This window comes from Neltuma alba, unplaced genomic scaffold, assembly GCF_004799145.2.
Source record: "Neltuma alba isolate B1F8T4 unplaced genomic scaffold, ASM479914v2 tig00005425_pilon, whole genome shotgun sequence".
NCBI classification, from domain to species: Eukaryota; Viridiplantae; Streptophyta; class Magnoliopsida; order Fabales; family Fabaceae; genus Neltuma; species Neltuma alba.
The window spans coordinates 101,599-245,777 of record NW_021634107.1 but is presented as its reverse complement, the minus strand read 5'-3'; the positions used below and the strand labels follow the sequence as shown (position 1 = coordinate 245,777).

The 144,179-nt window shown below is 33.5% G+C and overlaps 5 protein-coding genes, 2 long non-coding RNA genes and 3 pseudogenes across 11 annotated transcripts; 6 read left to right on the top strand and 4 right to left on the bottom strand.

Annotated features, from left to right (window-relative positions):
• Positions 1-3,852: 3,852 nt before the first annotated feature.
• On the bottom strand, positions 3,853-11,879 carry LOC114747725 (uncharacterized). 4 transcript variants are annotated; one of them, XM_028936071.1, is made up of 15 exons: positions 11,423-11,879; positions 9,928-10,321; positions 9,667-9,844; positions 9,393-9,532; positions 8,113-9,316; positions 7,915-8,015; positions 7,655-7,799; positions 7,176-7,244; positions 7,028-7,073; positions 6,635-6,921; positions 6,354-6,433; positions 6,102-6,237; positions 5,018-5,198; positions 4,818-4,900; positions 3,853-4,444 (listed from the first exon to the last, which is right to left on the bottom strand). In XM_028936071.1, exons 1-15 carry the CDS (start codon positions 11,526-11,528, stop codon positions 4,310-4,312), a joined length of 3,285 nt encoding a protein of 1,094 aa, XP_028791904.1. In that variant the 5' UTR covers positions 11,529-11,879; the 3' UTR covers positions 3,853-4,309. The 4 variants fall into 4 exon arrangements, with proteins under 4 accessions (XP_028791904.1, XP_028791906.1, XP_028791905.1 ...); XM_028936073.1 differs by having other exon boundaries at positions 4,249-4,386; XM_028936072.1 differs by having other exon boundaries at positions 4,299-4,475.
• A 4,170-nt stretch (positions 11,880-16,049) lies between these two features.
• On the top strand, positions 16,050-21,322 carry LOC114747727 (proline-rich receptor-like protein kinase PERK1). Its single transcript, XM_028936077.1, has 8 exons — positions 16,050-16,516; positions 17,135-17,653; positions 18,647-18,733; positions 18,849-18,919; positions 19,063-19,139; positions 19,304-19,451; positions 20,055-20,216; positions 20,506-21,322. Exons 1-8 carry the CDS (start codon positions 16,168-16,170, stop codon positions 20,755-20,757), a joined length of 1,665 nt encoding a protein of 554 aa, XP_028791910.1. The 5' UTR covers positions 16,050-16,167; the 3' UTR covers positions 20,758-21,322.
• A 14,492-nt stretch (positions 21,323-35,814) lies between these two features.
• LOC114747746 (uncharacterized) lies at positions 35,815-37,297 on the bottom strand. Its single transcript, XR_003740405.1, has 3 exons — positions 36,900-37,297; positions 36,400-36,457; positions 35,815-36,201 (listed from the first exon to the last, which is right to left on the bottom strand). It is a non-coding gene; the product is annotated as an uncharacterized LOC114747746 (long non-coding RNA).
• Positions 37,298-51,230: 13,933 nt separating this feature from the next.
• LOC114747742 (proline-rich receptor-like protein kinase PERK1) lies at positions 51,231-55,472 on the top strand (annotated as a pseudogene).
• Positions 55,473-55,691: 219 nt separating this feature from the next.
• LOC114747741 (proline-rich receptor-like protein kinase PERK1) lies at positions 55,692-63,544 on the top strand (annotated as a pseudogene).
• A 211-nt stretch (positions 63,545-63,755) lies between these two features.
• Positions 63,756-70,466, bottom strand: LOC114747739 (proline-rich receptor-like protein kinase PERK1; annotated as a pseudogene).
• A 23,010-nt stretch (positions 70,467-93,476) lies between these two features.
• LOC114747743 (proline-rich receptor-like protein kinase PERK1) lies at positions 93,477-102,527 on the top strand. Of its 2 annotated transcripts, none has more exons than XM_028936088.1 (11): positions 93,477-93,545; positions 93,671-94,024; positions 96,067-96,138; positions 97,070-97,417; positions 99,800-100,168; positions 100,974-101,060; positions 101,162-101,232; positions 101,432-101,511; positions 101,675-101,822; positions 101,936-102,097; positions 102,242-102,527. In XM_028936088.1, exons 2-11 carry the CDS (start codon positions 93,928-93,930, stop codon positions 102,413-102,415), a joined length of 1,608 nt encoding a protein of 535 aa, XP_028791921.1. In that variant the 5' UTR covers positions 93,477-93,545; positions 93,671-93,927; the 3' UTR covers positions 102,416-102,527. The 2 variants fall into 2 exon arrangements, with proteins under 2 accessions (XP_028791921.1, XP_028791920.1); XM_028936087.1 differs by having other exon boundaries at positions 96,052-96,138.
• A 10,726-nt stretch (positions 102,528-113,253) lies between these two features.
• Positions 113,254-117,550, top strand: LOC114747738 (PTI1-like tyrosine-protein kinase 2). Its single transcript, XM_028936086.1, has 4 exons — positions 113,254-113,361; positions 117,113-117,198; positions 117,317-117,431; positions 117,547-117,550. Exons 1-4 carry the CDS (start codon positions 113,273-113,275, stop codon positions 117,548-117,550), a joined length of 294 nt encoding a protein of 97 aa, XP_028791919.1. The 5' UTR covers positions 113,254-113,272.
• A 491-nt stretch (positions 117,551-118,041) lies between these two features.
• LOC114747745 (uncharacterized) lies at positions 118,042-120,672 on the bottom strand. Its single transcript, XR_003740404.1, has 3 exons — positions 120,572-120,672; positions 118,550-118,629; positions 118,042-118,119 (listed from the first exon to the last, which is right to left on the bottom strand). It is a non-coding gene; the product is annotated as an uncharacterized LOC114747745 (long non-coding RNA).
• A 1,937-nt stretch (positions 120,673-122,609) lies between these two features.
• LOC114747737 (proline-rich receptor-like protein kinase PERK3) lies at positions 122,610-124,424 on the top strand. Its single transcript, XM_028936085.1, has 5 exons — positions 122,610-122,689; positions 122,776-122,911; positions 123,184-123,291; positions 123,946-124,148; positions 124,391-124,424. Exons 1-5 carry the CDS (start codon positions 122,610-122,612, stop codon positions 124,422-124,424), a joined length of 561 nt encoding a protein of 186 aa, XP_028791918.1.
• The last annotated feature ends 19,755 nt before the right edge of the window (positions 124,425-144,179 follow it).

Here is a 144,179-nt window from a genome sequence, read left to right as displayed (position 1 = left end):
AATTTGGAGGTGATAAATAAATAATTATTTAATCCGTAAAAATATAATATAAAAATTATAATATCCTGATATTTAAAAAAAATTAAAAAAAATATAATAGAGTCAACTTTCCACCAACTTTCGGTGGGAAGTTGAAATTTGAAGTGGAAAATTTGGGGGAGAGTGGAAAAATGGGGCAAACGTATGAAAAGGAAAATTATTCTACGCATGACCTAGAATTAGCGGCGGCGGTTTTTACATTGAAAATTTGGAGGCACTACTTATATAGATCACATTTTGAAGTCTTCAATGATCACAAGAGCCTGAAGTATTTAATAGATGAGAAGGAATTGAATAATAGATAACGTCGGTGGATGGAATTCATCAAAGACTACGACTTTGAGCTTAAGTTAACAATCAATATTGCTCGTAATATGTGTTTATTTCTTTAAAACATGATAGCGATTTTAAAATTTTAAGGTTTTTTCTTTTTTATCATGGTTAATCATTCAAATAAATTGTTGGATTTAATCTCCCATACGGCTCCCCTGAGCCTATCTCCTCTACATATAGCCTCTACGGGCTAAATCCTTTTGACTTTGACTCTTGCCTTTGCTTGAACTCCCAGAGTTCCCATAATTATAACTATTCTTTTTATTAAATCATTTTAGATTAAATCCAACAATTTAGTTGAATGATTAACCATGATAGAAAAAAAGAAATCTTAAAATTTTAAAATCGATATCATGGTTAAAAGAAATAAACTCATATTACGAGCAACATTGATTGTTAACTTAAGCTCAAAGTCGTAGTCTTTGATGAATTCCATCCACCGACGTTGTCTATTATTCAATTCCTTCTCATTTATTAAATACTTCAGGCTCTTGTGATCACTGAAGACTCCAAACTATGATCCATATAAGTAGTGCCTCCAAATTGTTAATGCAAAAACCGCCGCCGCTAATTCTAGGTTATGTGTAGGATAATTCTCCTTTCTATATGTTTGCCCCATTTTTCCATTTTCTCCCAAATTTTCCATTTCAAATTTCAACTTTTCACCGAAAGTTGGTGGAAAGTTGACTCTATTATTTTTTTTTTATTTTTTTTAAATATTAGGATATTACACTAACCCCCCTAATCACCCATCCCCTGTTTTGGCAATCAGGTACCAGAAAAAAAATGAACACAAACAGCAGCATAAAAGTGCAGGACTACTCTCACACAACTCCAAATTTATGCTTCAGTCAAAGCTTTCATGCGATTCTTGAATTTCTCTTCCTAAGGCAGGATTTTTATTTGTTTCTTCCACTCCCATAAAGCTCCAATCAAAGAAAACAAGGATAGATGAAAGCCTGAAAGACTCATCTTAATCAGAAAAGCACGCTTACATGCAAAGAAAACACCTCTGATTCTTCCTCATGGTCGCTTGTCTTCCTCTCGCCCTTTCAAGCTTTCTCTGTTCCTTCTCCTTTTATTCAAGTTGGTAGCAGAGGAGAATGAGAAGGGAGGAGGCGTTTTTGGCATATTAAAAGGGGCAAGGGATGTGAAATGACCATCATACCCTTTTGTCTTTATTTTTTTTCAATTTGATCCTTCTCTATTTTATAGGAAAATCAAATAATTCCAGAAGTCAAACTTGGACATTTTATATGAATTTTCTTCTTCCATTAGCTTCTTTAGTCCATGAAATAATTATCCTAAAATCTCAACTCAAAAATTGTCCTCTAACTATTTTTCTTGAATTTTCCAAGAAAATAGGTCTTAAATTCTTGAAATTAACTTTATAATTATTCAGACCATATTTTAAGGGTCTTAATCTTAACAATTTCTCTAAAAATTTCTCATTTATCATGCTTTAGTCAAATCCATAAAATTTAGGATATTACAGATTTTCGTAACCTACAAATGACTATGTAGGTATTAGTTGTCTACCTGAATAACACGATCCTTTTAGGTTAGTGTTGCAAGTCCGACTTTAACATTCAATGTATAGGTTGTCCTCACTTGAGATTCTTAGATATTAATCGACAACGCCTCGGTGTAACACGCGTTTGAAGCCTGTGATTAGTCCTGGCTTTGTGTTTCATTAGCACGGGATCCCTATGCACCCGCAATGTGAATTTTTCAGAAGTGCATGGTTGGTTTAATTGTTGATCCTTTCGGTTGATCAAGAAAATTAGTTATTTGTAAAATGTGTATGTTGGTTTTTTTTCCCTCTTCAGAATATCTTTCTTAATACTTAGTAGTTTGCATTGTAAATCATTCCCAATGATTGTATTCTTCTAATCGAGTTATTTTTAATATGTTTTACGTAGATAAAAAAATTTAAATTTTATTTACTTTTATTTAAAATTTAATAAGTTTTTAACTTTATCACTATTAAATATATATTATATCTTATATAAATAAAGGTAACATAATAATAAATGAAAAGTAAAATTATATATTTATAAAAAAAATTGTGTCTTATAAATATGATTAAATTTTTTTTTTTTTTGCCTTATAAATATGACTAGAGAACTATATTTTAATGTCCGTAGTTTAAGGTGAAATTGATGAAGATAAAGGAAATTGATAGCAATGGCAAAGCCATATAGTACTACACGAGTAGCCTGAGTAATTCAATCTACTATGATTCAAAATTAGGGGGTGGTTTGGGCACCACAAAAAATGTTTTTCAAAAACACTTTTTTACAAATCGAGATAAATTTTTTTACATATTTATTTTATATATTATAAAAGCACTTTTAAAACTATAGTTTTGATTCCATTCAAACACTCTAGGTCTTATGTAATAAGATTCAGTTATTTTAGTCAGGAAGATGAATTTTAACTTCTGGGGTTAGGTTCTGCAATGCATTGATCATATCCATGGAAAGCATCTCTCGATCACCCTAAAGGAATTTTGTGTGCTCCCAGCAATTTATTTTCATTACAGGACGTTGTTTGCGCTTACTCATTCTCTCTAACTGTTTCTTGAGCCTGTTCAAGCCTGTCCCTTGAATCTTTTATCTATATGGGAAGTATCTATAAAGGCATGATTTGACAAAGGCGCTGAATATTTTTTGCCTTTGATAGAATCACAAGTCAGACACAAGATGTATGTTGGAGAGGGAGGCGAAATTTAACATAGAAAATATTATACTCCTCATTATTGTTTTTTGTGCTTGCTTAGCCAGTGGCATCTCCTTAAAATATATATATGTGTGTGTGTGTGTGTGTGTATTTTTACCCCACAATCAAACTTTGTTGAAGAGATGTAAAACATGCGCCGCAAAATCATCAAAATGTAACAGCCAATAAATGGCGTGCAAAGGTTGAGACTTGCCACAAAAATGAAGTAAATAAATTGGCTCAAACTGCCACTTCGGCAGAAGAACGCATTTTCCAATGTCAAGGGACGAAAAACCATTACATGCTATTGGAGAATTATACTCTTATGATCTTATTTATAGGATAGAAAAAGAAGATATTTTTTTAACCTATTTATAAAATATTGAGAAATTTTTTTTATATGAATATACAATTTTATCTCTCATTTATTATTGTTGTGTTGACTTTATTTACATAATGATAAAATGTATATTAAATAGAGATAAAGTTGAAAAGCTATTAAATTTTAAATGAGAATTAATAAAGTTTAAGGTTTTTCTTAAATTGTGTGAAACATACTGAAAGTGCCTTATAAATAAAACCGGATGCGTATTATTTACACCCTCTTTAAAAAATATATATATGAAAAAAGAACATAAAATGACGCACGGAAGAAAGATAAAATAATAATTTAAAAGATAAAACTTGAAAAAATAACTAAATCATTATAAAGAGGAAAACTTATAACATGGAGCTGCATATGAAAGCCTAGAATGCATATGAAAAAATAACTAAATCATTATAAATAGGAAAACTTATAACATGGAGCTGCATATGAAAGCCTAGAATGCAGTAGAATCAATATTTACATCTCATTCCTTGCAAAGCCAAAACTAGACACCTCTAAAAGACTCTTATTTGCTTATTTAGTTTTTCACAAATAATCTGGTATCCGAAGTTAAAGTAGACTCAGAGTAATTCAGATTTAAATTGGGTTAGGCTCAAAATGGAGTAATTCCTAAGAAAACTTTCTTCTTTTCTTTCCTTGTTTGGTATTCTGTACATACTTGGACTTCAGACTTTTGTTAACGCCTGAGGGCTGATCTAGCCAGACTTTAGTACTGAATCCACAAATTGCATGATGCGGTAAGAATGCAGGGAGACAAATACTTGGTTGGTTGCAGAGAAACATGGGGCAGCCAGTACCATCAAAAAATTTATGTAACCTATGGATAATCTAATTCGGATTGAATTCGCCAAACTTGTGCTTTTCTTCGTGCAGCTGCTTGCATACATGATCTAGTTCTGGAAATGCTGTCACCATTAGTAATTCAAGAAGGTCAAAAGCCAGCTGCTTCAAACAAACAGATGACTGCAGGAACAGAGTTAAAAGCCATTACAACTTGCAATCTTATGTTCAATCAGTGAAAATGGGAATTCTAAACCCCAAGCAATAATATCGGTTGAATTCTACTTCAGTAAGATAGAATTTAGATGACAATGGCACCAACAAAACCGCTGGAAACCACATAGAATCATTCAGTTAACCTGAAATATTGCGTCTATAAGCTTCTTCACCCCTTCCGGTGCTAATAACTAGAATTAAAAACGGAGGACAACAATGCCGCTTTAAATTTAATTACAAGGGCAAAAACCATGGTGTTGAGGTGATGCGCGCGCGCGCACACACTCAACTTATGTTTTATAGAAGAAACTAATGGCAAAATCTTAAAGAGGAAAAATACCTGAAGGAAAAAATAGAGGTTCCTAGCACACTGTTCATACTCCTTGCGACCAACAAGACCTACAATTGCTGTTGGTGCATGATCTACAAGCACAGAAATGTCAATAATTTGTTTGGCAGAAGCCATTTGCTTAAATATAGTATATTCAATACTGTCAATTCTGGAAATAACTGGAGAGCTAATAGTGCAACATGTATTACCAATCATTAGCTCGTACACAAACTGTGCACGACGTTCTTCCTCTTGTTTCTGCTTATCCTCCATGCTCTGAGAACATAAATCTTTAGGTTTCTGGCCGTGAGGTGAATTCTGAGCTGGGCTGGAACGTGGCGGGCATCGAGTTGGATGCTTGGTTATGAATATTCCATCAGGCCATAGTATCTATATAGATTGTCCAACAACTCATATCAACATCATATATTTTTGTCTAGCATGCTATTCAAAGCTGAGTTTTTTGCTCAGGAATATCACTGGGTTGTAGCAAAATAAAAATTATCAATATTTAAAGGTAAAGTACACCCCTTTCCAATAGAAGATACCCAAATTACATGAATCTCCCGTCTTAAGAAAATGCAATCCCCTCCCTTAAGTTTGATTTTAAGAAGATGAGCTATACTTGCTTCCCCTGCACTAAATTAAGTCAAATGGACATCTAACGGCGCCACATGTATTATTCCCATCTAGGTTGTATCAAAAATACTAACAGACCATGTCTCAATTATTCAGAGGGTAAATTACTCTCTTCTTTTTTTAGAAAAAAGGTCCAAATTATATGGTATTCTCTATTTTGAAAAAGACATTCCGCTTGAACTCGGAAGTTAAAAGAAACTCTAACTTTCTTGGCAATTAAAAAAATAAATTACAACTACTTTGATCATAAGACACTTAAACATATTACCTAAATAACATAGTAAGTATTATATGTACTAAAACAAACAAGATATTCAACTTCCTTTTGGTTTGGAGGTGCTCGCTCTTTTCATGTAAAAGAAAAAAGACCAATGATTGTCAAAACAAAATAAATAATTAACACTGAAATCTAAAAGGGATGTTCACTAGCAAATTCTATTTTTAATAAAAGAAACTAATAATATTCTTAAAGCTATTTTAGCCATTTCTTGATTTTAATGGGGGTTTTTATACTTATGTCCATAATAGAAGGCACAATTATATAATTTGAATATCTATCTGGGAAGGAGAGTGTTATTCATCCATATTTAAATTAAATGTTTGAAGAGACTCAACAACAGAAATTCTCAAAAAGTGAAAGGCTCTTTAGATTACTTGTTCAACTCGCCTGATCCCAGAAGCAATCACTGTCCCCTTCCGGAGCAGCTGGATTTTGTCCAGCAACCAATCGTCAAAAGCATCACCCATTCCTAGTTGTAGGATCTGTTTAACCACCCAAAAAATTTTCCGCCTGCAACGTGCACAAAAATATATAATGTAAGCATATCTGAACTTGACATCGGATCTAAAACCAAACATCTAAGCTTTTAGCTACGGATATAAAAGAAATGTGACTTTTCAGACTACCTAATCCATCCACCATCTTGAAGCTGGAAGATAACATCAAGCAGATCCAATATGGGAAGACTCAAATTTGGAGGCACCCACTGCATAGAAGAATTATAATCAGTCAGAATCAGTATTGCAGCCATGCATATGATAGTGTGCCTAAGAAGCAACTGACGATCAGGCATTATTGTTTCACTGTGCATGACCAAATGAAATGATAAATATTATACCTATTCATCTAGTCTAAAATGTAAATAAGCGTATGTAGAACCAAAAATTTGGGTTTATCTTAGAATCACCTCTGTAGGAAGAGCGTCAGAAGTATCATGGAGTAAATCAGACACCTCAATGGAACCATCAGGCTCTTTCCCTTGCGTTCTTCGCAACTTCTCAGGAGAAGTTTCACTCTTCCCTGCTCTAGCACTTGCATCAATGCCAGAATTTTCCAATAAATCCCGAGATTCCTTATCAAGAACAGCCTCATTACTTTTAGCAACAGTGTTTTCTCTTCTGGAGGCAAAGAGGTCACGTATAGAAAAATTGGAGGTGCTTTTACTTTTCTCAGATGGTTTATCATCCACGTCAACTAGGGTGGTTTCCAATAACCAACCAAAAAAAAAAAAAATACAAGTCAAAAGATAGGAAAAATTCAAAATATGCATGTCCAACGATATCTATCAAACATGAATCACCTGACAATGTTTTGACAATTGAAAGCAAATTTGAGAATCGGTACGTCTGCAATACAACGCAATAGTAAGCAATAAGCCAGAATATTAAAAAAAATAAAATAAAAAAGTGTTGGTGACAAAGGAAAACTTGTTGGACATAAAAACAGACCTGAGAGTCAATACTGAGAAAGTCCCATGCTTCAATTGATCCTGAAACTATTGGAAGCTGCATAAGCTCCTGAGTAGCAATAAGCCATGAGTCAATAGAAGTAATCAAGGTATAAAAGAACATGATCAGAAAATCCAGGAAAAGAATGCTATACTATGCATGCGTAGGTAATATCTCAAAATATGGATGCATTCATGTTCAACATCTATCCTGTCAGTATCGAAGTACTGATACTTCAATTTTATCACAAAACTGAAACCGGATGATTCGCTCTTTAATTAATGTTCATCAAGAATAAGAACCTACCAATCAGTCATAGGAACAGTGGGGACCTGGAAATGAGGGATCACATTATAACAAGAATCCATGTGGAAAAAAAATGAGAAGTCAGACGAAGCTTTGTTCTGAACGCTATTATATATCTTAAGAATGAGAACATGATTTAAATTAACAAGGACTGAACAAATTAAGCTTCTGACCTTTAAATAAATGTCCAACAACTTACAACGCTCTTGAACAACAGTTACATCTAAACCTGTTGACAGAAAATGTTTTGGAGGCAAATGAAGGTTATAATCAGGAGACTCTTTCAGGCGCCGATGTAGTTCCTCAAAATGACGAAACCTTAAAAATGAAAAAGAAACATCACAGAAGTAAGCCTAAAAAGAACATATAAGAAGACAACTTTAACTGACTAATATTAGGAACAAATCCATGAAGGATTAAGAAAACTTAGCACCTCCTTTTAATTGTCCAACTCCTATTATTTACATCTGTTACAGATATGGAATAGACAGCAAATGTTCCTGACCCACTCTTCACAATATTTGCGCCGAGGACCTGTGTCAGTTAATTAGATTACAAATAAATGTATTAGAAAAAAAAAAGTCAAGCATCATCAGCTAAAGGAGCTGCAACCTACAAATAAAATAAGTACCTCACATCTCAATTTGGGAAAAGAATGTACCGGAAGTGAACTTTTCAGGGGATTAACAGCAAAACTGCAAGATTCTGATCTAGAAATAAAGGATGCTGAAGTAGAAGCTGCTGCTCCACTATGTATTCTACCCAAATCGTCGCCAAACTGAATAAAATCCTCATAGTTTGCATTTGATGTTGATGACTCAAGTATATCATGTCCATCTCCAGATAAAAAGCTAGTTCTCTTAACTTCCTGCATGTTATGACCACTTGACCTTTTCCAGCCATATCGGGTTCTGGATAATCTTTGATAGCGCGGTTGTATCTTATTCACCTTTGTATTATGACTATCAAAATGTTCAAGTGGGTGGTGAGTGAGAGAGAAACCCCGATCTCTATTTCTTCTTCCATCCCAAACTTTAGTTCCCGTGGAGTTGAGACTGCTGATCATGCTAGTTTCATCATCTTCAGATGTATAAGACGTACTGCTCCCTGAATCAATCATCAGCAAACGCATGCGGCTTTGGTCATCATCTTGAGATGATGGAACTGATGGGCCAGTTGATCTACTCTGGTCTGCACAAAGAGTGTCTTCTACCATATAACGATTACTGCATCCCAAATTAGCACCGGCACCTTTGGAGGGATTAAGTTTAGAATTAGTTTCCTTTTCTTTAGGTCCTGATATTGCCTTCTTATGATCAATGTTTGGCAATTTTCCTCCCACAACATGTTGTGGGACAAGCTCACTTGACTGATTCTCCCCATCCCTGTTCTTGTAATTTCTCCCTTTTGTCCACATGTTCTCAAAATGTTCTGGAGCAAGAGCTTCGCTCTTCCTCTGGGACAGGAGATTTAAGATCTCACCCCACTGCCCTCCCGAGTGATACTGTTTAACACCTTGATTATCACTAATTCGGGAGTTTGACGGCAATGACTTCCATAAAAGTGATAATAGAGCATCAATCGAACGCAATGGATCTTTAGAAAAAGTATCAAAAGCATTATGCTCCACCCATGACTTTGCAGTTCTAGAATGACTATTTCCTAGCTGTACTAGCTCTAAACCAGTAACAGAAGAATCGAAATGCTTAGTAAAATGACCAGAAGATATCTTCAATCTATCATCCATAGAGTGAGACGCCTCTTGAACTGCGTTAGCTCCTTTGTTAAGTTTGGTCTTATTAATTACCACAGATTCAATTCTTTCATTAAGAAATCTGCCAGAGAAAAGGAAAAGGGGAAATGAGAATAGCAACAAATGCCAAAAATAAAGCAAAATAGCTCAAATGATACCTTGGACAAGCTAAGTTGAGAACAGGTCTCATCACTGCATGTGCAAGTAGTTCTCGACCAGCATATCGGATGAAAGAGCATTGCAGATCCTCATGCTTGAAAGTGACTGACATAAGACCTTCCATCAAATGCTGCAAAACCTGTTAATTAAGAACACATGTAATATTCCTCAAACTTAAGTAGTAGGAGGAATAGGAATAGAATTTTTTCCTCCTGGATAAGACTTAATTACTCATTATTCAGCATACGCAGATTACACTATAAAGTGGAGAACCTTGTGCTCAGCTTCAGCAGAAAATAAAGCAGGATGCAATTTGTCCTCTGCAGCCAATGCAAGTTTCAATTCTGTATCCCGAGATTCAGTTGTTAAAGGAGATGAGCTTTGCTTTTCAATTTCTGCCAAAGTAGCACGAAACACCTCCAAGTGTGTGCAAACAAGATCAATAAGATCACTAAACCACAAAGTAAAAGCTAATAATCAGTCAATCAGTTAATAGTGTCTAAAATATCATCGACAAGAAATGAAATAAAGAACCTTATCAAAAGTTCAATCAGGTTTACATTCCTCATCCGTCCTGAAATCTCTCCAAGAACACCAATTATTATTTGCACTAACTCCTCAGGACCCTCTCTATCTGGTGTCAACCGAGAGTACCACATGTTAGTCACCCACTCAGAAACGAGATGTCTAGTGAAGTGCTCCATTGCTTCCTCAACATCAGGGGAATTCACCTTTTCTCTCCAATCAGACTTTGCGATAACTCTGGCAGACTCAAGAGGTTTCCTTGAAGACTGAGCTGCGGTTGTGCAGGGTCTACTGTTGTATGCTACAGCTTTTCTCTTCATTTCAAAATCTAGTGATAAATAGCGGAGAACAATAACAAGAGAGGTAGCAACTGGCAAGTTTACCCAAACTGATGAGCTAGTCACTGAAATGAAAAGTAAAAGGGTTAATACCAAGACCTGGAAACAAATGAACCCCCAAAATCAACAAGTACAGAGTATAAAATCTTGTGCCCCAGATAATGGAGAGCTTAAAAATTTTAAAGTATATATCTACTCGTAAAACTAAATACTATTTATCAGAAGCACAAGATGGCAACCTAATAAACAAGGATAAGAGTGTGCAAGCCATGTGCCATAGAAAGAGGAAAACAAAGGGTGCGGTCCAGCAGTGAGGGAATAAGGCTCTAGCAGGAAAGTTGGGTCAGTCACAATGTCAATGAAATCTTTTGACATCAAACGAACACTAGAAGCAATATGTTCATGCAGCCAGCGAACCTGATCAAGCTTAGGAGCTAAACCAAACTGTAGCGGCATAAATGACATAAAGCACGACTTGTATTCTAAAAAGTAAGCAGACACAACTGGATCAGCAGCCATTCCTATCTTGATGAGTAGTTTAGAGTTTGCTTACTATAAGTCAAGCATAGATTTTTACCAAGAAAAAAAGACAAAGAAAGAAATTTCCGTTGCGATGCTTGCAAAGGAAACTTGTCGACCCATGATACAGACCAAATCATATTTTTAATCCATCTGGACCAAATCATTCATTAATAACCATAAGAAGAAAAGAAAAGCCAAAGCAATACTGTTGGATACATGATTTTGTATACTGACTCCAACCACCATTACAAAATAAATTAGCCTCTGAAACTTAGTGCCGTAATATGAAAGTACTCCAATCCCCCGATTACATCGTAGTACATGCTAAATGCCACCATTTTGATCCAACCATTTTTTCGCTTGTGCTTGGACAGTGAAGACCATGATATTTAAATGCTCCATGAAAAGAGTGTTGCTAGGAAAACCAAACTAGATAAGTTACAGAGTTAAGAGCCCCAAATGACCCCAAAAAAAAAAAAAATCTTGGAAATGATTAAAACAGAAACACACGATTTGGACGGAACAAGAGATTGCAGTGACGCACATAAATAAAATATCACAAATGTCTAGATTACCCATTCTGGACCCAAATGAACTATAGAATGAAAAATCAAAACTTCAAGCACGTACACTGAGAAACTTACACGACATGAGATATGACAGTCCCACAGCGCACATGACTAGAAAAACAATCCGTTTCTTCCCATCCTCGACGAAGTCTTTTGCCGTCACCCGGTTCGGCGTGCTCATATCAAATAGTCAATTGCGCCGCAATCACATTACAGTTACAAATAACAAATTTTTAAGCAAACGCCCCTCGTCTTTCCTTCTCCGACCCATGATGCAGAGGATCGTGCAATTAAGTTGCCATTAAATGAACAGAATTCAATTGACAATACCGAGAAAACTGATCGATGAAGATAAGGACAAAATGAAGTGGAAGAGAAAGGAAAAGATACTGTGCTGAAGAAATTCAACGGTATGACCGTTAGGTTTTATGTTTGGCATTATCCTGTTTGTCTGTATGTGGCGGTGGGTGGGCGTATAATTTCTCCAATCCTTTCCAGTTTTCCATTGCACTTTCTGGAAGCCTGATTGAAACTTCAACTACTCTCTGGTTGCTTCGCCCGGGCAATTCAGATGGCGTCACTGTCAGTTACATTTCTTGCAATTTATGAATTTTATCAGCAAATCCAAAACAATACTCAACAATCCCTCCTTTCAAAACACAAGGCATGCTTTGTAAAATTAGTCTTCCGATCTTAAATGTTAAACATAGTACATATGACTAATTTTGAAAAATTAAAAATTAGTTAAATTAATTATTGGGAAAATCCCAATTAAATCTATCTAAAATAATGAAATTCCAATTAAGGCTTATACTTTTAACGAATTTCTAATTAGACTAAGAGGCCTTATTAGGGATTTTCAAATGTTGCTAAAAGACCGGAATGCGTTTTTGTAATCAAAAAGGAAAATTGAATGTAAGTGTAAATCTAATTTTAGTTTTAATTGTTCTAGTAGATTTACTAATGAGGACATGGTCTTTCTTAGATTTTATGTCAAAGGTGTGTTTTGTAATTGTGAATCTTATGTCAACTCTAGAATTTATAGCCTTTTATTTTTTTTATATAATAAAAATTTGATATTGAATAAATGTTGAAGACCGGAAAATTAAAGATGAATTAATGAGTCTCACTGTAAGTTGTGAAATAGTAAAATTAATTTTGATAGATATTCAAGAATTCCATGAATCTTTGATTTGGTCTTTTTCTCACACAAAAAAAAAAAAAAATTGATCTTGTTAATCTTTTACATTTGAAATCGTAAAATTTTTATTAGTTCCCATATTTTTGCAATTCTATAGATATCTAGAAATTATGTATTTTTTTATCTTGAATTTTGAATTATTTTTTATGGGCTATAATTGTTATTTTTCTTTTTTTGTTTTTTATATGATAATGTTTTTGGCCAAATTTTCATGTGATAATGTTTAAAGAAAAAAAAACATGTTAGTTAAATTCAATTAAAAGAATTAAAACTAAAATTAGGCTTTTTAATTATGAAGGGCATTTTGGTCTTTTAGAAACATTTAGAAATCCCCAGTTAGGCCTCTTGGCCTAATTAAGAATTTGTTAAAAGTGTAGGCTTAAATTAGAATGTTGCTATTTCAAATGGATTTAATTAGAATTTTCCCTTAATTATTTGACTTTTTAAGCTTTTATATTAGCAATTACTACCTCCGATCCTTAATATAAAATCATGTTTAACTTTTATTTTGGTCTTAAATATAAAACTTCATTCCATTTTGTCTCTCATATTTATACATTTTTTTTTCTAAAGTAGCCCTTCTAACAATGATAGTTCTAGTCAATACACTTGATTAGTAATGATATTTTAGAAAAAATAATACCTATTTAGAACAAATAACTAACTCAACTTGCCTCCTTAATCTCTTTAAATTAGTCAACTAGCTCTTATAATTAAGACCGGAGATAATACTTCTTAATAAAAACTCTTTAATAAAATAATTAACAGAGAAAAAGGTTATGATAATTAAAATCAAAAGGCCTATGACAAGCAAAATTATGCAAAAATCGTTAAAAAAAAAAAGACTTTGAGAATAAAAAATTGCGAATAAAAACCTATTACAATATTGGTAATGGTTTTGATAATAATTAATAAGTAAATGACAATGATTTTTGTGAACTGGTCATAATACGTAGTAGTATTTCAATTTTTAAGGTCTTCTATGATTTTTTCTAAATTTTTTGGAATTCATATGTGTGTGTGTGTGTGTGTGTGTGTGTGTGTGTGTGTGTGTGTGTGTGGGCGCGAGCATCTTACAATTTTTTTCTATACGCAATCATGTTCAAATGTTAAGTATAAACACTTTTTTTTTTTCTTGGGTCTTTCAGATCTCATCTAACTAGAGATGTTGATGTGAAATGAATTTTCCATTTCATGCATATGGATGAAGTGACGGGTGAACCAATAAAGAACAAAAGGAAAAATATCATTCCGAAACTTTTACTCTCTTAGTCCATTCACACCTAATTATGTCTCAATAATATGCAGATTAGACGTAGACAATGCCATTACTCTTTAGAAATGGAATGTATTGTGACTATTTGAAATGATTAATTTATTTTTCAATAAATCATTGTCCTCAGGAAAATTACATTATATCCGGAGAAGCATTGTATATTTGAATATGCATAACTATTTTACTTGTTATGCAACAGAAATTAAATTAACGTTGGTCTGAGTCCTCATAATAAGATTTAAGATTTAGTTATGAGCATTTTTCAAAACACCCGTTAATTTGAAAAATGTTTACAAAAAAATCATTATTTTTCAAAAGATAATACTGATGAGCATCAAAAAATAGAAATTTCCGTAATAGATCAAATTAATACATATCGTTAATTTTGCTTAAAATCATCATTTATATTCTTTTGCATTACTACTATAACTGGACGAATATTATGTATTTAATTTTTTGGGTAAGATGAAGAGAATTCGAACGTTGAATGTTTCTCATATCCTACTCCATCGCTTATTACCAAAGCAAACATTAATTAGTATTATACTACCTCTGCTATTTAATATCAAAATTAGTTAACTAATTTGAATATATTTAAAAAATTAATTATGTTATTTATTTGTACTAAATAGATGTTATTTTTTTTAAAAAAATATCTTTATTAATCAAATGTATTGACTATAATTATCATTATTACAAGGATTACCTTGAACAGAAAGGAATAAATATGAAAGATAAAATGGACTGAAGTCTTATATTTAGAATCAAAATAAAAGTCAAACAAGTTCTTATATTAAGGATCAGAGGTAGTATATTTTCTTTTTGGCAAAGTTATGCAAAATCCTCCAAATTTTATGTCATATATAAATAATCTCTTTAACCTTTGAAATTCTAAAAATTAAGGATGTTATTTATACATAATTTTAGATTTAGCAAAGTTTTAGCCCATGTTTTTAAAACCCTTTATAAATAGATAGATTGTTTTTTATTTGGGGCTCCATTCTCGTAATTATCATTTTTATTAGGCTATGATTATCCCTGCAATTTAGCCCATTTTTTCCAAAAAAAAACCTTTATTAAAAAAAATAAAAAATAAAAAAGGGCCACCTAGTGCCATGGGGACCGCCGTGGGTTGGGGAATTATGACAGCAGGATGACCTATAATTTGAGGGGGACGGGAGGTGACTAAAACCTTCAACGCCTATTGGTTCACCGTATGAAATAGGAATCATCCATCGCTTTACTTGTAAAACTCTATTCAAAGTTTCAAACATTTCTCAACGCCATCCTTTTGCTTTTTCTGTTTCCTCGGGCTTTACGCCCTTTTAGAACCTAGTTTTCCCCTTATCATTTTCACTTCAAATTGATTCACGCGCTTAAATTCGCCCAAACAAAATAAGAGTATCTCGTGAACATGTGCCTATGATAGAACATATACTGGGCTGAGTCTAGTAAAAAAAATATATATAATATGATAAATTAAAATTCAAATTTTTTTGTTTTGTAAGAAGATGTTCACATGTATTAAGAATTTTTTATTAAGAAAGTATTATTCAATACAAATAATTATTTTATGAAGACCAATATGTATTTTACAAATAATTAATCGGGTTAATAATATATTTAGTTCTTGAAATTTGATCTTATTTTAGTTTTGGTTGTTAAAATTTGAAATTAAAAATTTTGATTATTAAATTTTGGTTTCATTTTGACCCTCCTAATTTAATCTTTAAAATAGTGTTTTTGGTTTTTGAAATCTTGTTTCAAGATTAAAACTAAAATGAGGTTAAATTTCATGATTTTTTTCCTCCAAAAGGCTAAATTTCAGGATAAAAAATAGTATTAACCCTAACTAATATAAATAATTTTTTTGGTTTCTATAATTATTTAAGTCTTACATTTAGTTAATAATAATAAATAACGTTTGATCAACATGAGAGGAAGGAAATTCTTAAAATAAAAGGGATGAAACCAAAAAAAAAAGAATTTATAATTTTAGCGGCGGAATTAAGAAGACGGCAAAAGATCTTGGGTAGGCAAAACGCAAGGGAGATCCAACAAAACGACATGACGTGCCGAATCCCCTCCCGCAGGATGGAATCTTCCGTACAGAATTGTTTCCATTCTCGTTTCTCAATTTTCACAGTGTCGCTCACTGACATGGTCCACCACTATCTGCTCATCGCGTCCCATGTGATGATACAATGTTCAATCTTGGTATTTGTTTATTTGATTGATATTTCTATCTTCCTTAATGCTCATGTTCTTTCTTTCTCGCTGTTCCTTTTTTCTTCCTCCATTCACACCTGAACCTCTCTGACCACAAACCCTTCTTCTCCGGCGATGTCTTTGCTGCCTCCGGAAACATCTCAGCCTGGCAACTCCACGGCTCCTCCTCCGCCTCCTGTCACCACCAATGACACCTCTCCTCCAGCTCCGAGTAATTCCATGTCACCTACCGCCACTCCGTCGGCGCCACCTCCTCCGGGCGCGCCTCAGACGCCGGCGGCGGACTCAGACGGACTGTCCAACGCTGCAATAGCCGGACTAGTTGTCGGAACTGTGTTTGGCTCGCTGCTTATGCTCGCTTGTGTGGGCATTTGTGCTTTTTTCTATAAAAGAAGAAAGCGGAGGAGGATGAGCAAATATGGGATGAACGATCACTCTGCTGCTCCTCCATCCCAACCCAAAGGTAAGCCTTTTCTTGTTTCCTTTATGTAGTGTGTGTACTTGTTTTCTTTAAAATTTTGGAGGGTGTTTTTGTCATAGTTTGCTGTAATTTTTAATTCACGTGAACGGTTTTTTCCCGTCATTCGGTGTATTAAATGGATATAACGAACATATAAGTCAGTTAGAGTTGTCGATTAGTACTCCGACAACAAGTGCGAATGTGGCGTCACATTATACAGTATGTAATTATTTGCTGAAATCTATTGGATTGAGACACTCATTGACTCCATTATACTGCTTCCTGGAGGAAAAGTTTCTATATTAAGCGACGCACGAAGTATGTTTAATTTCAGTTACTCATTTTATCTCTCTATGCTCTGTCTCGTTTGTTTGCTGGAAAGGGGTTCTATGTCCAGTGGGCTGATATTATCATTTATTTAGGCGGCATTGTGCTTTTTCTGCTTTTCGCATTGTATCTAGGTTGATCGCCTATGGTTGGACAAACCTGTATTGCTTTAGTTGCCTTGAATAAACTTTTAGCCCAATTTGTTATACATGAAGTGTGATTTTAATTTTATGAATGTATGTTAAATTGCACCTAATTCTGGTTCTCAACGATTCTTGATGCCAATTTCTCCAGCTGATCAGTTTGGTGGTCCGCCCCAGCAATGGCAGCATAGCATTCCTCCTCCAACCGATGGTGGAGCGACATTGCCTCCCAAGCCAAGTCCATCCCCTGGAGTTCTGTTGAATCAGCAAGCATCTCCTCCTATATATTCTGCAAGTGGCACAAGTCTGGAATCTGAGAGGCCATACCATGCACCATCGCCTGCCATTGCCTTTGGACTCTCACAAATCTCGTTTACATATGAAGAACTTGCGTTGGCAACAAATGGATTCTCAGACTCAAATCTTCTTGGTCAAGGTGGGTTTGGCTATGTCCATAAAGGAGTTCTCCGAAATGGGAAAACTGTTGCAATTAAGCAGCTGAAATCTGGAAGCAGACAGGGGGAGCGTGAGTTCCAGGCTGAAGTGGAGATCATTAGTCGAGTCCATCACAGACATCTTGTTTCCTTAGTTGGATACTGCATTGCTGGAGTCCAGAGGATGCTTGTATATGAGTTTGTCCCAAACAATACACTAGAATTCCATTTACATGGTAAGGTTCTGATGTTAACTTTTTCCCCTCATCTTCCCAAATAGGGAAGCATGCAAAAGTGATGTACAATGGAGAATGGCTTTGCTCTTTTTTTTGTTTTTTTGTTTTTTTGTTTTTTGTTTTCCCCTTCTCTTCTGAGACATGATTTGCTGAAAATATGGTCACCTACAGTTTGCGATTTATTCTTTAGGAGCCATTCCCGAACTTCCAATAACAACTGCACATTGTTCATCAAACACATCAGGTTGATTTTTTCTTGGGCTGTTGGAACACTTGTAAGGTATTTGAAACTAAATCTAGATTATAATTATTGAAAACTAGAAATCAGTATCTGGGGAAATTTTTCATAGAGTTGTTACGATTTTGGATCTGATTGCATCCCCCTGTTCTATGAGAATAAAAATAGAGTAAACAAAATTACGAGCTCAAAATTCACTGTAGATATACATTTGTTGACAGGAACCCTGCCTTGTACAACAATTAGAGAATTTGAAGGTTATAAGTCAACACGTAGGTTTAATATTAAAGAATCAACCTCTCAAAGTTTGCTGAGTGCATTGGGAATTTAAGGTTGGAAAGAAATTAATTGGGAGAAGATTTTAAAAAAAATTTTCTGGTATCGGGAGGAGAAGATTTTTAAAGTTAATCTGAGAACTATTGGTGTAGAATGCTGGAAGGGCTTTAGGGTTACTAGTTCAATTTGACCTGAGGGTTATTATTGGTGTAGAAAAATCATGAGGATCACAATTTCTGTTTTAAAACGCAAATTTATTCCCTTGTTGTTTACTTTAGTTAAAGTGTTATTTTGATTTCATGTTATGGTTTTCTATGTACTTTGCTATGGTCTTCTGTTGAAAATATATCACAGTATGTACTTTGCCTGACCTGTGTTGGCTATTGAGGGACGAGGGGCTCCACTATTGAGTTGTAGATTTGATAATCTTACGGGTAATATATAACCATATGTGATGGTTCCATTCATAATCATTCCAGGAAAAGATAGAGCAACAATGGACTGGGCAACAAGGATAAAAATTGCTATTGGATCTGCAAAGGGATTGGCTTATCTGCATGAGGACTGTGAGTTTGCTTTAGAATTTACATAACTAATCTACAATAGAGTCCTGGCAGTTCTTTTGGTTCGCCATGGTGGTCTTGGAATTTTTAGTTTTTTTTCTGTCTAATATTGTTTTAGGTCACCCAAAAATCATACATCGTGACATCAAGGCATCAAACATTCTTCTTGATGACAAGTTTGAGGCGAAGGTAGGACTTGTAACTTTCTAAACTCTTCAGTCCCTTCCAAAATTTGTAAATTATGCAAGAGAAACAATACCTTTAGGTTTTCAATGTGCAAAAATTCATTTTCTCTCAAGCCCTCTCTTATGCCTGTGTTGTTTATTATTCAGGTTGCAGATTTTGGACTTGCCAAATTTTCATCAGATGCCGAGACCCACGTCTCCACTCGAGTAATGGGAACCTTTGGGTAAATTTTTATTCTGCTGAATCTTTTCTCTTGAGTCTCGCTATGAAATAAATTTATTGGGCAATATATTTCTTTGACCCCTCCCCCTTTTTATTAACTGTTTTGTAGCTTCTTTTTTTTTTTTTTTGGGTTCTGAATTCTGATTCTGAGTTAATTTAACGCAGATACCTGGCTCCAGAATATGCTGCCAGTGGGAAGCTCACTGAGAAGTCAGATGTCTTCTCCTTTGGTGTTGTACTTTTGGAGTTGATTACAGGGCGAAGACCTGTTGATAAAACTCAGTCTTTTACAGATGACAGTATGGTTGAGTGGGTGGGTACAATACTTTATCAATATTTCTCTATCGAGAAACAGATATTTATGGTATATTACAGTTTGTGTATTTTTTAAGCATGTGTGTGTGTGTGTGTTGAGTTTATGATTATTACTACTAATTGCTACAGGGCAGAAGGTCTGGTTACTCTGTTTATGGCTTACATCATTACTTTTTATATTTTATTTAAATTTGGATATTTTTCTTCTATTTTTCCGGCTTAGGAAATCTTTTTTCACGACTTGTATTTGCTGCGGGTCTTGAGAAACTCATAAGTGCGTAGTTTGTACATTGGGTCGCTTCGAAAGTAAATTATGTGGTGAGCTGAAAAACTACCAAACTAATTTGCTCCTTTCTAATCATTTGAAGATGTCAAGTATTTGTTGAACTGTGAGCTAAAGCTGATACTTGTGATGAATAGTTGAGACGACTGGTCTACAAAACATTATTCAATTCTTCAATTGTCTATCAGCGCTCAGCATTGCCTTTGCTGACTGAAATAATGGTTTAAACACCCCCCAAAAAAAAAAAAAAAAAAAAAGCCCTCTGCGATAACTTGTAATGGATAAGTGATATGCACTAAGATATTGTACAAATTACAGGCAAGGCCTTTGCTTTCTCAAGCTATGGAAAATGGCAACTTCGATGCTCTTGCTGATCCAAGGTTGCAGAATAGTTACAACTCTGAGGAGATGCTTCGAATGATTGCCTGCGCTGCAAATTGTGTGCGCTATTCAGCTAGGCATCGGCCTCGAATGAGCCAGGTCAGTTAACCAAGTGTAGAAACTTGTTTTTAGTTCTCCGTTATTTTCTATTGACGAATTCTCCGCAACTGCGCATCCCACCTATTTCTCTGGAAAAAACGAGTCCAGTAACACTTGCAATATATTGTCAAGTTATTGCAAGCTACTGGGAAAAATCTGATAGAATGTCTGATGATATTTTGGAATGTAGAAATTCCGACATCCGATTTGACCATTTGCAAATAGAATTCTGGAATCTAGAGATCCAGTGCTTGCTTGTAAAGATTAAAAGATGTTCGGCATTAAGCAGGTAGTTCGGGCTCTAGAAGGCAATATTTCTTTGGATGATCTGAATGAGGGGAGCACATCTGGGCACAGCAGAGCACTTAGTTCCTTCGAAAGTTCAGGTTATGATACTGGCCAATACAATGAGGACCTAAAGAAGTTCAGGAAGCTGGCACTAGAGCAAGAAACTAGTGAATACAGTGGCCCCAGTAGCGATTATGGTCAGCAACGGTCTGCCTCAAGCAGTTCAGGCCCGCAAAATACGCAGGAGAAATAATGGGGAATGTGGAACTGGAGATTCGCTGAGTTTCGGTGGAAGCCTTTGAGTCTTTGGCTGATAATTATTACGAGTTGAGGGAGGAGGATTGGCACTTCATTTGTTGAAAAATGAACACCTGAGTCGTTGGTAAATATAATTTGTCGGTAGATTTTGCAGGTTCAGCGTACAAATTGGTCTGTTCGTTGATTTCAACAACTTAATTTTTCCCTCAGAAGTAAGATTCTGTTGAGCAATGTAATTGAAATGAGTGTAAGCTGGTTTCACCCTGGAAGCAGACATCTGCTGAACAAAAGAAAGCCGCAACATTGAGTTTTGAGACGAAGGGGTGGATCTGAATTTGTTTGGTTTCCTTTGTAAGGATGCATTATACAGTTAGATTGCTGGCATTGATTTTTCTTGTATTTATAGTAATGTTAATATTATGAGTAATGGTGTTTACACGTTCAAGATACTACTAGTCTGCTCTGCCCGTTACTTTTTATCGAATTTATACATTTATGGAATTGCCGACTCATGACGTTATCATTCCATGTTATTGGAAACTGAGATAAATTATTGGTTAGACGGGATTGTCATGAGTCTTGCTATATTAAGCTTCGTTTCTCTATTAAGCATGGGGGCTAATTGCAACTTAACCTATTAATAAACATGAAAGGAATGCTGCCTATGGGCATTCCCCGCTCGTAATGTGAACTTGAGTAATCTGTCTTGAAAAGGTTTTTTTTGTCTCTTCAATTTGTGAAGAATTGCGTTTATGCTAAAAAAAAAGATTGTGTTTTTCTCTAGAAAAAAATCTGAAAACCAAAGTAGACACTCATATAAGAAAATATTGTATTTGTCAATTTTTAGTTAGTTCCCCCCACTATTTTCCTTGATCATATAAGAGATCTCCTCTCCCCTCCCACTAAACAAAGCATATGACCTCCCCTCTCCTTCCTTTCGCTTCGCTTAATTAATCTCTCCTGCTCTCTTCTCTGCTGAACCAAACATAGCATTAGAGCTTATTCGGCAAATTATTTTACGTTTTATAAGATAAATACAATGAAAAATCACTCAAAATAAATTCTTTCAAAATTGTCTCGCTCAATTGTAATTCGGGTTTCTCATACTTCTAAGGAGATGTGTTCGTTTGATTGGGTTTTTTCCACCTCCATCATTGGCTTCTGTCAATGCTGTTATTTCCTTTCATTCTGTTTGAAGTTTGTTTTTTCGCTTTGGGGTGTAAATCTTGGCTGCAGTAATAATACTAGTTTCTCCCCTCCCCCCCCCCCCCAAAAAAAAAAGTAAAAAAAGGCTAATGCAAACCTTTTTAGCATTTCGATTTTCAAGCCTAGGAGAATACTGCTTTGATGATAAAAAAATAGTCCCTCGGGTGCTTTTTCATAAAAGTTTCAATTTTTCAAATGCATCTGGTTTTTTTTTATAAGGTACACTGTTAAAAGTGTCTATTTAATACATTTTTTAATTTTTATCCCTAACTAATTATATATTTTTATTTTTATTTTTATTTTTATTTTTTACGATTCATTCTCTCTCGTGTTTTTTTCTACTAACTCACTCTGCCACTCACACTCTCCATAGATAAAAAGAGCTTTTGAGAAAAATAAGTTGCATTGTTTAGATATTTATTAGGAAAAAAGACAGTAAAATATCCTCAAAATTACTAAATGACAAATTAGGGTAGGTAAATTTCAAAATCCCAATTCAGACCCCAGGTAATATTTTGGAATTTTCAAATCTTGTAAAATGACAACATTGTCTTTACTGTCGGTGACTACTTCCAGATAGCTATTGACTACTCTGTTTTAACTATTGACAACTTTTGTTTTCAAAGTTCCAATAAATATTTTTATATAACTATTGACTATACAAGAGTAGTAAATCGCATTACTGGAGTTGTCAATAGCTTACCAAGAGTAGTCATCAGAATTTAAAAATAAATGTAGTTAATAGCTAAAAAAGAATAGTCAATACATAAGCAAGAGTAGTCATCAGAATTTAAAAATAAACGTAGTCAATAGCTAAAAAAGAGTAGTCAATACATAAGAAAGAGTAGTCACTAGAGCACCCCTGACCAGTCATCGGAGTTTCGGTAACGTGTCATCAAAGTTCAAAAATAAATGTAGTCAATGGATAAAAAAGAGTAGTCAATATATAAGAAAGAGTAGTCATCGGAGCTCCGACAACCGGTCACCGGAACTCCGATGACCAGTCGCCGGAGCTCCGGTGGTTGGTCGCCGGCAGGGTCGTCGGCGTCGGAGCTCTGGCAGCCGGAATTGATGATGTGGCAGTATTTTAAAAAAAAGTAAAAAAAAAAAGGTAAAGGGCATTTGTGTAATTTTACAAGATTTGAAAATTCTAAAATGGTACCTAGGGTCTGAATTGAGATTTTAAAATTTACCTACCCTAATTTGTCATTTAGTAATTTTAAGGGTATTTTACTGTCTTTTTCCCTATTTATTATCTCCAACACTTTTAACCAGCTTTTTAGTTTGTATAATTTAATTATTTTGAAACTTATAAAAAAGACTGCGGCGGTTCGTAAAATAGCTTGAGATGGATGGCTCACAGTGCAGACATCTAATCAGAGAAGCTAGTGGGTTACCGTCCAGACATTTGGATTGATCAAATCTTCGGTCAAGTCGGTGACAAAATAAGTAAATACATAAAATACATTAACCACTCATATATTTTATATAAATTATAAAAACATTCTCTCTATTTTGAAAATACTTGTAAACTCCTCATTTAAAATTAAAATGCATATTACATAAACCTTTTTTTATAGACTTGAAATTTAATTTTCATATACCTAAAATGATTAGTTGACCATTAAATTTGACTTTTAAATTTTTATTTTGACTAAAATACTATTATTTAACATAAGAATTATTGAAACATTTATATTATCCAAGAATAAATTTTTATACGATATACAACTAATTCTAATACATATATTTTCAAATTTTCCATATGTTATAAAATTTATTGTTTTTGATTATATTATAAAATTTTATAATTTTTAAAATTTTTAATACATAACTTGAGAATAAAAATAAACAAGCTCATATATAATACTCCTTCCGGTCTTATTTATAAGTTTTAAATTTGAAGGGTGATGTGGTCTATTTTATAAGCTTAAATTTGAAGTTTATCTAAACATTTAATACATGTTTTGAATTTTGTCCTTAATTACTTATTTTCTCTCTTTTGCTATACTCTCTTATTTCGTTTCTCCGTATATTTTCTTTTCTTTTTAATTATTACAAGAACATATTTGAAAACAAAACTATATTTTTAACTTATTTATTATTTTTAACAAAACTTAACTAATTATTTAAAGTTTATAATACCAAACGGAGGGAGTAATATGTATCGGTCGCAACTCTCAACTGCTGTGCACTTTTAATATAATATTATTATAATACTCTTCCTGTCCTTAATATAAGAATCTAATTATTAAATTGGTCTTGGTCTTAAATATAAGATCTATTTATCATATTTATCAATTTTCTCTAAATTACCCCTATAGATACTCCTCAACCATAATCAAGTAAAAAAAGAGATGAGATATTAAGAAAGATGATTATGGTGTTTTAGAAAAAATGTGTCACATTTCTTATGATTAACTAACTTACTTAACTTTTTAAATCTAATTAAATTAATTAAAAAGGTTTTATATTAAGAATCGGAATAGTATTATTCTTCTTTCTTGTTTTCTTACTTTGTTTAAAAAAATCATTTCACTGCAACAACTGCATGTTTTGGTTGTTTTGCGGTTTCTTTTTTTCGGCCTGAAGGTTGCTTTTCAATTTCACTTCCCAAGGCCAAGGGTGCAGAAACAGTGCAGCTTTTTATTTAAAATATTTTGATGGTGCTGCATCAGGTGTTGCTCAAAAATTAAAGTGGGAGACGGCTTTGGCAGCGGTTGGCGGCATGGACCCCTCCTCGTACAAAACCAGAAGCTGGTGAAGATCTAATTTTGATGGCTTTTTTAACTCTTTTTTTTTAATGAAAAGGAAAAATAAAATTAAAATTAAAATAAAGGAGGTTTAACAGGCTAAAAGAAGCAGCGAAAAAAAAAAAGGACAAGAAACTGGGAACCTAGAGAAGTCTTCAAAAGAAAGAAGAGAATTATGAAGTACTGATAATGCAAGGATTTCCCGCAGAGTTTGCAGCCGCAAAGCTGATAAAATGTTTGCCCACGCATAGTGTTCAAATGAGATTCCACTGGTGGAGGGCCTTGCCGGACAAGAAATGTTAGTTCATGAGATCTTTCCGGATACATGCATGATGATGATGATGCTCCGTACATGTGAATAATTTGTTACGAGTGTAGGAAAAGCCAAGTCTGATGGCTACTTTGCACCTGGAGTGAAAATGAATACAGCCCCGTTATTGCTCCATTATTGCTCGATGTGGGCCAAGTAAAGAGGGCAACCCACTAAGTATACTAAGCAGAGTATAGCTCCATTATTGCTCGGCCATTCCAACATGTATCCTTGGCAGCTGCGGTGCCTTGTTCTTGCGGTACTCACCGCTTCAGATCACCTCATTCTCCTTCACAGTCAGCAAGTGCCTCCGGCCTACACAGAGTCGCCGCCGATTCCCTCCACTTCTTCAATAAACTACGGATTAATCGGATTAGCGATTGTGTTTATTTCGGCGATCACGGTGGGGTTATGTTGGATTTTCTTTGTATGTACTCCACAACGAAAATCAGGTAAACCCTTTTTCTTGCTTTTCTTTCTGCTAAGGCTTTAGCAGGGGAAGGTTTCACAAGTGAGAGAGAGTGAGAGAGAGAGAGAGAGTCCCTAAAATATCTCTGCTCTTGCCTCGTCTTTGAATTTTACCTTTACAATCAGTCAGTATTTTACATACATACAAATCATCCATACCCGTTCGTTCGTTTCCCTCTTGGAGCATTTGAGATGTCCATACGAAATTATTATACAAACTTTTACAGCTCCTTATGATCTAAGTATAATGCCATGTGATACGTGATTATTGCATAGGGTTAGATTGGAACCATAGGGTGGAAATGGGTATGCACTCGTGGTCCCGCCGGTGCTTGCGGCGGTTTATATTTTGAGATTAGATATTCCATAAAACCATTATTATTATTATTATTTTTTGAGTCTTCTGTTTCAATTTCGTTGCTACTGAAGATTCAGTGCTCATATATAAATAAAATATCTCATCAATCACCTATCCCAAGATTCAATATTTAGTGGGATTAAGTTTTTGCTGTTTAAGGCACAATAGAAATACAATCCTTAGGAGAAATTTTCACCCAACTCAATCTATATTTTTCGAAATTTGTTTTCTATATCTGGAAGATTTCATTGTTTATTGCTATCCAAAATGAAATTCATGAAAAATAACTTTCAGTGACGTATGATAAATCTATTAGCCTCTTTCAATACAGTTGTTACTGTGTATTGCATAAGCCAACCTTGATGGCAAAAAGCCAGATCCAATAAGCACAGGTAAGCATTAGCCCCCATTGTGCCTTCTCAACTATAAAATTTTCTTTTGATTAGGATGGAATTCAAATGCAATCCTAAGGACAACTTTTCACCCAACTTGTTTCTGATTTCTTGGTATTTGTTTACTATATTCAAAAGAATTCATTATTTATTGCTATCCAAAATGAAATTCATGAAAATAACTTTCAGTGACGTATGATAAATCTATTAGCCTCTTTCAATACAGTTGTTACTGTGTATTGCAGAAGCCAACCTCGATGGCAAAAAGCCAGATCCAATAAACACAGGTAAGCATTAGCCCCCATTGTGCCTTCTCAACTATAAAATTTTCTTTTGATTAGGATGGAATTCAAATGCAATCCTAAGGACAACTTTTCACCCAACTTGTTTCTGATTTCTTGGTATTTGTTTACTATATTTAAAAGAATTCATTGTTTATTGCTATCCAAATGAAATTCATGAAAATAACTTTCAGTGACGTATGATAAATCTATTAGCCTCTTTCAATACAGTTGTTACTGTGTATTGCAGAAGCCAACCTCGATGGCAAAAAGCCAGATCCAATAAGCACAGGTAAGCATTAGCCCCCATTGTGCCTTCTCAACTATAAAATTTTCTTTTGATTAGGATGGAATTCAATGCAATCCTAAGGACAACTTTTCACCCAACTTGTTTCTGATTTCTTGGTATTTGTTTACTATATTCAAAGAATTCATTATTTATTGCTATCCAAAATGAAATTCATGAAAAATAACTTTCAGTGACGTATGATAAATCTATTAGCCTCTTTCAATACAGTTGTTACTGTGTATTGCAGAAGCCAACCTCGATGGCAAAAAGCCAGATCCAATAAGCACAGGTAAGCATTAGCCCCCATTGTGCCTTCTCAACTATAAAATTTTCTTTTGATTAGGATGGAATTCAAATGCAATCCTAAGGACAACTTTTCACCCAACTTGTTTCTGATTTCTTGGTATTTGTTTACTATATTCAAAAGAATTCATTATTTATTGCTATCCAAAATGAAATTCATGAAAAATAACTTTCAGTGACGTATGATAAATCTATTAGCCTCTTTCAATACAGTTGTTACTGTGTATTGCAGAAGCCAACCTCGATGGCAAAAAGCCAGATCCAATAAGCACAGGTAAGCATTAGCCCCCATTGTGCCTTCTCAACTATAAAATTTTCTTTTGATTAGGATGGAATTCAAATGCAATCCTAAGGACAACTTTTCACCCAACTTGTTTCTGATTTCTTGGTATTTGTTTACTATATTCAAAAGAATTCATTATTTATTGCTATCCAAAATAAAATTCATGAAAATAACTTTCAGTGACGTATGATAAATCTATTAGCCTCTTTCAATACAGTTGTTACTGTGTATTGCAGAAGCCAACCTCGATGGCAAAAAGCCAGATCCAATAAGCACAGGTAAGCATTAGCCCCCATTGTGCCTTCTCAACTATAAAATTTTCTTTTGATTAGGATGGAATTCAAATGCAATCCTAAGGACAACTTTTCACCCAACTTGTTTCTGATTTCTTAGTATTTGTTTACTATATTCAAAAGAATTCATTATTTATTGCTATCCAAAATGAAATCCTTGAACAGTAACTTTTAATGAAGCATGATAAATTTGTTAGCCTCTTTTAATACGGTTATTACTATGCCTTGTGGAATCCAACCAAATTGCCAATGATGAAAATCCTTTGCCTGTCAACAAGTTAGGCAAAAACTCCTAGCCAATTCAATAATGAATACTAGGAAAAAAGTATAGATAGAAGGGGGTTTTGACACCCAGTCTTTCGAGCACATCCCTCTAAAATCTGAGAAGAACAATCATTCCACAGCTAGATAAACATGTCTTGGAATCCACTGCAACGTTGAACAATTTTACAGCTTCGCCAAGATTGCCAAAGTCCATTAGAGTCGAGCAAATCTCTGAAAACCAGATTGACATAATCAGAACAACTTGCACCAATGGAAACCAGTTAGACATACTCACAAACATGAGAATCCTTTTCACCAAGCACACAATCAGCTGCTTATTCCAAGGGGGAATCCATCTCAAGTCATCTTGAATTTTGTTACCAAGATTAACCAGATACACCCCATTGTAGCCTAGACAGCACCTCAAGCAATTCAAGAAAGACCACAAGCTCATCCATATGTAGACAGGGGAAAAGAGAGCATCCATAACTAGAATCATATTCTGAAGTTTCCTGCAATCAAACCCTCTAAATCGAATCCCCTTCAAATCAACCATCGAATCAAGAAGATTGAACAGGATTGACTAAAGCCAGTAATCCAGATCCATAACTGACCATTTCAGATTCATGGCAATAAGAGAGTGAGAATTGGAGAGATCATATCGCAAAGAGATCAGTAAATCTGAATGCCATTGTCTCGGTCTCCCCTATTCTTCTATCATCAACACAATATCCAAAGTTTCTTGAGTCCTTATTACTGAAACTGCCCTTCGCCACTTCCCCTGTTCCTCCCTCATCTCTAGCACAGATTGTGGAGGCTCCACCTTCAAAGCCTTAGTCATCCTCACGGATCCAGGGGGCACCCATCGTAGATCTTCATCAACCTCAAAGAAAATAGCGCTCCTCTCTTCATATTTTCCTTGAAGCCCAAACCTCACCGGTTCCTTCCTAGATCTCGTTCCTGCTTCCCAAATGTCCCTTGCGTCCTCTAAGCCCACGCACCCACCCATACAAGACGCACAGCCGAACGTAGTTCACTCTGGGGAAAAGACGCCTCCATCGCGCCGCTCCTCGCATTGCAGATCTCTCACAAAAGAGAGAAGGGAAACTTATAAAAGCTCCCCGGCTGAGCCTCTCTCGCCGAATAAATTATTCGCCCTCACCGAAGGTAGCCGTCACGCCACACCGTCGACAAAGAGTGAGGGTTTTTCCCATCCTTTCCATGATTATTGCATAGGGTTTGGTTGGACCCATGGCGTGCAAATGGTTATGCACTCGTGGCGTTGCCGGTGCTCGCGGTGTTGTTGTGTGGTTTAAATTCTGAGATTAGATATTCCATAAAACCATTTTTTTTTTTGTTCTTCCGTTTCAATTTCTTAGTTCCTGAAGATTCATTGTTCATCTATAAACAAAATATCTTATCGATCACCAACCTCAAGATTCAATATTTAGTGGGATTAAGTTTTTGCTGTTTACGGCAAACTACAGAATCCTCATTCTGATCTATGGCAATATATGATAACACCGATGGACCCCTCTTAAAGTGATTTCCTACATCTACATGAAGAAATTACTAGATCTTTTTTTTTTTTTTTGACCGGAGAAAAATTACTAGATCTTGATAACATATAAAAGAATTAAGAAATTAATTTGTATCTTTCGAAACATTAAAAACTAAACAAGCGAAAACTGAAATCCGTGAAAATTAGGTTTTAATGAAAGTATGATAAACCAAACCCTTTTTCAATGCCGTTGTTACTGTGCCTAGTAGCAGGATAGTAGCTAGTGAATAGGTACAAGATGTGAAAGCGACAATAGAAAAATAAACTTGTTTAATTTGGAAATTAGATATTGATTGAGTGTGTGTGTGTATTTTTTTCACGAGGACCAACCACTTGATGAAGTAGAGCTTGGCATGGATTAAGAACGTGGCATCATCTTTAAATGTAATAATTAAAGTAATATTTTTGACCAAGATTACTGGTTACTAAGCAAAGTAACTATATGGGTTGAGATAAAGAAGGAAACCCTCTAAAGAGAATAATTTAAATAAGAAAAATCATTCAGGATGACTAACTACTAAATAAGGGTAGAGACTGAAAAAGATTGGGATTTAAAGAGAATTATTTAATTTATGAATTATGGCTGGACCAAATATTGACCTATCCTTACTAATATAATAGGTGTTAAAGGCCCACCGAAGAAGCGAGTAAGGTTTATTTCTCCAGAAAAGGAAGGCCAAGGTAGTAGTTCTTTCCTACCTCACACTTGTGTTTGATTGCTGCATGTCTGTTTGTGCCATATAGCTATTCAAAAAGCATAAGAGCATGTAATTCTTAATTCCTTGTATGCGTTATTAACCGTGATCACGTGCAGCTGAAAGATATGGGGTCTTATGAGCCATTATTTGCACGGTCTTTGAGCCATTATTTATGTGGCTTTTTGAGCCATTGTATGTCCGGTCTTATGTTGCCGATGATTGCACATTCAGCAAATTAATCTAACTACGTGTCATTGCATTTATATGCTTTTTATGCATAGCTTGCAAGGTTACGTTCCATATGGCTTGTTTTGCATGCTTTATGTAATTTGCATATGTGTTTGATGGAAATTACTACTACTGGGATTCGTTTGAATCTCACCCTCCCTTCCTATATTATACAGCTAGGGCAAGCAGTTCCAAGGGTAAGGAAATCGTAAGAGTTGAAGGTGGGCATGTATGAAGAGCAGGAATGCCTGCTACTTTTGTACTTGTGAAATATATATTTTGGTAGATAATTAATTGACTTATTAAGTATTTAAGTGCAAGTGACCTCTACTTGCCTATGTATATACTATTTTGTATACTCCATAAGGAGTTATGTACCATCGGTGCACAGGTAAGGGCCATTGACTGAGATGACCAATATATATATATATATATATATCAAATACGTAGCGTTACGTTATGTTTGTACACCTACTTTATTAGTATTGAGTCAGGGTTCAAGTGTGGGAATCACTCACCAGTATTTTAAAAAAAAAAATTTCTGTTTTATTCCCTAATAAAACACTAGTGTTAGTGATTCACAGATATTAAATTGACCCTATTAGTATATAGAAAACTAGGTGTTGCAGTTGGAGTGGCCGCTGTTGATGACAAAAGGATAAAAAAAAAACCAATTGAGATGGTTTGGTCATGTGTAAAGAAAGTCTTGGGAAGAGTCGGTGAGAATAGTTGATCAAACAGTATGAAGTCCTCTAAAAAGGAGTAAAAGAAAGCTGAAGACAACGCTTAATGAAGTCATTGAGCGAGATCTTTCCATTAACAATATGTCCAAAGATTTGGCTTTAGATAGAGCTCAATAGTATCATACAATTCATGTAGTCGACTCCACCTAATGGGATAAGACTTTGTTGTTGTTAAATTATATTGAATCAAAGTTTAAAAATTAGATTTTAGCTAAGTTAAATCTATATGGGCCGAATGATTAATTTTTCTAAACAAATTTTGATGTTAATTTAACTGTGGGAGTTCCCAATCTCTCTATCATTAAACCCTATCTTTAACAAGGCACATCAAACAAGTCAAATTATTTGACTTTCTATTTATCAGATATTTTTCCTGCTCCAAATTAAAGCAGAATCCGTTCAAATATCAATATATGTAATACCTATGACCAATTAATATGTGCTTCTGTCTACATATATTTATCAGGTTGCAGATTTTGGACTCGCTAGATTGCTACGAGAGCCCTCTATCATGACTCAAGTGCTGGGAACTACGGGGTCAGTCTTAATCTTTTAGTTAAGTACATGGATTCGCACTGGATTTGTATTCAGTAGTGCTTATTTCAATATTTATGAAATTCTGAAATTTCATCGATATGAGCGGCAATTACTCTGAGAAGTCAGATATATTCTCCTTTGGCATTGTGCTTTTAGAGCTGATTACAGGACGAAAACCTGTTGATGATCCTGAGAAGTAACCGAAAGGCAGTTTATGAGTGGGTCTGTACTGTACTACTTAAAAATATTTCTCTTTTATACAACATCTTACTAGCTATTATATGTTCCTTGATCGATAAGTTATCTTATTTATGGATGCAACTGAAAATTAATATCAGGATGCTGGATGCTACTTTGCGCTTGTTTTAATTTGTTTGTTTTGATGACTTGATTGATAGAAGAGTGATAACTGTAGTGGGCTGACACACACACACACACGTTAAAAATCACGGGCGACAACGCTGTTGTCGGAAGCTTTGGAGAACAGAAACTTTGAAGAGTTTGCTGATGCAAGGTTGCAGAGAAAGTATGACCCGGGAGAGATGTTTCGAATGGTTTCTTGTGCTGCTAATTGCGTTCGCCATTCAGCCGAGCGTCGTCCTCGAATGAGCCAGGTTAGTGCCCATAAATTATAAAATTTTTGTTTCCCTTTCAAAGAAATTTATTAGGATTGGATTCTCTTATGAAATTGATTTTTTTTTAGAAAGTATGCTAATATATATATATATATATATAAATATATAAATATAAGGGAGTCGTTGATGTAAAACAAATCATATATGAAAATGGGATAATTAATATATAAATCCTTACAGTTTCAACTGGTTTTTAATCAGGTCCCTATAATTTTTTTTCTTTTTATCAGATGCTTATACTTTCATATATTTTTAATCAAGTCCTTATAATTTTTTTTCTTTTTATCAGGTCCTTATTGTTTTACTTTGTTTTTAATTAGGTCCTTCTAGTTTTTATTCTTTATTTTACAAATAATAACATTTTAAACATAATAAATTATTGTAACAATCTTATGTTAATATTCTTTTAAATTTTTAGTTAAACAAATATATTATTTATTTTCAATTCAAATTTTTATAATTATAAAATTCAAATTATAATAATAAATTTTTCTAAAATTAAAATATGATTATAAATAATTTATATTTAAGTATAATTATTATTCTGATTATTTATTAATTACTAAATGATTATATTAATTATTTTTTCCAATTATATAATTATTAATTTATAAATGAAATTAATTTTAAAGAATAAAGTTAATAAATAATATTTCAAAAACTACAAAGCACCTAATTAAAAAAATAAGTAAAACTATAAGGACCTGATAAAAAGAAAAAAAAATAGAAGGACCTAATTAAAAACACAAGAAAGTAAAAGGATTTGATAAAAAGAAAAAATTTTATAAGGATCTAATTAAAAATTAGATGAAACTATAAGGACCTGAAGATTAATTATCTCTATGAAAATCATTAAACCAAACTAAGCATCCAATCCTACCATTTACAGAGCAGTACGCAGTGGATGACTTAAACGTATAAATATCCATCGCCATAGTTATGTGATTGGGAGTAGTAAACCTCAGATCGCTTGTGATCTCTAGTAGGGATAACTGACACATGGTTATCACTTAGAAAGTATTCTTCACCCTTTTTATAAGGTATTTGTTCGTTTAGTTTCAAGGAGTATTAAATATGTTTTCCACAAATGCCCATATTATAAAAGTAGCATGGGAGAGAGTAAAAATTAATATGATGATGGAGTTTAGTGCAGTAAATAATGATAATGTTGGATTGGCAAAAAGAAAATAATGATAATATTAGAAATCATTTAAATTTTTTTTAACTATTTTAATCAAGGACAAAACTTGGGTCCAGTACCTTAGGTCCATTAGGTTCAGTTAGCCAACCAAATGTTGCCACCTCAATTATTTTTACACATAGCACTTAATCCCATCAAACTGCAGCTAGCGCACCAAAGTTTCTTCCTCTCCTTTGTGTAATTGTTTTAACCTAAAGACTTCACAGAAAAGTCCCCTTTCCTCCTCCTCTGCTTTCACCGGCAATGGCGCTACCCACTGCCGAAGAGAAATTCTGAGTTCATCCATGGCATGGTAACTCTCCCTTACTATTGGAACACTGCCACCCCTCTTCTTCTCTGCCTTATTCCCTAACTTGCTCCCATACAGACTAGACACTCTCACAACTCTTGGCTAGCGTCGCGGTACTCGCAGGCTTTTGATTATCCTTCCGTAATGTTGTGGCTGAGAAATCTAACACAGATCGACCAAGAACAGAGTATCCTCTGCATAACCCATTTGTTTGGCTTGCACCATTCCTTTCTCTCTCCGAACTCAAACGAAACTGGACTAGTTTCACCAAAAAAGGAGTCACTAATTTTGGGTTGGGTTCTAGACAATCAAACTCTTGTTGTTGCTGAGTAATGAACTTGAGTCAAAGGTTTGATTCTCTAGATCAAGCCTCAAGGAAAGTGGGTGGTCGGAGTTGTAGAGGGGTCAAGGGCGTGGAGAAAAGATCGAAGGGTGCGTTGGAGAGAGAGGCGTTGCTGCTCTTTAGTTATAATGTTTTTTTTTGTTGGGCCACAGCTCTTTAGTTACAATGTTGATGGAAGGGAGAAGTTTTGGTAGGATAACGGTGGTTTAACAATGTTAAGTGCTGATGCGTGAAACTAATTGAGGTGGCAGTATTTGGTTGGCTAACTGGACCTAATGGACCTCTGGACCTAAGTTTTGTCCTTAATCAATATGTGTGAATTAGTTAGATTTTTTTCCCACCGTGAATTATTTAGAAAAGATTTAGACGAGAGAGTATAACGCAGTCAAAATAAAAGAATGTCAGGGATTACGGTGATCGCGGTTGGGAAAAATAAAGTCATCACCAACCAATCAATGAACTCTCAAGAGGAGCTAGCGAATTAGATTTATGATATGTCACGATCCTACTTAGTCTAGTCATAACCTTAATAACTTTTCTTAGTTATTTTAGGTCACTTTATATTTTTAATAATTATTCCTTCTTTATTTTCCTATATTTCTTACTCAATAGTAGACTTTTATAGAATAATTATTTTCCTGAGGCTTTAACTAAATATTTATGCCTCTCAAACATCTTATAAATTTGTAGCTACAAAATTTGGGATATTACAAATATTATTGTATTCACAATGTTATTGAATATGAAGGAATTAACTATCTTGAATAGCTACAATAAAAATGATTTAACTGATTCACAGGCATCTAAATCATATCATATTTGCCCAAACTATGGATACGCAATGTATTAACTCTTGCGCCTCCAAAAAGTAGTGTGGTGACGCAAAGTATGGCATGCACAACAGCCAACACAAAGATGATATAGTGATTCTAGCTAGTGACAATAGTAGAATCTTCCCCTGCTTTGCCAAACACACAACCAACCAATATATTATAGAGAGGTATCCTGGTTTAGCGAGTTCAATTTCAAAATCAAAACACACGCAAGGAATCTCACCAAACTGATTTGTTTGATACTATTATTATTTCTCACTAAGCACATGTTTGAAAATAAAGTCAACACAAACAGCAAACATAAATAGAGAGAGAGAGGTATTCTAACATTTCTGGGTTTTTCATTTTTTTTTTTTAAAACCCGAACTACATTGAGAAACAGTGAATATACATGCTGCTGTAAGAAATTCATGGTCATGATTAAACATGGATTATCGTCCTTAAAATTATAGTCTAGTCTTTCAAATGCAATAGGGATGGCACGAAAACAAACAACAATAAGTATCATTAGATAAAAGTTGAAAGCCAACGATGAAACAAAACTGCATTTAAAGAGATAAGAAGGAATAAAAATGACGTTCAATACCATGGTGAATGTGGTCATTGTTTATTATTTATTATTAGGTAGATATTCAAAAAGGTAACATGACAGTGTGTCATCATATTCATATTTTAATACTGAACCAATGAGCATGAACTATAATGGCCTGCTTACAAATATGTAAACCGCAATACAGGTCATTTTAGACAATGCTAAGCAGCTACTATATACCAACTAACACCCTTTTTTTCATTGGAATATTTGAAAGAATTGGCATTCAACGCTTAATTTTGTTAATATCAAATGTTATTTTGAAGCACAACGAACTGCAATCGGGAAGATCACCAAAGACAAGTATAAAATGAAGTTTATATCTCTGGTTGCAATTTGAAATAACTCATCAGATTAAAATGAATGAACACTAACTAAAGTTAGAGGCTAATGAATACAAGGTTTTGCTTTTTCTCGTGACGGGTAATAAGAAGATTGTTGCATTGAAGTAACATTTATGCAGAGTATGTACGAAGCTTGATTGCTATATATTACCAATCCTCGGCTAAGCATCTCTGATTTCTTTGATTTCTTCATGGCATAAATCTCTCCAGTACTTTTAGCACGACATAACCTCAACTGCATTATATAAAAATGCCACGAACAAAACAAACTATTAGAATCCTAAATTTGTAATGCAATCTATCTTCATTGCGCACCTCGCCAAAGGCACCTTTTCTAATTACAGTTTAACTGCTCCAAGTCATCAATTCTAACTTTACGTCTCTGCAGTCTCATATATTCAGTCTCTTGATGCTCAAAATTCCGCATCATTACCTCATTTTCTTCAGCTGAAATTTGTGCTTCTCATGCCTGCCTTAGAAGCGTTTTATGTCTGAAACAAAAGCATAATTTATTGAAGTAAACCTTATAGTTTATTTGCTTTGACTTTTTTAAGTTGAATTGATAATTATAAAATCTAAGCTCATACATCCTGAACACCATCATGAATAAGGTGTTGAAGAAAACCCCTTTACACCCATAGTACTCTGTCATTTGACCTCTGATTATTGCTTCCACCATCAAAGCCAGATTTGATATAGAATTAAAGACCCGAATAGAGAAAACAACAATCGATGATATAATCAGCAAGAGAATGATTGAGCTGAAATTTAAAACATCATTCGATTAAACACATTAACAATGTCTGAAAGTTTTTTTCCTCCGGAAGAAGCAGAACAATAAAATACACAAAGACAAAAGGCAACATCAAAACTATGAGGAAGACTAAAGAGAGTATGTAGAAAAGTGAAAGGAAGAAGAAGGCTTGGATTTACCTGTAGGCTTCACTCCAGAAGCACTCCCTGCCGTATATGAGAGTTATCGGCATCAGAGGCAGCAAACTGAAGGCCCCAGAGTTGGTTTATAAGCGAAGAAGAAAGAGTAATGATTCCCCTGGGAAATTGAGGAGGAGGGGGGAAGGGATGTGGAGAAATAGAATTAAAAACGCAATTGAAAAGCAGGGAGTTAAAAGTGAAGAATGGATTTGATTTGGAAAGGAAAAGGTACGGGTAGGGGAAATTTTCAAATTTAAGACTGAAATGAAAAAGAGAGAAAGGGTAAGGGTGAGGGGAATTTCAAAATTTGAAATTCAAATCAAAGCACTCAACAAAAGTATCCAGAAAATCTGCACCACAGAGATACACCATACATTTTTCTCAAAGCACATCATTGTAGCATGGCAGCCCCCGTCCAAAACAAGCGTGGATAACCATCTTTTGTGCGCACGTAGCCCAACGCGCACCCAGTACTGTTTATAGAACAGCGAAAATAGAGAGGAGCCGACAATGGTGGCTCGGCTTCTCTCATCGTTTCATCCTTATCCTCTTCAGATCTCATGCACCACTCTCTCCACACTGCACATTCTCCCTTTTCGAAATGACGGTGGGGAGGCAGAGAAACCGAGGCACCAGTCGACGAGGGTAGCAGATCTACGAGATAATGCACCAGTCGATGAGGAGATAATACCGTCACATTCTTCCAACTCTCTTTGCTGGTGAACGGCGGAAGAACACGATAGGGCTTAGGAATGATGGAGGCAAAGTCGATGATTGCAAGAAGATGGAGTCGAGTTTGCGAGGCTCCTGTTCAACGCGTGGCCGACTGTGATGCTGGAGGTGAATTTTTCTCTGTTATTATCTCGTGTTCTGGGCATTGATCTGGTATTCCATTTTTGTTTTCTCACCATTTGCAAATCTGGTTGATCTGGTCTTCCATATCTGTTATTATCTCACCATTTAAGAGATAAAAGAAAGCAAACGATCATCCGAAGGATTTTCAGAGTCACACTACCCACTGCAATCCGCCGAACCGATCAGACAAACATGACCGAAGAACACTAATAGTGGTATAAATATCATCTAAATTGCTTCGTATTATTTTTCATCTAATAAAAGAACAGTATCCCTCTTTTTTACTTCTGTGGTTGCAGACCAAACCCAATTTATGCGAGGCCAAGGGGAGTTTTTGGTAACTTCCAAACCATGATTTCAAAAACATTTTTTGATAAAACGAGACAAATTCTTTTACATATTTATTTCGTGAACTGTAAAAACACTTCTGAAACTATGGTTTGGTTTCTATCCAAACACCTCCCAAATATCACACAGTTAAGATCTATAATCCCAAACCCACATTTTCCTGCTTACTGAGACCAAATATTACTCATTTAAGATCTTGAATATATAGCTTAAGATTAATTTTATATGCCTGTTTTTTTTCCGACCTTCATCTTGTTAGAATGGCTGATCACCCAAGAGGGGGTGAATTGGGTGTTAATTAAAATCAAAAACCTTTTCGCAATGTAATAAATTCATAAGAAATTCTGAATATAAAAACAATGAATCGACATAAGTATAATCACAGTAGTAAAATGGTTTAGCTGGAAATATAAAAAGGTAAGGGAAGAGAAGATGCAAACTGTGATTTATCCTGGTTCGGTCCTCACTGACCTACGTCCAGTCCCCAGGCTCCCCCTGAGATTTTCAATCGACTATCTCCCTCAAGTTTAACACGGGTACTTGAGAACCACTACAACCACAAGTTTGATCCGGGCACTTGTGACGCCACTTACAATCCTTAGACTAACCAGTCTATTCAACAGTAACCTCACACCGAGGTAAATACTCCCCCTTACTCACCGTAAGGATACAATCTAATAATGATAATGAAGATTGAATATTTCTTCTCTCAAAGAAGTGATAGATGAATCTTAAGCACGTTTGGGAAACTCTCCTCTCTATCTTACGAATACATAAGTTTTAATCTATGAAGTACAGAGACAGGGAGTTTTCTTTCGGAGCTCTAAATGAGAATATTGATTCGGCATTTTAGCACTTGATGTTGTAAGCTCGGACTCTTCTTTTTTTCTTGTTTTGAATGCTCTTCTATTTATAGATGATGTTGGGTAGTTGACCGTTGAGCTTTTTCTTCCCGTTTGGCTTGAAGAATATGACCGTTGAAACTAGCCGTTGGAAGCTTCTGACGAACGTCGATTCTTCACATCATAAATTCGTTGTGGCTCTTTACCTGAAATAATCTTCCTCAGATCAAGTGATAAGTATCTGATAATCATAGAAACAATAAGTTGGAAAACATGGAATCAATCATCAGATATTCAGAAAGTAAGATGAACTTACTTGATCGATGTCTTGATCGATAAAGCTTTGATCGATTATATTATCGATTAATTACATGAAGAAAAGATATAGCAGATAGATGCAATTATCGAATAGATTATGGATCATATGATGATCGAACAAATGATCGATAAATGATGAAGCATGAATACAGTGACCCAAAAATGATTTATGCAAGAATAAACCTTTTCAAGTTACGTTTGCCTTCGTGTCTTTTCGATAAAGAGTTATATGTTAAAAGAAGGCTGAGAAAAGCTTGAAAGAAAATAGATCATTGATTTTAAGAATCATCATAGTCGACTGATGTTTAAACGGAAAACGTTCCATGATCGAACAAGTGATCGAACACTTGTTGATCGAACAGATTATCGATAATCCAAGTGTTACAGAAATGAAACTTCAGTCATTGATGATCGAACAAATTATCGATAAATGGATGATGGATAAGGTTATCGATAAACAATGAGTAAGAATATATTCAGCGAAAAACAAGACTATATGGATTAATCGAACAGGTGATCGATCAATGAATATTCGATCAAGTGATCGATAAAATGAAAAAAGAGATTTAATCCTGTAAGGTAAAGAAACTGATTATCGATCACGTTATGTGAAAACAGGAGTTTCAAGATGATCGATTAGGTGATCGAAAAAATGATTCAACATGAGTTAATGCAGTGAAGATAATAATCGATCATTTGATTGATAAATGTTTGATCGATCAATTGATCGATAAAAGATTTTGAACGAATGGTTTTGACAGAGCACTATATCGAGTAAGAAGACATGTAATATTCGAACAAGTTATCGATAAAGGTCTGATCGATTAAGTGATCGATTATTCCCGCAACATCTTATATTAAGCAGCTATACCAATGATCGAATAGTTGATCGATCAATCTAGCAAGTTATTGAGCAGACTAAATTATCTATCACGTGATCGATAAAACCTTGACAGTTATCGATCAAGTGATCGATAAACATATTCATCAATAACGTTATCCAAAATCATTTATCCAACATGTTACTGATAAAACCTTAATAATATGTATGAAGATAAAAGAGAAGAATTGAGGAGATAGTACCAGTAACTCGATGAGTTGTAGTCGCTTGATCAGGCTCGAGTAACATATGATAATGGCTTTTCATTTCTTCATCTCTTCTAGAGCTTTTACTCAATAACATGTTTGAGTAGCATGTTGCTTGAGAAGTTAATTGTTCAGTGTAGAACTTCTGGTCTTTGCCTCAATAAATTCGAAGTCTGATTCCAGCAAAACGAAGGTCAACTTTGAGTGATCATAACTCTTCCAATTCAACTCAAATTTTGCAAATGACTATCCCCAGAAAGATCTTTGAGTCTACTTTCTAATCAACAAGAATCACCCCAAAATTCGTTGTGGTTGCAAAGTTATCTTCATCACAATGACTAAAGGTCGGAATAAAGGCGTTAATCCTTACTGCAATCTTTCGAACAACATATCTCCCTCATATGAAACTCTTTGAAGGTGAATTTGGTGTCCATGAACCGTGTTCTGAGTCTAGTTTCATAGGAATCAAGTTTCACCTCAAACGGATTTGTGGTTTAGAGATATTGAAGAAATACCGAACCTATGTCAGAGCTGAACGAAGAACAGAGCATAACAGAGGATGCATTTTATCGATAACTTGATCGATAAATGGATGATCGATCAAGTGATCGATAATTGCCCATGAAAATCACCTCTGAAGCTTATTTTCCATGTTTATATGAAGGGTGACTCAATATATGATGGTATAACTTCCCGGTTGTATATTTTAGCTTCCGACTGAGCCATCCAAACTTCTGATTGAGTATAGCAATTTAACATCAAATCTATGAACTTGAATCTTGATATTTCCATTTGATCTTGCAAGTTCTTCTTTTCTCAATCTCTCTTCTTCTTCCTCTTGATCATTCTCCATAACTCAAAGTGCAACATAATAACTCTTTCTTTTCTTGAGAAAACTACACAAGATATTAAGTATGATAGTTAGTCAAAATATGAGATAAATAATTTATGTAAACTTTTTGCTCTATTATTTGACATCATCAAAACTAATCATATCTAACATTCTCCCCCTTTTTGATGATGGCAAATCCTTTGTGAAAAATATGGATGATATGAAATCAAATCAGATGCAACATATTTTTAATGCCTATCTCTCCCCCTATTTGACATCAGCAAAAAGTTTAAATGATATAGCTCCCGTGTGGGGTGTAATCTTTCCCCTATATCATTCTTGTCTCTTAGTGCACACAAACCATGTAATGCATCAATATTCATAAATTATAAAGGAGAGGGTTTAGAAATGCTCATTTGAATTCGGCAAGTTGATAAATTGATTCATGAAGTCCATTGCCAGGCATAATGCTCATTCGTATTGGCATTGGTGATTATGCTTTGAAGGTTGATGCCAATAATCTTTCTATCTTCAATCACTTTCTCTTTTCTCCATATCTTGATTGCGCATTAAATTATCAATCCTCAAATTGGATAATTTATTCTGTAGTCCAGTGAGGAGTTTCTTTCATAGCATAAATTCTCCTGTTAAGAATTCAACAACTTCTTGCAAGGAGAATAGTTAGTACAATCAAATATCAAATGTATACATAATCCTTTCTATAAATTGTTTTCGAATTGGATCATGAAAGGAAAATGTGAAAGCAACTCATCATCAAAACTAATCAATTGACAGTGAATGCAGATGAGTATACTATTTTGACGAAGGAGATGAGCTTTTAAGATATAAGACACATGTGAATGTGAAGTTCCCCTTTAATCAGAAAATTGATAGGGTGGAGACTAAGAATGATCGAATAAGAATAGTTGAAACACAATGCATAATTATAGATCACGTTAAAGCAATTGATCAAATATGTTATGAATAATTTTTTTTTGTAGTGAGAAGTCATACCTGTCTAAGTTGATCGATCATGTGATCGATTAACAGTTATTCGATCAATTAATCGATAATTCTTACCAAATTGAGTGATGTGTTCAAATCTTGTTGCTCGATCAGTTGATCGATAAATGACCTTTCTTGTAGCATGATTATCGATGTCTTCATCGATCATTCCATACTCTGTTACCTCTGTTTCTTCAACAAAACAGAGCTTTCTGTAAAATAAATTTCTATCTACTCTGATACTTAAGTTAGTTTCCTAATCATCAAAACTTTAAATCTAAATACTCAAATAAAGAAGTAATGTAGAATTTCTTACAGCTCATTGGGATTTACCATTCCCAATTCTCTTCGAAAGAAGTTGAACTTCTGTTGATCTAGAGGCTTCGTGAAGATGTCGACTATTTGATATTCAGTGGGGATGAATTCTACCTTTACATCTTTCTTTTGAACATGATCTCGAATGAAATGATGTTGAGCATCGATATGCTTAGTTCGGGCATCGTGGACTGGATTCTTGGACAGATTTATCGTACTCGTGTTATCACATAGGATTGAAATCTTCGTAAGTTGATTCCTAGATCTTGTAGTTGTTGCTTTAACCATAGAATTTGAGCACAACAGCTGGCAGTGGCCACATATTCTGATTCTGTTGAAGAGATTGCCACAGTATTTTGCTTTTTGCTGACCACGAGACAAGGCACCCTCTGAGAGATTGACATTGTCCACTGGTGCTTTTTCTGTCTGTTTTGTTCCTTTGTGATCAGCATCTAAGTATCCCATTAGATATTCTACTCCTTTCTTTGGATACCATATTCCCAAATTTGGTGTTCCGACAAGATATCTGAGGATTCTCTTGACAGCTTTTCATGTGATAGCTTGGGAGCTAATTGATCTCTAGCAAACATTCCATGCTAAACTGAATGTCTAGTTTGCTTGCCGTGAGGTAGAGTAGTGATCCAATCATCCCTCTATATTTAGTCAAGTTCACATCCTTGCCATTCTCGTCCACATCCAACGATATGGTTGAGCTTATAGGTGTATTTGCACTGTTGGCTTACTCCAAACCATATTTCTTTAGAAGTTCTCTGAGATACTTTGTTCGAGATATGAAGATCCCATTCTTCTTCTGCTTGATTTGCAACCCGAGGAAGAAATTCAATTCTCCCATAATTGACATCTCCATCAATAGAATTTTTTTCTTATAATTCTTTAGGATACCTACAACACAAATATTAGTTCTTCGGTACCCAACTTCTCTTGGGTCCACACCATGTTAGCTACAATGACTCTCATGCTCTTATATGGATTAAACCATATGATTTCTGAGCAAAGAAGGTATCAAAAGATTTTATAACTAAATGACCATCTCATACATTCTTTTTGAAATCAGACTTGATCAGATCAACTTTATGAAAAACTAAAAGCTTGCGTGAAAACAATTTGGCTATGAATGTCATGAATTTGAAAATGAGGATTTATTCAAATCATGAGCGTTATGTAAAAATATGCACATGAAGCTAGAAGATAAATAATGCTTCCTTTGAAATAAGGTTTTTAACGCACTTGTTTAAAACATGAATGTTGAAAACAAAGTTTTTAAAAAAAACTTGTTAAAAGCAAATACTTTTGTTAAAAAAAATGTGGAAGTCAACAAATTGAGGGAAAATATCATATAGCTTCAATTTGTAAGATCAGATCGGATAACATGTCAAACAACAATATTAACACATTAGAGAGTTTTTCTGAGAGTAAAAGTCATATGGATAAGATGTTAGCCGAAAGGCTTTTCACGATGGAGGTTCAAAGACTTTGCTCACACTCAAATACTGGATTTTTGAATAATGAAGTACATTAACTCATTAGTCCAGATGACTAGCAGGTTAAATAGATTCCAGAAGCTATACAAGTCATTCCATTGAAATGGTTAATCACATAATCGTGCTTGGAATAACTCAGTCAATAACACATTAAGCATAAGGCTTTGACGTATTGGAATCTTTCTGTAAAGATAGACTTGAAACTCACATGGATGGTTAACTTGTTAGACTGAAGGTCTAACTCGTTGAAAAATAGGATTTAGGAGTTCAAGTATAGGATAGCACATTAAGATCAGGAATTAACACGTTAGAGATGAGAGAAAACTCTATTAGAAGGATTTGAAGCATTTCTGACTTTTAGCACTCAAAATATTAACTTCCAATTTTGAAAATCATTTGAATGCAAAACAAAAATGAATATCTTTCAAATCATTTGTATGCACTTTCACAATGAGTTTAAAAAGAATTTTGGATTGTGCATTTGAAAATACAAACACATAGAAAACTATGCACAATTCTATTTTCGGTCCATTTAGCAATCGAAAATAATTTGAAGATCATAAAAGATTGATTGCTAATGGAATGCAACAAGGAACAAGTATTCATTACCCAAATATGAATTTCATATCAGCACAGTAAAGGGTAAAGATTAGATATCACCATATTTCCTCTTGTCCTTGTGACAACTTGCTTGATTTTGATGGATTAGTGTTGATTTTTCTTCTTTCCACATTCAGCACCAAAATCCATACCAGATCAGCTTTCTCAAGATTTGTTCATCAATTCCTTTGTGGTCACAATCTTGAGGAAAGGCTTTCTCCCTTCTTCCTTAGGTACTTGGAGGATTGCTTTTGCATACCCAATGCATTTTTCTGTGAGGTTGAGACTTTTGATTCCTCGCTTTGGGTGCTTGCAATGTTCTCTCATAAAATGTAGACTCAAGAAGTCTTCTGCTTAATGCTTGAGAGATCCTCCTTTTCTTGTTCTCCTCAAGGTAATCAAATTTTTACTGTGGTAGTCCATCCTTGAGGCGCAACGTACTCCTTTGGCTTGTATCCATTGCTTCCTATGATTGGACTTTGTAGTTCCAGCAATGGGTGCTCTAAGAGTTCTCATGTTGATCATGTAAGTAGCTCTCTTAGGCACTTTCTTCTTCTTTAGGCCAATATGTCCGTTCTTAGAAATATCCTGCAAAATTAAAATACTAGAAGGACATTTTGGTACCCATTTTGCTTGGGTCCTTGAGTGTTAGCATTGGACCTTACTTGTCCTTTGGAAACCCAAACAAATTTATTTCTCACATTAGGATTTCTTCTAAAATAGCATGTGTGAGAAATGTGACCTGATTTACCACAATAATTGCAAATAACAGAATGATATCCATTATGAGATTTTATGCAAATATTGCGTTGGTCAAAAGAATGTAATCTTAAATGATTTCTCTTTGTAAGTTCTTTCTTCCTAGTAAATTTCCAGCATGTTTAAAAACATTTTTACTTTTGAAAACAGAATCAATGACTGGTTGATCAACAGTTTTATGCAAACTTTCAAAATCATTTTCACAAGTAATGTACGAGAAGAATTGGGACCGTTTACCTTAAGTGCATCTTGAGCTCCAAATAATGATTCATCATATTCATCCATACTGAGCTCTTCTTGATGCTCATCTTCCTCTTGTTCTTCTGTGTTGACAGACTTATGGAAGTATTGTGTGATTTCACCTTCTTCGATCTCGACTTCCATTTGTTCACTGAGAGTGGATGATTGTGTATCCCTTTTTTGATCGGTCTCAAGTGAACTGTCTTCACATTTAGCTTCAACACAAGTGTTAGAAGTATAACAAGAGTCAAGAGTATCTAAAATATTCTTGGCAGTAGAGCAAGATCTGATTTTCTCATAATCAGTTTCAGTTAAAGCACTATACAGAATTTTCATTGCTTGAATGTTCAAAGAAAACATTTTCTTTTCTTTTTCGGTCCAATCCTTTCTTCGTTTAAAAACAAAATCATTTGTAAAAACATATCTCATATCAAAATCAATAGTTTTCAAAAATCGTATCATACGAGCTTTCCAATACCAAAAATCAATATCTTTGAGAAATGGTGGAATTGTATAATCAAAACCTTCAAAGTCAGCCATGATCTTTGCACTTGAGATCGTTAGATCCTTTAAACAAGTGACCTGCTCTGATACCAAATGTTAGAATGGCTGAACACCCAAGAGGGGGGGTGAATTGGGTGTTAATTAAAATAAAAACCTTTTGCAATGTAATTAAATTCATAAGAAATTCTGAATATAAAAACAATGAATCGACATAAGTATAATCACAGTAGTAAAATGGTTTAGCTGGAAATATAAAAGGTAAGGGAAGAGAAGATGCAAACTGTGATTTATCCTGGTTCGGTCCTCACTGACCTACGTCCAGTCCCCAGGCTCCCCCTGAGATTTTCAATCGACTATCTCCCTCAAGTTTAACACGGGTACTTGAGAACCACTACAACCACAAGTTTGATCCGGGCACTTGTGACGCCACTTACAATCCTTAGACTAACCAGTCTATTCAACAGCAACCTCACACCGAGGTAAATACTCCCCCTTACTCACCGTAAGGATACAATCTAATAATGATAATGAAGATTGAATATTTCTTCTCTCAAAGAAGTGATAGATGAATCTTAAGCACGTTTGGGAAACTCTCCTCTCTATCTTACGAATACATAAGTTTTAATCTATGAAGTACAGAGACAGGGAGTTTTCTTTCGGAGCTCTAAATGAGAATATGTTGATTCGGCATTTTAGCATTTGATGTTGTAAGCTCAGACTCTTCTTTTTTTCTTGTTTTGAATGCTCTTCTATTTATAGATGATGTTGGGTAGTTGACCGTTGAGCTTTTTCTTCCCGTTTGGCTTGAAGAATATGACCGTTGAAACTAGCCGTTGGAAGCTTCTGACGAACGTCGATTCTTCACATCATAAATTCGTTGTGGCTCTTTACCTGAAATAATTTCCTCAGATCAAGTGATAAGTATCTGATAATCATAGAAACAATAAGTTGGAAAACATGGAATCAATCATCAGATATTCAGAAAGTAAGATGAACTTACTTGATCGATGTCTTGATCGATAAAGCTTTGATCGATTATATTATCGATTAATTACATGAAGAAAAGATATAGCAGATAGATGCAATTATCGAATAGATTATGGATCATATGATGATCGAACAAATGATCGATAAATGATGAAGCATGAATACAGTGACCCAAAAATGATTTATGCAAGAATAAACCTTTTCAAGTTACGTTTGCCTTCGTGTCTTTTCGATAAAGAGTTATATGTTAAAAGAAGGCTGAGAAAAGCTTGAAAGAAAATAGATCATTGATTTTAAGAATCATCATAGTCGACTGATGTTTAAACGGAAAACGTTCCATGATCGAACAAGTGATCGAACACTTATTGATCGAACAGATTATCGATAATCCAAGTGTTACAGAAATGAAACTTCAGTCATTGATGATCGAACAAATTATCGATAAATGGATGATGGATAAGGTTATCGATAAACAATGAGTAAGAATATATTCAGCGAAAATACAGACTATATGGATTAATCGAACAGGTGATCGATCAATGAATATTCGATCAAGTGATCGATAAAATGAAAAATAGAGATTTAATCCTGTAAGGTAAAGAAACTGATTATCGATCACGTTATGTGAAAACAGGAGTTTCAAGATGATCGATTAGGTGATCGAAAAATGATTCAACATGAGTTAATGCAGTGAAGATAATAATCGATCATTTGATTGATAAATGTTTGATCGTCAATTGATCGATAAAAGATTTTGAACGAATGGTTTTGACAGAGCACTATATCGAGTAAGAAGACATGTAATATTCGAACAAGTTATCGATAAAGGTCTGATCGATTAAGTGATCGATTATTCCCGCAACATCTTATATTAAGCAGCTATACCAATGATCGAATAGTTGATCGATCAATCTAGCAAGTTATTGAGCAGACTAAATTATCTATCACGTGATCGATAAAACCTTGACAGTTATCGATAGGTGATCGATAAACATATTCATCAATAACGTTATCCAAAAATCATTTATCCAACATGTTACTGATAAAACCTTAATAATATGTATGAAGATAAAAGAGAAGAATTGAGGAGATAGTACCAGTAACTCGATGAGTTTGTAGTCGCTTGATCAGGCTCGAGTAGCATGTGATAATGGCTTTTCATTTCTTCATCTCTTCTAGAGCTTTTACTCAATAACATGTTTGAGTAGCATGTTGCTTGAGAAGTTAATTGTTCAGTGTAGAATTTCTGGTCTTTGCCTCAATAAATTCGAAGTCTGATTCCAGCAAAACGAAGGTCAACTTTGAGTGATCATAACTCTTCCAATTCAACTCAAATTTTGCAAATGACATATCCCCAGAAAGATCTTTGAGTCTACTTTCTAATGCAACAAGAATCACCCCAAAATTCGTTATGGTTGCAAAGTTATCTTCATCACAATGACTAAAGGTAGGAATAAAGGCGTTAATCCTTACTGCAATCTTTCGAACAACATATCTCCCTCATATGAAACTCTTTGAAGGTGAATTTGGTGTCCATGAACCGTGTTCTGAGTCTAGTTTCATAGGAATCAAGTTTCACCTCAAACGGATTTGTGGTTTAGAGATATTGAAGAAATACCGAACCTATGTCAGAGCTGAACGAAGAACAGAGCATAACAGAGGATGCATTTTATCGATAACTTGATCGATAAATGGATGATCGATCAAGTGATCGATAATTGCCTATGAAAATCACCTCTGAAGCTTATTTTCCATGTTTATATGAAGGGTGACTCAATATATGATGGTATAACTTCCCGGTTGTATATTTTAGCTTCCGACTGAGCCATCCAAACTTCTGATTGAGTATAGCAACATTTAACATCAAATCTATGAACTTGAATCTTGATATTTCCATTTGATCTTGCAAGTTCTTCTTTTCTCAATCTCTCTTCTTCTTCCTCTTGATCATTCTCCATAACTCAAAGTGCAACATAATAACTCTTTTCTTTTCTTGAGAAAACTACACAAGATATTAAGTATGATAGTTAGTCAAAATATGAGATAAATAATTTATGTAAACTTTTTGCTCTATTATTTGACATCATCAAAACTAATCATATCTAACACATCTTCTGTTCCTCATTCATTTTTCATTTTTAATTTGTCTTCTTCTGTTTTTCCTTTTTCACTGGCCATTACTTATTTTATTGTATACCCTGTTGAAATGATGAAGTTGAAAATGATTCGGTGTTTCTTCATAATGTTGAGCTTTAAACACGCGCACGCGTGCACGCGTGCACCCCTCTATTGCAGGGGGGTTTTGTTGGTAAGCATTCTGTCCTTTGTATCTCCATTCATTGAATATTCTTCTTTGAATGTTGTCTAAATTGTTATTGTTTATTGCATAAGTTTGTGGGATATTGAAGTCAATTTGTACGTTTAGCTGGACTTTGGGATATTGAAGTTAATTCTCATGAAATCAGCTAATACCATAAAATAGTAACTTTGACTTCTAGTATTAACAGCTCTTTTTTTTGGACTGCAAGTATTAACAACTCTTTTACATAACGTTAATTACAAAATTATTCTCTATCAATTGGGCATTATGTATTTCAATAATATACATATACGTCATTTGGTATTTTGTATTAACAAACTTTATAATCAATTCACAACAGTTCTTTTTCCAATTTCCAACTAAATCTTTCTCTATATTAAGCATTGATTAAAGGTATGTTTGGATTAGTAGTAGAAAAAGTAACTTATTTACAATCTAACTTTTATAAAAATAAGATTGGGTAAAAGTTAAATTGAGTAATGTGATTTATATTTAGATTGACTTTTATAAATAAGTTAATTTGTGAAAGTACGTTGTTTAGATTATGACTGAATAAGTCATTTTAGTTTGTAAAAGTACCAAAATGAGTGTCACTTTTATTAAATAATGACAAGTTAAAAAAATAATCAATTTACATAATATAATTATTTTAAATTATTTATAAGCTCCTGTTCATCTCATATATATTTTTATATTTTTATCAATTATTATGAGGGTATATTTGAAAATAAAAGTATATTTCTAATTTATTTATTATTTTTAACTAATTTTAACTGATTTTTTATTATCTACAAATTAGTTATTTGAATATTATAATAAAAATAAAAGGAGGTAGTAAATTTTTTTAACTTTTTTTCTCTCTCTCTCTATGTTTCAAAAGCCACAAGTCATAAGCAGCTAATTTTTACTTATAGTTTATTGTAGTTTTTTATACTAAAGTAATATTGCTCAGTTACCAACCCAAACATTATAAATTGTTCAAACGTGGTCATGGTTAAAGAAAAGTAGCTTATTGGCCCAAAAACGCTGAGCCCAATAGGCTCTAAACTATCACTTTTTCACAACAGAGCCATGTTTCAATATTATTAGCTTTTAATGAAATACAAAAATTGTAAAGAAAATTTTGATTGTGATGTAAGTTTATTCATCCGCAAAATTTAGAAAGAATGTAAAATCAAAAAAATTTGCATAAAGAAGTAGGTAAAACACAAAATTACCTAAAGGAAGTGCGCGTTCTTATTAACCGAGATTGGAATGTCAGAATCAACCATGTGAGTCGAGAGTACAACAAGGCTGCTGACTTTCTAGCCAAGAAAGGTCTGGAGGCTGTTAGAGGTTATCATTTTGTTTCTGCACCGCCTTTAGATTTGGCTAACATTCTGAGCTCGGAGTGCAATCTTGATATACACAAAGATGTAGTACGCTGAGGAGGTTTCTTTTTAGTATCAAAAAAAAAAAAGAATAGAAATGAAGAGCGACAGTGCCTTCTTCCTATTGATAAACCAAAACAAAAGGAGATAAGAAAACCTTGTCCTCCTTGTCATTTCAGTAATATTGGCAAGTACTTGCTGAGGATTACAGATCAATGAACAAGCAAAATCATGTTACTTGCCTTTTAAGAATTTCGTGGTTTTTAATTAAATGTAATTGTCTCTTAACAGTCCTCAAATGTCATTATCCACCGAAATTTTTAGTACGCACAAGGTCAATCGTACGTGAGTCAACGGTCAACGGTTTCAGGATATGTCTTCACCTTCTTCTCATTTTTTCACCGTTTGCTTCTCCAGAGTTCAGAGTTCTTAATTATTCTCCTTAATTATGTCTTCACCCTCTCCGCCGTCTATACCTCAAGAGTCCCGGCCGTGCCGCCGCCTCGTCTCCCACAGTGATGAACACTCTATAGTGTTGCCACCGTCTACCTCGCCGTCTCCCTCGCCGCCTGCTTACGAACGAGCCGGATCACAGCCAGGCGATCTATTACTGGGGGCTTTGCTTAGCTCGCTGATGACTCCGTTGCCGCTGACTTTGGTGCTCGGTGTCTTTTACGTATGGAGAAAGAGGAGGCACTCACCACAACCACCAAACCAACCATCAGCTCGTAAACCCTTTCTGCTTTCCTCTCTTTTAATTTAAGCATTTCGGTTTGCAATCCACAATATAGGGGCCGGTCCCTCTTCTTTGTTTTATTTAATTTAACATTTAAACTTAGTTAATTAGCATATCATTTTACATTTCCTTTATATATTAGACCTATATTAAAACATTATTTTATTTTACATTTCCGTGTTTCTTGGATCATTTATGAACAGGCGGCTAAAGAAATAATCTTTTTCACTACTAATAGAAATGATAACAGGTTGATTTGGTCAGATGATACACCAAAAAGCAAACAAATTAAATCAGCCCACATCTAACAGATCGAAGTGACAGACATAAACTCTTTTTATAATAACCTCATGCTTTATGATTAACGACAAACAATTAAATAAGTGGGTAGGGCATGGCTCTCTCTCTCTCTCTCTATATATATATATATATAAATAATATCCCCATCGGGTTTGATTATATTATAAAATTTTATTATTTAATCTTTCCTCACATTTATCGGTTTCTTTTGAATAGCTAAAAGCATGATTCAAAGCATATTATTTTAACATTTAAAATTTTTAGATACATTTTTCTATAAACATTTATAAACACATTTAGTCAATTATATGTTTATTAAAAAAATTATTCAAATTTCTAGTCAAGTTTTTTATATCTACGTTAACTAAATTATTTCTACTTCTATGCCAATATGATTAAAAAAAATAAAGGAATAATCTTTTGCAAAAAAAATTAAATAAAATAAAAAGAAAAAACAGTTAAATTCTTCAAAATAATTTGAACTAAAACTGAGGATTAAATATGATGAAGGGTAGATAAAAGGGATGTCCATGTAGTTAAGGCAAAATGTAAGGAATGTTAGAATATTTTACTCTAAATTTTACTATGGACAAAACATATGTCAATTTGCTTTTATTAATTAGATCAAGTTCATGTGTGAATTTATAAAAGCATACGTATATTTTAATAATTTATAATAGCAACATAACTTGATCTAACAGATATAAAAAACCTGACCTAAATTTTATCCTTATACTATACATACATATATATATATATATATATGAACATACATACATAAATACATAGCTGCATACATGTGTGTGCATATCTATTTTTGATTGTTGGTGTCACCTTCTCTTGCAGCTGAAGAGGTTGCAGTTTCACTTCTACCATCTTCCATTGCCTTTGAACACTCACCGGGCACATTTACATATGAAGAATTAGAATTGGCAACAGATGAATCTCAGAGTCAAATTTTCTGGGCCAAGGTGGTTTTGGCACCGTCCATAAAGGAATCCTTCCTCAAAATAATCAAAGTGTAGCCGTTAAGCAGCAAAAATCTGGAAGCAGACAGGGAATGCAAGAGTTCCAGACTGAAGTGCAGGTCATTAGTAGAGTCCATCACAGACATCTTGTTTCCCTTGTTGGCTACTGCATTGCTGAATCTCAAAAGACGTTGATGCTTGTTTATGAGTTTGTCCCTAATAAAACCCTAGAGTTCCACCTCCACGGTATGATTTAGGGCCTGTTTCACAATGTTGTAGATTTCTGTAGGTTTTTTATGACTCTTTTAGCTGTTGGTATATGGGGAAATCACTAGTCAGGTCCCAAATAAAGAATATAATCACTAAAAATTTTCAATAATAAATGAGCAGTTTGGAACTTCTTGTTATTTTCTGCACGAGAACTTATCTTTCACTAGTTTTGAAACTTTATAGTAATTATATTTCTTTTTTGAGATCACAATGTGATTTCCCCTTGATAAATCATAAAATATTGTTAAAAGGGAATTATCATAACATGTATATGTAGAGGAAATTAGGAAAACGTAATGGTACACACACTCTTCACTTTTCTCAACAGTATGTAGATATGTTAAACATGGATAGGAATGTTTCGAAGCTCTTGGAATCTCTAAGTGTTGGAATATCCCTATTTATAGCATAATGAGAAGGTCCCTTTATAGCTCTTATAAAAGAAGTCTACGCGCTTTGCTTCCATGCACATATCAGAATTTGAACAAAAATGAAAAATGATGTACGTAAATTTTATAAGTTTGTTCATAATGGTGCAAATTATATCTTGGCCAGTCTTAGCTGTAAAGATACCATAATGGATATATATGGGCAATCATTCAGGAAAAGATACAGAAGCTGTGGACTGGTCAACAAGGATGAAAATTGCAAATGGCTCTGCAAAAGGATTGGCATATCTGCATGAAGACTGTGAGTTTAGTTACTTGATATAATATCCAGTATAAATAAAGAAAACTTATTTCACTTATTACTCATAGAAGTTTTACTTTTTCAGTCCAATAACGTTTGTTACGTTGCAGGTGAACCCAAAATCATACATCGTGACATCAAGGCAGCTAACATTCTTATTGATAACAATTTTGAGCCAAAGGCAGGTCTCTCATTGTATAACCCCTGACTCTGTCTTTAATGAAGATATCAACTAACATTATTCCACTTTCTCTGCATCAAATGCTTTCCCTGCACTAAAAGAATCGATTCAAATATCTTGGGGACTTGTTCATCTTCCCACTTGGCACTTGATATCAGACACTAATATCTATAAAGAGAAATAACGCGTGCCTATTGTATCTATTAATCAGATTTCAGATTTTGGACTTGCCAAACTTTCATCAGACACTGATACCCATGTCACCACAGCTCGAATAAAAGGAACCTTTGGGTAAGTCTTACATACAGTCTTATATTATCTAACTTCTCGTCTGCCTCTCGATGAAGTCCGTGGATTTCCATTAGATAATACGTTTCTTTGAATTACCTTCTTTCACCATTAACTCTTTCTTTTCATATTCATGCATAAATTTCTGTTTTCATTGAATTCAGATACTTGGCTCCAGAATATGCATCCAGCGGGAGACTCACAGAGAAGGCAGATGTCTTCTCCTTTGGTGTTGTGCTCTTGGAGTTGATTACTGGAACGAAAACCTGTTCTTGAAACTGGGTCTTCTACGCAAGGTAGCCTGGCTGAGGGGGTATGTGCTGTGCTTTATTATTATTTTTCCTTTTCGATCTTAGGTTTATGTTCGAATTTTTTGCTTAAAAAGGAATGGATCTCATTGATAGATATATGATTATACAAGCAAGGCCGTTACTCTCCACGGCATTGGATAATCGAAATTTTGAGCTTCTTGCTCATCCGAAGTTGCAGAATAATTACAACTCCGAAGAGATGTTTCGCATGGCTTCTTGTGCTCTAAATTGTGTGCGCCCCTCAGCAGATCGTCGTCCTCGAATGAGCCAGGTTAGCGAACCAATTCTTAAAATCTGTGTTTTTTCTGTTCAAAACTAAAAGAAGTTGAATTACTTGCGACATTTCTAATTCTAACAGTAGTGAAGCCCGAGGCCTCTATGACAGTAGACATCATTATCCTTGTTCTTAATACAGCTTCCTTTTTACCCCTGCGTCCTAAATTATGTAACAAAGATATAGATTTATTCACCTTCTTGGCTTGTTAATTCTTCCATATCACTAATCATTTCCCATCTATTGTTGAAAAGCTTGTTAAAGTAGTCACCCCATCTGTCTCGGATATCTTCATCTGAAATCAAAACTTTCCATCCTTAATACATCTAATCAGTCCAAAATCTTGATTTCCTTTCCCTATACTTGAAAATTTTGAATATCTCTCTGAATTTGACGTCTACGAACTCGTTATGGGGTGATATTGTCGTAGAACGCCTAATAACTTTTAGGATGACCATTTTGCGAATTGATTTTCTAAACCAAAATACCCATATATATAAAAGATTAAATTTAATGACATGAAGCTGTCTGCAGGTAGTTGATGCTTTAGAAGGAAAGAGTCATCTGGATAATCGGGACGAGGTGAACCCACAAGGCGGCGGCGAACTTAATACAAATGGCATTAGACGGAGTTTGAAGCCACCAAAATGCTTGAGAGAACTTGGAATGTGAAGGGCTGCTTGGTGATTTTAAATATCTATATATATTTTCCAGACTGGGTGCATATTTTAATTGCTTTTTATTCCGGGAAACTTTAGTCAAACAATATGGATAATTTTTATGTAAAATACGGAGTGATAATTGAAGTAAAATTAAATAAAAGAAAGAAGAGGGAGAAGAGCTGGGATATTAATAAACACAGGTTGGAATTTTCTTCACCCATAATGATCCATGTCTGAGCTGGGTGTGGGAGTGGGGTTAGTGAAATAAAAACCAAGAATGAAGGGGACGGGTATGGCTGGAAGCTGAGAAAATTGGATTATCAAGAGAGTATTATTGCACCGATGACTTTGGGCCTACGGTGGGCAAAAGTGAAGAGAGATATATATATATATATATATATATATATTTATATATAGACGCAACAGAAAGAAGACCTGGAGTGTGGAATGATTTTGGACTCTTCTCCCTCTGCGTATCCGAATATTATCCATTCGAATCTATGTAAAAGTACTTTAAAAAAAAAATCAAAACTCTTTTTTATCGGGTTTTTCATTGGAGCCATTGAAGCTATAAAGTCCACGATATTAATTTTTTGTACTCCATTATTTTCTTAAAACTTCAATAACAAGTAAGTAATATGAATTTGTTGTTATTTCTTGCACTGAAATTTGTTATTGAACGTTGTGAACTTGTTATGAGGTTTTTTTAATAATTACGTTCTTTTTAAAAATGTCCGTAATGATTTTTCAAATTTGAGTGGTGCTTGGTCCATGAGTTGTTAATTGTTGTTGGGGGTTAAATGTTAGGATTCCCGTTCGCTTTTTTTGTGCGGTCCAAGCCAACCCATTGCACACGTTCATTCGTGCGCCCAAATTCCTTTTATTAATTGTGAGAGAAAGGCCCAAAACTATCATTTGGATCATAAGATCTAGTTAGTGACAATATAGAAGACAGATACTGAAATTATGAAAAAAAGAGAGTAATTAAAAAAATTGACTCAAAAGATACCTTAAGATCAGTAAAATATTACATAAAAAATCACTTTAATTAGGACGCTGATCGGTGAGTGAGTGAGTGCGTGCTATTAAGAAAACGAAAAAGTATTTGACGTTGCTCATTTCTTCAAAACAAAACCCTCGTAACAGCACAATAAAAAACAAGAGAAATTTTGTCGGGAACTAAATATTAACGTTGTAAGAAATAGATATTACTTTGATCTTTAATATAAAAACTAGTTTGATTTTCAATTTACTCCAAAATATAAGATTCCAGTCCACTTTATTTCTCATATTTATCTATTTTTTTAAATAGTTATTATAGTAGTTGCATATGTTAAAGGTTTAATCAACTTTATTTCTTATATTTATTTGTTTAACGTTGTAAGAAATAGATAATACTTTTGATCTTTAATAATAGTTATTTTTTTAAAATAATTATTTAAAGATTTTAAATCTAAACCGTCAAATAAAATATAGACAGTTCAAATTTGATGAGTTTAGGATACTCATCAAAGTAATGTGTATTGAAACTGGTTCCCAATGGGCACCACTAGATCTTAATCAATAATACGAGTTCAGCGTTATGATAATGTAACAGTGATATGTTGGATACACAAACTCTATATTTATGACTTAACCCTTTCACTTTATGCTAAAAAGTTTAACAAGAATAGTTATAATTTTAACAGTAGCTCGCCTAAATCTTTAAAGAATGAGAAAAAGAATTCTAACTCAACCTGAATTCATGATCTATGTACGCCTCAAAATAAGCAGGGGAATACAGCAATGCAATAAAAAATATATTATAAAAATTTTAAGAGTAATTAACAGATAACAATAATATACAATGTAACGTAGTTGAAACAGTTATTGATGCCAGCTCTCCGTGTGATCAGGTAAAGTTGAAGTAGTTTCAAGTCCAGCGTCACGAGTTGCTTCTGGCCTTGTATTAGGGCCTCAAACATTTACATATCAGGAATTAACATTGGCAACAGATGGATTCTCAAGGTCAAATTTTCTGGGCGAAGGTGGTTTTGGCATTGTCCATAAAGGAGTCCACCCCAGTAAGAATAATAAAACTGTTGCCATTAAGCAGCTTAAATCTACAATGGAAGAGGCAAAGAGGGATTTCCAGTCTGAGGCCGAGATCATTAGTCGAATCCATCACAAACGTCTTGTTTCACTTGTTGGATACTGCGTTAATGAAGTTCACAAAAAGATGATGCTTGCTTATGAGTATGTCCCAAATAAAACCTAGCGCAGCAACTGCATGGTAAGATTTGTAGCCTATTCCAATGCTCTACATTTCTCTGTTTACTAGGAAAAATCTCTCAGCATTCGCTACTGCATAATTATTGATGTTTGATGATTATTTTCATTCATATTTAACGGTTTAGAACCGTCGAATATGAAAGTATCATATATGATTAGAGAAAATGTTTATGTATGCAAATTCAGGAGAAGGCACAACACATGTAGACTGGGAAACAAGGATGAAAATTGCTGTTGGCTCTGCGCAAGGATTGAAATATCTGCATGAAGACTGTAACTTTTCTTGACCTGCCACTGTAGATTAATTTGGTTCACTATGTGTGTTACTCTTAAGATATTTGCTTCTTTCAATCCAATATTATTCTTGTTTATTTAGGTCATCCTCCAATTATACACAGTGACATCAAGGCGGACAACATTCTTCTTGACGATAATTTTGAGCCAAAGGTAGGTCTTGTACAATTGCTTATTAATTTCCAGCAAGATATGCAAATTTACATATGGCCAGTAATTGTAATAAGACAATATCTATATCAAGTCTTTATCTATTATGGCAAGTTTTCCAATCACGCACTATCATGTGTGCTATTTTTTAACATTATTAGTATTTACTAGCATTTAATTATGAACACATACACAAGATTAGGACACATATCCATACATGGTCGGAGAACTTAACACAATTAATATAAGAAATATAACCGAAGTATTTTTCATTGTAATATACCTTAAGCTTTTCAATTAATAGGAAGACTTTCCTTGTTCAAACACCCTCTTGTGTTTATATAAGGAGAAAATTAATAATTTGGTTCTTATATTTTTTTTTTCTCAGTTAAAACTCACTCCCTAATTGAATATGATTTAATTCTTATAGTTTTGACTTGATCAAAATTACTTGGTCTCTAAATTTTGGCTTAAAGCAACTCAATCCTTATTATTTTACCAGTTTAAAACATTGGCTCCAAGAATTCAAGAAATAGCTTTAGTTCTTCTTTTCTTGTTGAAATATAGGTACTGATACAACTATAAGGAATGGATTACGTCGAGCTAACGTTTAAGGGTTAAGTTTTAATGAAATAAAAAATTATAAGGATTGAAGCTTTATGAGCCAAAGTTTAAAAATTAAATTTTAGCTGAGTTAAATCTATAGGGGCCAAATGATTAATTTTTCCTTTATACTTAAAAAACAAATTTTGATGTTGACTTAACAAGGAGAAAATTGGGAGAGTTCCCAGCTCTCTCTATCATTAAACCCTATCTTTAATAAGGCACATCAACTAAGTCAAATTAGTTGACTTTCTATTTATCAGATATTTTTCCTGCTCTAACGTAGAATCAGTTCAAATATATCAATATATGTAATATGGATGACAAATTAATATGTGCTTCTATCTATATATATTTATCAGGTTGTAGATTTTGGACTCGCCAGATTGCTGTTAGAGGCCTATATCATGACTCAAGTAATGGGAACTAAGGGTTCAGTCTTAATCTTTTATTCTCACTATTAATTATAAGTACATGGATTCGCACTGGATATATATTCAGTAGTGCTTATTTCAATATTTATGAAATTCTGAAATTTCATTGAACACAGGTACGTTGCTCCAGAATTTGCTATGAGCGGCAATTACTCTGAGAAGTCGGATCTATTTTTCTTTGGCAATGTGCTTTTAGAGCTGATTACAGGACGAAAACCTGCTAATGATCCTGAGAAGTACCCAAAAGGCAGTTTGTATGAGTGGGTCTGTACTGTACTACTTAAGAATATTTCTCTTTTATATAACATCGCACTATTATATGTTCTTTGATAGATAGGTTATTTTATTTCCTAACTACATCCAACAGCGTGATCCTATCTATGGATGCACATAGAAAATAACATGATCCTACTTTATCTCCTAACGTGATGACTTCATTGATAGAAGAGTGATAACTGTAGTGGACTGGTACTTGCATATATACGTTAAAAATCACAGGCGACAACGTTGTTGTCGGAAACTTTGAGAAACAGAAACTTTGAGGAGCTTGCTGATGCATGGTTGCGGGGAAAGTACGACCCGGCAGAGATGTTTCGAATGGTTTCTTGTGCTGCTAATTGCGTTCGCCATTCAGCCGACCGTCGTCCTCGAAGGAGCGAGGTTAGTGCCCGCAAATTATAAAATTTTTGTTTCCCTTTTAAAGAAATTTATTTGGACTGGATTCTCTTATGAAATTGATTTTTTTTTTTAAAAAAAGTATGATAACACACACACACAAGGGAGTCGTTGATGTAAAACAAATCGTATGTGAAAATCATTAAACCAAAATACATATCCAATCCTACCGTATACGGAGCAGCAGGTAGTGGATGACTTAAATATATAAATATGTATCACCATAGTTATGTGATTGGGAATAGTGAACCTCAAATCCCTTGTGATCTCTAATAGAGATAACTCACACATAGTTATCATTTAGAAGGCAGTCTTCATCCTTTTTAAAAGGTATTTGTTTAGTTTCAAGAGTATTAAATATGTTTTCCATACATGCCTATATTATAAAAGTAGCATGGGAGAGAATAAATTAATATGATGATGGAGTTTGGTGCAGTTAAAAAGTTAAAATCTTGTGTAAAGTTAAAGGGACTAAATGTATAATTTAGTCTTCTAGATAATACATATTTATTACAAATAATTAACTTAACTAATTTTTTAATATATGTAAATTAGTTAATTAGGCCTTATATTAAATACAAAATGTAGCAGTAATAATATCTAACAGGTGGTTAAAGCTTTAGAAGGAGTGATTTCGCTGGACAATGATTTGACGGGGGACCCCGCCGCAATACGTCGAGGGGAAGCATACGCGGAGACGTTGAGAAGGATGGTAGCAGGATCAGGTAGCACGCCGCTCCCATCCGATCAATGATCACCACCTCGAGGATTAGTTCTGATCGATGGCTCCAAAATATCCACATAATTATGAATTTAAATTGTGTGATTTCTATTTGTTTTGATTATGGTAATTTCCTTGAACTTCCGTAAGCTGTATGTTGTGTTGGAATTTTTTTTTTGATGAATTAATTAATATATATGTGGATTTGTCATAAATTAAATAACTATTTGGTAAATTATTACGTTTAAGCAAATAGAGGTTCCCCACTAGACTAATAATAATATCTGAATATAACCATCAAGGAATATGGTCACCTTTGCAATTATCTAAAGGGAAATTTGTGAATAAATCCCAAATATATGAGACTTATATTCCCACAAATTTGGAAAACAAAAGGCCTACTCTCAAGTATTTTGTGATGACTTGATTGCAATTAATTTTTCCTGTGAAATAACACAAATGCCATTGAATTCATCCTCTTTAACTGACATTGGTCGACCGTTGGTGGCCGTTAACCGGTCATCGATTCAAAATAAAAAAATTTTAAGCTACAACGTACTTGAAGATGGTAGTGCAATGTATGAATTGTTCTTCCCTCAAAATTAGGAGCAAAATTAATTCTAGTGTTTACAGGTTTTAGTGAATCTAGTAAACACACAAGAAAAGTGTAATGTCAAGACATTCTCTAGAAATTGGAATTAGGAGCAATACTAGATCTTTCACTTAATTAGTTCCTCATCGACATTAGAATCAATCAATTATACCTAAAAAATCCCTTTAAACTTGAGCAATCACTCCTTTCATCTTTTTTAATAAAAAAACATTTGACTAAATCACATGGTTCTAGGAGGAAGAGAGAATGAGGAAATGAATGAATGGTGCTTCAAAAAATGAGATCATAAATATAAATTGAGTATTAAAATAAGTAATTAATGGCATTGGTTGGGTGCAGAGAATTGCATGCAATAATAAAGCAATAATTGTATAAGTGAAAGAGATTACCAAATGCGTATCTTTTAAGAGGCAATGATGTGTTACGTTGGGAGGCAAAGGATAAATTTAAACATCTATATCAAAGATAGGCAATAAATTAAAATAGCATATTCATAGCAGTACCAATTTTGAAAGTGCTTTAGAAGCAAAAGATATAGAGAAAACCTGTAGTAGTGAAAAGGCAAGAACCGGGTTCCATACATATTTTCACTCTTGATCACGTTACACTCTTGGTTCAAAATGCTTTTGGTGAATGGGATTCAACTTCAGCTCCTCCAAAAGAAGTTCGTGGACATCATTATTAGAAATACAATCAATGACAACATCAATTATAAGGTTAAGCGAGGAGGGCTTAATATGTAGAACACAAAATTTCAAGTCAATGTATGATATGGACATCCTTATTAGAAATACAGTCAATGACAACATCAATTATAAGGTTAAGCGAGGAGAGCTTAATATTTAGAACACAAAATTTCAAGTCAATGTATGACACCAAAGAGGGTTTTACCTAGATGTTACAAAATGTTAACATAATCACCCGTAGGCATCAAATTAAAGCAATATTATTGTATTCACAATGTTGTTGAATATGAAGGAACTAAACTATCTTGAATAGCTACAATAAAAATGATTTAATTGATTCACAGGCATCTAAATCATATCATATTTGCCCAAACTATGGATATGCCATGTATCGCTTAAGATTAATTTTATATGCCTGTTGTATTTCCCGCCTTCATCTTCTGTTCCTCATTCATTTTTCATTTTTAATTGGTTTTTTTCTGTTTTTCCTTTTAGTGTTATCTACTTATATTACCTACTTTTTCACTGGCCATTACTTACTTTATTGTATTGTTGAAAATGATTCGGTGTTTCTTCATAATGTTGAGCTTTAAACACGCGCGGCCACACACCCCTCTATTGCAGTGGGGTTTTGTTGGTAGGCATTCTGTCCTTTGTGTCTCCATTCATTGAATATTCTTCTTTGAATGTTGTCTAAATTGTTTATTGTTTATTGCATAAGTTTGTGGGATATTGAAGTCAATTTGCACGTTTAGCTGACCATTGGGATATTGAAGTCAATTCTCATGAAAGCAGCTAATACCATAAAATAGTAACTTTCACTTTTAGTATTAACAGATCTTTTTTTGGACTGCAAGTATTAACAACTCTTTTACATAACGTTAGTTACAAAATTATTCTCTATCAATTGGGCATTATGTTTGTTCAATAATATACATATACATCATTTGGTCCTTGTGTATTAACAAACTTTATAATCATTTCACAACAGTTCTTTTTCCAACTAAATCTTTCTCTATCTGCAGCACCAACTAAACTATCACTTTTTCACAACAGAGCTATTTTTTAATATTATTAGCTTTTAATGAAATACAAAAAATTGTAAAGAAAATTTTGATTGTGATATAAGTTTACTCATCTGCAAAATTTAGAAAGAATGTAAAATCAACAAAATTTGCATAAAGACGCAGGTAAAACGCAAAATTATCTACAGAAAAGAATAGAAATGAAGAGCGACAGTGCTTTCTTCCTATTGATAAATAAAAACAAAAGGAGATGAGAAAACCTTGTTCCTCTTGTCATTTCAGTAATATTGGTAAGTCAAGGTCAAAAAAGAAAAAACTAATATTGGTAGGTCCTTGCTGGAGATTACAGATCAACGGTTTCATGATATGTCTTCACCCTCTTCTCATTTTTTCACTGTTTGCTTCTTCAGAGTTCAGAGTTCTTAATTATTCTCCTTAATTCTGAACTCAATCCAAGACGACACACTTGACCGGTGCTGCAACAGTATTCTTCGCCGGCAATATGTCTTCACGCTCTCCGCCATGTACACCTCAAGAGTCCCGGCCATACCGGCGCCTCCTCTCCTACAGTGTTGCCACCGTCTACTTCGCCAGCGAGTCACTAAGTTGATAGCCTCTATGCAGTCTAAAGAGATACAAATCTTTCGAAGACCTCTAGACCAGCATAAATTCAACTTAGACTGCATAGAGGCTATCAACTTAGTGACTCGATGGTGCGAAGACAGTTAGCCAGACCAGCATAAATTCAAACCATGCAGAAGCCCCATTAGTTCCTCAATGGTTGGGGACACATTTGTGAGCTTTGAACAAAAGCCAAATATTCAACGGTCCGAGTGATCCTGAAGAACTCCGTCACAGCCACTATGTCCATTTATCATAACAGATCCATCCACATCCAACTTAACAAAAATATCATCAATACAATTCGTGTCTTGCAACTGAGTAGTCTTCACCCTGTAAACTGTACAAGAATTTACTAGGTTATAATCCAAACAAGAGGAAATGTAATCTTAAACTAGGGGACATTAAAATAGGGGATAGGATGATGTTGATGAAGCTGAAATTTTATAAAAGTATGAAATAAATGCTGTTGCTATTATAATTTTAGGGACCTTGAATATTCGATGTTGCTGAATTATTTTTTAAGACTAGGAATAAATGATCTAGATATATATATATCTGAAGATTAATCAGCCCTTGCTTATATAATTTATAGGATTTGATATTTGTTCGAATCCATTAAAAAAGTAGCCAAGAAGGAAGCAAGGGGAAGGGAACATGGAAGAAAAAGCAAAAGGTAGTAACCCTTTTCTTTTAATGTGATTGTGTATTGATTGCCACATGCTTGAATGTGCCTTTATGTTGATTGTGCATGAGAACATGTAAGTTGCCTTTGCATGATAATATTTGTCATGAAAATATGCGCTGGTTTCCATGTATTTTAGAATATGGGCGTGATAAATAGCGACTGGCTATATGGATGTATGGTGTATGTACATCATTGATTATATTTAGATGCATGGTGTTGTTCTCTTTGGCCTGTATAGCATGTTGTTTGTGATCTTGTATGATTACTTGAAGAAAATTTGTTACTACTGAGATTCTTTAGAATCTCACCCCTTCTTCCATGTAATATAGCAAAAGCAGGTACTCCTAAGGGTAAGAGAGTAGTGATTGTTGGAGCTTAAAGGTGCAGGAAGATGAGGATTTTATGTATATGTATTTTGCTTAAAAATGCATTTTATTTTGAAGTGAAGATATAATGTATATCTATTTTGATATGTAAATATTCTTCCATAAGGATATAACTAAGGGCAGATAAATCATAATAACTGCTATTGAAGGAAATGATCAATATTTTGATATACAGTTATTATTTTGCCAAAAATTATGTGTATCTGTATATGTAAATTGTTGTATGAGCCTATGGCCACAATATTGAATGTTAAACCCTACTGGCTATAGTTGACTTAATACAAGATTCAAAAGGCTAGATGGAAAGAAGAATGAGTTCAACGGTTGAATACGAATCATGGTTTTTAGATAGTTTTTACCATTTTTGTAAAAGTGTTAAATCGGGTACTTGAATCACTAGACAGGTTTTTTTGAAAGTGAGTTTTTAAAAAGTTTAAAACTTTTGAGAAAATCTGATTTCTTGAACAGGATCAGACCTTATGTTTGGGAATTATTTTAAAAAAAAAACATGTCTTTAACTTTATTGGCATATAAGAGATAGTCGTTACAGGTCTTCTCTGGAAAATATATCAGTATCTACTTTGCCTGACCTGTGTTGGCTATTGAGGGACAAGGGGCTCCACTATTGAGTTACAGATTTGATAATCTTACTGGTAACATATAAAGGAATCGTCCCTCATATAATAATCAAAGTGTTGCAATTAAGAGAAGCTAAAATCTGGAAGCAAACAAGGGATGCGAGAGTTCAGACTGAAGTCAAAGTCATTAGCAGAATCCATCCATCAGAGACATCTTTTTTCCCTTGTTAGCTACTGTATTGCTGAATCTCACAGGACGATATGTTACTTATTCATTTGTAGTCTGTTCCAAATGAAACCCTAGACTTCCACCTCCCCGGTATGAATATCGATCATCCAGAGCCTTGTTTCTTAGATTTCTCTTTACTTTTGTGAACTAGAATTGCCTGATCTTACATATTACGAGTATAACGCATTAATAAGATGCTATGGATCAACATGTGTAAAATCATTCAGGAAAGATCGCAGTAACTACGTACTGGACAACAAGGATGAAGATTGCTACTGGTTCAGCAAAGGGATTCGCATACATATATATATATATATATATATATATATATCTGCATGAAGATTGTGAGTTTACTTGTTGTTTTTAGTCCACTTTGTGGAAATCTTATTCACTTCAATTTTATGTTACTCTCCGAAGTTTTACTTCTTTCCGTCCAATATATATTAGTCCACTAAATTGATTAATTTTTAGTGGGTATTGGGTGTTACTGGGTACTAAAAATTAATTAATTTAGAATACTACATACTAGTAAAAAAATACTAACTGGAAAAAATTTTCTGGATGCACAAAAAATTCATTAATTTGTGATGCTGGGTGCTATTATAAAATACTTTAAATTGTTAGATACAATTAAATTCAAATAAACAAAAAATTGATAAAATTAAAGTTAAAAAAGAAAAAAAAGAAAGAAAGTTGATATCTCATCCCCGGACGCTGCCATTTGTGGTGATGAGCATTCCCTTTTCATCAATTACACTAAAAATTAATTAATTACTTTAGGATACTGGATGCTATAAAATATTTTAAGATGCTAGAAGCACTAAAAATTAATTAATTAAGGATATTGAGCACTGCTGAAAAAATATTTTTGGATACTAAATGCACTAAAAATAATAAATTTAAAATGCTTAGTGCTCCTGAAAATGTACTTTAGAGTGTTGCATGTACCAAAAATTAATCAAATTAGAATATTGAGTACTTCTAAAAAATATTTCAGGATACTAAATCCAACTTAACCCAAATGAGTAAAAAAAAAAAAAATTTCAAAAAGTGATGGGTCTCATTCCCAGACCATGCCGTATGGGGGATGAGCATGCCCTGCGCATAGACGCGATGAGCAAGGCAAGCAGACTCCATTTTTATGATACTAATAGTCTGCCTGTTACTTGAAAAAATTTCTTTCAGTATATTATAAATAGGATTAAAAAGTATTTTTTCTTTCAGCTCTATGTCATTCGTTTTTATTATATCTAGACGCTGGACAGAAACTGAGATAAATTATTGCTTAACGTGGAATTGTCATGAATCTTGCTATATGAACCATCGGGGAGCTAATGGAATATTGAAGGATGAATAAAATTTGGATGCCAATTCTTAAAACGTTCCTAAAATAAAGGAATACAATGAGAATGTATAAAGAATTTTATTTTTTATTTTCACTCAATTATTTTATTTTATTTTTACGTAAAAATTACAATTCAACTTTTTAAATTGGGTTAGAATAATTAACTTCACAACATGAGTTCTCTTTTATTGTCTCTCAATTATTTTATTTTATTTTTACGTAAAAATTGCAATTCTATCTTTTACACGTAATCCAATAATTTCCCATATGTAACGTCATACTTTTTATATCCCTAAGATTTAAGTAAATTTTTATTAAGATAGAATAGATAGTTGTTAAATATATATAAGCAATTAAAATAATTTAAATTATATATATATGTGTATATGTATAAATACTTATATATATATGAATAAATGAATAAAATAATATTATTGAGAAGTTTCACATTGACTAAATAATGAGAAGATGGATAAAACACCAATGTAGAGAAATCCCACATCGACTAAATAATGAAGCACCCCATATACCCACTCAACCAGGCTATCTTCGGTAGAAGACCCAGTTTGAAGGACAGGTTTTCGTCCAGTAATCAACTCCCAGAGCAAAACACCAAAGGAGAAGGCAGATGCCTTCTCTGTGAGTCTCCCGCTAGATGCATATTCTGGAGCCGAGAATCTGTATTCAATGAAAACAAAACTTTATGCATGAGATGAAAAGAAAGAGGCAGACGAGAAGGTAATTCAAAGAAACGTATTATCTAATGGAAATCCACGGACTTCATCGAGAGGCAGACGAGAAGTTAGATAATATAAGACTGTGTGTAAGACTTACCCAAAGGTTCCTTTTATTCGAGCTGCGGTGACATGGGTATCAGTGTCTGATGAAAGTTCGGCAAGTCCAAAATCTGCAATCTGATTAATAGATCCAATAGGCACATGTTATTTTTCTTTATAGATATTAGTGTCTGATATCAAGGCCAAGTGGGAAGATAAGCACATCCTCAAGATATTCGAACCGATTCTTTTAGTGCAGGGAAAGCGTTTGATGAAGAGAAAGTGGAATAATGTCAGTTGATGTCTTCATTAAAGACAGAGTCAGGTGTTATACAATGAGAGACAACCTTTGTCTCAAAATTGTTATCAATAAGAATGTTAGCTGCCTTAATGTCACGATGTCTGATTCTGGGTTCACCTTCGACGTAACAAACGTTATTGGACTGGAAAAGTAAAACTTCTATGAGTAATAAGTGAAATCAGTTTTCTTTATACTTGATATATCTGGATATTATATCAAGTAATTAACTAAACTCACAGTCTTCGTGAAGATATGCCAATCCTTTTGCAGAGCCATTGGCAATTTTCATCCTTGTTGACCAGTCCAGAGTTCCTGTATCTTTTTCTGAATGATTGCACAGATATATCCATTATGGTATCTTTACAGCTAAGACTGGCTAAGATATCATTTCCACCATTATGAACAAACATATAAAATTTATGTACATTTTTCATTTTTTGTTCAAATTCTGATATGTGCATATAAGCAAAGCGTATATAAGCAGCCACTAAGACTTCTTTTATAGGAGCTATAAAGGGACCTTCTCATTATGCTATAAATAGGGATATTCCAATATTTAGAGATTCCAAGAGCTTCGAAACATTCCTATCTATGTTCAACATATCTATATACATGTTATGATAATTCCCTTTTAACAATTTTTTATGATTTATCAGGGGGAAATCACACTGTGATCCCAAAAAAAATATAATTACTATAAAGTTTTAAAATTAGTGAAAGATAAGCTCTCGTGTAGAAAATAACAAGAAGTTCCAAACTGTTCACTTATTATTGAAATTTTTTAGTAATTATATGCTTTATTTGGGACCTAACAGTGATTTCCTCGCATATCAACTGCTAAAAGAGTTAATAAAAAACCTACAAAAATCTACAACATTGTGAAACAGGCCCCAAATCATACCGTGGACATGGAAGTCTAGGGTTTTATTAGGGACAAACTCATAAACAAGCATCAACGTCCTTTGAGATTCAGCAATGCAGTAGCCAACAAGGGAAACAAGATGTCTGTGATGGACTCTACTAATGACCTGCACTTCAGTCTGGAACTCTTGCATTCCCTCTCTGCTTCCAGATTTTTGCTGCTTAATGGCTACACTTTGATTTTTTTTTTTTTAAGGAAGGATTCCTTTATGGACAGTTCCAAAACCACCTTGGCCCAGAAAATTTGACTCTGAGAATCCATCTGTTGCCAATTCTAATTCTTCATATGTAGATGTGCCCAGTGAGCGTTCAAAGGCAATGGAAGATGGTAGAAGTGAAACTACAACCTCTTCAGCTGGCAGAGAAGGTGATATCAACAATCAATAATAGATATACAGACGCATGTATGCAGGTATGTATTTATGTGTATAAGTCCATATATATGTGTGTATTGTATAAGGATAAAATTTAGGTCATGTTAGATCAAGTTTTTCAATCACAGTGGTCATTTTGCTATTCTAAATAATTAAAATATACATATGCATTTATAAATTCATATATGAACTTGATCTAATTAATATAAGCAACTCGACATATGTTTTGTTCATAGTAAATTTAGAGTAAAATATTCTAACCTTCCTTATATTTTGCCTTAACTACATAGACATCCCTTTTATCTACCCTTCATCATATTTAATTCTTAATTTTAGTTCAAATTATTTTGAAGAATTTAAGTGTTTTTTTCTTTTTATTTTGTTTAATTTTTTTTGCAAATGATTATTCCTTTATTTTTTTTTATCATATTGGGATAGAAGTAGAAATAATTTAGTTAACATAGATATAAAAAATTTGATTAGAAATTTGAATAATTTTTTTAATAAACATATAATTGACTAAATGTGTTTATAAATGTTTATAGAAAAAATGTATTTAAAAATTTTAAATGTTAAAATAATATGCTTTGAAGCATGCTTTTAGCTATTCAAAAGAAACCGATAAATGTGATGAAAAATTAAATAGTAAAATTTTATAATATAATCAAACCCGATGGGAATATTATGTGTGTGTGTGTGTGTCTTGCCCTACCCCACTTATTTAATTGTTTTTCGTTAATCATAAAGCATGAGGTTATTATAAAAAGAGTCTCAGGCTGCCACCTCGATCTGTTGGATGTGGGGTGATTTAATTTGTTTGCTTTTTGGTGTATCATCTGACCAAATCAACCTGTTATCATTTCTATTAGTTGTAAAAAAGATTATTTCTCTTAGCCGCCTGTTCATAAATGATCCAAGAAACACAGGAAATGTAAAATAGAATAATGTTTTACTATAGGTGTTATGTATAAGGGAAATGTAAAATGATATGCTAATTAACTCAGTGTAAATGTAAAATTAAATAAAACAAAGAAGAGGAAACTGACCCTATACTGCGGATTGCAAAGCGAAATGCTTAAATTAAAGGAGAGGAAAGCAAAAAGGGTTTACCTGCTGATGGTTGGTTTGGTGGTTGTAGTGAGTGCCTCCTCTTTCTCCACATGTAAAAGACACCAAATACCAAAGTCAGCAGCACCAGAGTCATCAGCGAGGTAGGCAAAGCCTGCAGTAATAGATCTCGTGGGGAAGCAGCCGGCAGGTAAGATGGCCTGGGAGACGGCGAGATATACGGTGGCAACACTATAGAGTATCATCACTGTAGGAGATGAGGGAGAAGGCGAGTATCGGTGTACGCAGCGGAGAGGGCGAAGACATATTGCCGGCAAAGAATACTGTTGCGGCACCGGTCAAATGTGTCATATTGGAAAATAATTACGATCTCTGAACTCTGAAGAAGCAAACATTGAAAAAAATGAGAAGAGGGTGAAGATATATCATGAAACCGTGGACCCACGTTCGGTTGACCTTGGGCCTATTAAAAATTTTGGAGGATAACATTTGAGGACTGTTAAGAGGGACAATTCCATTTAATTAAAAACCACAAATTCTTAAAAAGCAAGTAACATGATTTTGCTTATCTCATTGATCTGTAATCTTCAGCAAGGACTTACCAATATTACTTCAAATTAATTTTTTAGTTGAAAATTTGTTATTTATGGAATATATAATGTTTATATCAATTAAAATTAAATAATTTATTTTGGTTGTTTGACATATTATTGAGATTTTAATTAATTTAGAATATTGAAAATGCTGAGGATATATTATTAGAGAACTTTTGAAGTTTGAAGCTTAACTTATAAATTAAGAATTATATACAATTAAATTAAATTAGAAATTAAATTAAAATACATAAGCTTAATTAATTAATTAATTAATTTTCTTATACTAATATGTGGTTATATTAATTGTGCAGATTAATTATTGGTTAACTGCTTTCTATTTGTTATATATGCTAATGTGTTGTTTATGAGTATTTTGCTATTTTGTAATAATGATATGCTTTTTGGAACCTGAATAAATATGTTTTAACTTTTGAGCTATGAAAATTGTCTTGTGGGAATTTTGAAATTGTGATTGAAATGTTTAGGAAAAAAATTATATAGTATATGATTTATATCTTATGGATTATGTTGAGAAAAGATTAACGTATTTCTGGTTACAGTGTGATTGATTGGATGGTTGACAAACCCAATTATTTTTATATATTTTGATATATTTTAATATCTTTTATATGGGTTTTGTCAACTTAATTAGTCCTTTTGGCCTTAATTGATTGTTAATTAATTTAATAGTTTTATTTTGATTTTTATAGGGGCAAAATTATCATATTTTGGTTTAGTTGTGACTAATTAATTTTTTAAGGACAATTAATGCTACCTTATTCTTAAATTTTGATTGCAGGTTTTTGAAAGATTTAAAAATAAATAAATAAATATTAATAAAAGGGGGAGCAAAACGTTACGATTTGCCCCCATCCCTATTCCCTAATGCCCAATATTCATCATCATCATCTTGAGAAGGACCAGGCGAGAAGAGCTGGCAGCGAAGAAATAGAAGAGAGAACCAGAGGACGCAAGGCACAAAACTAACGGCAAAAAGAAAAAAAAGAACAGGGGGATTCAGCATGAACAACAACAGCGCCTTCATCTTCTTCTTCTTCTCGGCGTCAACAGAACCAATAAGGACCAGAGGACTGTGACAGCACGACAGAATCAGAACAGAGCAGCGACGACGTGAAGCTGTAATCAGGCCTCCATATCCTATTCTCGCTGAATCTTCACTCCTCCTTCAATATTCTTCATGGCTGGATATGGTAGACTGCTGGAGGTGGCATTTTTTATGGCAAACCGTGGCTAGAGCTTAATAATTCTCTAATTTAACAATAATGGCAGGAGTTCGGATCATCAAAGGAGAGTTTTAGTTACTTTAATTTTCTATCCAATAATTGTTTAACAATTCATAGGTCTTAGGATAGCTATTCTGATTGTTGAAAAAATTGTATTATTTAATCTGATTATATTTGGAGATTATTGTGGTTGGATTATTGTTTAGTATTTGACATTAGGCTGTTTATAGCTTTGATCTCAATTATGATGTTGTGGATATGGCATTTGTATTGATTTTGGAGTTAATATATTGTGATTTTCTGAGGTGGCTTGGAGTCTTGGATCATATTGTCTCTTGCTAACTTCAATTCTGTTGTTTTGGATTTAAAAGTTCTAATTAAGTATTGGTTTTTAGCATTCTTAATCCCATTTTACTATTCTGGTTGCAGTTAGTAAGTTAGGATTTTAGGAAAGTATTTTGTGGCAATTCGAGGTGACTCGGTTGTTGGATTAAAAGTTTAATTATAATTCTAAATTCATCGTTTTAACTCTCGTATCTTTTGGAGTGATGATTGCCTGTGTTGTTGAATTGGAGGATTGATTATTATCATTGTTATTCATGTGTTCATTTCCATTTCTTTCATCTTCATTCATTTTAATCATTTTTATATAAAAAAAATAAAAAATATTTTAATTTCAATTTGATTCATAGTATTTAATTAGCAATTCATCAAAATCAAAAATTCTTTTTATAGTTTAGGTTACTTGCATTTATTTACTAGGATTTAATTTCGTTTTCGGCTCCTCAAAGTGAATACGACCCAGATTGTGTACTATATTGTATTAATTCGGTTAATAGTTGAAGTAACCCTAAAGTGATAAATTAAGGGCAATTATTTCAACTGGCACCATTGCCAAGGAGTCAAGAAATTGGTTCTCTAGTAATTAAGTGTCAAGTAACCTTGATTGGGGTTCATTTGTTGAGCTTTTTTAGTTTTCATTTTTGTTAGTTTTTGTATTTTTTTTAGTAGTTTGCATTTGTTTCTCTTAATTTTTCATAGCACTCCTTTCATTTGCAAAAAAAAAAAACTAAATATTTTGATTTTTCATTCATTTGTATTTTTCATTTTCATTTTCATTTTACCTCTTGCATTTTCATTCTCATACACATAGACTTGAATTGCATTGCATTCATCTTTTTTTTTTTTGCTTAATTGCTTCTGGTTGGTTGATTGTTTATGCCAAGAAGGGGTAGGTCTAAAATCCTAGTTCCTTCCAATCTTGAGCTTCAAAGTTCTTTAAGAGAAGTTAGACAAGACCAAAGGGTAGAAAGGACTAGTGAGGTTGAACTAGACAATTTAACTGGTCCAGATTTGGTGGTTGACTTAGGTGACATAATGGAAACTAATAACAATCCCAATAGTGGTAATGGTAGAGGGGGCAATGGACATAATAGGGAACAGGATAGAGTATGAGAGAATAATGGAGGTAACCCTAGAAGAACCATTAGAAAGCCACTACTTCTGATACAAATTATGATCCTTTTAATATTGCATGCCCTAATGCTGATGTTAATTTTGAGATTAAAGGTCCACTGCTTAATTCTTCATCTAAATTCTATGGTTTGACAGGTGAGGACCCGTACAATCATCTAAAATCTCTCTCTATGATATGTTCTAGCATGAAGCCGGTCGGGACTAGTCTGGATGAGGTTCTTTGAAAGGTATTCCACTTGTCTCTAGGGGGCAAAGCGCAAGAATGGTATATGAGCTTGCCTAGACATATGGCAGATGCCTACCATAACTGGAACAATCTCAGAAAAAGCATTCTTAGAGAAGTATTTCCCTGCTTCTCAGACTTTCATATTGAGAAAAGAGATCTACTTTGCGAAGCAAGACTATAATGAGTCACTTTATGACTACTGGAACCGTTTTCAAGACTTGCTTTCTAGATGTCCACACCATTAGATTCTGGATGAATAATTAGTCCAATACTTTTATGATGGACTTAAGACCCAAGACAAGGGGATGTTAGATGCTGCTTCTGGGAGTTCTCTCATTGATTTAACTGCTGAGGAGGTATGGGAACTTATCAAGAAAATGGCTTTGAACCATCAATAGTATGGCACCAGTGAGTCTAAAAATGTTAATGTAATACATACTAATCCTTCTTCAGTCCATATTTCTCAATTGGACACATTCACTTCTCAAATTGCTGCTTGGACTATACAGTTGAATAAGCTTGCATCTCATACTCCTCCTGTTGACACTCAATCCTAATTCTATGGAGATCACTACACCTAGTTGTGAGCATTGTAATTCTATTATGCATATCTTTGTTACTTGCCGCCATAGATATGAGGAAGTTTCCACCATGTATCAAGGAAGGGTCAATCAATCCAAGTAATGGAACCCATACTCAAATACATATAATGAAGGGTGGAAAGCTCATCCAAATCTATGATAGGGAGGAGGTGACAATAGGCAAGTTCAAGAAGGGTTTCAAGGGAATATGGTTCCTCAAGGGCAATCTTACAATGGAGGGTTACAAGGAGAATCCTCTAGAGTTATGTCTACCCCACAGCAACCGTAGTCTAAGGATGATGAGCGATTTTCTCAAATACTCAAGGGCATTAAGGTAATGACAGAGCACATATCTAAGTCTGAAGCTAAATCTGAAGCGAGATTTGCAGCCCTATAGAATAGGATGGAGCAATGGGAAACCAGAACCTCTAATTTGACTTCTTACATTACTAAGTTGTCAAATAGTATGAGTAAACAGCAAACTAAGGCTAGTGGTTCAATGCGTTCCAACACAGTGATAAATCCTAAATCTTTGAATGCGATCACATTGAGGAGCGGTAAGGAAATTTGTGCTAAGAAATTACAATTCAAAGATGATGAAGAGGATGAAGAACCAGTTGACGAAGAGATAGAAGTTGAGTCTCCTCCTTCTAAAACCACTCAAGACATTCTCAAGACTACTCAAGAGACATCCATTCAATCCAAATGGCCAATAGAAAAAGGATCACCTTTCAGAGGTGATGAGGTAAGTATTTATAACTTGCCTTTTTCTTATTCTTATCTTATGAGTAAGAAAGTTGTTGAAAAGAAAGATAATGAAGAGCTTTTTGAAATGTTTAGCAAACTTGAGGTTAATGTGCCATTACTTGATTTGATTAAAAAGATACCTAAGTGTGCTAAGTTTTTGAAAGACCTTTATACAAACAAAAGGAAGTATAGGCATAGTGAGAGAATCCAACTGGGGTCTAGTGTTAGTGCTATTTTCAAATCACGGTTGCCTATTAAGTGTAAAGACCCGAGTTCTTACACTATTCCCTGTACCATAGGCAAAACAAACATTTCACATGCCTGACTAGGCCATAAATGTTATGCCTACCTCTATCTATGAGAGTTTGGGCATTCATGCCTTGAAAGACACCAATGTTGTGCTAGTTCTAGTTGATAGGATTGTGAGACACCCTAAGGGCTTTCTTGAGGACGTTCTTGTGCAAATGAAGAGTCTTGTGTTCCCAGCTGACCTCTATGTGCTAGACATGACTGATGAGATTAAAGCTGGTAGCACTCTGATTCTAGGAAGACCTTTCCTTAGAACAACCCAAACCATAATTAATGTGAAAGACAGGGTCATTACCATGGGCTTTGGGGACCAACAGATTACCTTCAACACTTCCGATGCTATGAGTCAAGGTTATGCAGATTGCTCTTACTTGGGTGTTAATTTGATTGATTGTGCTATGAATGATGTTGATGATTTGTATGAATCCGAGATGCATGAACATGGCTGGTATGACGAGATTGTTGAGCATGATGATGCATTTACTTGTTTATCTACCCCTCATTCTTCTTCTTTTTGCTCATGTTATAGTGACGTGGTGTGTGTTAATTGTTTAGAAGTTGATTGCCTCCTTTCCATCTCTCATGATTTTGATGCATCATCTTGTCTTAACCGTGATCCTGCTTTGAACATTACACTTGATGATAGCCTTGAGAAAGGTGAGTTTGTTGATTTTGTAAGTACTGATGATAAAGGAGCTGTTATATAAGCTACACCGGTAGCTTCTCCTTTGAGTGGTGCTAGAACATTAGAAGAGGCTAGCAACAAGCTTACTATTGACTTAGTCACTTCTAATCCCACTCTTTCTTGTGATTTACTTAATGTTTCTGCTGGTAAAATTGATACTAATCCTTCTTTTTGTAGGTCATCCAAGAATGGCACTAAGTTGGAAAGTGAAGGACATACACATCATGATGAGCTTATATCTCCTTCCCCAAGCCATATGGACATGCCGCTTGCATTGAATGCACTTGACATAGAAGATTTAGTTCCTTCTATTGTGCAACCTCTTGATTTAGAACTAAAACCCCTCCCTCTTAATTTGAAATATGTCTTTCTTGCTGCTAATTCTAAATTGCCTGTTATTATTTTCAGTTCTTTGAGTAGTTCTAAAGAAGAAAAATTGATTTCCGTGTTAAAGAGTTATAAAGGGCTATAGGATGGTCTTTAGGGGATATACCAAGGATTAATCCCTCAGTTTTGCACACACAGGATCCTTTTGAATGAAGGGTCCAAGCTAGTTAGGCAACCACAGAGGAGACTGAATCCTCTCATTTTGGATGTGGTTAAAAACGAAGTCTCTAAACTGTTGAGTACTGAGATTGTCTATCCCATATCAGATAGCGAGTGGGTAAGTCTGGTACAAGTAGTACCAAAGAAGAGCGGTATCATAGTAGTGAAAAATGAAAATGATGAACTGATTCCAACTAGGGTTCAAAATGCTTGGAGAGTGTGTATAGAGTATAGGAAGTTGAATGATGCTATGAGAAAGGACCATTTTCCATTACCTTTTATAGATCAGATGTTGGAGAAAATTTCAGGGAAGTCTCACTATTGTTTTTTGGACAGTTTTTCTGGCTATTTTCAAGTGACTATTGCTCTTGAAGATCAGGGCAAGACTACTTTACATGCCCTTTTGATACCTTTGCTTATCGAACGATGCCATTTGGGTTGCGTAACGCTCTAGGCACCTTTCAAAGGTGCATGATGGTGATATTTAGTGATCTTCTAGAGCAAAACATGAAAGTTTATATGGATGACTTTACTGTTTACGGTGAGAGTTTTGATGAGTGCTTGAATAGCCTAGAGCAAGCTCTTGAGAGGTGTATTGATAAGAAGTTGGTTTTAAACTTTGAAAAGTGTCATTTCATGATTGATAGAGGGATAGTATTAGGTCACCTCATCTTCCAAAAGGGGATCGAGGTTGATAGGGCTAAAATTGAAGTTATTGCATCCCTTTCTTATTCTTGTTTAAAGGACTTGAGGTATTTCTTAGGGCATGTAGGTTTCTATCAGCGCTTTATTAAGAATTTAGTAAAGTTGCTTTGCCTCTTTCTACCTTGTTGAAAAAGGATACTGAATTTAAATTTGATGATGAGTGTAGATATGCTTTTGACACTTTGAAATCTATGCTTATTTCACCTCTTATTCTCACTGCACCTAACTGGAATTTACATTTTGAGTTGTCTTGTGATACTTCTAACTTTGTAGTAGGTGCCATGCTTGGACAGAAGGAGGAGAAACAGTCTAGAGTCATCGCATATGCCTTCAAGATGCTTGATTCTGCTCAAGTCAATTGTACCACTACAAAGAAGGAACTGTTTGCTATTATTTTTGCTTTGGATAAGTTTAGACAATATCTAATAAACTCTCGAGTGGTTGTCTTTACAGATCATGCAGCGGCTCGGTACTTGTTTAAGAAGCCTCAGTCTAAACCAAGACTACTGAGATGGGCTTTGCTGCTACAGGAGTTTGATATCGAGATCAAAGATAGAGCTGGAGCAGAGAATCATGTAGCTGACCACCTTAACCAGTTACCTAAAGGGGCACAGGGAATTGATAAGCTAAAGAGGGAGGCAAGATACTATATATTTGGGATGCTCCAATCCTCTGGAAGCAATGCAGTGACCAGATCATCAGACACTGTGTTTCAAACAATGAGATCCACTCTATCCTTACCTTTGCACATTCTTTATCTTGTGAGGGGCATTTTAGTGCTAATAGGACTATTAGGAGGGTTTTAGAATGTGGTTTTTATTGGCCTTCTCTATTTAAGGATGCTTATTCTTTCTGCAAGTCTTGTGATAAGTGTAAGAGGTTTGGGAGTTTGGGTAGGAAGCATGAGATGCCTCTAAGACCTATGCATTTTTGTGAAATCTTTGATATGTGGGGCATGGACTTTATGGGTCCCTTCCCTTCATCTTTAGGGTTTTCATACATATTACTTGATGTAAATTATGTGTCTAGATGGGTAGAGGCAGTGACAACTAGGAAAGATGATGCTTCTACTATTGCCAAGTTTTTATGTTCTCATATCTTTTGCAGGTATAGCATTCCAAGAGTAATCATTAGTGACCAAGGAATATACTTCTGTAACAGGACCATCAAGTCTTTATTGGCTAAATATGGAGTCAATCACAAGCTTGCCACTCCTTATCACCCTAAAACAAATGGGTTAGGTGAAGTCTCTAACCGGGAAGCAAAGCGAATACTTGAGAAGATCATGAAACCATCCCGTAAGAACTAGAGTGAAAGGTTTGAGGAAGCTCTTTGGGCTTACAACACTGCCTACAAGACCCCTATAGGCATGTCTCCCTTCCGATTGCTCTATGGCAAGGCTTGCCATATGCCTATAGAGATCGAACACAAATCTTATTGGGCAATCAAGGCATGTGATGCAGATTTTGAATCTTTACTTGTCAATCGGAAGATGCAACTCTAGGAACTTGAAGAAATGAGACTTGAGTCCTATGACAATGTCAGAATCTACCAGGACAAATTGAAAATGATTCATCACAAACAGATTCTAAGGAAGCAGTTTCATGAAGGTGACAAGGTTTTAAAGTTTAAAGCTCAGTTGAAGCTGATGCATGGGAAGTTTGTCACCAAGTGGGAAGGTCTGTTTAGAGTTACTAAAGTAAATACCTTTGGCACGGTAGAGCTCGTAGATGAGGAGACCGGTATAACTTCACAAGTCAACGGCCATCTGCTGAAGCACTACCATGAGGATCAAAGACCTCCCTGATCACACAGTTGTTCCCTTCCACCCTACTCTTTTACTTTCTATTGTATTGTTGGTGATATCTATTTGCTGAGATGGTTAGGAGTAAGTGTGGGGGAGGGAACTTTTCTAGTAGTTGTAGTTGTAGCTGTAGCTGTTTATTTCTGTTTAGTAATTATGTGTTTTGTTTCCTCTTGATTCTGTTATCTCTTTTGATCACTTAATTTATACTTGTCCATTTTCATTTCACATTATCTTATCCTACCTCTCCCTTCTCTCTTCTTCATGATAGTGACGTGTTGTGCTTTGATTTCAAATCGGACTTTACAACTTCCACCTCACTTGAGAGTTTAGGTCAAGATAATATTGTTTTTCTTACATTGAGGACAATGTATTGATCAAGTGTGGGGGAGGGATTGTTGTTGAGTTGTTGGGCTGAATTTAAAGGGGGAAAAACAAACTTTGTCTTTGGATTTGCTCCTGTTTCCTAAGTATTGCTGCTATAATTGCTCTCTTTTTTGCCTTATTGGTTGATTTCTAAATACTATCGCATGATTTGAGAGTAATTCTTGCTTGGAAATTTTGTTGCTGGTTTCTATATCCTCCTGTTTTTACTCACATCAGTGTTTTGCACTCTGTATGGGCGAGTTGCTATTTTCTTTGTTGCTGACTTGACTTTTGTAATCCTTGGACATCTCTTTTTAAAATCTTTTTGCACAATGCTTGTGAATGTTGCACGGCTGAGTTTGATTGCATTTGATTTGAGTGATTTTTGTTCTTAGTTGATTAGCATAGTAGAATGCCTTTGGTGTAGTGTTATTAATCTTGTTTCATAGCTTGATCCTTAAGGAGAAAACATTTCGGAGAAAGTCTTGATGGAAGGATTTTTTAGCCATATATTCTTTCTCATCTTGTGATTTTCACCTAGTTTTGGTTAACCTCTAGAACTTGTCTAGATCCTTTTTTCAAAGCTGCATTAATACCTAGGTTTGTGAAGATGATAGGAGCATTCATTTCTAAACCCTTTACCTAAACACAAGCTATTTTATTTAATCTTTGTTCACCCCTTTGAGCCTTCACTTTCATTCTATTCATTACTTTTTAGCAAGTGTTTTGCATGAGTCACATTTGGTTTTTCAATTTGAAAAGTATATCATTAAAGTCTATATCTTTGCTTTCTTGGGTTTGGATGCCAAGAAAAAAAAGAGAGAGAAAAAATACAAAAGAAAGAAAAGAAAAAGGCAATAAAGAGAAGAAAATGTATAGAAAAATCCAAAGAAAAAAAGTTATAGGAAAAAAAAAAGAGAGGAAATAAGTTGCAACAAAAGAATAAAATTTAAAATAAGACGTTCCATGGTGGTTTGAAAAGCAAGGATTTCTATTTCAAAAGTTTAAGATCTGCACATTGGTGTTGTTTCATGATTGTACCTTAGCTTACTTTGAGTTAATACTTTATTACTCATGCATTTCACTTGTTAGTTTATTTCATTCATTTGGCCTTGCTTTCCAACATTACAACACTTCAAGTCCCCTTGATCATGAGTCCAAGGTATATTAGTGGTGGAGACATTAGAATCTTTACAAGCTTATGGTAGGTGCTAATCTAGGTGGATTGAGTGAAATTTTTCTCATTTGAGAGATGAGTGAAACACTTGTATCCTATGTGAGCTCTATTATGTTTTTCTTCCTTTATCCTGCTATGTTTCTTGTGTTAATTTCTTTGCACTAAAGTATTCTATGATTGTTGATTAATTAGGAATAAAAGTTGCTTGAGTTAATTGCACATTCATGCTTAGTTGATTTTATGGTTGCTTGCATTGAGTCTTTCTATTGGATTCTTTTTTAATGAAGTTTTGCCCAGGAGTGTAAAAGGCTAAGTGTGGGGGAGTTGACAAACTCAATTATTTTTATATATTTTGATATATTTTATATGGGTTTTGTTAACTTAATTAGTCCTTTTGGCCGTAATTGATTGTTAATTGATTTAATGTTTTATTTTGAATTATTATTTTATAGGGGCAAATTGTCATATTTTGGTTTAATTGTGACTAATTAATTTTTTAAGGATAATTAATGCTACCTTATTCTTAAATTTTGATTGCAGGTTTTTAGAAGATTTAAAAATTTAAAAAAAGAAAAATAAGTAAATAAATAAATATTAATAAAGGGGGAGCAAAACGTTGCGTTTTGCCCCAGCCCTATTCCGTAATAGCCAATGTTCATCATCATCATCTTGGGAAGGACCAGGCAAGAAGAGCTGGTGGCGAAGAAATAAAAGAGAGAACTAGAGGACGCGAGGCACAAAAGTGACGGCAAAAAGAAAAAAAAGAACAGGGGGATTCAACATGAACAACAACAACCCCTTCATCTTCTTCTTCTTCTTGGCGTCAACAGAACCAGTGAGGACCAGAGGACTGTGACAGCACGACAGAATCAGAATGGAGCAGCGACCCCGTGAAGCTGAAATCAGGCCTCCATATCCTATTCTCGCTAAATCTTCACTCCTCCTTCAATATTCTTCATGGCTGGATATGGTAGACCACTGGATGTGGCATTTTTGATGGCAAATCGTGGCTAGAGCTTAATAATTCTCTAATTCAACAACAATGGCAGGAGCTCTGATCATCAAAAGCGAGTTTTAGTCACTTTAATTTCCTATCCAATAATTGTTTAACAATTTGTAGGTCTTAGAACAGTTATTCTGATTATTAAAAAATTTGTATTATTTAATCTGATTATTTGGAGATTATTGTGGCTGGATTATTGTTTAGTATTTGATATTGGGCTGTTTATAACTTTGATTTCAATTATGATATTGTGGTTATGACATTTGTATTGATTTTGGAGTTAATATATTGTGATTTTCTGAGGTAGCTTGGAGTCTTGGATCATATTGTCTCTTGCTAACTTTAATTCTATTGTTTTGGATTTAAGAGTTCTAATTAAGTATTGGTTTTTAGCATCCTTAATCTTATTTTACTATTCTGGTTGCAGTTAGTAAGTTGGGATTTTAGGAAAATATTTTGTGGCAATTCGAGGTGGCTCAGTTATTAGATTAAAAGTTTAATTATAATTCTAAATTCATCGTTTTAACTCATATCTTTTGGAGTGATAATTGCCTACATTGTTGAATTGGAAGATTGATTATTATCATTGTTATTCGTGTGTTCATTTCCATTTCTTTCATCTTCATTCATTTAATCATTTTTATATAAAAAAATAAAAAATATTTTAATTTCAATTTGATTCATAGTATTTAATTAGCAATTCATCAAAATCAAAAATCCTTTTTATAGTTTAGGTTACTTGCATTCATTTACTAGGATTTAATTTTGTTTTCGGCTCCTCAAAGTGAATACGACCCATATTGTATTAATTTGATTAATTTTTGGAGTAACCCCAAAGCGACAAATTAAGGGCAATTAGTTTAATGGTATTTAGTTTTGGAGTTGAGTCATGTTCTACCACATATTAAAGCTGTCATAGGTGCATATTGGTTGGCTTTCTTCATTCTCATAGTGAAGGATAGGCCATTGTGTCTCTTATTCATCCTTGAGAGTGATGGATGGCCTATGTGTCTAATTGATCCCTTATAATGAGGGATAAACTTATGTGACTTGTGTGTTAGCCCCATAGTGAGGGGTTCAGATAATTGAAATTATCTTAGTATAAATGTTTTATACTTCTAGTGATATATCTATATTTCTTGAGAATTAATAATTGTTCTATTTGACACTACACGAGCAAATTTTGAGCCGAAGGTTGTCTCTCATTGTATAACCCCTGACTCTGTCTTTAATGAAGACATCAACTGACATTATTCCACTTTCTCTTCATCAAACGCTTTCCCTGCACTAAAAGAATCGGTTCGAATATCTTGAGGACGTGCTTATCTTCCCACTTGGCCTTGATATCAGACACTATATCTATAAAGAAAAATAACATGTGCCTATTGCATCTATTAATCAGATTGCAGATTTTGGACTTGCCGAACTTTCATCAGACACTGATACCCATGTCACCGCAGCTCGAATAAAAGGAACCTTTGGGTAAGTCTTACATACAGTCTTATATTATCTAACTTCTCGTCTGCCTCTCGATGAAGTCCGTGGATTTCCATTAGATAATACGTTTCTTTGAATTACCTTCTCGTCTGCCTCTTTCTTTTCATCTCATGCATAAAGTTTTGTTTTCATTGAATACAGATTCTCGGTTCCAGAATATGCATCTAGCGGGAGACTCACAGAGAAGGCAGATGTCTTCTCCTTTGGTGTTTTGCTCTTGGAGTTGATTACTGGACGAAAACCTGTCCTTCAAACTGGGTCTTCTACGGAAGATAGCCTGGTTGAGTGGGTATGTGCGGTGCTTCATTATTGTTTTTCCTTTTCGATCTGAAGTTTATGTTCGAATTTTTTGTTTAAAGAGGAATGGATCTGATTGATAGATATATGATTCTACAAGCAAGACCGTTACTCTCCACGGCATTGCATAATCGAAATTTTGATGTCCTTGCTGATCCAAAGTTGGAGAATAATTACAACTCGAAAGAGATGTTTCGAATGGCTTCTTGCGCTGCAAATTGTGTTCGCCACTCAGCAGATCGTTCGTCCTAGAATGAACCAGTTAAAATACATTTTTGAGAGTTTTCCCTCCTAGTATTCTTTCCTTTCCATTTTTCTTCCCATCCAAACTAAGAATAAGGGTGTGAGTAAGTTGTGAAGAGTTTGTATAAATTTAATGAGATGTTTGTGCAAAAATGAAGCAGGTAGTGGCTGGTTTATCAGGAAAGATTAGTGTGGATAATTGGAGCGAGGAGAGCACAGAAGTGGAACTGAACAAGTTGTGGAAGGAGGCACTAGGCGGAGGCAATAGAACTGGAGAATTCTGAACCTAGCAGTTCATGAAGCCGCGAAAATAAAACTGAAGGCTCTTCTTGAACTTCTGCTTAATAGACATTTATGTGTTGGTTTCTTTATAATACCATTTCTAATTTTGTGTATTGGTATTGCTCCCCGATAAAAACTTTCTTATTATATACAATCTACTTTGAAAAAGAAACTATAAATTTGTGGGATAATATGGATCAAAATTTTATATTTAGAATTGAAATAAGCCAATTTTCTAACTTTTTATATTTCGGACTGGAGGTAGTACTTCAAATTTTAACAGATGAATTTGAGATGATTGTGGTGCAGTATACTGAAAGACATGTTACAAATGACAGGCAACGCCAAGCTTTGGAAACCAGAAACTTTGAGATCTCATTTGGTATGAAGCATTGAAAACCATTAAAAAAGCATTCAATATGAGGAATTGCTTGTTACTTAAGATTGAACAAATTACACCTATATAGGTGGGACTTGGGAATACCGCATCTTTTAATGGGATTTTCCAATTTCAAGTAACAAATAATTCCGCATATTAAATACTAACTTCTTAATGAGTTTTTCTAACATCAATCCTTGCCTCTTGTTCTTAATGCTTCATACTAAACAGGACCTGAGGGTGGTATTACTGATTCATGGTTGCAGAATGATCACGATGTCGAAGAAACGTTTCAAATGGTTTTCTTGCGCTGCAAATTGTGTCCGCCATTCGGCCATGAATCCTCAAATGAGCCAGGTTAGCAATAGAAATCATCAAATATGCTTTCAAGCTAGTGTAGTTAACTAATTCAGAAGAAAACAATTACAATGCCTTATAGCCTTTGGAATTCAGAGAGAAATTGACTATTTGAGGAGTTTTTTTTTTTTTCATCTTGAAAATTAAAGAAAGGAACAAACAAAAGAGTAAGGTTAACTATTGAATGTAATTAATGCGAGGAAGCAGGCAGTTCAAGCTATAGAAGGAGTGATTTGGCCGGATAATAATGATCTGACGGAGTCAACTTAGCAAAGACCAGACGAAGTTGGGGAAGATGGCACACTAGATAGGATCATATAGCACCAGTGAATCTCATCACCAGTTCTGCCATCAAAATATTCTAATACACATGAAAGTTGAATATGTAGATCTAATGTACAGTTTTTTTTTTCCGGAGGAAAAAAGAGAAGAAGATAAAAGCAAAGGAGGAAAGCCGGACCCTAAAGTTGCAACTCCTTGACTTCTAGTTAACTAATTTAGAAAGACTGAGGAAGTTAAATAAGTTACTTTTAAAGTACTGTTTAATATAAGACCCAGTTAACTAATTTGAAGAGATTAAGAAAATTAGTTAAGTTAGTTATTTGTAATAAATATATACTGACAAATACCCTTGCTAATCTTGGTATTAGATAAAACTATTATTTGATGAAATCTTTAACATGTGTAATTAGTACAAAAAACTACTTTAAAAAAAATGGACAAATATGAAAGGCAAAGTGGATTGAAATCTTATATTTAGAATCAATTGAAAGTCAAACTAGCTCTTATATTGAGAATTAGAGATAATATATACCTATTCTTTTTATCCAAACAAATTTTCCTGGATTATCAACTGATACATAATATAATAATACATATAAATATTTTAAATAGATCATGTGACATATGCTATAATTATGTAATTTTTTAATTTTTTAAATTAGTCAATCAGGTCTTATATTAAAGACAAGAGTAAGTAGTTATATATATATATATATATATAAATATTGCGCTGTGTGATTTTATTTTTGGTCTTCCACGAAAATTGCAACAAACCACCCTGATCCTCTTCAGATGAAATCATGGTCAAGACCCAATAATTTCTCTCTCATCCTTCAAAATCTTTTATCTTATTTTATACTATCTACAAAATAGACAAGATATAAGAAGATTTCGTGGAAAGATAACTTTTTATCCAGAAAAAATATATAGAGGAAAAATAAATAAAAAATATATAACATCTATAAATTCAGTTTAATATCTCCTAAAATTTACACATATTTATAAGTCTGCTTAGGAGATTTGAAAGATGTCTATGATAAACCACCAATGACCTTGTCGTCAACAAGTGTGCATCCATGCTACGATCATCAATCAAATCCGCCACTATTGAGATTCACTATTGAGAAAGACAAATGTGTCGCTCTCATCTTCCTTCCAATGATAATTTTTTTGCTCTATTTTTTTTATAAAAAAAATTTAGGTATTGTAATATGAGAAGACGACCAAACCCGACAAAGTGACTTGCTTAGGGAAAAATAAGCAGTGAATAAAAATTAGACCAATCAGCCGGTTCAACTGGTGAACCGAGAGGGAATAGAACTTGTAGAGAACCAATTAAACCGGTATGAATTGGTAATAAACCGGTTTGGATGATTAAGTTATTATTGGTCCTATTTTTTCTTATTTATCTTCTAATATCTCATCCTCTATAGACTTAAATGAATTTTAATGATAATTTTGGTGTCAATAATTATTAATTTTAGTTAATGATTAATCATAAGATCAAAATTCTCAATATTGTTATAATTTATTATTGTTACAATTAAACTATTATCCTTATATTTTGTTATTAGTGATTATTAATGTTATTATATTTTATTTTTTTAATTAAATTATATTATTTTAATATGACCAGTTGGATCTCGAGTTGATTCCGATCTAATCAACTAACCCTTGAACCACTAGCTAAACCAGTGTAGCGTCCGGTTCAGTTTTTTGTTTATTGAAAATAACTTTCATCTTATTTTTCACAGGAATTATAGGTTAGGTCAAGTCAAGTGCTAGTATCTTCATTTCATATTTTCATTCAGCCCATTATTTTCAAGTCAAAATAAAAGTAAGGAATTGTTTTAATCAAATAATTTATAATTAAATTAAAAGATCCATTTTTCTGAAACGAATTGGCCCAACTTGGTTTTGCAGATGTGGCGCTCCTGTGCTCCGCTTGTTTCTTGTCCTTGAGAAATGAGTTTCTCCGCTTTTCTTTTTATCTATTTTTCATCTCATTCGTTAAAATTAAAATTTGAACAATTCAGATTTTATATTTTATAGAATAATTTCTAAAAAAACTTTATTATTTTTTAAATTGCCACGCCTTTAATTTAGCAGTTTCATTTTATTTTTTTATTTTTTGAAAACTTAGTATTTTATTCATAATTTTGTAAGAGATGAAATTTGGGCAGTTCAAAATTTCTTTTTTTTATCATATTGAGATGATAAGAGAGAAGAAACATCACAATTAATAAAAAGCAGTTGGGTGCATGAATTCAATATGAATAGTACCGCTAGCCGTGGCTCTTAGATTTTAGATTCTAAACTTGAGTTTAGAGTTAACATGTTTATGTGTGTGTAGGTTTAGATTTTTTACTTTTCCGATTCTTAATATAGAACCTTATTGTTAAGTTAATTTTGATCTTAAATATAAGACATATTTCTCATATTTATCAATTTTTTAAATTACCCATGTGGATATTCCCTCAACTATAATCAAGTAAGCAAAGGAGCAAAAATATTAAGAAAGATGATTATGGTATTTTAGAAAAAATATGTCATATTTTTTATAATTAACTAACTTACCTAACTTTTTAATCTAATAAAATTAATTAAATAAATTTCATATTAAGAATAGGAGGAGTATTAAATATAAAAAAATGGGACATGTGCAGTGGTGTGAACCGCGCAAAAAGCAAATGGGGTCCTGATATTAAAGCCCCAGCAACAATTAACAATCCTGGGACCATGCTTGACTTCAATTTTATAGGAAAAATTATTATGGGACCTTCAAGAAGGGATGCAATTATCAAAAAGTTTTATAACAAGCAAGCAACATGACAAATTTCAACAATATAAATAACAATAATAGTTCCCTATCACTCAATTACTACTAAAATTTTTAAGTAGTTGTATTTTTTTCTGGGAATTGTATCGGTGATTTTCTCACAACTCAGTAATGATTGATTGGGTGCTGGTTTTGGTTTAATCAAGCCTCAGTAGGGTTTGCAGTACTGTTTGCAAAAAGTGTTTATTAAGGTGGTCCGAACCAGGTGAGTATGATATGCTTAGTAAATTCTACTTCTGATCCTAAATATAAATACTAGTTAAAGATTCAATTTGATTTTAAATATAAGACTCTAATTTATTTTGTCTCTTATATTTTCTCCCAAAATAGTCTCCCATGGTGAATTCATATGTTAAACTTTATATGAAATTTTAAACTATAGTCTTTTCATGTTTATCCCTATTAAATGTGTACTACTTATTAGCTCTCTGTGATTAACTTTCACTCATTATCTCTCATGTACTCTCTTTAAAAATAAGGGTATAATTGAAAAAAAAAATCTGTATATATATCATACATATTTACTGTTTTTAACTAAATTTAACTAATATTTTGGACTGCGTGATTTTAATAATTGTTTCTTATTATAAGTCGTGGAAGGAGTACCATTCTAAGTCCTTTTCAATGAATTCTCACATATCAATGAATGATAATTAAGTCATTAAATATGTGTTAAGTTGATAAAAAAATTTCAAGTTTATCCTTATTAAAATTTTATTTCCTTCTATATTTACAAATCATTATCATCTTTTTCGTCTTTCTATCTTTTCAACAAGAATTATATAAGAGTTTAGAATAATTAATAGGGATATTTTAAAGAAAACATTATAAATTTAAGAAACCGAGTATAATTAGTTCTTATGTTAAAGAGGGATATATTTTAGGAGTTTTTAGGTTCTCAAATCTTAACGTCGTAAGAAATAGACATTGACTTTATTTCTTGGTTGTCGTCAGCACTGAGGTATTGGGACATGGATCGTATAGGTGAAGAAAATTCAAAACCAATCAATGTCACCAATTAAATGCCTCCACCAGCGTCTAAGCTAACGTGCTCCTCTGGTCCTATTTATAGGGTAGAGAGAGAATGTATTTTTTAGTCCTATTTATAGGGCACTGAAAGAATTTTTTGTATGGATATACAATACTAATGTTGTCCATATCCTTATTTTATGGGCTTACTTATTTAGTAAGTGGATTGGCTGAAATTTCCTGGGAAAACATCCCTAATTAATTTTAGTGGTGAATGGGTCTGACAGGATGTTTGGCTGACTTGTGCTCCTTTTTTTTTTTTGGTGAACGACTTGTGCTCCTTTTTGCCACGAACAATGTATGCTTTAATTCGTAGGGTCTGATGCTGTACAAGAGGAGGTCTTATTGATCTTCATAGCAAAGGAAAGAGGACGAAAAAGAACAATGAAGATATGAGAATGAAAGAGATTATGTGGTAATAAACTGAAGAAAAATGGTGATTGACTTGAGGAAAGAATGGGAGAAGAATAATACCTGACTAGTGTGGAGACAATAGTAGAAAAGAGTGACTAGGAAAAAGAAGGTTTTATAGGAGAGTGCTTAGGGTTTGTTTATAAGAATATAATAATTTTTTCACTCTAAATAATATAATAGTAACAGTAAATAGGTTTTTTTTAATGACTAATGATCACAGTGAGCAACTTGCGTCGAAGTTTGTTGAAGGTGGTGCGTACCAAATTTTTGCTTTTAATGTTCATGTTGGTGATCTTGGTCTGCATGACAAACAGTATATATGTTTCGTTGCTTCAACTAAGGCTGTGAAGAGAATAGATGAGTTTCCTGTTATTCATTTAACTTGAAAAATGTTTTTGAAATTTATGGGGGAATATCTGAAGAATTTTTTTTTTATGACAAGATTTTGTCACGATTTTTGATTTGTGAATGGTTGAAGCCTTGAAGGTGAATATGATTTCTAAAAAAGTTTTGGATGATGCAGATATTTATGAACTTTTGAAACATTGGAGTTTTGTTAGTCCTATAAAGCTTATTGGAATATATAGGAAGGAATTGGAGATTATAATACATGAAGTGGTCACGTCAAAAGGATGGTATTGTGGTTTTGATCTTGTAAGCTTAATGTGTTATCCCATTTTAATTTACATATTGATGCTTTTATCTTTTTGCGGTGATGGAAATTAAATTTTATCAGTCAATCAAAGGAGTTGAGTATTAAGCTTTATGATGAGTGTGCTGCCGTTGCTTTTGCCAAGATAAAAGCCAGGGGGTGAGAGCTGGGGATTTTTTAATTACACAATATGCTGTTGGCATGGTTTATAAGAATCATGGTATGACAATTTTCCCTTCATTTGTTAATAAGTCACAAGTTCATGTTTGTAATTTCTATTAATAGCAAGATTCAATATTTATTGGACGGAGCGAGATATTTTATCATACTTATAGTTGTTATATGCAATTGGATCTGTGCTTAGCTCATTTTGGGGTGTCACAAGGGTGTTATTTGATGATGATCTTAAGTTGCTGCTATACTTGCGCACCACAACTGCTGCCGCATGTATGTACCTCCATAATATTTTTCTTATTTTGTTTTTCTGTGGCATTTGGATCCCCCTCTTTTCAAATCATTGAGTAGTGTTATTCAAAGTTCTTGGCAATGTAACTAGCGGCATATGCTTTAAAAGAGTTGCTCTAATCTCATTTTGATATGATATCCCCACATTGAGTGATGTTTAATGGACGATAGCAGTTATTGATTGACATTTTTGTGGCCGTGCATCGCACGGGGGATTTTGCTAGTTAAATAAAAGAAAGAAGAGGGAGAAGAGCTGGGATATTAATAAACACAGGTTGGAATTTTCTTCTCCCATAATGGTCCATGACTGAGCTGGGTGTGGGAGTGGGGTTAGTCAAATAAAAACCAAGAATGAAGGGGACGGGTATGGCTGGAAGGTGAGCGAATTGGATAATCAAGAGAGTAATATACTAATATAAAATTACTTTAAAAAATCAAAACTCTTTTTTATCGGGTTTTTCATTGGAGTCATTGAAGCTATAAAGTCCATGATGTTAATTTTTTGCACCCCATTATTTTCTTAAAACTTCAATAACAAGTAAGTAATATGAATTTGTTGTTATTTCTTGCACTGAAATTTGTTATTGAACGTTGTGAACTTGTTATGAGATTTTTTAATAATTACATTTTTTTTTAAATGTCCATGATGATTTTTCAAATTTGAGCGGTGCTTGGTCCCTGAGTTGTTAATGGTTGTTGGGGTTCAAATGTTAGGATTCCCATTCGCTTTTTTTGTGCGGTTCAAACCAACCCATCGCACGCGTTCATTCGTGCGCCCAAATTCTTTTTATTAAGAGTAAAATACACCGATTATCCTTTTATTTTATCTCAATTATAGAAGCTTTTCTTTAATTCTAAAAACATAAATCTTCCTTACAGTTAAAACATATGTTACACAAAGCTCCCTCTTATATTTAATATTTTATTTCCATCCATCTAAATTGTTAGTTGACCGTTAGGTTTGACTTTAAATTATTTTTTAACCAAAATGCCCTTTTTTAAATAAACAATTATTGAGACATTTATATTTTCCAAAAAATGTTTTTATAAAATCAAAAAATAATTATCTTTAAAATTTTTAATATGGTATAAAATTTATTAATTTTTATCTAAATCATAAGATTTTATAATTTTCATATTTTACTTTAAATCATAGAATTAGTTTATTTTTTAATCAAATCTTTTATGTGTGCCTTAACTGAATAAAATTGATGTAACTTTAAAAATATATTTTAGGAAATTATTAGAATGAGGAGTAAAATGATCAATAAATTTTATTTTGATATAAATTTTAGTTAAAAAAATATTTTTAGAATATTCCTAACGGTGTTAACTAATTGGACCAAACTGTATGTTTTTAAAATAAAGGAAAGGTCTGTGTAATTTGATACAAACTAGAAGAGTAGTCAGAGTATTTTACTTTTTTATTAATTGTGGGAGAAAGACCCAAAACTATCATTTCGATCATAAGATCTAGTTGGTGAAATTATAGAAGACAGATACTGAAATCATGAAAAAAGAGAGTAGTTAAAAAATTGACTCAAAAGATACCTTAAGATCAGTAAAATATTACATAAAAAAATAACTTTAATTAGGACGCTGATCAGTGGGCGAGTGAGTGAGTGCTATTAAGAAAACGAAAAAGTACTTTAAGCTGCCCATTTCTTCAAAACAAAACACTCGTAACAGCACAATAAAAAACAAGAGAAATTTTTCCGGGAACCAAATATTAACGTTGTAAGAAATAGATATCACTTTTAATCTTTAATATAAAAACTAGTTTGACTTTCAATTTACTCCAAAATATAAGACTCCAATTCACTTTATCTCTCATATTTATCTATTTTTTAAAAAATAATTATTATAGTAGTTGCATATGTTAAAAGTTTAATCAACTAGTAGTTTTAATTAACACGTGATTAGCAAGGGTATTATAAACATCCCATTTTGTCTGGGCCTATTAAAAAAAAAAAAAGATAATTAAAAAAAAATCCTCCTTGATTCTCCCTTAAAGGGGCTATGGCTCCGCCTTACTCAGGCTCACCGCCTCCACCTTACCCCAAACATTACACTCCTCCTATTCTAAATATAAGACCCTTTTTATAGTATAAATTACACTACAAAAAAGGTTTTATATTTAGAATTAGAGGACTAACATATTATTAAAGAAACGGTAATATGAGGGCGAGGGTCAATAAGAACAATTCATACTCATAAATACAAACTCTTCCATGGTCCAGCTATAGTATTGACAAACCCCCAGTTAGCCAGTCTTCAGCTGACTTTCACAAAGTCCTTATTCCTCTCTTAAAATAATATGAAATATACTAATATAAAAACAAACTTTAAAAATCAAAGCTCCTTTTATCGGGTTTTTCATTGGAGCCATTGAAACCATAAATTCCATGATGTTAATTTTTCGTACTCCATTATATTCTTAAAACTTAAAAAATCTATCTTCATTTCACAATAATGATGTAGGAAGAAAAAAGGTACTCTCTCTAATCCTTATTATACGGAATTTTTAAAAAAATTACTTTTAATGTTTTTATTAGATATTTAATAATTTCAATGAATATTAAATAATTTTTTCATATACATTCATATTTAAAATTAAAGTCACACTTCTTTGGTTTTATATGTGGATTCAAAAGTCATCTGTCTAAATTTACAATTCACACTTGTTAGATATACAGGTGGATAATCTCCCTAATTTTTGCAGACTTTACATACGTATTTACAAGCATTTTCATCATATTTTATCAAATTCGTGTGACTTATTTATAATGAAGATCCCCTTAATTATTTGGGACATATTTAATTAGTTAGATCTTAAAAAATACAGCAAAATAAGTCATTATTATATATGCGCAATTAAGAAAATGAGAAAATATATGAAGTTCCTCATTTCTCCAAAAAAAAAAAAAACCCTCGTGGCAGCCACAATAAAAAACAAGAGAAATTAATTTCGTCGTGAACCAAATATTAACGTTGTAAGAAATAGATATAATTGACTTTAATTAATTTCTGAGCCTTGGCCAGCTCAGACGTGGATCATGGGTCAAGAAAATTCTAAAGCAATCGATCTCACTAATTAAATGCATCCAGCCGGCGTCTGTTGCTGTATGGAACAGTGCAATTAAGCAAATTTAATTAATATTCCATAATTTTGACTGAGACAGAGTCAACATGGAGTCAATGAGTCTTGCTATATACCATGACATTCCTTGCTCGCTGCTGCTTCGCAGAGACACCCGTGAACGAAGAAGCCACGACTCTTCGACGGCGATACATCCACCGTCTCTGAATACACCTCTCCCCTGCGCCTGATACAGACGCACCACCTCCGCCTCCGCCTCCGCCTGACCCAGAGGGCCCCTACTGGCTGCCTCCGCCTCCGCCCCCACCCAGACCGCCGTATGTACCGCCTGCAGAACCACCTCCGGTGCCCCATGGGTCCATATCAACCGGGGTAATTGCAGGAGTAGTGATTGGTTCGGTGCTGATGATGATAGTGGGGTTAGTATCTGCTGGTTTGTTTATATGGAGAAGGAACAGGGCGAGAGAAAGAGAAAACCCCTCTGCACCACCACAACCCCAAGGTATAAAAACCTTTTTCGCTTTTCTTTGATTTCAGGATTTTGCTTGGGAAGGTTTGGTAGATTGGTCTTCCCTCTTCCCTCTTCTTTGTTTTTATTTAATTTTACTTTTACAATCACTCAGTGTTTTGCATAAAAATTATCCATATTCGTTCGTCTTCTTCTTGGATCATTCATAAGAAATGGTGTGTCTGTGTTTTAAAATATCATTCTACATGATCATGCAGAAACACTCATGCATCATCATGTCACAAGAGTTATTTCTTTTAATATTTTCAACAGTTACACTATCTCTAAAGACCCCTTTTCTAGCTATACATGTAATTTTTTAAATTGACTAATAACCCACTATCTATGTGTGTGTGTGTGTGTGTGTGTGTGTATGCACAATTATTTAGATTTCCTCTGCTTAGAGAGAAAATATTAAAAAAAAAAAGATTAGTAAAACAATAAGATATGTGTTTTCTCCTTCCTCTTTTGTTCTTCGGATGTGGCTTCTCCCACTTTCAGATATATTCATACATACACGCATATATATTTATACGCACACATACATATGCTTACGTATTAATTTCAGATTTCGAAATTTAAGGATGTTAACCTATTAGCTGAAATGGCATTCGAATTTTCTGCATAAATTCGATGTCTGATCTGTTTCTTCTATTGTTGTATTTGAAGACTAGTTCTTGACGTATTTCATTTGCTGGTATTATTAATCGAAAATGAAGACATTTTTTTTATTTTAGCTAAAGTATATTTTTAGTCCCTACTTTAAAAAGCATACTATTCATTTAATCAAAAAATCTTTAACAAGAAATGATGATATTGCAAAAATGAATGTTGATAAAACATTATCAAATACTAACATTTTAATTTTAATTTTCAAAACAACCATGATTGTTACAAAACAAACATCACTTAAGACTAATAATTTTAATGTTAAAAAACTAAAAATATATTTTTTTTAAGGTTAAACTACCAAACTAATCGTATATAAAATTAAAGCACGAAATATATAATTTTGTCTAAATCTTTTACGTGACCTACAAGAGCATTTTGTAAGCATTACCTCCAAGAGCCATTTTGAAGCGCTTACGCTTGCATACCTAGGTATATGAGAACGCTTACATACCAAGCCTTTTGAAAACACTTCTCGATCTAGACCCCGGCCCCCGGGGGGGATGGTGATTTAGGTTTTTTCTTTGTTTATTTTAATAGTAGAAAGTTGGGTTGGTGTAACATCTATTAATCTATTAATAAGGAAATGATAGAAAATACTTCTCTAGTCATAAATATAAAACTCATTTTATAGTGTAAATTACACTATAAAATCACTCTTCCATTTAAAACAGGAGAAGTAGTTTAAAATTATTCGATTATATGCAAAGATTGTCAATAAGGAGGGGTGAGCAAACAATCTTTAATTAGTTCTATGAAGAAAAATAGGGAAAGAATAAGAAGGGCACTTATTAAACAAGTTAATAAACAAGATCTCCCGATTAACAACTTATTGCAATAATTGGTGTTAAAGAGAGTATAATGTTATTATGCATCTCATATAACTGATCTCATTTATTGGGGTTATGTTTTTTTTCTTGTTTTTTTACCTTTATAACAAAGCCAATTATATATGAAAGGAAAGTACATAAAGACAATAGAACATACCGAGCACCAACTTGCCAGAAAAGTAGAAAGACAAAACCCGTCAACTACAGAGACTACCAATAATGTAACTATCCATACTGATGACCAAATTAAGATTACCAACAAACCGAAGGATAAAAAAGATATTATAGTCAACTTCCGGCAACATGAGGAAAACCGAGGCTAAATTTTGATAATATAAAAGAAAAAAGGCATTAATATATTTAAGTTAAAATAAGATATTTCTTAGGAAAATAATTTGTATCTTTCTAGAAATAAAAAACTGAACAAGTTGAAAAATATGGAATTATTGAACAGTACTTCTATATTGAAGTATCATAAATTCGTATTTTTCTTTGCAGTTGTTAACTAGCCTTTAATTTCAGTATGTATTTTTGCAGACGTCAACCACCCACAGTTAGAAAGCCATGACCGGCCATCAGCCTCGGCCATGACTTCTCAATCACAACTAGGTAAGGTTAAATTAAGGAATTTTTTTTCTTATTTTTATAGTTTTGACTGGATTATAACTTGATTTTTAAATTTTAAAAGAAAAATAAAAAAACGTGAAAATTGTAAAATTACAAATCAGAACCTGTTACAAGATTTGTATAGGTTCTAACAACAATCGAATGGCAAATGAAAATAAAATTTTGACAAAATATCTTATTTGCAATTTCACAATTTTCAGTTATTTTCTTGCGATTTTTTCCTTAAATTTTACAACACAATCTTTATAGCTTTAGCTTGCTTGTAACTTAATCTTTAAATTTTAACTTAATACAACTCAGTTCATATTTAACACTAGAGTCACACTTCTTTGGTTTTATGTATGGATTCAAAAGTCATCTTTCTAAATTTACAATTCACTCTTGTTAGATGTACAAGTGGATAATCTCGATCCATAATTTTTGCAGACTTTACATACGTATTTACAAGCATTTTCATCATAATTTATCAAATTCGTGTGACTTATTTATACACGAAGAGACCCTTATTTGGGACATATTTAATTACGTAGATCTTAAAAAATACAGCAAAATAACTCACATGTTAAGGGTTTAATCAACTAGTAGTTTTAATTAATACGTGATTAGTAAGGGTATTGTAAACACCCCATTTTATCTAGGTCTATCAAAAAAAAACATGAAAAAAATAAAAAGATAATTAAAAAAAATCCTTCTCGATTCTTCCTTGAAGGGCACGTTTGGCCAGCTTAGACGTGGATCATGGGTGAGAAAAATTCTAAAGCAATCGATCTCACTAATTGGATGCCTCCAGTTGTAACCGTGCAATTAAGAAAATTTAATTAATATTCCATAATTTTGACTGAGACAGAGTCAACGTGGAGTCAATGAGTCTTTGTATATACCATGACATTCCTTGCTCGCTGCTGCTTCACAGAGACACACTTGAACGAAGAAGCCACAGCTCTTCGACGGCGATATGTCTTTGCCCTCTCTGCCTGTACGCCACAAGACTCCCGGCCGTCCCGCCGCCTCCTCTCCTACAGTGATGAATACTCTATAGAGTTGGCACCGTCTACCTCGCCATCTCTAACCTCGCCGTCTCCCTCGCCCTCTTACCCGCCGCCTCCTTCCCCACCGGCCGGACCACAGCTAGGCGATCTATTACTGGGGGCTTTGCTTAGCTCGCTGATGACTCTGTTGCTGCTGACTTTGGTGATTGGTGTCTTTTACGTATGGAGAAAGAGGAGGCACTCACCACAACCACCAAACCAACCAGCAGCTGGTAAGCCCTTTCTGATTTCCTCTCTTGATTTACGCATTTCGCTTTACAATCCAATGAGGGTCAGGTTCCTCTTCTTTGTTTTATTTGATTTTACATTACACTCATCAGTTAGCTAGCATATCATTTTACATTTTTAATTTATAAGACATATACTAAAACATTATTTTATTTTACATTTCCTGTGTTTCTTGGATCATTTACGAACAGGCGCCTCAAAGAGGTAATGAATTATAGACTAATTTTAAGATGTTCACATGCGTCTCATATTTTTGTAAGAAAATAATTAGTATTTATTATTTTGAAGTTTCTTTTTCACAACTAATAGAAATGATAGAAGTCTGATTTGGTCAAATGCATACGCCAAAAAGCAAACAAATTAAATCACCCCACATCTAACAGAGGTGGCAGAGGTAAACTCTTTTTATTAACATCATGCTTTATTATTAACGACAAACAATTAAATAAGTGGGGTAGGGGAGGGCAGGCTATATATCCCCATCTGGTTTGTATATTGCATTAATTTCCATCTATGTGAAGTGCATGTTACAACGTTATTATCCATGAACTAAATGGGAGATTTCAGATCTAAATTTCATTTAAACAATATTCCATAAAATTTTAATACAGATCGCCTCATAATTTTAATAAAATGTTATATATATTTGCAGGCACGCATTAATTTCAAAAATATGAAATTAGAAAAAGAATTATAACTAATTCGAATTCATTAGTACACAAAATAAATAAGGTAATGCAATGCATTGCAAAAAGAAAATGGGAGATAAAAATGTCATAAGATTAATAACTTGATAAAAGATAAAAAAACGAGTTGCAAAAAACTCTCATGAAGCACAAAAATTAATTATTTTTAAATGGGATTTAATGAGTTTAATTTTAAATATCACATGATATTCATAATTTTTTAGACTAAATTTCAAATTGAATAAACAGAAACTAGGAAAGTTCAGTGCATTATATAAAAACTAACTCACTGTTGCCTTCTTGATTGATTTTCTAACTTTGTAATGATAAACGCTAAGTTTTTCATGTTCAAAGCTTTTACGCAATGCGAAAATGATAGAAAATTCTCATTTATCTAGGTTTCCAAAAAAAGGAGGCATTATAGTCAATTCCTAAAAATTTCCAATCCCTCTTTGGTTATATAACCTAATTATAACTTTAACAAATTCAGTAACCCAAATAAAAATTTGGATTATTTAAGTGTCTTTTCAAGGAATTTTCTCAAGTTATTTTTTTAGATCGAAAGTGAAATATTGAATTGAGTTGGTAAGTGAAATAGAGGCATGGCAACATAGTGACCATCGGTATAAAAAGCATCTAAATAGCGCACAAGTTATCAAAACTTTTTTGAGTAAAATAAACTAATTATCTTCTTGTTTATCTAAATCATACAAATTTTCTTTCTATTTTGAAAATGTATATTAACTTTTCTTAAAATTGAAATGTATATTATATAAATTTCCCTTATATAATTGAGAATCCATTTTCATTCACTCAAGCCATTAGTTGACCATTAAGTTTGACTCTTAAACTATTGTTTTGACCAAAATACCCCTCATCAACATAATAATGATTTAAACACAGTTCTTAAAAAATAATTTTAATGCAAGAAAATATAATTATATTACATATGTTTGTATTGATTTTGATTACATTATAAAATTTTACAATTTAATTTTTCATCACATTTATCGTTTTCTTTTAAATAGCTAAAAACATGTTTCAAAGCATATTATTTTGGTCAGAGTATAAATGTTATAAGTTTGAGATATTATATAAATCATTTATATTTAAAATTTAAAATTTTTAAATACATTTTTTATAAACATTTATTAAAAACATTGAGTCAATTACATGTTTATTAAAAACTTATTGAAATTTTTAATCATTTCTTTTTATATCTGTGTTAACTAAATTATTTGTACTTCTATGCCAATATGATAAAAAATAAAGGAACAATCATTTGAAAAAATAAAAATAAATAAAAGAAAAATAAAAAAACACTTAAACTCTTGAAAATAATTTGAACCAAAAATAAGGATTAAATATGCTGAAGTGTAGATAAAAGGGATGTGCATGTAGTTAAGGCAAAACGCAAGGAATGTTAGAATATTTTACTCTAAATTTTACTATGAACAAAAACATATGTCAAGTTGCTTATATTAATTAGGTCAAGTTCATACGTGGATTTATAAATGTATATTTAGTAGTTAATAATAGCAAAATAACTATTACGATTGAAAAACTTGGTCCAATAGATATAAATAACTCGACTTAAATTTTATCCTTATACAATACATATATATACGTGCATACATGTGTGTGTGTTTTATTGATCATTGATGTTACCTTCTCTTGCAGCTGAAGAGGTTGCAGTCTCGCTTCTACCATCTTCCATTGCTTTTGAACACTCACCGGGCACATTTACATATGAAGAATTAGAGTTGGCAACAGATGGATTCTCAGAGTCAAATTTTCTGGGCCAAGGCGGTTTTGGCACTGTCCATAAAGGAGTTCTTCCTAAAAATAATCAAAGTGTCGCCATTAAGCAGCAAAGATCTGGAAGCAGACAGGGAATGCAAGAGTTCCAGACTGAAGTGAAGGTCATTAGTCGAGTCCATCACAGACATCTTGTTTCCCTTGTTGGCTACTGCATTGCTGAATCTCAAAGGACGTTGATGCTTGTTTATGAGTTTGTCCCTAATAAAACCCTAGACTTCCAACTCCACGGTATGATTTAGGGCCTGTTTCACAATGTTGTAGGTTTCTGTAGGTTTTTTAATGACTCGTTTAGCTGTTGATATATGGGGAAATCACTATCAGATCCCAAATAAAGAATATAATTACCAAAAAATTTTAATAATAAGTGAGCAGTTTGGAACTTCTTGTCATTTTCTACATTGAGAACTTGTCATTTACTAGTTTTGAGACTTTACGGTGATTATGTTCCTTCTTTGGAACCACAGTCTGTAATTTTCCCTTGATAAATCATGAAAAATTGTTAAAAGGGAATTATCATAACATGTATATAGATATGTTAAACATAGATAGGAATGTTTCCAAGGTCTTGGAATCTCTTAATGTTAATTTTGAATAAGGTTTTCATTCCTTGGTAAAAAATGAACTGAAGTATCCCTATTTATGGCATTATGAGAAGAAGGTCCCTTTACAGTTCCTATAATAGAAGTCTTAGTCCTAAAAAGGAAGAACTAGAGGGATGGGTTTTATTGGAACCCAAATATTGTTCAAAAGGCAAATTTGATTTTACCAGCTATAGGACGGGGCTGCATTCTATGAACATAGACATCCACATAGAACAATTGTGATGAGGATTCATCTTTTGTTCTTTTTTTTTTTTTTGGGTTTGGCATGCAGTGTGTGATAACTCATTAGTTGCTTACTTTAGGAAAATTGTTCCTATGGATGCATGCATTGGCCATTTCTTTTATATGGTTGTTCATTATGGCGGAAATGATATCTTGCCTAATCGTACAAGTAAAGATACAATAATGGATATATATGTGCAATCATTCAGGAGAAGATACAGAAACTCTGGACTGGTCAACAAGGATGAAGATTGCTAATGGCTCTGCAAAGGGATTGGCATATCTGCATGAAGACTGTGGGTTTAATTACTTGATATAACGTCCCATGACAAAGAAAACTTATTTCACTCTCACAGAAGTTTTACTTTTCAGTCCAATATTGTTTGTTACGTTGTAGGTGAACCCAAAATCATACATCGTGACATCAAGGCAGCAAACATTCTTATTGATAACAATTTTGAGCCAAAGGTAGTTTTAATACCTCTTTAGAGGTTCAATCAAAGATAAACCTCAATTATCTTGTTCAAACACCAAAGTCATGTGTATTAGAAAGAAATATAGAATGGTTGCAATTTAATCCAGGACAATCGTCAAACTGTATCAACATCCATATCAATTAAAATGATGATGATAATAATAATATGTGCTTATTGTATATATTAATCAGATTGCAGATTTTGGACTTGCCAAACTTTCATCAGACACTGATACCCATGTCACTACAGCTCGAATAAAAGGAACCTTTGGGTAAGTCTTACATACAGTCTTATATTATCTAAATCCTCTGGTCTACCTCTCGATGAAGTCCGTGGATTTCCATTAGATAATACGTTTCTTTGAATTACCTTCTTTCACCATTAATTGTTTCTTTCCATCTTCACGCATAAAGTTCTGTTTTCATTGAATACAGATACTTGGCTCCAGAATATGCATCTAGCGGGAGACTCACAGAGAAGGCAGATGTCTTCTCCTTTGGTGTCGTGCTCTTGGAGTTGATTACTGGCCGAAAACCTGTTCTTCAAACTGGGTCTTTTACAGAAGACAGCCTGGTTGAGTGGGTATGTGCGGTGCTTCATTATTATTTTTCCTTTTCGATCTTAAGTTTGTGTTCGAATTTTTTGTTTAAAGAGGAATGGATCTGATTGATAGATACTACTATATGATTATACAGGCAAGAAGGTTACTCTCCACGGCATTGGATAATCGAAATTTTGAGGTTCTTGCTGATCCAAAGTTGCAGAATAATTACAACTCCGAAGAGATGTTTCGAATGGCTTCTTGTGCTGCAAATTGTGTGCGCCACTCAGCAGATCGTCGTCCTCGAATGAGCCAGGTTAAAATATGTTTTTGAGAGTTTTCCCTCCTAGTATTCTTTCCTCCCTATTTTTCTTCCCATCCAAACTAAGAATAAGGGTGTGGATTAAGTTGTGAAGAGTTTGTATAAATTTAATGAGATGTTTATGCAAAAATGAAGCAGGTAGTGGATGGTTTAGCAGGAAAGATTAGCGTGGATAATTGGAACGAGGAGAGCACAGAAGTGGACCTGAACAAGTTTTGGAAGGGGGCACTAGGCGGAGGCAATAGCACTGGAGAATACAGTGAACCTAGCAGTTCATCAAGCCGCGAAAATACAACTGAAGGCTCTTCTTGAGCTTCTGCTGAATACACATTTATCTGTTGGCTTTTTACAATACCATTTCTAATTATATGCATTGGTATTGCTCCTTGATAAAAACTTTCTCATTATATACAATCTACTTTGAAAAGGAAATTATAAATTTGTGAGACAATATGGATCAAAATTTTATATTTAGAATCGAAATAAGCCAATTCTCTAATTTTCATATTTAGGACTGGAAGTAGTATTTCAAATTTTAACAGATGAATCAGAGATAACTGTGGTGCAGTGCACTGAAAGACATGCTACAAATCGCAGGCAATGCCAAGCTTTGGAAACCAGAAACTTTGAGGTCTCATTTGGTATGCAGCATTGAAAACCATCAAAAGAGCATTCAAAAATGAGGAATTGCTTGTTACTTAAAATTGGACAAACTTATATAGGTGGGACTTGGGAATACCGCATCTTTTAATGGGATTTTCCAATTCCAAGTAACTAGTAATTCTGCATACTAAACATTAACTTTTTAATGGGTTTTTTCAACATCAATTCTTGCCTCTCATTCTTAATACTTTATACCAATCGGGACCTGAAGGTGGTATTGCAGAATGATTACGATGTTGAAGAAACGTTTTGAATTGTTTTCTTGCGCTGCAAATTGTGTCCACCATTCGGCCACGAATCCTTCTCGAATGAGCCAGGTTACCAGTAGAAATCATCAAATATGCTTTCAAGCTAGTGTAGTTAATTAATTCAGAAGAAAACAATTACGATGCCTTATAGCCTTTGGAATTCAGATAGAAATGGACTACTTGAGAGGAGTTGTTTTTTTGTTTCGTCTTGAAAACTAAAGAAAGGAACAAACAAAAGAGCAAGGTTAACTATTGAATGTAATTAATGTGAGGGAGCAGGCGGTTCAAGCTATAGAAGGAGTGATTTGGCCGGATAATAATGATCTGACGGAATCAACTTAGCGAAGACCAGAAGAAGTTGAGGAAGATGGCACACTAGATAGGATCATATAGCACCAGTGAATCTCATCACCAGTTCTGCCACCAAAATATTCAAATGCACATGAATATGTAGATCTAATGTGCAGTTTTTTTTTTTTGAAAAAAAAGATAAAAGCAGAGGAGGAAAGCCGGACCCTAAAGCTGTAGCTCCCTATCCTGACGTCTCAGTTAAAATTGAGGAAGTTAAATAAATTACTTTTAAAATACTTTTTAATGTAGGACCCAATTAACTAATTTGATAAGATTAAGAAAATTAGTTTAATTAGTTATTTGTAATAACTAGGTGTTGACTTTCTTAAAATACCCTTACTGATTTATGTATTAGATAAAACTATTATTTGATGAAACATTTAACATGTGTAATTAGTACAAGAATTATTTTGATAAAATGGATAAATATGAAAAACAAAGTAGATTGAAGTTTTATATTTAGAATCAAATTGAAAGTCAAATTAACTCTTATATTAAGAATTAAAGGTAGTATTATACTTATTGTTTTTGTCCAGACAAAATTTGCCCGGGTTATCAACTGATACATAATATAATGATGCAAATAAATATTTTAGATAGATCATGTGACATACACTATAATTAAGTAATTTTTTTAATTTTTTAAAATTAGTCAACCAGGTTTCATATTAAAGACAGGAGTTAGTAGTTATATATATATATATATATATATATATATATAATATTGCGCTGTGTGATTTTATTTTTTATCTTCCACGAAAATTGCAACAAAATACCCTGTTCCTCTCCAGATGAAATCACGATCAAGACCCCATAATTTCTCTCTCATACTTCAAAATCTTTTATCTTATTTTATATTATCTACAAAATAGAAAAGATATAAGAAGATTTCGTGGAAAGATAACTTTTTATCTAGAAAAAAATGTTTACAGGAAAAATAAATAAAAAAATATAGGATTAATTAATCCGCAAGTCCTTATAGTTTTAATGAATTTTGAATTAGATCTCTATAGTTTTTTTTTCTTTTTATCAGGTCCTTATACTTTTATCTTTTTTTAATTAGGTCCTTGTATTTATTTTTCTTTTAATTAAGTCCTTATAATTTCACTAAACTTTTAATCAGGTCCATGTAGTTTTAATTTTATTTATTAATTAAATATAAGCTTAATTAAATAGATTAATACTGAAATATAAAATATTAATAATTAAATTAAATTAATAATTATGTAATAAAAAAGTAATAGAATTAATTAATTTAGGAAATTTTTTTAGAACGATTAATTTTTTTGCTGAAAAAATTAAAATCATTATAATAATTCAATATCTTTAGAATATTATTGTTTATAAACTAATATTAAATAATATATACTATTTTATGTTTATATAATAGTACTATTAGAATTTATAAAAAAAAATTCAGTGACTTAATTAAAAATAAGGTGAACTCATAAGGACTTGATAAAAAAAAAATACAAGGACCTAATTAAAAACAGGTGAAAGTATAAGAACCTGAAAAAAAAAAAAACTATAAGGACCTGATTCAAAATTAGTTGAAACTATAAGGAGTTATAAATTAATTATCCCAAAAATATATAATATCTATAAATTCAGTTTAATACCTCCTAAAATTTATACATATTCAATTATAAAATGTACATTTAACACCAAGCACACCCTAAGAAAGCCATAACTCTGCCTTAGGAGATGTGAAAGGTGGAAAATTGATGTCTATGACATGTGAATCAATAATTAGAAAAGAAGTTCAGACCACCAATGACCTTGTCGTCAATTGATGTGCATCCATGTTACGATCATCAATCAAATCCGCCATCATTGAGATTCACTATTAAGAAAGACAAATGCGTCCCTGTAAAATAACTTTCGTGCCTGTTTGGAAGGGCTTAAAATATCTCTATAAACACGTTTTATATAAATCGAGATAAAATACTTTGTATTCTATAAATCATTATTGAAAAACTATTTATACATTATTACAAGCAGGTCCGAACATCTTATTTATCAACGGGATTGTAGGTGAGGTCAAGTCAAGGCTAGTATCATCATTTCATACTTTCATTCAGCCCATTATTTTCAAGTAAAAAAAAATGTAAGGAATTGTTTTAATTAAAATAATTTATAATTAAATTAAAAGATTCATTTTTTCTGTAACGAATTGGCCCAATTCGGTTTTGCAGATGTGGCGCTCCTGTGCCCCGCTTCATTGGGAAATGAGTTTCTCCGCTTTTCTTTTTTATCTATTCTTCATCTCAATCATTAAAATTAAAATTTGAACAATTCAGATTTTATATTTTATAGAATAATTTCTAAAAATATTTTTATTATTTTTTAAATTGTCATGCCTTTAATTTAGCAGTTTCATTTTTTTATTTTTTTTAAAAAACTTAATATTTTGTTCATAATTTTATAAGAGATGAAATTTGGACCATTCAAATTTTAATCTTATTGTTGAAATGAGAAGTTAATATATTATTGTTTATTATACTTTAGATTTTTTTTCATATTGAGATGATAAGAGAGAGAAAAACATCACAATTAATAAAAAGCAGTTGGGTGCATGAATTCAATATGAATAGTACTGCTAGCTGTCACGCTTAGATTAGATTCTAAACTTGAGTTTGACGCTAACATGTTCATGTTCGTGTAGGTTTAGAGTTTACTCTTCCACCTAATTATTAAGTTAATTTTAGTTCTAAATATAAAATTTATTTATCATATTTATCAATTTTTTTAAAATTATTTTTATAGATACTCTTTCAACTATAATCAAATAAATGAGGGATGAAAGATATTAAGAAAGATAATTATAATATTTTAGAAAAAATATGTTATAATTTTATAATTAATTAACTTATCTAATTTTTTTAATATAATAAAATTAATTAAATAGAATTTATATCAAAAATTGGGGGAGGATTAAATATAAAAAATGGGACATGTGCAGTGGTGTGAACTGCGCAAAAAGCAAAAGGGTCCTGACATCAAAGCCCCAACAACAATTGACAATGCCGGGACTATGCTTGAGTTCAATTTTATAGGAAAAATTATTATGAGACCTTCAAAAAGGGATGCAATTATCAGAAAGTTTTATAACAAGTAAGCAACATATAATGACAAATTTCAGCATAATAAATAACAATAATTACTCAATTATTATTAAAACTTTTAAGTAGTTGTAAATTTTTCTTGGAATTGCATTGGTGATTTTCTGAAAACTCAGTAATGATTGGTTGGGTGCTGGTTTTGGTTTAATCAAGCTTCAGTAGAGTTTGCAGTACTGTCTGCAATAATTGTCTATTAAGGGGGTCCGAACCATGTGAGTATAATATGCTTAGTAAATACTACTTCTGATCCTAAATATAAATACTACTTAAAGATTCAATTTGATTTTAAATATAAGAGTCTAATTTATTTTATCTCTCATATTTTCCCTCAAAATAGTTTCCCATGGTGAATTCATATGTTAAATGGTTTTCATTGTCATGCACATGACTGATAAGAGTAACAAAGATATTTTAGAGAAGACAATACTTATTTATTGTATTACAAATAATTAACTTAATTAATATTTTTAATATACGCAACTTAGTTATCTAGCTTTTATATTAAGGACCGGATAAAATAGTTTAATACACTTTATTTTTTATCTCTTTTAATAACATAGATTTATATGTTGTAACATCAAAAAATAGATATATTTAGATTTTAGTTTATTAAAATGAGATTAATTAATTATCATTGAAGTTAATCTTAATTACAAGTTAGACTACTAATTAATAAATAATATTTAAATAATAATTAATATATATTTAAAATATATATAGATAAATATAATATATAAAAATACATATATTTTAACAGTGGGTGGCACGTGGCCACCTACTGTTTGTTTTGGAGGGGTGGGGAAGTTAAATCCCCGGTGGGTCGTGACCCACCTTTAAAAAAAAAAAAAAACCTAAGGGAATGAATAAGGGGTCACGTGACCCACTACAATCGAATCATTTTCCCCTTCTTCCACCTCTCGTCCAGTAGCCCCTCCTCACTGCTCCGCCTTGGTGTTCCTTCGGTCTGTTGTCCCGCCGCGTGAGAGAGTGAGAGTGAGAGGTTGAGGGTGTGAGCAAGAAGAGATTTTTTGGTCTCATCTAAAATATTTAGGTAAGCTATTTTCCTTCCTACTTTCTCTATTTAACTTTTTCTATTTATTTTTCTGAGTTTATGGCAGAAAAATAAAGTTTATTAGGGCTTGTTAGATTTTAAATTTTTAAGGTTTCTAATTTATTATTAGGATATTAATGGAGCTTATGTGGTTAGAATAAGAGTCTTATGACTTAGATTTCTTATTTGGATGGTTGATTTGAAGTAATGTAAGTTAGGGTTTGGTTGAAAAATTATGATTAGTGTTAATGATGATATTAATTTCGAATTTAATCTCTTAGTTAGTTCATTGGAGATTATATTGAGGATTCAATGCTTGAATTTTGAGGATTTTTGTTGAAATAGTAATGTTAATGATTTTTGGAGAGACTTTAACTAGTGGAAGTTGGGTGTTTGGAATAAATTGGGGAAAATGTGAAAATTTAATGATCCGAGTGAGTGAGAGGTGATTAATGAAAGAAAGGAATAGGATTGTAATAATGATTTAAAGCATAGTTGATATACAGTTATTTTTCTAAGAGTTAAAGTAACTACTTTTTGGAGATTTTAGGATGATTTGAAGGAATTATTCTTATTAATAATATGAATGAGAGAAATAGAGTTGGGAAGTATTAGAAATTGTTACTTGGAGGAATAGATGGATTATTATTTTTTCTAAAGATAATTTTTTTTGTAAAGTAAGCCAATTATGGGGATTTAGTTAATAAACTATCTTAATGCTATATTAATTAGTCTTTTTGTATTAATATATGTTTATCAATTTATTATTGTAGAGTGAGCTTGGTTTGGGCTCTTGGGTCTTGATCCTCTCATTTTTGTTCTTGTATCAAGAACTTGAGATACCCACTTTCTAATTTACCTTGTATGCTTGTTGATGTGATTATAAGCATGTGTTGATATTATAAATGTTATCATTATATGTTATAGTGATTTATGTATAAAAAGTGATATACACACATGTATATTTGAAAATTTATGTTTTGATAAATTTATTAATTAAGTGGGCATGAATTATTTCATCTTATGAATATCTTGTTGATGTTGAACAAATTTAATTATTGAATTTGAGAATACTTTATGAATATTGAATTGTGTGGAATTGGATTGTTGGGTTATGCTATATTGGGTTGTGCTGAAATGTAATTGTGGGAAGTTTGATTATTTATACCACGTGGTATTGCTACCACTTGGCCCCCAATGGCTGGCTTTAACATTCTTAGGGCCCTTGATATCACCCTTCCTTTGGCCTGGTCAAGGGTTAGCCCAAGGGACCTTTCCGCATTCCAAGGAAAGAGAACTCATGGTCCGATATGAGCTCTGTAACTTTTGGCTGAGTTATACCTCATTATTAGAGAGCTTGGTGTAGTCTTGTTAAAGAGTTGAATCCTGTTATGTATTATTAGCCCATGGGTTCTGTCAGAAGTTACAAGGAGGTTATAATGATAGTTGATAAAGTTTTGTGCATGTAAGTTATCTTTTGAAATTATTATATATTTTTTCTGTAAAGATGTTTACCTTATATGTTATTTAAAATTGTACTTTACTCGCTTAACTATCTTGTAATCACCCCTTGTATACTTGTTGGATTGGAATTGTGGTTACGGGGTCAATTTGACTCACCCCGTGGTTATTTAATATTTTTTCAGGCTAGGGTTCAGGTGTTGGTCCCAAGGAGAAGTTGTCCAAGGCTTGAGTTGCTCTTCCAACTCTGTGTAGCCTCTATTTTGGTGTACATGATTTGTTTGATGTATATTGCCAAACTTTAAGGCTTTTTTGCTAAACTTAACATATGTTTAATTTTTCCACTGCATTCTAAACTTGAGCTATTGGGTGGAGCCCTTTTTGAGTATAGGTGACTGTTACTTTGATTGCGATTGATATGGGTAGTAGTGTTAGTTATTTTGGTGGATTTCAAATGCTATAACCCATTCATGATATGTTTTAGTTATATTTTGGGGATTATAGATATTCATGATGGAGTTATTATACACATGAAAAATCAAGTATTGATTACTTCTTGTTACATTAATTATCTCTACTATTCTGGAATAGTGGCTACTGCACTGTTATGGATGTAAATTGTTAATGGCTATGGTAGATTTCTATTTGATTAGTTTTGTTCTTTTTACCATGGCTGACCTTTCAAAGTAATTATGATAGTCTTTTATAACTATAGTAGTTTCTTTTCATTGTATGGTTTATTTTTTTGCCATAATTTCTACTTAAATGTTTTTGATTAACTCTTTCCGATTATATTGGTCATTTAAAAATTAATTATTGTTTCTGAAAATGTTTAATTACCACTTATTATGGGCGCTTTTACATATGTACTTATTCAAAGAATTAAGAAATTTAGGTGGGTTTGTTATGCATTGCAGGTAGCCTGCGGAATGCCATATATTATTCACAATTGAAGAACAGTGTCGTTTTTTAATTTTATTTTTTCGTTTTTTTGGCCAGATTTTATACTTTACGTCGATATTGAAGTATGATTGACTAGTTTAGCAAAATTTAACAGCATCAATGGTGAAATTTAGTAACAGAAGTTGAATTAATTTTTTTAAAAAAATTAGACTTAAATCATACATTCTTAAGTTAAAAAATCAAAATTAATATCACACTATTCTATAGAAAATATTTAATGAAAAAGAGCCTTATCTTCATGCAACTGGATATTTCATAGGATTGTGAGTTATTTTTATCCTAATTAAAAGTTTTGATGGAGGAACTGTAAGTATTTGGAAGTATTTTTATGAGAAGAACTACAATCCCTTCCCCATCGGTGTACTTTCGGAAAGACTAAAAAAATATGATGTTTTAAATAAAACGACTTTTCCACCCATTCGCCTCGTCCACATCTCTATGGTACTCCGCAGCCTTCGTTCTCTTTCATTCATGATTCCCAAGTACTCCCTCTTCTGCGCCTCATTATATATAAAATCTAAATATTTAAATTACATAGTTTAATAAAACTATTAAAACTAGTTAAAGATAATAAATATGTAAAAAAAAAATTTTAATTATATCTTTATATATAAGTTTGTAAGTGAGGGAGTAAAATTTACTGATGCGTATATACTTGCAATTCAAATTTTATAGAATTATCTAAAATGAACAAGATTTAAGAGAACTCATTGTCAAATGTCAATGATGTATTATTAGTTTATAACTGTAAAATTTAAGAGATTGTAGCAGTTGTTGATGAATTCCAAAGATTAAATTATTATAATGGTGTCCCTAAATATAAGAAACAAATCATCTTTATATGAAATTTTAAACTAGATTCTTTTCATTTTTATCACCATTAAATATATGCCACTTATTAGCTCTCTGCAATTAATTTTTACTCATTATCTCTCATGTACTCTCTTTACAAATAAGGGTATAATTAAAAAAATCTGTATATATATCTTATGTATTTATTACTTTTAACTACATTTAATTAACATTTTGGACTGCGAGATTTTAGTAGTTGTTTCTTATAATAAGCTATGGAGGGAGTACCATTCTGAGTCCCTTTCAATGAATTCTCACGTATCAATGAATGATAATTAAGTCATTAAATATGTGTTAAGTTGATAAAAAAATTTCAAGTTTATCCTTATTAAAATTTTATTTCCCTCTACATTTACAAATCATTATCATCTTTTTCGTCTTTCTATCTTTTCAACAAGAATTACATAAGGGTAAAAACAGTCCTAAATAACTCTCTAAGTGAACTTATATTTAAGACAAAAATTTCTTCCACAAGAAACTTATAATAAAAACGGGAGTGGTATTATCGGTACATAATTCAAAATTTATGACAAGTTTGTTGAATTTAACCATATTTTAATCTGATCAAATCAATCTACCTCAAGCATTAGTACGTTCATGATCAGGAATTCAAGAGACACAAACGAGGCGCGTGAAATAAACTGAATGGGAAGCCCCGGAAAATTTGTTAGCAGGCACGGCTGTTATTAATATAAAAGTTAAATAACTAATTTGAGAAAATTAAAAAAATTAATTAAGTTGGTTAATTATAACAAATATGTATCAACTTTTCTAAACTATCATTTTTATTTAATCATGTGCATTGAAACTATTTTTTAGTAGAACCTCACTCTTACAATAATCAATAGGGATATTTTAGAGAAAAAATTATAAATTTAAGAAATTAAGTGGATTGATATTTTATATTTAGAATCAAATTTAACTATTAATAATTAGCTCTTATATTAAAGAGGCAGATAGTATATTTTAGGAGTTATTATGTGGTTAGTTAGGTTCTCGAATCTTAAGGTTGTGTGAAATAGACATTGACTTTATTTCTTGGTTTTCGTCAGCACTGACTGAGGTGTTGAGACATGGATCGTATGGGTGAAGAAAATTCAAAAGCAATCAATGTCACTAAATTAAACGCCTCTACCAGCGTCTGTTAGATGTAACGTCATTGTGCAATTGGGCAAATTTAATTAATGGTACTCCTCCGGTCCTTATTATAAGATCTCATTTGACTTTTTATTTGGTCCTAATTATAAGATCCTAATACATTTTGTCTCTTATATTTATGTATTTTTTTCTAAGATATCCTTCTAATAATGATAGTTTTAGCCAATATACTTAATCAGTAAGGATATTTTAAGAATAACAACACTTATTTATTACTCCCTCTGTTTCTTATTATAAGAGACAAATAACCGAAGTACGTTGATCAAAAAAATAGTTAAAATTAGTTAAGAACAATTAATGTGTAAAAAGTATAAATTTTTTTCCAAAAATGCCCTCATTAATAAGGAGAGAGAGCATGAGAGAGAATAATTAAATTATTAAAAGAAAGAGAAGTGGAAAGGGGAGAGAGTGTGAGTTGGAGATAATAAATATGGGTAAAATAGGAAATCAACACAAAAAAGTAGAGACAATTTTTAAGTGTCTCTTATATATAGGAACATGCCATAAGCATCAAATGTCTCTTATAATAAGGAACGGAGGGAGTATAAATAACTAACTTAACTTACTTCCTTAATCTCCTTAAATAAGTCAATTGGGTTTTATAATTAAGACCAGAGGAGTATTTCGTAATCTGAGTTAGACAGAGTCAACGTGGAGTCAACGGGAGTCTTGTAATAACAAGAGATCCCTTGCTGCTCTCAATATTCTATATATCATCGCCCTCGCTCGCTGCTTCAGAAAGCTCAAGTAGACGCACTTGAACGGAAAAAGCCACAACTAACTCTTCGCCGGCGATGCATCCACCGTCTCTGGGTACACATCTCCCCCATTACAGACTCGACGATTAGCAGCCAGAGGCCCCATCTCCCTGGGACAACTCGCCGCCTCTGCCGCCTCAAGCTGATGTCTTCTCATCGCCTCCGCAGACAGAGTCGCCCCCCCCCCCACCTCCCTGGGACGACTCGTCGCCTCCGCAGATAGAGTCGGCCCCTGCCCCTGCCCCTGCCCCACCTGCCGGGGACAACTCGCCGCCTCCAACTGAAGTCTTCTCACCGCCTCCGCCGACAGAGTTGGCCCCTCCCCCTGCCCCACCTCCCTGGGACAACACGCCACCTCCGCTGCCTCCACCTGATAACTTCTCGCCGCCTCCGCAGACAGAGGCCCCTGCCCCTGCCCCAGCTTCACCTGCGGTGCGGTCCGTATCGCCTGCGGAACCACCTCCGGCATCCCACCGGTCTCCATCAATCTTGCTAATCGCAGGACTAGCTGTGCCTGGTTTGTTGCTGATACTGGGGTTATTATGTGCTGTTTTGTTTATATGGAGAGCGAGAAGGAACAGAAGGATGAGAGGAAAAGACAACCCCTCTGCACAACCACACCAACCAGGAGGTAATAAACTTCTTCTGCATTGTGAGGTGACAATAAACAACACGTGCGAAAATATCTGCTCTTTCCTCTTTGTTTTATTTACTTAATTTTACTTTCACAATCACTGAGTAATATATTTTACATAAATTTCTTGGATCATTCATACAAAATTATTATACAAACTTTCATACGTAAATTTCTTGGATCATTTATACGAAATTGTTATACAAACTTTCATAATTTTTAGGGTCATCCAGCACCCTGAAGTATTTTCTCATATGCATCTAACATTTTTAAGTATTTTGTGGTACATCCAATACTTTGAAATATTTTATTAGATGCATCTAGCACTGTCAAGCATTTTTTAATACATCCAGCACGTTAAAATATTTTTTTTGGTGCTGAATATCTTTTAATGCATCCAACATCAAGGCAAAAAAAATTCTTCAGGATGCTGACCGCAGTGTTGGATATATCACAAAATACTTAAAGGTACTGGATGCATTGAAAAAAAGTATTTCAAGGTATTGGATTTACCTTAACCCTAACTTCTTACCTTGACAATGCCGTTTTTAAGAAATTATCCCCAATAATCATATTTACTTTTCTCTTAATTACCATCATCAACTTGGGAAAGTTAGATGACTCTGAATATTCGTATGTGTTAGAGCGAAGAAAATAATAAGTTGAAACAATAATGGAGAAGCCATAAATGAATCAAACTGTTAATTGCATGCATGAACAATTGTTTAGATTTTCTCTGCTTAGAGAGAAAATATTTTTTAAAAAAATATTAATTAAACAATAAGACCTGTGTGTTCTCCTTCCTCTTTTTGTTCTTCAGATGTGTCCATACATACATACATATATTAATTTCGGATTTTGAAAGTTATAATGTTAACCTATTGTTGCTGAAATGCTGTTCTAATTTGTATATCATTCGCTGGTGTTATTATTCGGAAATGAAATTTTTTATTTTTTTAAAAAATTAGGACATGACCTGGAAGAACGTTCCGTAAGTGGTTTTTTTTTTTTTTTGGGTCCAAATTTCGTAAGCGGTATCCACAAAAGCGATTTTGAAGCGCTCACACACCAACGTACGAGGACGCCTTACGCCTACAAGAAGCCTTCTGAAAAAGCTCCTGTAGACCCCAAAAAGGAAAATCATTTTTTAGTAGTGATTGGTGAGTAGAGCTGTCAATAAAGACCGGTCCAATCCTAAAAAGTTAGCCCTTGAAGGGCCAGGGCCTAAAAAGACCGGCCCTTTAAAGCTCTTATACTTTAAAATTATTTAATTATTAAAACTTAGCCTTTGCACATGTGGACTCAGGACTTAAAAAGATTGGCCCTTTTAAGTTATTTTTTAAAATTTAAATTCTTTTCAATTATTTTAAAATAAAAAAAATAAAACAACAAAACTTCTAAAAAATTTTATTCAAATTATAAATATTAGTAAAATAAGCTAATGCTGTATAGGAAAAAAAAGTTAAATACCAATAAGCTATTGTCCATAATTAATAAAATAAAATAAAATCTAATGAAATGGGAAAAACAGAAAGATAAAAATCTAGCAGCTAAAGATTAACAACATTAATATGATTATTATCTTTACCTTTATCTTCATCAGTATCATCAAGATCAGCAATATTTGATTGTTCTTCACTACAAGTGAACTCTTCTTCACTGATAAAAATATTAACATTTTTGTCTTCATCTCTCTAATCTAAAATAAAACTATAAAGTAATTATAAGTACAAAGAGAGCCTGAACATTTGTTTGAATAAAAAAATTTTCATACTTTGTTAAAACACATGAACCGATGGTAAAGAAAGATTTACTAGCTACTGTAGTAATTGGAATGTTAAGAATATTAGTTACCATTCTTGAAAGAATTGAAAATTGATTTTAATTGTTCTTCCACCAGTCTAAGACATCTAATTCTTTTCAATTATCTAGCTTGAGCATTGGTTCTTATAAATATTTTTCAAATTCAAACCTGTTCATAAAAGATTAATTCATAACTTTATGAATATATTGATAATAATAAAAAAATATGTGGGTTTAAAAGGGCTGGCCCTTAGCCCTAACGGGTTGGCCCTTTTATTTCTGAGTCCTATAGAACTAACCCTTTTAAGTCTAATTTCTTTTGAGCCACCTAATATACAAACTCGTCCCTTCACTTAGAAAGGCTTAAAAGGGCTGGCCCTGTGGACCTAGCCTGTTTTGACAGCTCTATTGGTGAGTGGGGTTGGGTGGCATCTGTTGATAAGAAAATAATAAAAAACTGTTTAAGATTATTTAATTACGTGCAAATAATGCCATTACGGAGGGGTAAACCGATACTTCCTTTCCCTTTGTTACTTTTATAAGATCTAAAGTTTTGATAGTTTGGTTTTTTTTTTTATAAGATATATTTTGAATTCGTCTAAATATTAAATGTATTTTTACTTATTTTATCTTTATTTAACATACTCTTTCGTTATCTTTTCAACATATATTTAAACTAAGTTTAACAAGTTAGGCTCAGGAGCCTAACCCAGTCATTAGCCCCTGTCGTTCGTCTCCTTCTTGGAGCATTTTAGATATCCATACGAAATAAGTATACAAACTTTTACAACTCCTTATGTCCTAAGGATCATGCCATGTGATACATGATTATTGCATAGGGTTAGGTTGGACTCAGTGTGTGGAAATGGGCATGCACTCGTAGCCCCGCCGGTGCTTGCGGTATTGTAATGTGGTTTATATTCTGAGATTAGATATTCCATAAGACCATTATTTTGTTTTTTTTTTTTTTTAGTCTTCTGTTTCAATTTCTTTGTTACTGAAGATTCAGTGTTCATCTACGAACAAAATATCTTGTCAATCACCTACCCCAAGATTCAATATTTAGTGGGATTAAGTAGTTGTTGTTTATGGCACACTAAAAATCCTTGTTCTTATCTATAGTACTCCTTTTGGTCGTAAATATAAGATAATTAGAACCAGAGGAGTGATATATAATAACACTGATAGACCCCCTTAAAGTGATTTCCTATATCTACATGAAGAAATTACTAAATCTTGATAACATAAAAAAGAAAAAAAAGAAGAAGCATGTTGTGTGTTTAAAGTAAAATAATATAATTATTAAGACATTAACTTGTATCTTTCAAGAAATACTCCTCTGGTCCTTAATATAGGACCCAATTGTTGAGTTGGTCTTGGTCCTAAATATAAGACCTATTTATCATATTTATTAATTTTCTCTAAATTACCCCTATAGATACTCTCTCAACCATAATCAGGTAAAAGAGGAAGAGGGGGTATTAGATAAAATTATTATGATGTTTTAGGAAAAACATTTCACATTTTTTATAATTAACTAACTTACCTAACTTTCTTAATCTAATCAAATTAGTTAAATGTATTTTATATTAAGGACTGGAGGAGGAGTAATTCACTAGACTCCCACCTGCATGGTAAGACTTGGACCCACTTTCAAAAGGGAATGATTATAACATGTATATTTTTGGATATATTCGACTTAATTAAGTGGCTTAAATACAAACAAGTCTCAAGAAGAAGTAGTAGGACAGGGGCCACATTCTATAATTGCAGACGTTCGCACAGAATAATTGCGATAATAATCTTCAGTTGTTTACTTTAGCATATTGTTATTTTGAGTTACTACATGTATTGGCTTCCTGTGCGCTTTGTTATAGAGGAATTGATATCTTGCCTGATCTTACGTATAAGTCATAAAATACTATGGATACATATAATCCCTCAGGTGCAGGCATGAAACTATAGACTGGGAAACGAGGATGAAGATTGCTATTGGCTCCGCAAAAGGATTGAGATATCTTCATGAAGGCTGTGAGATTACTTTGTATAACTAATTTCGTCGTACTCTTTAGAAGTCTTAATTATTAATTGACTTTATTACTCTTGTAATATTTCTCTTTTTCTATCCAATATTGATGTTTTGTTTTAGGCAAACCCAAAATCATACACCCCGACATCAAATCAGCCAACGTTCTTCTTCTTGATGATTTTCAGCCAAAAGTGGGTCTCTCTTGTTACTATACAATTACTAAGGCTGTGTTTGGGTTAGTAGTAGTAAAAGTGACTTTTATTCCAACGGATTTTTACAAACTTAAGTTAGGATAAAAATCAGTTAGCATAATGTGATTTATGTTTAAATTGATGCTTATAAAAAGTCAGGTAAAAAGGTTAAAACTTATTTGGATGATTAATAGAAAAATAAGTTTACATGTAAAATGACCAAAACAGACATGAATTTTATTAAATAGGAGTGTTTTATAGTATATAATTTATGCAACACCTAACTTTTATATATACTAATAGATCATTTTAACGACAGTGAAATCACTAATGTCAGGTTTCCGACCTGGGAAAAGACAGAGATTTTTTTTTCCTTTAACATTGGAATCCGTTGATCAAATATTTCAAACTTTCAGATAACTGATGAGTGATCCCATATCAACCCTGCTTTCAACTTAATCTATTATCACCTAAAATAATTTCATACTATACAATCTTATAATATTATATTAAAATAAAGCAACGCTCTTGGTAGATAGCATTTACGTGCACCTGGCAATGCTCACCTCCTTCTTCTAGAGGATACAAAATAATATTTTCATAAAGCAAGTAAAGTTACTTGCCCAAATATTTTACTATACAATTTACAGAATTATAACAGGTATCTCTGCTCTTCAATCAGCCCACCTTCTTCTTAAACAACCTCCTTGTCCTTCGGGCTACTAGCTTTCACTGTTCATCATAAATTGGAGGGTGAGATTCGAACGAATCCCCGTAGTAGTAATTTCCATCAAACAAATGTGCAGATTACATAAAGCATGCAAAACAAGCCAAAGTGGAACATAACCTTGCAAGCTAATGCAATTAAGTATTTATGCGCAATGACAGATAGACAAGCTGAATAAATAATGCGCAAATACTTGGCAATCACTGTCCCATGTCTATTAGACAAGCTGAATAAATAATGCGCAAATGATTGGCAATCACTGCCGCGCAAATAATTGGCAATCACTGCCCCATGTCTATCAGCTGCACGTGATCACGGCTAAATAATCCATGCAAGGAATTAAGGATTACATGTTCTCATGCTTTAGAAAAGCAATATGGCACAAACAGACATGCAGCAATCATACACAAGTGTAAGGTAGGAAAGAACTACTACCTGGTCTGCTTCCCTCCAAACCAAACCTTACCATTCTCCTTTCTTTCTGCTTCTTGGTGGGCTTGAGCATATATATAAACCTATCATATTGGTAAGGGTAGATTAACACTTGATCCAACTGTAATTCATAAATTAAATAACTATCTTTAAATCTCAAATCTTCTTTAATCTCTACCCTTACATAATAGTTGGTCATCTTGGATAATTTTTCTTATCCAATATAATTTACTGTGGAGGGTTTCCTTCCTTATCTCAACCCATATAGTTACTTTGCTAGTAACTAGTCATCTTGGTCAAAAATACTATTTGGACAATGTCATGTCTCACATGCGTTTGCTTTCAAGTCTACTTACTTGAGTTTCAATTCAGTAAACAGTCCGAATGACTTTGATTTACACGTACCCATTTATAAATACACATTCAATCTCCCTTGTTAGAAATTTAGTCAATAACTCAATCATTTGAATCCCCACTAAATCATTCAGAATTCATTTAAACACTTAACTACCTTCCATCATTAACCATTAGCCCCAATTATTTGGATTTAAATCAAGAAGCTCAACCTCTTTCTTAACAAGCTTGACCAAAAGATATGCATAAGTATATAGATATATCGACAACTTTGTTTCTTCATCTTTAATTCTTGTGTAATCAACTTGATTCTAAATTTCAATTTCAATCAATCTTAGACTCAAAGCCCCAAACTTCAAACATTAATTTTTCCCGTATTCTTTCGGCTAGCATCACACTCTCATTCCCATTAATATAAAACTTTATGTAATCCTTCTATTACTTCCCTATTCAACTCCTTACAACCTTCTAAACAACAAATGCCAAGCTACTAGCATCCTTACTGATAATCTGAAAAATTCCTCCATCTTTAATACATGCTCTAACCTTCGCATCTCAAACCTATAATAAAAGTTAACTCTCTTTAAACATTAATTCATATTTTATAAGCATGAATCAATAACCCCAAATCAATTCCACATCACCCATCTTCTTTAACTTAATTCCAACAACTATATTTCTTCTTAAAATAAAATTTCAGATTCGAAACTCGGATTAATTAACAAAATCAAATCAAACTCTGATTTCAATTCACTTTCCTAAATATTATCTAACTCCCAAAACTGTTCAATTAATCTTTCTCAATCTGTAAATATTTTCCAGCTTATATTATCACTTAGATCGTCTTCATTAATTTAAGCTTCCTCCCTCTAGGCTCTAAAGTGGTTTAAGGTGTTTAGTCAGGAATTTCCATCTCTTATTATACCTCCAATCAACACACACACTGGCACTCCATTATTTAATCATTTTAGCTCTTGTCAAATTCATATAGCCCTCACATCAAGTCTGGGTATTTCCCAGATTCTCGAAAATAATCTTCCTCCAAGAGAACTCCACATTCAACCATACACATCGTAATTTCATTAACGCCTAAACCCCCGTCTTCTTCAACCTTTTGAACAGCACTATTAAACCACCGAAAGCAAAAATCACCACACTTTTTGCTCTTCAAATTCCATAGAACCCGATGCCAACACCTGAACCATTTGATCCAGTTTTGTCGGTCAACACAGAACACACACACACACACACACACACACACACACATATTACTCTTTACCCAGAAGTTTGACAGCACTGAGAAGAAATCAAAGGTTCTGACTTCAAATCTTATAAACCAGATTCAGTCAACCAGGAAACAAAGAAGTAATCAACATGCAGCTTCATATTCATGTATTACACGTTTCCTCTCTCCTAATACCTCAAGCCCGATGCCTTTTAACCCAGAAATACCATGCTCTGTTCGGAAGTCATGAAACAGAGGTAACAGTAACGTATAAGCTGGAAGATCAATGCTAAACACTTCTATCTTGTCACAAAACACGATTCCATCACCTATCCTCCACTTTCCCTCACTTCCTCTCCCTAGAACATCAACTCCAGCGACTCAAAACTTGATATCTAACCATCATTTGCAGAAAACAACAATAGAAGAGTGCTTAGGAGGCTCACCTTAGGCAGATTCGCTGATTGCATGCAAGAAAACTACCTCCGATCACCAAGATTCAGCACAGCCTCTTCTCCCGGGCTCTCCCTCTCTCGCTCGCGCTCTCACTCTGATTTTCTACGGACAGCAGAAATGAACTGAAGGAGGTGAATAACTGATCTGATGGTTAAAAGGGAAGTGGCACGTGAGAGGGAAACGGTGTAGCTCAATGACCGCTATGCCCCTTCATTTCCTCCCTTTTCCAATTTCATCCCTTTCTCTATTTCCATCATGTTTTATATGGATCTTTCTTATCCATTAGTTTCTTTTACCTATAAACTAATTTCTCTAAAAATTTTGGGTCAAAAATTAACTCATAACTATTTTTCTTGAATTTTTCAAGAAAATAACTCTTAATTCAAGAAATTAATCCTTAACCCATTTTAAGGATTTTATGCCTCAATTATCTTCCTTACTATCTCAAATGATTATCCCAAAATTTCCAGGTTATATATAAATTTCTAACTATTTTTCCATAATTTTCAGAGAAAATAAACTATTTTTCTCTTAAAATTATCCATTAAAATTATTTAAGCCATTTTTGGGGAAATACCTTTTCCAAAATGTCTCTAAACCCTAAAAATCATTATTCCATAATTTCCCCCCTTTATTTGGAAAATAAATAATTTTAATAAATTTTTCTCTTTTCTACTCATCCTAAATCATAAAATTCGGGGTGTTACAATTTAAATGTGATAATTGTTAAAAAAATAATTATAATTATAACTATAAAATGAAAATATTTGTTAGTGAGAAAATTATAATAGGGATTTAAATTAACAAAAAGGATTTAAATTAAAGGGTTTGTATACAAATTAATTTGCAAAGTGCTACTACTTGTGCGTATAAAAATTTATTAAGTCTTTATCACCAATTAAATTCTTAATGAAGACTTTTTTTTTTCAATTTTCTCTAAATTTGTTATTTAATTTTTTCTTTCTTTGGACACTTTTATAAACATATTTCTTTGATTCTATTTGTAAGATACTTTCAGCTTGTTTAACATAGATTAAACAAAAATTAAACTACATTAACTCTCCATTAAAATATAACAACTTTTCAATTTTATCCTATTTAATATATCCACCTTTTAAAAAAATAATTATATATACTATTCCTCTGGTCCTAAATATAAGACCATCCACCTTTTAAAAAAATAACTATATATACTACTCCTTCGGGCTTAAATATAAGACCCTTGTACTAGTATGTATAAGGGTCTTATATTTAGGACCGCAAGAGTATCATAAATATAAAAAAAATTATATATTCATGCAAAAAAAATTTAATAAAATGACTTATAAATAGGATAAAAAAAAACTTCTCTTTCTATCTTATAAATAGGATTATAGAAGTATATAATTGTTGAGTAATTTTGGAGTAAATTTTATTTTTTTAAAGTAAAGTACGACCCACTTTAAGACACTCATCTCTCATCTCATGGTTATACCTTTTTCATCTCCACCGTGGCTTTTTTATGAAAGCTACAAATTTTGGCTTTTGTTTCAACCTAACTTTTTCTCAAAAGCCTGTTTACTCAAAAGTTAATTCAAATAATATCTCACCCTTCAATAAGCTACTAACTGAAGTTTCACTCTTCCCAATGCGCATTTTCCCATCCCAAAGGCATTCCGAACACCCCCTACGTGAATCCACAAATGCAAGTTCCTGTGCCTTTAAATTTTCGGTGAAGACAAACCTCACTTTCCTTGCAAACACGCCTGGATCATATAGAATTGCAATTGAATAGATGGGTTTTTCGTCGAAATAATTTCATTGAAAAAAGTTTGAACTCACAATCCTGTTTCCATGTTTCGTAAATTGTGTTATGAGGAATTCCATATTGTTTTCCCTGCACCAAAGCATCCATTCAATTGCCATATAACAAATTGCGAAGTTACTGGACTTCGCTCATCTTGAAATTCAACGTGGCACTTTGAATATCACTATATGTTATATCTATAACAAAATAATTACTTTCGTGTGCTTGTATCTATTTATCAGATGGCAGACTTTGGACTTGCAAAACCTTTATCACACACTGTTACCCACCGGTCTGTGCAACCACCGGCAGGAACCGTTGGGTAAGTCTTAGTCGCATGATCATTTAAAATCTTCTCTTTTGAACCTTATCTCACTATATAAAGGTTCCCTCATCGTTGGGATGCAGATATTTAGCTCCAGGGTATTTTGATGGCGGGAAAATCAGTGAGAAGTTGGATGTCTTCGCCTTTGGTGTTGTGCTTTTGGAGTTGATTACAGGACAAAAACCTTCTGGATCTTTCACAGATGGCATCGTTAAGTGGGTGTGTGCAGTATTCATCAATATTTTCTCCAGTGTGTAGTCTATGTTCTTCGAATTTGTTTAAATATGAACGATCTGACCTTAGATGAGAGATTTTGGGGCTACATTAATGGTTTTCAGATTAGTTACGAAGTATAATTAGTCCAAGATGCCAACTTTCATTATTTGTCTATCAGCTATTTCAAATTTTAACAGAAATGGTGTTGAACAAAATGTTAGATAACTAACAATGAATACTTGAAATTTCTGCACTGATACATGTTACAATTACAGGCAAGACCTAAACTCTTTGCAGCCTTGAACTCAGAAGAACGAAACTTTGAGGCTCTCGCTGATCCAAGGTTGCAGAATAACTATAACTCTGAAGAGATGTTTCGAATGGTTTCTTGCGCTGCAAATTAAGTGCGCGATTCAGCCAATCTTCGTCCTCGAATGAGCCAGGTTAGCGAATCAATTCTTAAAATCTGTGTTTTCTGTTTAAAACTAAAAGAAGTTGAATTACTTAAGACTGTTATGAGTGTCACATCATGGAATCTCAAAAGTATTGTGTGGTTTCTAAGTTCAAGGCTCTTTTTTAGACTTATACTCATCATGTTGGTATTTTTATTAAGACTCGGCCAACCAGAAAGGGATACTTGCCGAGGATTTTGACAATAAGAAGACCGAGTGAAGTGCCGTAGAGTGGAGCTGTAGGAGGCGTCGGCTCTCGAAAGGGTGCTCTGTTATGAGTCTCACATTGCGAAATCTCACAGGTATTATGAAGTTTGGGGAGAGCCCATTACCAAGAGACTAGCTTGGGAGGCAGAGCCTGACATCCATATCTTCCTTCTTGCACCCCGCTTGATACTCATCTTAGTTAGGAGGTCAGCACATCTGTTGCTCTCTCTGTAGCTGTGCCGTATCTCAACTCGCCATTCTCTATTAAGGAGGTTCAGTATTTTCCAGCACACTTCTGGGCAGCTTCTCAATACTTCTTTTTCCTTTAGACAGTTCACGATGTTTGCAGCATCACTGTCCAGTTGAATTTATTTGAAGCCCATCTGCGAACATAGTTCAAGCCCTTCATATATTCCATGGGCTTCTGCTGCTATAGCTCTGCATTTCTCCAGTTTAACTGAGAAATCTCCCAACCATTCCCCACAGTCTCCCCTTATAACCCCTCCGCACCCGGCTTCTCCACCTTCCGCGCTCGCTCCATCCGTATTCAGTTTGCCCCATTTGGGGGGAGAGGTGTCCAGGTAATTATTCTAACTTCTTCACTGTTTTGTGTCATATTTTCGCCATCCCATGTCTGTCTGTACGCGCGTAGGTGTCTCCTTACCTGTTCTTCGGGCTTACTTGGCATTTTGAAATTGGTTTCATGATGAGTTTGTCCATTTCTCTCCACTTCCATATGTAACAGTAGGTAGTAGCAAATATTTCTGGCCAGTAGTACGACTCATTTTGCTTTCCACATCTTCACATGCTGTGATTTATCCAGTCTTGCCAATGAGGTTCAAAAAACCAGTGTCTGACCTTCTCAGGGACTGGTAGTTTCCATGTCGAAATTGCTTAAGGGCAGTGACGAAGAGTGCGGAGCTTATCTTCATTTTCCTGGTGGCAAATATCACAAAATGGCGTCCTCACTACCCTATTTGCTAGTGAGAGTCTTTGTGGGGATGCCTTCCAAATTGATCAACCATAAAAACACTATAACTGTTTCTGGTGCCTCTAATTTCGATATTGTTTCCCATTTATTCGTTTCAGCAGTAGCCTCTCCCTTTCTCAGCCGGTTGTATCTGCTTGCAGCAGAAAAATAGCCATTATTACTTGGCTTCCACCGAACCTGTAGGGTTTGGCCATCTCTGTCTACTAGCTCTTTGAACACATCATACATTTTGACCAGCTCCTTTCCATAATCTTGAATCATTTCCTTTAGTCGACACAATACTTTCCCCTTCTCTGATTCTGCAATATTTCCCTCGGAGTACCTGTACCCACAGATCGCCAGGATTTTCCGCAATTCTCCAAAGAATCTTTAGAAGAAAGGCTTTGTTCATTTCTTTAAGTGATTTAATTCCTGCATCACCCTCTTCTTTTGGATGACATGACTTGTTCCATCTTACTGCATGCCATTTTTTCCATTCCCTCCTCTTCACCCCATATAAACCCACGTTGTTCCTTTTCAATCTCATCAATAATATTTTGTGGGAGTCTGTCATGTTGGATAGGATACAGTGCCATAGAGCTTGTCACTGAGCGAACTAAGGTCATCCTACCTGTTGGGGATTGTCTTGTAGTTTGCCACCTTTTGAGTATCTTCCTTATTCTTTTCACCATTCTTGCATACTTCTCTTTACGCCTGAAGGAGATTTCCCTTCCCAAGTATTTCCCCAAATCGTCTACCTGTCTAAATTTAGTTTTATTGTAGATGCTCCTTCGCATTTGTGGTTCTACATTTGCTGAGAAGTATATTTGCGTCTTCGATCTCTTGGATAACGTTGGGTCCAGATATTGCCCCAAAAATCTGTAAACAGTCAAGAATCTAGTCAATTTGGTTAGTACTAACTTTTTCGAAAAGAACAAGATCATCAGCAAACATCATGTGTGTTATCATGGGTCCTTTATGACCAGCACTCAATCCTCTCCAATGTTTCATTCTCACTCTGTCAAGAATTAAGTGTGTGAGCTTTTCCTTACCAATTACAAAGACATATGGCGATACAGAATCTAGCTGACGGAGACCTCTAGTAGGGTTGATTTCCTCATATTTCTCACCATGCCAAAGGATCCTTGTCTTCGTTGAGCTAATACACGCCATCATTTTGTCTGTCATTTCCTCTGGGCAACCCAATTCAGTCAGCACTCTCCTATGAACTCCCAGCTGATACGATCATGAGCTTTTTCAAGGTCCACGTTAATTGCCATATATCCTTTCCTTCCTTTCTTTCTTCTCATGGAATGGATCATTTTGTTAACTACGATGATATTATCATGAATGCTTATTCCTGGCACAAAAGTCACTTGAAATGGTGAAACCACTTTTTCAATGATGGCTTTTAGTCTCTGGACCATGATCTTCAAAACGCATTTGTAAATTACGTTGCACAAGGATATAGGCCTCAGTTGATTCACTTTTTGGGATAATCCACTTTTGGTATTAGTGTGATTAGCGTCGTATTGACCTCACCTAACTTCTGTGTTCTCCCACTTCTCGTTGACAGCCTTGCAGACACTTTCACTAACTATTCCCCAGTTCTTTTGAAAAAATACTGCTGGGTAACCATTATCTCCTCGAGCTTTTAGCCGGCCAATTGAGAACATGGCTGTTTTGATCTCAACATTGTTAATCATTATGCACATATGATTCCATTCCTTATTTTCTACAGTCAGCAATGAGTGTTGGGTTTGGATATAGGCCCTAGGAGAAGTGGCTTCTGCAAACAAATTTGAGAAAAAGTCATTCACCATATTCCCCACTTCAATCTTATCATCAATGCACTCATTTTTAGCATTCTTCAACATGTTCACCCTGTTCCTTCTTTTGATGTTTCTCTTTGTGTGGTAAGAGGCAATGTTTCCATCTCTATCATTTAACCATCTTGTTCTTGCCTTTTGAAACCAGAAGACCTCTTCTTGCTTTAACACTTCCTGTAATTCTTCTTGGATTTCTTTCTCCACTTCTTCTAATTTAGGATTAATGCAGTTATTCTGAACTGCTCGTTGAATTCCTTCTAGTCTTCTTAGCAGGTTTTTCTTCTTTTTTGTAACATGCCTAAACACATTAGACTTCCAGTTCTTAAGGTGTTTCTCCAAATTTTGAAGCCCTCCTTTATATTCTTTGATTCGGTCCAGTTTTCTTTAAGCATTCCTCGAAATTCTTTGTGTGGTAACCGCATCACCTCAAATCTAAAAGGTCTAGCTGTAGGATTACCTCTGCCAGTCTCCAAATATATAAAAAAAGGGTGATGATCAGACTATATACGTAGGCCTATTCGAACAAAACTTCTACTGAACAAATTTCTCCAAGCATCATTGCATACAGCCCGATCTAATTTCTTGCATAATCTGCATGCAAATCCAATTTTAGGGCCCCTCCAGGTGAAAGACGGGCTCTCTGAATTCAGATCAAGAAGTTTACACTCTTTAATGTTCCTAAAAAGTTAACTGACAGTCATGTCAGGTTTTAAAACCTCAACGTTAAAAGTTACAAGTCGCTGCTAAAAGTCAATGTCATTTTTTTAGTCATTTCTTTAGCACCAATTATTATATTTTTTTTCCAGTTTTTTCTTTAAATATAATATTTAGCATATCAAATTATTAAATGTGTTATTATACCATGAAGAAATAAAATAAAATAATTAATAAATTTTCATTTTCAAAGGTTTTATGCTTAAATTAATAATTTAATTTAAAATGAATGATACATCACTAATATATATATTATTAAACTAGTATATATAATCAAGGTGTAAATGTTCCAACTTTAATTTCTTTATTATTGGTGTGTATACTTAAAATAATTATTTTAATAATTTGATATGTAAAATATAAAAAAGGATGAGTAAATTTTAGTGAGATTTCTTTTTCATCTTATAATCAATTGATGAGAAGAAAAATAGAAAACTAATTCAATAGGCAAAAATATTCATAAATTTAATCAAATATATCTTTAAATCTACACCTATTGAATTATAAAATATACACCTATTCTGTGTATGTGTTTTCATCAAATTTATCACAATCACACGTTAAGAAAAGGGAAGAAAAACATGCTGATTCAAAAGAAAAGAAGATAACTAGGGAACAGTACATTTGATCATAAATATAAGAGCTAGTATAAATTTTTTTTTTTAAATGTAAGACCCAATGTATTTTGTCTTTTAAATTTATAATCATTTTTCAACTGTCAAATTAATAAGATCGATCTTATATTTAAGATCAAATTCAATTCTCAACTAGGTAGTATAATAGTTTTCTCCTAACGAGGATTGCATAGGAACAGGTAATTTTGAATTTAACCTTACCCAGTACATTGTTTTTTGAGCGTGGGTTGTTGACCGGCAAGGGAACTCCAACACTGGCGATTCAGTTGGACTCTGCAAGACCCACAGTAACTAACGAATATATCATCCTTCATTAAAGTTCTGTTAACGACTGAATTTGCATAACTGCGTCGTCCTCATCAGCAGCAGGCTAATTTGAAGGACAGCAACAGATAATTTTGGATTGGGAAAATTAATCTCTTGGTAACTATGTTTTTGACTCGACTGTAAATTGGTTCTTACGATTTAATTTGGTGTAACTTAGTTCATATAGTTTTAACTACTTAAAATTTTAGCCCCTGAACTTCATGAAATATATAATTTTATTTTTAAAAATATAGGGACTAATTTTTAAATAGTTAAACTATATGATTTGAGTTTTATCAAGTCAAATTTCAAAGATCAACTTGCAACTGAATTAAAACTATAAGAATTTCATTGTACCAAGCTAAAATTTAGAGATGGAGTTACAATCAAGTTAAAGCAATAGCGACTAAAAATTAATTTTGCTTTGTTAACCGGCGTAATGGTGATTTCGTTGGATGGACCTGCAAAGCACAGCAACAACCATATTGAAATTAGAGGCTAATTAACAGTCGCAAAGGAAATATGATCTAACCTTATTTTGGTGATAATTTCTTTTTTTTTCTTGCCAGGGTAAAAGTTATAGAATTTTGGATAATAATTTCGTATATATGAATGATCCAAGGGGGAGACGAACGATATGGATAATTTTTATGTAAAATACGAAGTGATAATAAAAGTAAATTTTTTTATTTTGAGCTGAATGATAATAAAAGTAAAATTAAATAAAACAAAGAAGAGGGAGAAGAGCAGGGATATTAATAATGAACACAGGTTGGCATTTTCTTCACCCATAATAATGATCCATGTCTGAGCTGGGTGTGGCAGTGAGATTAGTCAAATAAAAACCTCCTGCAAATAAAGGAACAAAATATTATAACATAATATAATACTAAAGAAATGGTAATGTGAGGGCGATGGTTCATAAGAACAGTAAGTCATACTCGTAAATACAAATTCTTTCATGGTCCAGCTATAGTATTGATAACCTCACAGTTAGCTATAGCTAGTCTTTCAGTTGATAAATGGAGATGGTAACACGAGTCAATCCATGACTCACGGGTTGGTCCATAGCAGGTTAGGATTATGCGGTATGGTTTGAAAATGCTCAATATAATGACGGGTTGGCTTTTAACCAACCCTAACCAGCATGGGTTGATGGGTTGGCAGCCAACCAGCCAACCATTATTTTTTAATTTATTTTATTTTTAAATATTTTTTATAATACAAATAAAATATAATAAAATTTTTATCTTTCCTTCAAATACTTGATTAAAAAACCAAATAAATGATATGGGTATTTTTTTAAAAGAAAATTAGACAAGATATAAAATATAAATTAAAATAAATAAATAAATAAAGGCGGATTAGTCGATGAACTGGCTAGTTAACCCGCAACGGGTTGGGGTTTTGGGGTACGAGTTAAAAAGTTTTTTTAGCTGGTGAGTTGGCTTTTAGCCAATTCTAGCTCACTATTCTTAGTGGGTTAACAGGTGGGTTCAACTCGTATTACCAGTTCTGCTAACAAAGTCCTTGTTTCTCTCTTAAAATGATATGAAATATACCAATATAAAAACTTTAAAAAGTCAAAACTCTTTATCGGGTTTTTCATTGGAGCCATTGAAACTATAAAGTCCATGATGTTAATTTTTCACACTCCACTATTTTCTTAAAGCTTAAAAAATCTATCTTCATTTCACAATAATGAGAGGAAGAGAAAAGTATTTCCTCTAGTCCTTATTATAAGGCATTTTTTTAAAAAAATATTTTTAATATTTTTATTAGATATTTAATAATTTCAGTGAGTATTAAATAGTTTTTTTTACACACTCCTATTTAAAATTAAAGTCACACTTCTTTGGTTTTATATATGGATTCGAAAGTTATCTTTCTAAATTTGCAATTCACACTTATTAGATATACAAGGGCATAATCCCATAATTTTTGCAGACTTTACATATGTACTTACAAGCAATTTCATCGTATTTTATCAAATTCTTCTGACTTATTTATACATGATGATCTGAGCCCCTTATTTGGGACATATTTAATTATTTCGATTTTAAAAAATACAGCAAAATAAGTCATTATTATATAAGTACAATTAAATAATTATCTGGTTACAAAAATATGAGATGTCCAAACTTTTTATAATTTCTTTAGAAGAAATGTGGAGACCCAATTTGATCAATTGTTCAAACCTAACAATATTAAAGTCATTAAAAACTGGGGAAATCATTGTAAAGTTCCAATGAAAGATTGTAGTATTCTTAAAACAAAAATCTCAATAACAAGTAATATAAATTTGTTGTTATTTCTTACACTGAAATTTGTTATTAAATGCTGTCAACTTGTTATGAGATTTTTTTAATAATTGCATTTTTTTGGGGGAAAAAAACTCCATAATGATTTATCAAATTTGAGTCATGCCTGGTCCCTGAGTTGTTAATTGTAGTTGTGGGTTTAATGTCAGGACCCCCATTCGCTTTTTTGCGCGGTTCAAACCAAACCATTGCACATGTTCATTCGTGGCCCAAATTTTTCATATTAATTGCGAGAGAAAGACACAAAACTATCATTTGAATCATAAGATCTAATTAGCAAAAATGTAGAAGATAAATACTGAAATTATGAAAAGAAGAGTAATTAAAAAAATTAACTCAAAAGACATTTTAAGATCAGTAAAATAGTACACAAAAAATTACTTTAGGATGCTGATGAGTGAGTGCCATTAAGAAAATGAGAAAATATTTGAAGCTGATCATTTCTTCAAAACAAAACCCTCGTAACAGCCAGAACAAGGAACAGGAGAAATTTCGTCGTGAACCAGATAGTAACGTTGTAAGAAATAGATATTAATTGACTTTAATTTATTTCTGGGTTTTGGCCAGCTCAGACGTGGATCATGGGTGAAGAAAATTCTAAAGCAATCGATCTCACTAAGTAAATGCCTCCGGCCAGCATCTGTTACTTTTTTTTTTGTGGCCAAAAACAAGTCAATTTTATTGATCACAAAAACAAAGTACGATGACTAGTAGCCGAAGCCAAACAAAAACTCTCGAAAAACCTAAACATACAACCTAACACTCAGACCCCTTACCAAACAACACTGAACAAAATAAAGACAAGAAAACAACAAACAAACAACAGGCAAAAAGAAGGGCAGACAGATTAACCAATACCAACATTAGTTGTAACAGGGCAATTGTGCAAATTTAATTAATACTCCTCCGGTCCTTAATATAAGACTTATTTAACTAATTTGATTAGATTAAGGAAGTTAGGTTAGTTAATTATAAGAAAAGTGACACATTTTTTTTAAAATATCATAATCATCTTTTTTAATACCCCATCTCCCTCTTCTACTTGATTATGGTTGAGGGAGTATCCATAGGGGTAATTTAGAGAAAATTGATAAATATGATAAATGGGTCTTATATTTAAGACCAAAATCAACTCAAAAATTGGATCTTATATTAAGGACCGGAGAAGTATTCCATAATTTTGACTGAGACAGAGTCAACATGGAGTCAACGAGTCTTGCTATATACCACGAGATTCCTTGCTCGCTCCTGCTTAACAAAGTCACACTTGAACGAAGAAGCCACAACTAACTCTTCATTGGCGATGCATCCACTGTCTCCGGATACACCTCTCCCCCGCTACAGGCTCCAAAATTACGAGTCAGGCCCCCTCCTTTGCCTTTCTCACACTCACCACCTTCGCCCTCGCCTCCCCCTCCCCCTCCTCCTCCGCCTCGGCCTCCGCCTTTCCCAGAGCTGCCTCCCTCCAGACCGTCGTATGTAACGCGTGCACTACCACGTCCAGTGCCCCACCGGTCTACATCAGTTTGGGCATTTGCAGGAGGAGGGATTGGTGTTTCGGTGCTGCTATTGCTGTTACTACCTTTTGGTTTGTTATGGAGAAGGAACAGGGCGAGAAAAAGAGAAAACCCCCTACACCACCACAACCCCAAGGTACAAAACCCTTTTTCACTTTTCTTTCATTTCAGGATTTTGCTTGCGAGGGTTTGGGGCAGGATCTATTTCACAAAATATTTCTGCTCTTCCCTCTTCTTTGTTTTATTTAATTAATTCTACTTTTACAATCATAAAAATTGTCCATATTCGTTCGTCTTCTTCTTGGATCATTCATAAGAAATTATCATACAAACTTCTAGCTTTTTATGTTGGGAAAATATATCTACAGGTCCTTATAGCTTCACACAATTTTTAATTAAACCCCTAAGCTTTTTTTTTCTTTTTTCTTTTTAAATCCTTATTGTTTTAATCGTTTGTGACGTTAATCCTTACTATTAATTTAAGACAAACAGAGCCCTGACGTTGTTTATTTGGAGGGAGGTGGCTAATATTACTCTGTTTGCTGAGCGTTTGAAGTAAGATACATTGACGTGGATCGCCATTATGAGGAAGGAGGAAGGGAACGTCGTCGATTTGCTGTAGTGAAGAATGGGGAGAGAAGGTCATTGACTTGTCGTCACACTCGTGTTTACTTCTTATTCTTCGAAGTCTCCATCAAATAGGTAAGGGATCTAGTTCTTCTTCGTCTCACTAACTTTTGATTCTTCAAATTTGGATTCTTCTCATTCTTTGAAAACACTTTCTGAGTACTTAATCGAAAGGTCTAAGTATTTGTGTTGCTCAAAGTTTTGGTCGAGATTAGACGATAGGACTGTATCAGATTTGGTATTGCTTCTGACTCTTCTCACTCTTCCTGTGTAGATAAAAAATGTCTCAAACTGAATGTGGGGATCTATTGCTATTTAATCTATTGATGCTTGCTTGGCTTTGATTTGAGGGTCGTAGTAGTTTTCTTTCTGTTTTTTTTTTCCTTTTGCTGATTCGAGATCATTTATTGCTTCTTTTTTACCATAGAGACGTGATTAACTGGACATATATGTTGCAGCTTTACTAAGTTCCTGCCTGTATGAGTAAGATAAAAATACTAAAAATCACGTGTACTTAAATTATCAAACTCTGCCTATATTGTATAGCCTGTCCCAAGCCCGGATAAAGGAGGAGGGTTGTGTTAGGCCCTCGACAGCCAACATAAAAACCCGTCGAATCTCATGAACATGGATCAATGAAGTACTTATGCTAATGCTAGGTCGTTGCCGAGAAGTGACGTGCTGTATGGCTTGAGTACAGTGAGAAATGAGCTAGAGCCGCTACATCATCGCCCGAATGTAGTGTTAAATGAGTGAGGGCTACCGTACTCTCTTGGACGGAGGCAGCTAAAGTAGTTAGTTCATGAGACTGGGATTAGATTTGGCACTTGGAATATTGGGACGCTGAATGAGAAATTTATGGAAGTAGCAGGAGTTATGAGGGATAGAAGGATTAATATCTTGTGCCTCCAAGAAACCAAATGGATTGGAGAAGCTGCCAAGGAACTTGGAGAGTATAAACTTTGGTACACAAGAAAGGTGAGTGCAAGGAATAAGGTTGGTATCATCGTTGATGGAACATGGAAAAAAATGTGGTAGAGGTTAAAAGGTTTGAGGACAGAATAATATCGTTAAGAGTAATTGTTGGAAAAGATACTATCAATATCATTAGTGCCTATGCACCTCAGGTTGGGCTAGAGACACACCTTAAAGATAAGTTCTGGGAAGATATGGAGGAGTTGGTTCAAAGCATACCACTTGAAGAAAAAAATTTTATTGGTAGGGACCTTAATGGACATGTCGGTAAGGAAGCAGGACAATTCAACGAGGCCTATGGTGGTTTTGGTTCTGGGGAGCTTAATAGTGGAGGACAATCGATTCTCGACTTTTCTCTTGCATACAATCTTAAGATTGTCAGCACTTGTTTTAAGAAACGAGGGGAGCATTTAACCACGTACAAAAGTGGTGTCTCAAAATCACATATTGATTTCTTTTTGGTTAAGAATCCGGACAAAAGATTGTGTACTAATTGCAAAGTGATTCCAGGAGATGGGGTGACTGCCCAACATAAAGTACTTATCCTTAATGTACGTTTTAAGAGTACCAGGCAAAAGTACCATCAAGTGGTAAAACCCAGGGTTAAGTGGTGGCAGTTAAAGGGTGAGAAGCGGGAGTTATTCAAAAGGACCCTTTTAGAGGAAGGGATCTGGGAGTCATAGGGAAATTTAAACATGATGTAGGAAGAGATAGCTACAAGGGTTCGTTTGGTAGCTAAAGCAATTATGAGAGAATCCAAAGGTTCTGGTCAGAGAGACAAGGAGACTTGGTGGTGGGATAAGAGTGTGCAAGAGAAAGTCAAACAGAAAAGAGATTGTTTTAAAGCTATACACTTGTGCAATAGTGTAGAAAACTGGGAAAAGTATCAGTTGGCTAAAAAAGAGACAAAGAGAGCAGTGAGCGAAGCACGTACTAAAGCTTATGAAGGGTTTTATCAGGAGTTAGGAACAAAGACGGGAGAAAGAAATATTTACAAGATTACGAAGCAATGGCAGAGGAAAAAGAGAGATCTGGACCAAGTAAAGTGTATAAAGGATGAAGATGGTAAAGTGTTAGTTACTGATGGTGATATTAAGAACAGATGGGAGGTTTACTTTTACAAGTTGTTTAATGAGGGAAGCAATTATACGACTCAGGACTTACAGGACTTGCTAATTAACAAAGATAATCAAAATTTGGCTTTCTATTGCAGGATCCATATCGGAGAGGTTAAGGCAGTTCTCGAGAAAATGGACAATGGAAAAGCCGTTGGGCCTGATGGTATCCCTATTGAAGTTTGGAAATGTTTGGGCAATAAGAGTAAGGTGTGGCTAACCAAGCTTTTTAATGAAATTTTACACTCTAAGAATATGCTGGATAATTGGAGGAGAAGCATTTTAGTTCCTATTTACAAGAGAATAAAGGAGACATTCAAAACTGTGCAAGCTACAGAGGGATAAAACTTATGAGTCATACAATGAAGTTGTGGGAAAAAAGTGATGGAATATAGGTTGAGGCTGGAGACTTCTATTTTGGAAAACCAATTTGGATTTATGCCAGGGAGATCCATATCAGAAGCAATCTATTTACTAAGGGGGTTAATGGAAAGATATAGAAGTAAAAGAAGGGATTTACATATGGTTTTTATTGACCTGGAAAAGGCTTATGATCGTGTGCCAAGAGAAGTAATGTGGAAGGCTTTAGAAAAGAAAGGTGTACGGCTTGCTTATATCAAAGCCATACAAGATATGTATGAGGGGGTAACTACCAGTGTAAGGATGCCTGGAGGGGAGACAAAGGGGTTCCCTATTAAGATTGGCCTACATCAGGGATCCTCTTTGAGTCCGTACTTATTCAGCATTATTCTGGATGTTCTAACTAAACCTATTCAAGAAAGAATCCCTAAGCCCACGCTTTTCACGGATGATATAGTTCTCATGGCAGAATCAAAAGAAGAGATTAACACTAGATTGGAGTTATGGAGAAGGACTTTGGAGTTGAAAGGTTTTTGCTTGAGCAGGAACAAAACAGAATATATGCATTGTGATTTTGGGAGGAGGCAAGGCAATGGGGATTTGGAGGTGAAGATGGGGGAGCACATCATTCCTCAAGTATCAAAGTTTAAATACCTAGGATCCATTATACAAGAGGATGGGGAAATTGATGGAGACGTTTCTCATAGAATACAAACTGGCTGGTTAAAGTGGAAGAAAGCTACCGAAGTTATTTGCGATAAGAAGATACCTGAGAAACTTAAAGGAAAATTTTATTGGACTGCTATAAGACCAACTATGTTGTATGGTAGTGAATGTTGGGCAATAAAGGGAAAACAAGAGCACAAAGTCGGGGTAGCAGAAATGAAGATGTTGAGATGGATGTGTGGTCATATAAGAAAAGATAGAATTCGAAATGAAAATATCAGGGCAAGAGTCAGTGTGGCACCTATCCAAGAGCAAATAGTTGAAAATCGCTTTAGATGGTTTGGACATGTGCAGAGAAGGCCATTAGAGGCCTCGATGGGGAAGGTGGATCAGACAGGATGGAGTCCCATAAAAAGGGACAGAGAAAGACTGAGAAGAACGCTTAATGAGGTCATTGAACGATACCTCCTAGTCAACAACATATCTAAGGATTGGGTTGTTGACAGAGCACGATGGCATTGTGTGATTCATATAGCCGACGTTACCTAGTGGCATAAAGCTTCTTGTTGTACTTGTGCTTAAATTATCAGCAACCAAGCTTAGATCTTGCACTTAAATTATCAAGAACCAAGTACCAAACTTTCTACACAGCAAAACAAAGCACATTACACGTTCAAAACTATCACTCTGGTCAAATTGAGAAATTGGAATAAAATTGTTTTTAATTCCACAAAATAATTTTCCCTAAAGAAGCAATAAACAATTTTAATTTAGCAAGTAAAACTATCACAGTTATAAACCCTCAAACAAAACCCAAGGAAGCATCAACAAATTAAATAGCAAACAACCCCCCACATTCGGTTTGGAACATTTTTATCTACACAGGAAGAGTGAGAAGACTCAGAAACAAGACCCAAATCTGATACAATCCTCCTGTCCAACGCCAATCAAAACTTTAAGCAACTCGAATCTATTTATGTCTCTTGCTTAAGTGCCCAGAAAGCGTTTTCAAAGAATGAGCAGAATATTTTTGTTTGATCAATTAAAGAATGAGAAGAATCTAATTCAAAGAATCAAAAGCCAACAAAAGGAAGTAGAACGAGATCACTTACCTATTCGATAGCGAGAAGCCAATGAGTTTGGCAACCAATCGATAACCTTCTCTTCCTCCTTCCTCACAAATCTACGTTGGCTGATCGTTTGCTTTTTTCTTTTTTTCTTTTTTTCAAATATTGTGCCCCGTATGTAGAGCCATCAGCCACCTCCCTTCAAATAAACGGTGTGACAGCACTATTGGTCCTAAATTAACGGGAAGGACTAACGTCACAAACTGAACAAATAATAAGGATTCAATAAAAAGGAAAAAAAAAAGTTGAGGGACCTAATTAAAAACAGGATAAAACTACAAGGACCTGCATATATATTTTCCCTTTTATGTTCAAATAAGAAATACCACCACCGATGCTTAATATGAGAGCTAGTTGACAAACATGAGTAAATTAAAAAAGTTTGTTAGGTTAGTTATTTGTAATAAATATGTGTTATTTAGATTTCCTCTGCTTAGAGAGAGAAAACATTTTTAAAAAAAACAAATTAGACAATAAGATCCGTGTTTTCTCCTTCCTTTTTTGTTCTTCAGATGTGGGTTCTCCCACTTTCGGACGTGTCCATACATACACGCGTATATATTTATACGCACACATACATATATGCATACATATTAATTGCAGAATTTGAAATTTAATGATGTTAACCTATTAGCTCAAATGGTATTCGAATTTTCTGGGTTAAAATGATGTCTGATCTGGCTCTTCTATTGTTGTATTTGAAAGCTGGTTCTTGACGCTAACCTTATACAGTATTTTAATATAGTCCCTTAACTTTAAAAAAGATATATATTAGTCATTTAATCCTAAAATCTTTAACAAAAAATGATGATATTGAAACAATAAATATTGATAAAATATTATTAAATACTAATTTTAACAAAAAATGATGACATTGAAATAATGAATGCTGATAAAGTATTATTAAATACTAACATATTAAGTTTAGTTTTTGTTACAGAAAAAATCATTATTTAAGACCAACAATTCTAATGTTAAAGAATCAAAAATATATTTTTTAAAGTTAAAGTACCAAAGTAGACTCTTGTATAAAATTAAAGGATCAAATATACATTTTTGTCAAAAAATTTCTATGTGACCTGCAAGAGCATTTCGTAAGTAGTAATCTCCAAGAGCAATTTTGAAGCGCTTACATACCTCAGTATGTGAGAACGCTTACGTACAAAGCCTTTTGTAAACGCTCCTCTAGACGGGAAGAAAAAAAAAAGGTGATTTAGGTATTTCTTTGTTTTTTAATAGCAGCGAGTTGAGTTGATGTGACATCTATTAATGAGGAATTGATAGAAAATATTCTCCCAGTTCTAGATGTAAGACTTATTTAATAGTATAAATTACAGTATAAAGTGAACTATATATTTAAGACGGGAGGTGGTTTAAAATTATTTGATTATATGCAAAGGCTACCATAAAGAGGGGTGAGCAAAAATCTTTAGTCTTATGAAGAAAAATGGGGAAAGAATAAGGACGCTTATCAAATAAGTTATTAAACAAGATTGGAAGAATAGGTCTTAAATAGAGTATAATGTTATTATGCAATTCATATAATTGATTTTATTTAGTGGGGTTATGTTTTGTTGTTGTTTGTTCCCCTTTATAACAAAACCAATTATATAAGAAAGGAAAATACATAAGGGTCAGTGCATAAAAGGCAATACAACTTGCCAGAAAAGTAAGAAGGCAAAACCCACCAACTATAGAGACTAACAATAATGTAACTATTTATACTGACGACCCAATTAAAATTACCAACAAACTTAAGCATAGAAAAGAGCCTTAATTATATTTAGAACTAGAGGAATGTTATAATCAACTTCGGGCAACATGAGGAAAACCGAGGCTACAAACCAAGGCCAGGAGGCATGTCATAGGTGCCCACTCCAAGGAGGACAATTGAAGCATAAGGATTTTGGGGTTGTTTTTATAGTTTTGATTGTGGATGGTAACTCGACTTTTAAATTTTAAAGAAAAAATTGCAAAAAAAAAAAAACACAAAAATTCTAAAATCACAAATCAGTTACAAGACTTGTATGGGTTCGGACAATAATTGAATAACAAATGAAAATAAAATTTTGATAAAATATCTCATTTGCAATTTCACAATTTTCATGGTCTTTTTTTTTTATTTTTTCCCCAAATTGTATAACACAGTCTTTATAACTTTTGCTTGTTTGTAAATTAATCCTTAAACTCTAACTCGTTTATGATATACAAAATGGTTCAATTTTTCTTCACTTTATTTGATTATTGATTTTGTTTATTTGATTATTGATTTTTTGTTTCCGTATTAAAGAAATTTAATTATTGGGATTGAATTTTTTTTAGAATAAATGCACGACCTTTTGATTTTACCCAAAATTACATAAATCTTTTCTCTATTTTAAATATATGTAGATACATATAATTTAAAAAAGTGACTTTGGTAGATTTAATATAAGGAAGTCACTTGAGGGAATAGGAGATAAAGATAAGGAATGTTCTAAAAATAATTTACTTCTAACTTATTTTCATGTTACTACATTTTAAAACTAGAGAAGTAAAAAAAGTGGATAATTTTTTTGAAATTAGATAGTAGTATAATAAAAGGAAATACTCCTCTGGTCCTAATTATAAGACCCAATTGACTTATTTGAGGAGATTAAGGAAGTAAGTTAAGTTGGTTATTTATAATAAATAAGTGTTGTTATTCCTAAAATATTCTTGCTAATTAAGTATATTGGCTAAAACTATCATTATTAGAAGGATTATCTTGGAAAAAAAATGCATAAATATAAGAGAGAAAATGGATTGGGTCTTATAATTAGGACCAAATAAAAAGTCAAATTGGGTCTTATAATAAGGACCGGAGGAGTAAATAAATTTATATTATTGACATTGTTAATAAATGTAAGAAATATAATATAAAACTAAAAGATGGATGGCATGACTATACGTCGATAACTTCTCTCAATTCAGGCGGGTTCTAGACCCTATTTTCTCACTCCGCCTTTTCTTTCTTCTCACTTTTTCTTCATCTTATTTTCTCTTAATTTGAGGGGCTAACTTCTCTCATTTGAGCATCTTTTTCGGTTATCTGGGTGTTGTGATGACATGGGAGGCTTTTGGAAAGCAGGATCCCTTAACTTCTGGAATTCAATAATTTCAAGATGAAGCCTGACTCTCTGGAATTGATTTTCTTTTTCTTTTTCATAAGAAAAGATTACAAAAGAAAAAAAAAGGAGGTTGAATTTAATTAATTAATGTGACGGAGCAGGTGGTTCAAGCTTTGTTAGAAGGAGCGAGTTGCCTGGACAATGGTTTGACCGAGGACGCTGCCTGAAGAAGTCAACGTGAGGCATACTTGGCGGAGACGATGAGAAGGATGGCACTCGGAACATATGGCAATAAGATATTCCTCCTAAATATAAGACTTATTTTGTAGTGTAATTTATGTTTGAAAATGAGCCTAAGATTTAGAAGAGAAGGAGTGTGTGTGTCTCTATATATATATATATATATATATATATGTAAAAGATAACCATGCGTGTGTTTCAAATTAAATGAACCCATATACTAAATTATTTATCTTAGAAGTGTGTTTTTTATTGTATTGATGGTTTCATTATTGAACTTCCGAAATCAGTATATGTACGAACTGGAATAATTTTGAATGAATTGGTATGGGGATTTGTCATAAGTACGTATTGGTTATGTAATCCTTTACTCAAGCTGCTTAGTTAATAATGAACCATATTTGACCCCGTTAGCATTCAAAAGAATTAATCCTCTACTGATCGCAGCCCTCATATCGGAAGATTAATTATTAGTGCAGATCAGTAGAGGGGTTGCCTGCGCGTAATTTCAAATGTTCATTATTACTTATTAGTGCAGATTGGTCCATGCATGCTTGATATCTTGACGAACTAGTTATAGTTGTATTTGAAGGGAAAATATAGAAACAAAAAATCCAGGGTTAAGAGTGAAAGAACGTTTTATATATGAACATTTAACACAGCCCGATTCTGCTATCTAAGGCCAGATCCTTCATCTATAAAGAAATTCAAATAATACAGACTATATGCTATTGGATTTTGGGCTTGGATCCACTCTTGATAGGCTGGACTATTTGACTGGATATTAAAAGAATATACTGGTCAAATATCCAAGCAGGATTATGATATGTTTAACTCGGTTAAATATCTTGAATCAAATCCAATCGGTTACAATATAAATTTAATTAATTTATATTGTATAGATTAAATATATATATTAGAGACATATATATTTAGAATTGATTATGATTCTGGATTTAAATTCAAGAAATCATAAGTCAAAGATATATTTGAATATCCAAATTGAAATTCAAACTGATGGGCTCAATGGATATTTTGGTTTCTCAAAATATCCCTGAAAAAAGTTATAAGTAGAGGCCTCCACCCAGTTCAACTCACTCTAGTAGTTGATCTGTCCTACTATCTCTCTCTTATTTTTTCTTGCAAAAGGTTCTCTGCTGTGCAATCAAAAGCTCAGACTTTTATAGTCTAGCTTATAGCGTGAGCTCAAAAGATCCGGCCGACCTGACCCGACCCGAGATCTGACCTGGCACGTTTCCTTGTCCATTCTATATTTTATCTGACATATACAATACATATCTGTGAAGTCGCCAGGTTTTTGTTTCGTCCTGTAATCATCTCCAAAGGTGCAACACCAAAGGCAAAGACATCTGACTTCTCACTGGCTTTCCCGCGACCATAAGGATATGTTTGGCTCAATGAGAGGAAGGGGAGGGGAGTGATTTTAATGGAGGGAAGGGGAGGGGAGGGGAGTGGAAGGATTTTAATATTATCTTGTTTGGATTTATAAAAAAAGAGGGGAGGGGAGGGAAAAATATTTTAATATGGACAATTTTGCTCTTATTTTATTTAAGGTGTGGGCATAATGGTCACAACATGATAAAATATAGACATAATGATTACAACATGACAAAATATGAGTATAATAGTTATAATATGACAAAATATTGCCATTTCCCTCCAAATCCTTCCAATTTTGGAGGGGAGGTTGAGGAGGGGAGGGGAGGGAAAATTTTAAAAATTTGTCCCTCCCCTCCTAAAATTTATGTGTTGCCAAACAAGGGGAAATAATTAAAATCCCTCCCCTTCCCTCCTCTCTCTTCCAAATCCCTCATACCAAACACACCCTAATACTCTGCAGCAAAATATCGGAGTCCCAACGATATATAGCCGATCTTCTTAGAGATTGAAATGAACAATTAACGGAAAAAAGGGGCAATCCATTTAATTTGCAATTCTATATATATATATATATATATATATTTCTATTTCATACAAAATCCAAGGGTGTTTGCAGGGAAACTGAGGTTTGTTTTGATTGAAAATATAAAGGCATAGGAACTTGCGTTTGTGCGCATTCATATATTCAGTAATTACACCAGAGAGACCTACCTTTGGCTGAAAATCGGCAAGAAGAATGTTATGGGGTTTGATGTCAGGGTGTATGATTTTGGGTTTACCTAGAACTAAACACCCATATTAAAAGTAAGCTTACAATAGAAATCTTAATTAATTGACTTTATTAATATGGGTGTTTCGTTTTAGGTGAACCCAAAATCATACACTGTGACATCAAACCACACAACATTCTTCTTCTTGGTGATTTTCAGCCAAAGGTACCTCTCTTGTAACTTCACAATCACAAATGCAAGTTTTTGCGAAATAGTATTAGGAGGAATTCCAAATTGCTCTTCCTGCACCAAGGAATCCATTCAATTCAGAACTTACTGGACTTCGCGTATCTTCAATTCCAACGTGGCACTCTGAATATCGATATATGTATGTTATCTATCACAAAATAATTATGAGTGCTTGTATCTATCAATTTATCAGATAGCAGACTTTGGACTTGCACAACTTTTATCCGACACTGTTGTCCACGCCTCCCAGTCCCAGACTGGCTCATTTTTCAAAATAGGATATGAGCCGGCCTTGGCAAATTCTCTTCTTTCTCTTTTTTTTTAATTTTAAAAACCACCAATTGTGCTTGTCTAAATTAGCTTAATTTAAACTATTTTGTGTTACATGAGATAAATATGTGAAAAAAGTTTCATCTTATAAAACATAAAAAGACTCAAACCCATGCTAACTCTTCTCTTACCATCAACGTGTGTGTGTATCGTTGGAACACAGATATTTAGCTCCAGAGTATATTCTTAGCGGGAAAATCAGTGAGAAGTCAGATGTCTATGCCTTTGGTGTTGTGCTTTTGGAGTTGATTACACGACGAAAACCTAGTGAGTTCACAGAAGGCATGGTTGTCCGGGTGTCTACACAGTACTTATAATTAAGCTTGCTCAATATCTTCTCCTTCGAATTCGATTAGGGACGAACGATCTGACCTTGGATAACAGAATCGAGCTGCACTAATGTTCATAAAAAGTTCTTTCACCCTGAACTCTTCATTTTTTGTTTCTATATCAAATGGTTTTCGGATTACTTACCAAATATGTAATCAGCTGTTTCAAATTTCAATAGAAACGGTGCTGAACAGAATTGCACTAATAATTAACAATGCATATTTGAAATTACGTACAGGCAACCCCTCTACTGATTGCAGCCTTGAGATTGGAAGATCGAAACTTTGAGGTTGGGTTTGATAGGAAGCATTGAAAATTAGGGATAGAGATTGAAAACATCTATTAAAATAATGTTTAACATAAGAGATTATCAGTTATATGGGATTAGCCAAACCTATATGTGTGAAATTAGGGAATATCATAGGGAGAAGTGGTATTCCCCAATTTCATCTCTACGAGCTTACCTAATCTTATATAACAAGCAATTACTCATACTAAATATTATTTTAATATTTTTTAATTATGATCCTAATCCTTATCTCTCGTTTTTAATATTTTGTATCAAACGGGACCTAGGTTGCGCAATGAGTACAAGTCCGAAGACATGTTTCGAATGGTTTCTTGTGCTGCTCATTGCGTTTGCCGTCCAGCCGCGCCTCATCCTCGAATGAGCATGGTTAGCGCGCGCACACGTATATCCGTACGTATTGTACATGTTTTTGCATTTCAAACTATGGTTTGGTCCCATGCATAAACGTTATTGGGAGAATTTTAATAAATCTTTCACCAGCTAATTAATATCAGTCAACTCTCAAAAATTCTGACTGCACTCTCAAGAACCAAAATTTTATGGGTGAAAAGACAAAAATAATTCTACATGAGTTGTGAATTCTTCCATATTTCTTGTAAATTGTCAAATTTACGTTTGCAAATCACCAAATTTTGATTGTGAATCGCTGTTCACAAAAAAAAAAAAGAATATTGTATCTAGTGGTTTTGAATCACTTGTTGTTCTTGTTTCTTATATGACTCACTATAGATCTTACCTATACTGATAAATCATGCATAAAATGGTTCAATTTTTCTTCAGTTTATTTGATT

What these genes read in the sequence shown, in the direction of transcription:
- LOC114747725 (XM_028936071.1), bottom strand. Translation starts at nt 11,528, where the DNA reads ATGAGCACGCCGAACCGGGTGACGGCAAAAGACTTCGTCGAGGATGGG. An exon ending in TTCCCAAATTGAGATGTGAG is followed by an intron (nt 8,016 to 8,112) that starts GTACTTATTTTA and finishes TAACTGACACAG; the next exon opens with GTCCTCGGCGCAAATATTGT. An exon ending in CAAGATGGTGGATGGATTAG is followed by an intron (nt 6,238 to 6,353) that starts GTAGTCTGAAAA and finishes TGCACGTTGCAG; the next exon opens with GCGGAAAATTTTTTGGGTGG.
- LOC114747727 (XM_028936077.1), top strand. Translation starts at nt 16,168, where the DNA reads ATGTCTTTGCTGCCTCCGGAAACATCTCAGCCTGGCAACTCCACGGCT. An exon ending in ATGACAGTATGGTTGAGTGG is followed by an intron (nt 19,452 to 20,054) that starts GTGGGTACAATA and finishes TACAAATTACAG; the next exon opens with GCAAGGCCTTTGCTTTCTCA. An exon ending in ATCGGCCTCGAATGAGCCAG is followed by an intron (nt 20,217 to 20,505) that starts GTCAGTTAACCA and finishes GGCATTAAGCAG; the next exon opens with GTAGTTCGGGCTCTAGAAGG.
- LOC114747743 (XM_028936087.1), top strand. Translation starts at nt 93,928, where the DNA reads ATGATGATAGTGGGGTTAGTATCTGCTGGTTTGTTTATATGGAGAAGG. An exon ending in TGCACCACCACAACCCCAAG is followed by an intron (nt 94,025 to 96,051) that starts GTATAAAAACCT and finishes CTTTAATTTCAG; the next exon opens with TATGTATTTTTGCAGACGTC. An exon ending in AAGACAGCCTGGTTGAGTGG is followed by an intron (nt 101,823 to 101,935) that starts GTATGTGCGGTG and finishes ATGATTATACAG; the next exon opens with GCAAGAAGGTTACTCTCCAC.
- LOC114747738 (XM_028936086.1), top strand. Translation starts at nt 113,273, where the DNA reads ATGTGCTGTTTTGTTTATATGGAGAGCGAGAAGGAACAGAAGGATGAG. An exon ending in ACAACCACACCAACCAGGAG is followed by an intron (nt 113,362 to 117,112) that starts GTAATAAACTTC and finishes ATAATCCCTCAG; the next exon opens with GTGCAGGCATGAAACTATAG. An exon ending in GAGATATCTTCATGAAGGCT is followed by an intron (nt 117,199 to 117,316) that starts GTGAGATTACTT and finishes GTTTTGTTTTAG; the next exon opens with GCAAACCCAAAATCATACAC.
- LOC114747737 (XM_028936085.1), top strand. Translation starts at nt 122,610, where the DNA reads ATGGCAGACTTTGGACTTGCAAAACCTTTATCACACACTGTTACCCAC. An exon ending in CAGATGGCATCGTTAAGTGG is followed by an intron (nt 122,912 to 123,183) that starts GTGTGTGCAGTA and finishes TTACAATTACAG; the next exon opens with GCAAGACCTAAACTCTTTGC. An exon ending in TTGGGGGGAGAGGTGTCCAG is followed by an intron (nt 124,149 to 124,390) that starts GTAATTATTCTA and finishes TGATTTATCCAG; the next exon opens with TCTTGCCAATGAGGTTCAAA.